This window comes from Chelonoidis abingdonii, chromosome 2 (genome assembly GCF_003597395.2).
Source record: "Chelonoidis abingdonii isolate Lonesome George chromosome 2, CheloAbing_2.0, whole genome shotgun sequence".
In the NCBI taxonomy this organism is placed as follows: domain Eukaryota; kingdom Metazoa; phylum Chordata; order Testudines; family Testudinidae; genus Chelonoidis; species Chelonoidis abingdonii.
In genome coordinates, this window is record NC_133770.1 from 109,531,582 (window position 1) to 109,675,760 (window position 144,179).

Genomic DNA, 144,179 nt, shown 5'->3' on the forward strand with positions numbered 1-144,179 from the left:
GAGAAGATTGTGGGGGAGATCCTGGGTTGCCCTTAGATTCAAAAAGTGATCTTGGGCATGAAAAGGTTCTACCCTGAAGTGCTACAGTGGTGCAGCTGTGCTGCTATAGTGTTTTAAGTGTACTCAAGCCCTAAGAAAAACTTTAATAAAAAAAAAAACTTCAAAATTATTCTGAACTCAATGTTTTCTATAGTCTCATACCCCTGCATAATTAAGTTCTCAGGCTGGCATTATTTACCCAAGCATCACCAGTAATTTATCCATATTTAGAGAATTTCTACTATCACAATGATGTAGAAGAAAAACTCAGTTTGAAGAACTTTACATTTAATTCCTTTGTTAAAACAATTTGTATCTTAAAATTAAACTCACACCAAAACAAATTAAGATAAATCAGAGAGATACTGTAAACATTAAATACATATATTGTAGTTAATCACAGGCTATGCAAGAGAAATGCTCATTTTTAAAAAAAAAAATTCCAGTTGATACCTTTTACTAGGAGACAGCAAGTGTGTAATAAAGCATACCAAAACATGAGAATACCACCCCCTTTGTATTCAATGACCACAAAGTATATTATAATCAGAATTCTTCTGGTTACTATGATGAAATCCTACAATGATGTGCTAATACGGACCCCATACTTCCACAAGTCCTCACTTCAAAGTTATTCTGCATGGGTGCAAGATCCGAACTACTGCAACTGTTCACAGGCTCAGAACCAGAGAAAACTGTTTTGTAATGCATTTGAATAGTTACAGAACAAACTACTTTATGAACATCATAAATTACCATTCGTACAGTTAAAGCATGTAAGTCCAGTATCTCAGATTTGCATACTGTACTGCATAAGATTATTAACGAGAACAATCATTAGCATTGTACAGAAATAATATTGTTTTTTTTTATTTTGTGGATGCTCTCCATTGGTTGATGTGGGTGGGTTGCTCTTCCCAGCTATTGTAGAGGTTAAATGCAATAAGAATGGATCAGACGAAAGGTCCATCTAGCCCAGTATCCTGTCTTCCAACAGTGGCCAATGGCAGGTGCCCCAGAGGGAATGAACAGAACAGGTAATCATCAAGTGATCCATTCCCAGCTTCTGGCAAACAGAGGCTAAGCACACCATCCCTGCCCATCCTGGCTAATAGCCACTGATGGACCTATCCTCCATGAATTTATCTAGTTCTGTTTTGAACCCTGTTACTGTCTTGGCCTTCTCAACATCCTCTGGTTGAGAGCCTACTGCAAACTCTCTGAAATGCATTTCATTCTCAGAACTCAGGGCAAGGAAGCAACATTCAATCCAATAATGAATTTAATCACATTTATTAAAATAGTTTTATTACAAAGAATGGTTATAAACAAAAAAAGCTTGAACATTGTAAATGACCGTTGATCTTAGTGTGGGTATGTGTGAGAGAGAGAGAGAAAGAAACTTCTGCATGACAATTCAGATGCAGTTATCTTCCACAGCCAAATGTTTGGTTCCAGTTTTCATATAGTTCCAGATCCTTTGAAGACACACTGGGTCGCACAGTTTTGAATGCATTGTCGAAGTCAAGAAAAGAAATAGGCCGAACTTGTTCAGGTGTGATGGTTGCAATGTCCATGGACTGAAGGCTACGGATAGGACCTAAAGAAGCTTCTCGACAGAGCTGTGTCATGTCTGCCCCAGAAAATCCATCAGATTTTTTAACTATGAGCTCAACTTCCTCTTCTCTTAGACAGCAGTGCTCCTTTGACATTAGACGAGTTACAATCTGCTTCCTAGCTGAAGCGTCAGGAAGAGGGATGTACAGCCTTTTTACCAGCCTTCTTCGGGCAGCCTCATCAATTTCTTGTGGCCGATTCGTTGCTCCCACCACTAGAATACGGTCTTCAGATGAGGTTGTTGCTCCATCCAACTGGACTAAAAATTCAGTTTTTATTCTTCTAGAAGATTCATGTTCCCCATCTCCACGTTGAGACAAGAGAGAATCGATTTCATCAATGAAAATCACAGCTGGCTGTTGACATCGTGCCACAGTGAACAGTGCACGGACCATCTTTTCTCCCTCACCTACCCACTTGGAGGTCAGCGAAGAGGCACTGATGCTAAAAAAAGTAGCTCCTGATTGACATGCAATGCACTTGCCTATAAGAGTCTTACCTGTCCCAGGAGGGCCAAAGAGAAGAATTCCTTTGGGAGGACCACGTAACCCTGTAAAGATATCTGGTCTCAGCATAGGCCAGACTACTATCTCCTTAATAGTTGCTTTAGCAAAGTCTACTCCAGCAATGTCATCCCAGTTCACTGGAGGTCCATGGTCCATGATCTCATGCATAATAAGTTCAATCATTTTTGGTTCTATGTTCTTCAAACGTTCATCCACTGGAAATGAAGACTCTGTTGGTCCAGCGCCATAAGGTTTATACTGCAGTCGTCCATTTTCATTCCCATCTTGTCTTGGCACTGGAGGGACAAATTTTCCAAATGGACCCCGAGACCTTCCAGCTCCCAAAGATTTTTTAATACCACCATAGGATGAGACTGGTGTGCGTTGAGGCTGATTGTGATATTTCTTTTGCTGGTCTACCCAGAGCTGTTCTTTTGCGGTTTTAAAATCATTGCTCTCTTCACTTCCATTTCCACTTCCTACAAAGTTCTTGGCTTCTGTACTAATGGAGGGCTTGAAAGAAGCAAGGCTGGAAGTTGTACTGTTGCTTTCATCACTGGAGCTATAAAATGTTTTCCTTTTTCCTGGATTTCCAGACCCTGCCGGAAGAGAGGAGTGATTAGAAAAAGACAAATTCTGTCCAATCTCAAAATGACTTGCAGGTTTCACAGAACTGCTACTTGCTCCTTTGTTGTTTCCAAATAATGGACTTGCATAGAAACCTGTATTAGGCAGTTCATTTAAAGAGGCAGAGGAGGCAGGAAGTACATCTGTAGTTTTGGTCACAGAAGGCACACTACTCTGAAGACATTTCAAAGATGAGAGACTCTCAAGAATATCTGGTCCCTGACTTATACATTTTGATGAGCTAGCCCAGAGGTCAGTATCTACATCACTGCTGCACACACTGAGTTTAGGCAGACCTGGAGTAACAGAGGCACTGACCTCCTTATCAACTACCACAAAGGCATCTGCTGGTGCCATCAGAGAGCTTTGGAACTTTTTGCCAGCTTGCATCAACTCCTGAACACTCTTTAATTCAAACACATTACTTGTTGTCAAGGAGGACTGCCACTTGTCACTGTCATTGTGCTGACACCTTGCCAAAGTCAAAATGTTTTCAGCGTAGTTATTCAAGCCAGTCTCTGTGTTGTCAGAGTCAATAATGGCAGAGTATTTCTCTGCATATTTTTTGAACAGGTTGGTAGCACAGACCTGGGAGATCTCAGAGTTTGCCCATGCATACTGAATGTGCAGAATCTGTGCACGGTTTCCATCTGCCTTCTGTCCTGGTGTACAGGTGTCAGAGGTAATAGCAAAGTAATTCTTCTGCCATTCATTCAGGTGTACAGCACTAGAGACAGGTGTCTGCATGATCTATGATGAAACAAACAGAAGAAGATTTTGCATTAAGTTACAAAGAAAAAAGTTAATTTCAGTAACTAAATTATATTTTTGCTACCTTCTCCCTTCTAAATTCATAAATGTATAGTTAATTAATTGCTAACTATTTTAAGTCAGCGGGATAGCTGGCAGACTTTGTATGACACTTAGCTGGGCTGGATACTTTACCATTCCTACAAAAAACAACAACATTTATGGCATAAAACCGTTAGGATCCAGACTTTTCTCTCTCTCCTTGCAGGCTGCTCCTTATAACAGGTCTCCCTGGGAGCGGGGTTAAGAGGAGAACTGCAGAGTAACAGCTGGCCAGATGAGGTGGATTAGCTAAACACAAGTGAGTAATGGTTAACCCTTATTGGAAAGAAGTCTATAGACTTAAGACAAGTATTTAGTTGTCAGAATAAAGAATCTGTTACTATGACACTAGTGGAAATGATGAAAATACATAAAGTTTGTGGGCTGAGGAAAAGGGAAGAGACTGGAAAGCACAGGGCAGAGTTTTGTATAGGGTTTTTGTGATTTTTTTTAAAATGAAAATTAAGAGCATGTTACTTGATAGCAAATGCTAGAGTACTCTCCAATAATTCATCTTTTCAGATTAAAACTTGTCATTGCTTTGTTTCTGACCACCAGTGAGCTTTTTAGTTTTACAAATCCCTCCAGCTATTTTTTAATTAAAACTGAGGGTGCACTTCTTTTCACAGAGCTACAGCACAAGTGGCTGAAGTATGAGAGATAAAATATGGTCTGGAATGAGCCTTTCACTAAATTTGGAAAAATATATATACACATACATTGTATTTGATTGACTTTCAAAGTTATCATCTCTTTGAAGCGTGCCTATTAGGCACATGCAATGCTAATTTTGGTAAAGCCTAGACTTAATGGTATCAGCACAGGTACATGTGCGTGCTCAGTTTGGGAAATCCACAATTATCTCAAAAGACTTTTTAACGAACTCTTATCCTGCACCAGTCAACCCTCTTCTCCAGTAATTCCAGTCCTTCAGTCTCCCCACGAACTGTGTTTGTTTCAATGTGTTATAGTTTCAAATTGATCAGGTTCTAGAGGTCTTTGGCCTCAGAGTGCATTGTGACTTTCAATGACTGTGGAGTAGAAATTGAGCATGTTTATAACTGAGCATTTAAGCTGGGCTCCAGAACCTGAGTCACTGGTAATGATACACAAGATGGAAATAGTCCAACCTGAGTCTCACATCCTAGCCTGAGTTTGAAAACCTGCCATTTGGGGAGGAGGGAATCAAACATTTTTATTTGCACATCCAGATTAGAAATCAGTGAGACACAATGGAATCCCACAATGCAATTTTTACAATCATCTTTCAGGGTAAAGCCCATAAATGCTCTTAAACTTACAATATAAATGAGATTAGAACACTGATGATACACATCACAAACAACATATTTTAGTAATCTAGTTATATTTGTGAATTAAGGTGTAAGCAATTTGCTTCCTATGCCTAACAGAACATTTAGAGACAGGATGCCACCAGTAGGTCAGATTACACATATCAGACACACTTTACTAAATGAATACACATTTCAAGAACATTTCATAAAGTGCAATATGTTACAAGCAGTGGGTCTATAGTTCAATGGTGGAAATTCATACTGTAAATTAAGTTATTGCCAGGTGTATGCTGTCTGCATCCATGGAAAGGCCCAGAGGAAGAAATTTGGGGGCCTGGTAAATCATGTGGGCTGGGCCTCTCTTTCCATTTCATCCCAGATAGATATGGGGGCACTAAGCTCAGGGCCTTATGCACTCTTCAGTACCAAGTTTACTACAGCTCCGGGCCCAGAGTCAGAAGGGGCCCCAGATAGCCCGATCCCCTGGACAGCTAATCCACCCAGAAAAGCTACCTCCATCTCTTCTCAGCCCTGCCCCCACTCTGCCCCTTCTCCCCCAAGCCCCTTCCCCTGAACTATGAATCTTAGGTCACTGAAGCAGGGGTCAGGCCCACCCTGCACTCACCAGGTGTCGAGAAGTGGAGCAACCTGGGCCCAGCCCGCTCTGCCAGCTCCTAGCTGCGCCACTGGTGAGTACTGGGGGCATTTCCTCCCTCCTCCAAAGTCCAGGATGCAGGGAGCAGAGCAGAGCAGAGCGGGCTGGGGACGGGTCATTCCACTTCCCGCCACCCCCAACCCGCTCCTGCCCCCCAAGCCTGGGGAGGAGATGGAGAGGTGGGAAAGGGGTAGAGGATCAGGATGGGGAAGAGGACGGGGGAAGCTGAAGCCCAGCACGCGGTACCCCCTTTGCAGAAGCTGGGGCTCCCTTGTTAACCCTCACCCTGACAAGTCTCACCTCCCCTGCATCTGTACCACCCTGATGTGCACCCCCCAGACACCTTCCCCAAAGCCCCAACCACCTGGACCCCCACCCAAATGAACCGCACCTTCCCTGCGCCTAGACACACACACCCTGATGAGCCCCAAACACCTTCTCCTGGATCTCCTGCAGAATCCCATTGCCCCTGCACCTGGAACCCCCCAATGAGCTTCTGTGCATCCAGATCTCCAAGAGACACCCACACCTAGACTGCCCCACAGAGAACTCTTTTACCCCAACCTGGATCCCCCCACACTAAGTCCCTCTGCACTTGGATCCTGCTGCTGGGCTGAGCTGCTCACCCACACCTGGTGCACCTGGCACAGGGAGGGCAGGGCCGGCCTTTGCACTGTGTCAGGGTCAGGTGCAACCTCACTGCGAAGTCCCTGTCCCAGGGTGGAGGCTGCAGGGTAATCTCCCACCTCCATGCAACCAGTGGCCTGCGCTCCCCACTGCCATGTACTCCCATTTTAAAATATTGTGCACAGAATTTTTAATTTTCTGGTGCAGAAGCCCCTCAGGAACATGGGGTGCTGCAGAGCTGTGACAGTGGGACTGTGAGGAAGGTGCTGGGCAGGTAGAAGGTCTAGGGGCACTGGGTGAGCGCTGTGATGTGGAGGATGCTATGCAGTTGTGGGGGGATGCCAACAGGGGAGATCTCTGGTGGGGAAGAGGGGGCACATAGAAATCTATGGTGGCAATCTCTAGGCCAAGGGGCACTGGGCATAAGGGTGGAGTGCTCTGGTGCAGGCCCACCCTCAAGGGGAAGGGGCATACTGGCAGCACAGGGCTGGGCAGGCCAGTGTGCAACTGGCAGCTGCAGGTTTGTAAACAGTGCCCTCCTGCTGGGCTGTACAGAGCGGGGCTGATTCTCCGTGCTGCGCCTCATTGCCCCCCGCCCCATGGTGGCCCACAAACATGTGTAGCACCGGGCCCACAAAAAGTTAATCCGGCCCTGGCACCCTTACCTATTGCATATGTATGTCCCGTGGGGAGCTGCTGTCTGGTCTCACCTGTGCAATCCAAACAGCTTCCCACCGCTCTCAGCTGTACTCACGGGGGAGAGATGGAACCGATTTAACTCAGGGGCTGGGCACTACCCCTGCAACAGGCGCAGCACAGGGGCCCTCCCGCGGCAGCGCGCTCTAGTGCGGACTTGGAGCACGCGCAGCAGACTCCGCCCGCGCGGGCGGGGCTCGGTGTCAGCAACCTCCTGGGGCCGCGTGTCACCCCGAAACGTTCGCCCCCACGCGCGTTCCACTCTCGTCTCGCGGGCTCCAGTCCCGCCCTACCTTAGCGAATCAACCAACCAACTCAGCGTCAGAGAGCGCCGGGGGGGGGAATGGGGGGGAGGCGCAGCCAATGAGAATCCGGGGGTGGGGAGGAGAGAGAGGAAGAAAAGTCGCGGGCAAGTGAGCGCGCGCCGCCATCCCTGGCTCTGGGATACCCCGTGGAAAGCCCGGCCGAGGCGGCGCTCCTATTGGTCGTAGCGACAGGGCGGCCTTCCAATAGGAGCAGGATCCGTATCGGGGGGCGGATACCGAACAGGCGCCACGCGTGGCGGGCTCAGCGTGTGCGTTGAGGGCGGGGCCGGGCGAGCAGCTCTTTTTTTCGGTTTTTAATCACGATAATTCGTCTCCCTGCGCGAGGGGTTGTTGCCCATAGAGCTAGCCCCTCCCCCCATATCTGCACCCCCTCTCCTAGGGGGACCAGTTGTCCCCATTTTAATAGGGACAGTCCTGATATTTGGGTTTTTTTTCCTTATATAGGTGCCTATTATCCCCCACCCCCCTCCCGATTTTTTACACTTGCTGTGTGGTCACCCTGCCCTCTCCCCTTATCACCAGCTGCTGCTTGCCCATTGGCCGCTCTTCTTCCTGCCCCACTTGGCCCCTGTGTGCTGTCCCCAGCCTCCTACTGCTAACAGCCAAAGGTTTAAAAATCAAGAAGTGTCCTGCCCCTTCAGCCTCCCAACCCCCCCGCCCCCCCCCCCATGGTGCAATGAGGTTAGAAAATAAAAATGGATTCTTTGATGCCTGAGTTTTTGAATCTTTACTGTTTAACTCAGGTCACCTTTTCACACTTTACAACCGTGATGTGCTGGGGCATCAAGAAAACCCACAAACCCAGATCCACAAAGGAATTTCAGTTCCTGACCTTCCATGGAAGTTAGGAACTGAAATCCCTTTATGAAGCTGGGCCTAAATATTTTTTGACTCACAATGAAATGGCAAGAATGGGCAATGCTGCCTTTGTGTGTGTTATTAAGATGTGTCACATAAGCTTTCTCTACATTAAGAAGGGCTCCTCTCAGCCTTTGCCCACTTTGGCCTACTTGTGCCAATAACGTGGCCAGGACACACATTTCTTAAGAGAGGCTTTGAAATCTGTTGTTAAAACTAGACCACCACTGTCTTAAAGTTATGCTCCATCTGTACACTTTGTATTCTGTGTTTCAATTGAAATCAATATGTTTGAAAATGTAGAAAACAGCCAAAAATATTTAAATAAATGGTATTCTGTTATTAACAGTGCAATTAATCACACGATTAATCACAACTGACTTTTTAAATTGCTTGGCAGCCCTACTTGCAACTAATCCTGCCACTTTATTTGAGAAGGTAGTCTATGTCAGGTAACAAAGAGATCATCAGGATCATCATGCCCTGATCCTGCAAGTTTTTCCACCTGGCTCAGCTTCTGTGATCAGGGCTAATGTAAAGGGCTGAGAGTGTGCATATATTTTAATAATTCTGCTTTGAATCTCAGCTTATATTAAGACAAAAACCAAATACATAAGGGAACAGTTATGGGAATGTAAATAAATATCCAAATGGCCTCACAGTTCATATAAATAAATGTACAGAAATAAAATATTTCATTACACATTCTACTTAAGAGCACCTATGAACTGTGAGAATATTTAAATTAGAAATGGACAACGCTGAATTTCAATTTTTTTTCCAAACGAAGGGACTTTTCTTCAAAAACAAATATTTCCCATTTCCAATTTCCTGTACTTAAAATATCTATGCTGCCTTAATTGTTCACTTCCCTCATTTAAACTGTAATATTCCTAATATTCCTGTACACATTCATTTTGGCCAAAGTTTTCAGATAGCATTTTCATGGGTGCAATGTTCTGTCCACAATTACTTTTGCCTTTAATTTAATAAATGCAGTCATTTAAGTCTGGTGGGGTGGGGTGGACCAGAGTATTTAATTTTCCATGGGCAACATTTCTTACAATGATTGGTGGGTTTTTGTTATTCATTGAGTTAATATGCCACCATTACCATCTAGAGGAGCCAGGGCTTAAATTCTCAATTATTATTTCCCAGAGGCCTGGCTCCTGCCTTTGGGGCTCTGGCCTTTAGTCCTGCAGGGGGAAAGGAGCACCAGCCTCGACACCTCCTATGGGCTGAAGCCCCGAGCCCCAGCATGTGCTGTGGAGCTGAGGCACTGGGACTCCAGCTGGTTTGAAAATATTTACTGGAACTAGGGTTACCAATTTTCTAATCATATAAAACTGAATATCCTTGCCCTGTCCCCTGCTCCACCTCCGCCACCCACTACCCCTTCCCTGCCCTGAGGCCTCACCTCCTGCCCATTCCATCCCCCCTCCCTCCATTGCTCACTGTCCCCCCATCCTCACTTTCACTGGGATGGGGCAAAGGTTAGAGATGCAGGAGGGGGTGAGGGCTCCAGCTGGGAGTGTGGGCTCCAGAAGGGAGTTTGGTTGCAGGAGGGGGCTCAGAGCTGGGGCAGGGGCACAGGAGGGGGTTTGGGGTGCAGGCTCTGGTTGGGCAGCACCTACCTCAGGCGGGTCCCGGAAGCAGCCAGAATTCCCTGCAGCCCCTAGGCAGAAGGGCCAGGGAGCTCTGTGTGCTGCCTGTGCCCGGAGGCGCCGCCCGCACAGTTCCCGTTGGCCACGGTTCCCAGCCAATGGGAGCTGCAGAGCCAGCACTCGGGGTGGGGGCAGCACATGGAGCCCCTGCGGCCGCCCCTGCACCTAGAAGCTGGACATGCTGGCTGCTTCCGGTGGCCGTGTGGAGTCAGGGCAGGCAGGGAGCCTGCCTTAGCCCTGCTGCGCCACCGACAGGACTTTTAGCGGCCTAGTTAGCAGTTCTGACTGGAGTCGCCAGGGTACTTTTTCAACAGGCGTTCCCGTTTTGAATTTGGCTGCTGGACAGGTGCCTGGAAAAAATTAGAAGCGAAGGCAGTTTGGCTGGAGGATTCTGGGTGGGTGGGTTAGAGGATGTGAGATTAAGAGTTGGTTGGGAATTCTTAGACAAAATATTTTTTTCCTCAGAAAATGCTGACATGTCAAAGCCAAAACATTTAATTGGAATATACTAGTTTTGGCAAAACTTTCACTGGGAAAAGTTTCTCAGATCCAGGTTGGAATTTCTGGCATAACCAGGGAGAGAGAGAAAGTCCCACTCCAAAAAAGCTGAGTGGTCCAAATCTCTAGTCTGCCTGAATCAGACCAGGGACTTGAACCCAGGTCTCGCACATCCCCATAACTAGTTATTGGCAGTGGCAGTTTTGAGTTTTTGTGAAAAGCTTCAAAAGATCCCACTTTCATCCTAATGCAGAATGGGCTAATTCTCAGAATCTCAGTTTTGCAAGATAGGAAAACTTGTTTCCTGCTATGACAGCTCTCCGGGTACACTCTAGGCTGGACACAACTGCTCAACAGACCCCTCTCCTCTTCATCTTGCATATCTCTGCTCATAACATCAATGAATACTTGAAGAACATGGTAAACTAAGGGTAGTGGTCCCAGGTGGAAAGGAAATCCAGCCTGTAAATTAAGAACTGTGAACTGCCTGCAGCACGTGGTAGCGTGAGAAAGCTGTTTGCTTCAAATCTTACTTAGCTTGGTAAAGTTTAGGAATTAGATTGTGGTTTTAGCTGTTTATTTCATTAGTAACCAGTTCTGACTTTTATGCTTTATCAGTAAGGCTCCGTGTCTGTCATGGAGGTTGCGGAAGTTACGGATTCCATGACCTTCTATGATCTCTAAGACTTCTGCAGTGGCCAATGTGGCTTATCCTGGGCCCAGTTGCTCAGGTGCTGGAGCAGACCTGGAGACAGCCACACCAGCTGTTATTCGGGCAGCCCCCAGCAGTGGTCCTGGGGTGGCCAGAGCAGCTGCAGTCCGTGGCCCCAGACAGCGATCCCTGGGCAGCAGGCAGGAGTAGCCACGGTCTGCTGGCCCTGGCAGTGGTCCCCAGGTGGCCAGCTGGAGCAGCCATGGTCTGCGGCCCCTGGCAGCTGGCGGCGCTGGCTCTGGGCATCTCCCCCTCCACCCCAGCAGTGGCCCCTCCAGATGTTCCCCCTCCCAGCAGTGCCCCCCTTGCCCGCCTAAGATTTAGTCACGGGTATTTTTAGTAAAAGTCATCGACAGGTCAATTTTTGTTTATTGCATATTACCTGTCGATGACTTTTACTAAAAATACCCGTGACTAAATCCTAGCCTTACTGATCACTTATCATCATTTAACATCTATCTTTCTCTAGTTAATAAACTTGTTTTATTGTTTTATCTAAACCAATGCATTTTGCTTCAAGTGTTTGGGAACTTGCTACTCATGTTAACAAAGGGTGGTGCATAATCATTTCCTTTGATGAAATAACAGACTATTAATGAACTTGCATTGTTGAGTAGTGTGCTGGACAGTACAAGACACATATTTCTCAGGGTGCAAGGCTAGGACTAAGAATTTGCTTGTGTCATCCTGTATCTAGTTCATGAGTGGCTGGGAAAGCGTTCTTGTAACTTTGCTGGGAGTGATTTTACATGCTAATGGCTGCGTGTGAGCAGAGCCTGGAGAGGTTGCTTTTTCACATGTACCACTGTTTGGGAACCTCTGATCTACAGCATATTCAACTGTCCTATGCTATTTTATGCAGTGTAGTTGTAGCTGTATCGGTCCCAGTATATTAGAGAGACAAGGTGGGTGAGGTAATATTTCTACTCTGTTTTAGTGATAGTGGGCCAGATTTTGCTGCTGTTTACATCTTGTAATTCCACTACCTTTAGATTTCCCCCTCAGTTACACTCAGCTGATTTCACTGCAGTTGCTGCTTAGACCAGAATTTGGCCTACTGGATAAAATGCCATCTCTAGCTTGCAGGATTATAGGAATCACTAAGAGAAGATCAACATGTGGCTGTACATTTTTCAAAATGGTAACTACAACTATGCCCGGAGATGGAAAGTCTGTTTATTGTCAGGATTTTTCAGAATGGTCTGAGAAAAGAGAGAGGTTCCTATGGGAACTACGATTTGCAAGTTTACACCTCTAAAGAAAATATGGAGTCAAATTCATTGATGCTGAAAATAGGTGCAGTGACTTCAGCAGAGCTGCTGCTGCTTAAGGAAGTTGGAAACCCTTAAACTTTTGATGATATACATAAAATGGAGAAGGCTGGGTTAATAACAAAAGTAGACAATACAATGACTTCATTTTTATTTATTAATGTTGTCAATAAGCTCTGCATGTTTGGTTAACAGGCTTTGGATACAGATTTCAAGTAAAAGAGGCTTTCTAACCACAAACATACAACAAAAAGACACAGAGAATCTAAACATTTTCCAACCAAAGTCAAGCGACTCCAGGTATTCAAGTTAGGCACTAACCATCATTTATGTTATTCTAGTGGATTCTTACCCCCTTACCTTCAATTTTTCAACTTTTTTGTTCTCATTTGTATGTTTTAGCTCCTGTCCTTGAGCATTTCAAGTGTAAGGGTGTCTAGCTAGTTTAGAACACAGTTATAGAAGACAAACTGGAGGGATGGGGGGAAGAGTACTATTGACAACACTCACAAAATATGGTACCTTTGCAGTTTACAACAAAGAAAAACAACTGATGAACAGAATCCAGTACTAGAAGGCAAGAGGGAAACAGCAGAACTGTAATAATTTTAATGCAGTCAAGTGTATTACATATTAGCAATCCGTGATTTAGAATCAGTAATTAAATATATTTTAATCTACTATCACAGTAAGAATGTACATATTGTACTAGCTAAGAAAAATCTTCTAAGTTATTCAAAATTGCCTGATTAATTTTATTTTTCCCCTCATCTAGCAGCTACATTATATCCTGTGGAATTTGGATATTCTGCTAAAGTGCTCTTACTAGGCTTCATAGTCATCATTAATGTTAAACAAATGAATCAACACAGGTTGTGTCAGGTTTTGAACAAAAGGCACAATGGATCTGGGTTCACGCATTGACCTAACATTGGTTTCCAGAAGCCATTTCACCCACAAATAGATTTTATAGCTGCATAAGAGGAACACCATGGTTATGGTGTGTCTTCTAATCACCTAGTTTTCACAAATGATGCTTTTGTTCTTGACTTGATTACATGGCCGAGTATTTTTTTTTCAATAAAGTCAAGTCAACACTTCAAGGCAACAATTATACTTCCCTTAACTACCCACCGTTTACCTTCCAAGGGAAAATAGGGCACAGGAAGGTGTAAAAAAAAAAAAAGCCTTCATCATTTCCTTATGAACTATAACAAGTCACCTCACCCCTGGAATTTAGAATCAAGTAAATATGAAACCCAGATTTCTGCTTGCTGCTAAGTTAGGGGCTCTGTAAATCTACAGACCTTTCACTTCCTGTTTTAAAATAAGCAATTGGAGCAAAATCTTTTATTAATTTTTTAAATTTTTTTTTACTACATTTAGAATATTTCAGTTATAAAAATGGCTATGCTTTTTTCAAAATGATTACTTCGTGTTTGGATTAGAGCTGCATGGAAACAACTTTTGGTGAAAATGTATTTGTTTCTCAGTGAAATTTCATTTTGTCAGAAATTTTCCGATCCAGTCTAGTAAAAACTCACCATCAGTGCAGTGTTCCTTTCCATTATGCATTTCCCATTCAGTTACTATGAGACAGACAGGTTTTAATTTCAGTTAAAGTAGTAAACCCAGGCAACTCCCTACCATACCCAACATCAGACTCTGACTTGTCTTGTCCTGCACAGAGCTGTTTATCTACTTACTGCACAAAAATATTGTTCCATATGGTGGAGGAGCTGTAATTCTTCTCTGGTTACCAGACACAAGTGTTTTCTAATGTGAAGTCTGTAAAAATTATTTCAGTATAAGAGACTTATTGGCTAGGAAGCCATAAAACAAAGCAGCTTCCTTTGTTTTGAGACCAGAATAATGTATTTTTTTTAAGCAAACACTTAAGAGGAACAATATGACAGCTAAAATCTTCAGCTTCACTCAGTCTGTTGATCATCTGTATACAGTGCACCACATTCTGTGCTTACATATACCCTTATAATTTCACTTGAACTCCACTTAAGTCAGTGAAGTTACTCTGCATTTATAATAGAGTAGCCAACAGCAGTGCTTTGCACAGTGGCTCAGTCACTTGCCTGAAGGTTGCCTGGGTTTTCAGACTGATTTACCACATCTTCCTTCTCTTTGTTGCATTTGAAATCAGTTTTTTTAAACATCCAGATCCAGGGAATTCTAGCTCCTTTGATATCCATTTATTCTTTTAGTTTACCCCAGAAATGGCAGTCTGGAATTCATATTTTAAATAAGAGTCTTAATAAGATCAGTGGTCCTGGGGCTCATTCCCTGCAATATCTAAGTTTTATAGGGTAACATAATGAAGGAGTGCTTGAACTGCACATTTCCTTTATTCTATGAGTTTACTGGAATTGTAGGCACATATTTTTAACATGGACCTTGAATTATATTTATGGTTTACATTTCTGAAAGTAATATTTCATACTCCACAGTTACTGTGGATGGAACAAAACCGGACAGTGATGCAACAATAAATCATCTTAGACTAATGTGGGAACAGGAGCAACATTTTACAGTCACAATTACAGTGGTATTATGTCAAAGAGGTTTGTTACACATTACACCACATAAATTAGCAGCTTTAAAGACCACATAGTATCACGTCATACAACATAGTTTACAGATTATTCTTCAAATAAATCATTTCCTCAGAAATAAATTTAGAAATACCGAGGGAGTGTACTGATTTCATGAAAAGTGTCAAGTAGTGCACAGATTACAATCACAGATGAAATCCTTACACAATATTTCAAGATGTATCACTATGGAGTAGACTGATTTTTTTTAATTCAACATAAAATATAATTCAAAGACAGCCCAATCCCCTTTTAATCATTAATAATAATTTATATGATGAACAATGCCCCAAAGAGACATAGTAATTAATGGTCTTTTATGTGACTTCAGAGCAAATGAATTTTTGAGACTTACATTGCTGTAAGCATGATATAGATTTATGTTAGGCTCAAGTATAATCTTTACTTTTTCTGTTTTTAAATATGTGTGAACCTAACATCTGTTTTCAAGATTTAATTTTTTCCTTTTAATGAAAGAAAGTAGCATTGGTTGTAAAACATGTTCTTGATATGTTAGAAATCCCAGAACAGTAGCATTGTGCTGGTACATGAGAATATGAGAACAAAACCGACGAGACTATTTTCACAGTCCAGTGTGGGAAATTATATAATTTCTACCATTTGAGTACATGTTTGTAAAGTAAATTCACACTTTAATAAGTTTGCTGTTCAATATTCTGAGATGTTAATGATTTTTTAAAAATCATTTCCATATAAATTAATTATAATACATCACTCACACTTAAAACATTTCTACAAATTTGTAGGACATCTCTCAACATAAAAGTCTATCAAATCAACAGAACATTTAAAGCACGACCACTGTAGGATCACTGGCAGCAGATCCAGGTACAGGGAGGAAGTGAGAAGGGTGTGGAGGGGATATGTACCCCAAGGAGAAAAAGAGAGCAGGGAATGGGGTGCCTGGGGAAAGGGTCAAATGATCTCAGGCTGTGCAGATTCTCCTGTTCTCCTTTCCCAGACAGGGTACAGGCAATGTAAGGATACCTAGAGCATACTTCAGCTCAGGGGAGCAGCGTGGGTCCTCCACTCCTGCTTCTTCCCAGCACCCCATCCAGCTAGCTGGACTGAGCAGCGCTTTCTGGATTTAGGTCAATTTTTCTCTAAGTGGAGTGGATTCTTAAATGTTCAAAGAATTACATTGTGGGAAGTGGTGCTCTGTGGGGAGGGTGGGTGGGAGTGAGGAAACAGTCTATTCTTCCCTTGCCTTGTTCAGGTAGTCAGGAGAACAAACCCCTTTAAAATTAAATACCTATTGTTTTCACTATTTAAAGCTTTGAGTTGGTTCTTCTACCTGCCAAAAGGCCAGCACTACATTCCAGAGACATCAGGTCTATAAACATTTTATTATTGAAGTCAAATCCAAATAAAATGTGCCTATTCCTCAGTTAAAAAGTGTTTCTAGTTCCCTACTTACTTGCAGCACCAGTTAAGCAGTCAGATACTACACTGATGCAGGACACAGAAGTACCTGTGTAGGCAAACAGAATTAGCAATATGCAAAACATTGCATTTTAAGAGGATGGCTGCCTCCAAAGTTAACCCTTTTTAAGGGAAGATAGAGGAATCTATATGGAAAATTGTTACATTAGGAGCTATTAGAGTTTCTCTAATTTCTTTCTTACCATTGCCTCTGCCACCACCAAGGAAAGCAGATGTCTTAAAGGGCCACTTGCAAAACTACCATGGTAACAAATAGACCTGTAACAGGATAGTGCTCCAACTGTGTTATAAGAAGTTAATTTGGTCCTGTCTGCATAGGCAAGAACAAACTGTTAAAATCATTTATAGAACTCCTTACAGCATTGATTTTTACAGGACCATAATCATGGTATATTGCAGTCAGGAGACCATGTTACAAGACAATTTGCTGACAGTAACTTGGCTAGTGTAGCTAGGCCATATAATATCAATAGTTACATCTCCCCCCTCATAATTCCCCCTCCCACTAAAGAAAACTTGGCAGCATGGAGAAAATCAATTAACATCCCTTACCCCACCCCCATTCATCACTCCTGCTGCTTGTCCTATGCCTTCAGAAGTTCAGTTGCTAGCTCTGAGATGTGCTTCCAGGCAAATTGGATATGGACAGATTCCACTGTGCGGGAACAAATGGCAAAACGTAGCACAAACTTCTCTCTCAGGTGACATGGAACCAGATGGATCTTCCTGGCTTCATTTATGCTTTTAAGAAGTGCCTCATTCAGTTCATTGGAGCCCTGAAATAATTGTAAACCAATAAACATGAACTTTAAATGCCGGTTCGTTACCTCTTGGTCCCACTAACCAGCAGTCTACCTAACTATAATATCAGCACTAGTCTGCACCCATTATTTCTTCCCATGACCCAAATTCCTCAATCCTTTGCCACCAAAAGTTTGTGGGAACACAGTGGGTCATGGGATAATTTTTCAGTTATTTTGTGAATCACGGACCACAAATGGTTGAGAAGCAGTGGTCTAGGGCATTTCTGATGCCAGACAACTTTTGGAGGACAGAAGTCATCAATATCTGCAACTTTATAGAAAAATGTTCATTGTTTTAACTGCCTAATATTTTAAGAGCTAATCAAAGACCATTAGTAAAAAGTTTTGCAATGAAATATTAATATTTGTGACCTAAATCCGTCAGTTTTTACTCAAGTACAACTCCCACTGAAGACATGTTTGAATAGAAAGATAGAAAGATCTGGGGTGGGTGGGGAGGTTAAGCCAAATTCATGCAAGGCTTAAAGTCAAGGAATGACTTTGACTTATAGTAGCAGAAATGCTAAAAAAAAGTCTGCATTGTTAGAGAACTCGTTCCTCCATATAATACCTACTAGCCATGACTTGCAGCTTTGCCACCCAAGTTTATGGTTTTATAGGAAATATGAGTGGAGGCAGGAGTGTGTACACATGGTGCTGATGATTTCATGATGATTTGCGAGAGTGGTGGATAAGGGGTATATTGCACGAGGGCCTAGGTGTGTTTAGGGTATTTTGTGTCAATGGATGTGGCAGCTGGGCCAAGTAATCCACCATCTGTGTAGTCTTCACACAATGAAATGCAAATTAGCTATAGAGTAAAGGTGGTGACTGAGTTTTCTTTGACATCACAATGGTCTGGGACTTTTGGCATGACATAGATACATTACATTGCATACTTTACAGTAGCTGTACACTGCACATCTGTATTTTGTGAAGTCAAAATGGCTGAGAATTTAAAAGTTGGACAGTAAAAAACAATGTACTCCTGTCATGATTCATCCTGGTGATATTCTAAACATAAAGCCCTTAACCATGCTTGTAGCTGTTTCCATCATGTCAAGTGACTCCGTAGATATTCTAGGCTTCAGAGAGACAAAAAGACAGGTGACAATGCTGGAATCTTTTTATACAGATTAAGTAATCAGGCATTAGAGTTTTTTAGAATCATGAATAAATTAATTCTCCCCACTGTCAGATAGGTTGTATTCCCTTTCCATAGGTGGGGAAACTGAGGCAGAGAGGTTAAAATGACTTGCTGAAGGTCACAGAAGGAGTCTCTCATGCATGAATCATTAGATTATGCTTCCTTCCATTACAGTGGCACATTGAAATGCCTTCTTTACTCTCCATTGTTGAGTGGTAGGATTTTATTTTTGAGAGTGACCAGTGTGGAGCCAGTTCCAACTCCTAATGTTCCAAGCAGTGTTTTTGAGAGGCCTGAACTCCCACTTGGACTCAGCTACAGTCGTATTAGTCATTCTCCCAGGCAAACATTTGAAAGGGCTGTGTTTATCAGGTAAGGTTTGGGACCAACAGATTTTTCCAAAAAGAAATAAATTGTTTTAAAATAAACTTTAAAAAAAAACATGCACAAACTATCCAAAGGGTAGTTCTTGTTGTTACTGTATTAGCACTGCAGGATAAGACCCCAAATGCATACTTTTCTAAGTCTTTTTTATTACGCCCTTTTAGGGGAATGTACTTAACTCTTATACCAGCAGGTTGGGAGTTACACCCTGGCCTTGCGGACCATTTTGCAGTACTTTTTCAGGGTAGCCTTTGTTGACCTTAAGTGTTGACGCTTGTTTTACACATATGTGTCTGAGGTTATGCAGTAATTCCTCAGTTGCTTCTGTCATACTGCCTGGTAAGTACTGTAGGTGAAACAGGTTTACATGGGAGGCAAGGATTGCGAGTGTCAGAACGCTGCGCCAAGCAATTCAGAAATGAACTGAATCAACCTGCAAAGCTTTCGGGGACAGATTTGCAATAGCACCTAAAAAATTTAGGAACACAAGCCCAATGTGACCTGTGATCCTAACTACTTTAGGTGCTTTTGAAAACCTCCCCTTTAGAACACATACTATTGCTCTTTCAGTACTAACACAGTAGCAAGCCTAACTAATCTTGCCCTTATGGGAAAAAAAACATACTGAAGGTAATTGACAGTTTCCCTACTGTTACAAGTAGGAAACGTCTTCTTTCACACACCCTTTTTGATCATGTTACAATACAGATGGTCCCAAATCAAAACGACGTATGCAATTTACCCTGTACTTTGATGCCTGGAAGGCAGGCCCTTATCTCTGTAGAAAATCGTGATGAAACTTGAACTACGCTCTCACTACTGTTCACAATGACAACAAACCACACACTGAATTTTGTGTTGGTGAGCCTTCTGTCCTGGGCACATCAATTGCGACAGTGAAATATACATCTCTTTGTTCTGGATGATAATCCATCTAAAATCGATGATCCTTTCCCTCTATATTAAACATGTAGCGCAACAGCACAGCATTAGCATTTAAGTCTCAGTTATCTCACGTTAAGTTTACTGCTCTCTGGAAAAATAGCTGTGCACATCTTTTTTCTCTTATATTCCCACAGAAGCACTTAGGGGTTGCTTTGACACTCTGGTGTCACATCCAATTGAAGTTAGTGAGGACTAGTCCCCTCCCAGAGCTTTGAGAGGCAAGTAGCCAGCACTGATCGAGCATGTCAGTTTTAGTAAGACATTGTTCTTCCTGCCCCTCAGAGAAATGACCAACTTTTCTCATATTCATCTGCAGTCATGACAAGGGAACCAAAAATTAACCCATTGACACATTAGCCCCCAGATATTTTCTTTGGCCTTTGGAGAGCGATCTACCATATGATGCATTATTAGTGCATCTGTTCAACAGTGTGAAACGAAAAAACGCACAGATTAAAGAGTTTTAATTAAGCAAGACAATGAAAAAAGTTTAATAAAAAATAAAAGGGGAAAAATTAACCTTTTCACTATCTCTCGATATTGCATCAAGTTTTCTTTCTAGGTATGCTGCACTATCACCCCAATCCCCCATTACAAGCACTATGGTAGAGCTGCAGGTACATTAGATCTAAAGGGGATTTAACTGGGAATTTGATCAACATAAAACTTGATTTTGAAAGAGTGATTCAGAAAGTGAGTAAAGCCACAGAGACAAGGGTGGGCAGCACTTCATACAAAAGTTTGTGCAAAAGTGATAAAATCCAAAAAGGAGGAGGGCTTGAAGGCCTTGCTGCCTCCAGGTTGCTAAAGAATCTAGCATTGCTAGAGTCAAGCCTTTTTTCTGAAAAGTGCCCAAGACATCCAGCATCTGCCCACTATTTCATAATCATCCATTATGAGGGTCTTACAACTTCCTTTGAGGCATCAGAGACAGAAGACTGGACTTAAATGGACCATTGGTCTGATCAAATGTGACAATTCATGTGTTGCCATGCTCCATTTCACCAGGAATGCTCCTTGAAAGTAGAGATAGAGCACTAACAGCTGTCACCGGACCTAAAAAAAATCTGTGTCTACTTATTCCATGTGAGAAAATAGGTCTAAAAAATATTTTTCATTTCAGCAATAACTTCCACAAGCCCTATGCCTCAAAACCTTCCATTGAGCTATTGAAAAACTTATTAGGAAGAAAAAAATATTCAGAACTGTTAACAAGCCCGTGCTAATCAGAAAAACTCCACAATACATGTTGCATCTGTTCTACCAGCAGGGGATCCTTTTTTATTGACAGCACAGGCACAAAAGAAACTACTTTACTGCCCTAGCCTTTACTGAAACCCTCATTGTTAAGCATTCATCTTGATTCCTCAACCAGTTGCATCAAACCCCAGGTAACTGGGACAATTGAACAACCAAGAAAGGAATGTCTGAAAAATAACATTATGTCATCAAAAGAAGCTGGATTTGCTTGTTAGTCTTAAGAAAAGTTTAAAGCACACTTAGGTGCTTTTAACAAAGAATCTCTGTGTTGTTCAAATTCAGTGTTCCAGTTCAGCTCATTAAGGTGCCAGCTCCAACTCCATAATTAGTTAACACTGAATTGAGTTTTGTACTTGAAGCAGGGATTCAGCCTTTTTTATGACGTATGAAGAATACTGCGTACCCTCCCCAGTGTACAGCATTACTTTATACAGTAGATGTACAGCATTTACACTGAGCACAGAATGGATTTTGAGTGTTTATAACTAAATCTGTTAATTGGTTTATAAATAATAATTTAAATTAGGCCCTTTAAGAAACTTAGCACTCAGACTTTTTTTGTTCTGAATGATATTAACAGACCAATGCAGACTCCTTAAATTTTACATATAGTTAAAATTCACTGTACATAGGCTACATTTGGATAAATTAGGTTGTAATTAAGCTAAGTTATTAATGATTGTTGTAGCTAATTATATAGGGTACAAACAGATTCTGGTCAACAGCAAGTCATTCGCCTTCCTCCACATCTAATTTCCATGCTACAATTCCATTGGTATTAATGAGTCAGTCGTATGAGAGAGATGGGACTCATGCATCAAGAGTTCTCATTGGTAGATAAATTGTCCCTAGTTGTCCTTGCCCTTAAAAGATCCAGGGCTCCATGCTGGCTTAGAATATCTGTGCTTGAAAGGCTGCCCATGGCACTGCTGTCTCCACTCCACTGTGCACTAGCACTGAGGTAACACTGTCTCCCTAACACAGCCCGCTTCCCTACCCCAGAACCCCTGCTTCCTTCTGCTCTACCTCCTCATATTCTCCTCCTGTTCGCCTAACAACCCCCTTACTTCCATGTCATAGCCATTTCCTTCCTCTTCTTGGCTCTCCACGGTACTGCTTTATGATGTCTGGAGAGTGAACTATGCGTGAAGGGGAGAGGGAAACAAGACATGCACAGGGCCCTGGGGAAATTATGGCTGTATGTGGGGATGAGGGTTGCATTAGAGAGACTGGTGCTATGCAAATAGGTGGGCCCATGGCGGAACATAAGGTGTGAGGAAGGAGACCAGTCCCTGAGAGATGTCTCTGATTTAATGGACTGCTCCTGAGGTACTACTATGGTACTCAGAGGAGCCAAAAGAGAAGAGCCACTGGGAGTCTTTCAAATGTGAATGTCTTGACACTAGCTCTCCACCCTAGGCCTCTGCCTGTGCACAGCTCTATTCTCCTCAACACAGGACTCCCTTGCCTATTCCCACCTATCTCTCATGTCTCATGCATGTCTCCCTGGTTTTTTTTCTCTCTACCCTTGACATTGCCTTTGGATCGCCTTGTATCCCCTATGTTCTCACATTCACATCTGACACTTTCCCTTACTCCAAACACAGAACCCTCTTCTCTCAGTAATATTCCTCTCTGCTGTCACCCACATCTTGTCCCAGTGTGGTCCAGTCCGCTTCCAGGATTTTATAGATAGTATTCACTTTTTTTTGCAAACGTGGCTATCTTTTTCTTTCAATTATAATAGTAGAATTCTGCTTTCATATTCCAGAATGTTATTTGCCAAGTTATAGATTGTAAATTTTTTTTAAAATATATCCTGTATCCTGAATAACTACAACAATTGCAAATTAAGGGCCAAATTCACCAACCTATCTCAACTCATTGTGCCGATCTGGTGATGCAAGGCAACTATAAGCTTAATTTACAGGTCAATGCACACTAGTTGCTTTGTACTGCTCCAGAGTTACCCAGTGTACTAGTAAATCTGGCTTTAAAAGTAAAAACAAACAAACAAACAAAAAAATTATTGTTGATGGTTCTCATCTTCAAATTATAAGAAATAACATATGGTAACTTTTTTGGGTTTCTGGTTTAGTGTTCATGACTGACATTTTAATAATTAAGAACACCCCACACTAAAAGAAGTTCCCAGAATACTCTTGCCCTCCACATATTAAGATGGCACTAAGGTTAACAGTAATTCAATAATTCAATAATTTGAGATTAAAACAAAACACATTCCAGGGATGTTGTAATTCTCCCCAAAACAAGTATTATAAATTCAGAGTTAAGCTGAAACTGAAAAGAAATCCTATCGTATTCAGGTATGGGAAGCCACAGTTTTGGCACCCAAACAACTGTAACCAGGCTCTATAACGACACTCTGAATAAACATGGGTTTTAAAACCAGTTTAATCTAAATCATAAAATGCTTTAATCGTATGGCTATCGCATAGTGTCAATACAGGGCAGTGTTATGGCTGTTCGGGTGCCTTTTAACTGTGTATTTTCATACCGTAGTATGCTAGGATTTCTTTAAATTTAATCTTATGCTAAAAAAGAGAATCTGGCTCAAGATTGCTTCTTTGATCCTCTTTGGTTTATGACATGTATCAAGAGTTTTCTATAATTTAAAATAAATAAATAAATCGGTTAGCTATAATAATATCTAATCCAGTGCAATATATTCTATCAATAACTTCAAAAAACAAGAGAGAACATTAGAAGCCATTGCTATTTTACCTTTAGTCGGAAGCACACCAGTCCCAGTGTGACCTCAGCACAGATCTCAAATCGTTTATCCTGAAGTACCAACTTTTCAAATTCACGTGACAATTTTACATGCTAGAGAGAGAAAGAGAGCAAAGTCTTTATTGTATCAATCAGATTAATCAAAAGATAACATTTGCCGATCTGTTTACACATTCTGCCCCTCAACCCTTTACAAAAACTTTTGGAAGTCACATACTAACACGCCATCTATTCATATTAATTTACATCTTGTTTTAGAGACTTTATAGGTCAGAGATTTTCCTACATGTCTGGCACTTCTGGCCCACTGTATCTATTAAGGCATTTCTAATGTGCTTGTCGCAAAGGTATCTAGACATCATTGTAAAATATCATCCCAATTTATGGTGTCATATTAATGATAAATAATAGTGATTCCAAGTAACAACTTTCTCCTGAACTAAAATGGGATTGAAATGCTCCCCCGCCCCCAGTGCTGCCAAGTACAGTATGTGTGTGTATGTGTGTGTGTGTGTGCGTGTGCGTGTAAAGAAGTTGCTGTTTATTTTAGAAATCACACATATCAAGAAAAATACCAGTATGTAGATCAGTAATGATCTGGGAAGTCTTAACATCTAAGCAATGTCTTAACATAAATTTCCCCCCAAATTTTACACACACACACACACACACACACACACTTCAAAAAAATGTATTAAGGTTGCAAACTGAAAACACACAGAATTCAGGAAATGACAAAATTAAGGTTCTTAGGGCAACACCATCACTGATATTATGCATGCTCTAAGTATATACTTAGCAGCCTAAGGAGCAGAGGTTAAATAAGGGGTAGTATGTGGGAGCAAAGCTCCCTGTTGGCCTTCCCAGTTCATCTTTCAAGTGAGGAATCATTAGTATGGGATCTGAAAGAAGAGGAGAAGTGGTCAGAACCTCATTAGGGAGTTATATGAACTGCTAGTTTTTCCGCCAGTAGATGGAGCAGCAGCAGCATTTGACAGTAAAAGACTAGGTGCCCTGGTTCTGCCTGTTCTACTCAAAGAGTGCCAATTCCCCCTTCCATCCCACTGTAATCAACAGGCCTACAGGTGCTCAGCACCTTTGAAAATCAAACCATTGGAGTTACAATTTTTTTGCACACCATGGCTACTCCTCATTGAGGATGGTTAGGCACATCTGGAGGAACGGGTTTCGAACTGCCATAATTTATTTTTAAGTATCCATTCCACAAAATAATCACCTGTATTTTTGTCTTCCACACATTGTTTTTCAAAGTTCAAGAAAAATATCACACAAAAATATTGCTTTGGGCTGAAGTAAAATGTGGAATGTTTCAGCTTATAAGGAGATTTTCCAAAAGTCATGAACCAGTAAAAACAGAAATTATAGTGAAAGACATCTTGCAATCTTAATTATAGCTTTCTGATGTTTGTTTCTTAAAATAGAAAAACCTTGTCTAATTTAGAACTTTCAGATGATGCACACTGATAGCCTATGGAATCAGCTGTTCTTATTGTTGTTACCACTTCCTCCCCACTGTTATTACATTCATTTATTCCATCTTGGCTTAAATTAGACTGGATGCTGTTCTGGCCAAGAATTAAGTCATGTAAAACAGTAAGACCCCAATCTTTCTGAGGCATATGGGTACAACCAAATATAAACAACAATACGTTCATGAACTGTGAAAGATACAAGTAATATATACATATATGTACATTATATCTTGTACTGTAACATACATTCTGTACCCTGATATAACCGTATATTCTATGTCTGTAACTCAAATTACACTCCATAAAACCCATGGAATAGGGTGCACATCAGGGCACATGTGCCCTGTACATGTATACTATACAAAACTCCTCTTGACTTGAATGGGGACAGAATTTCACCTGTTCTGTGTTGTATGTGCTTTAGTTAGTTGTGATATAATTAAATGTAGTAGGCAAAATCTTGAAACCTTTACTTTTTTACTCAGTCCTTGGACAAAGTATCCACTGAACATAATAGGCATTTTGTCTAAGTAAGAACTGAATAAAAACTTAGTAAAGTGTTCCGGATTTAGCTCATTGTAAGTAGTTTGTACAGAAAACCCCAAATAGTTATTATTACATTTTTCTGGATGACATCTCTGTCCAGCTTTCCATTAAAATGTTTGCTAGACAATAAAAATAAAATCTCTTAAAGGAAATAAGAACAAAGCAAAAAAAAAATGTTGAAGTTGGATGCTATGGAAGTAGAGGTAATAAGAAAAGTTACAGTACAATTGTGTTTAGCCGAGAACTTTAATAACAGCAGTAATCAGTAAAGACGTTGGGGGGCGCCAAGTGCTTTGGGTTTCACACAATGGAAAAGGAGAGACTACAGTTTGTTTATTTCCCAAAAGTTTCAGCATGCTATATAATTAAGTTAATCACAGCTGCCAAAGGCCGGCACTGCTGAACCAGGAAGAATTGTTCATGATTACTTTCACAAAGACCACTGCAGTGCTAATAATCCATACTGCAGTAAATACAAAAGAGTTGAACATTATTGAGATTTGAAGCTTAAAATCCACAAGACCAAAGGGATTTTGGAGTGTAGGCCTCTCTCTCCATTTGCAATTCAAGCTGTTGTATCTAGGTACTGCAGCTGAATTAAGATAATTCACAACAGGATACCAGGATTTAGAGATCTCAATCCTATGAGCAATATATGAAAATTGTGAGAATGAAGCCCTGCCTGTTGAACTGAGGGCACACTTACCAGGGAGGGAAGATCACACACTGTTCTTAGATTCCTGCTATGCTGAGATACAAATGGAGTAGTTATTGAAAGAGAGAAATGCCTTACCTCCACATTTCTTCCATTTTGAAACCACAGTCCTACCATGCTCCTAATATTATTTTAATGTAGGTCTTAAAATTTGATTTCACTTTTTAAATACAAAAACCCCTGTAGTAGTTACTGTTTATGGTACTGTCCTTCCACTGAGATTGTACAGTTCCTTTAGAGCATAGGTTCTCAGACTTTGGTGCATGGGCCACATAATGGTGGTCTGAAGAGCCCTTGCTGCTAGCTGGCTGGCCTGCCTCTTGATACAGGGTTGTCTTTTTATTTCACGCTGCTAAATTTCATTAAAAGCAGCTAAAAATATTTTCGTGACATTTTCCAGCTAAGCAACTGCTGTCCTTACCAGGGATATGGAAGTGGCATATTCTGGGACTGCAAAAATAAATAAATAAATAAATAAAAAAAAATGAGGGCTGGTCCATGTGATTGTGAATGGGAGAAGATGTAGTCTGTGTCACTGTGAATGGTGAAGGGAGACAGTTTATGAGATCATGAATGGGAGAGAGGTAGGCTTGCGAGGCATTCTCTTTATTAAGATTTTGTCCACAAAGTTTAAAATTTTCAAACACCTGCTGTAAAGGCATTTGAACGCTGCATGTTAGTTTCATCTGCAAATCCTTCAAAAGCTGATATGCTTTACTAATGCTCGTGTACACACAAATTTACATAGCGTCTCCTGTATGCATACTCATCTCTTCCTAGCGTCCTGCAACTTTCTCCTCTCAGTCTTCTCTGAATCTCATCTTGCAGCCTTCCTAGCCCATCCAAAATATTACTACCAAAATCACCCTTCTCTCCTGTCATTTGGACCATGTCACTTCCCACTTCAGATACCATCACTAGTATTGGCTTCATATTCAAATTCTATACAGTTCTGCCCCCTCTTTTGTCTGTGCTTTTCACAGGGTGCCATTTGTCTATTGCTGCTTCCCCCATTCTCAACTTGAGGCCACCTTCTTCAGTCTCCCCTCTATGCTTGCAACAGTCTCCCTTTTGTCCCCCAGACAACAACCCTTTTATTCATTAAAATCCCTCCTTTAACACACACACTCTCCTGTGAAGCCTTTCAATGAAAATTCATTTAAATTTTTTAAAAATGGCACAACAAGATTACATCTTCATCAGTCATCTGGGGTGCAATTTTGGCTATGGGTCCATACATGAACCAGAACCCATGAACCATGCAGGGAATAATTTCCCAGGCTGGTTTATGAAGCACCATCTTTCAAGCTCTGGTGTAATGGGTGTGCTGGGGCTGGGCTGAAGACAACAAGAGGTGGGCTGCGTAGCACTACAGAGTGTTTCATGGTAGTGCAGCTGCTCACAGGTAGTTCAGGTTGAGCTGCCTGACTTTGGCAGCCCTCCAAAGGCAGAGTGGACCCTGCAGCAGTCTGGAATCAAGAGGACCCAAAAGGTGTCTTACCCACTATCCCCTCCTGCCCTCATATAGGCCCCTTTTTTCTGGGCTGTGAGGTTTGCAGGCACCTCTCTGAAGGGCAGCACTCAATCACACCCCAATGCAGTATCTGTCTTAGTTGTCCAATTTCAGTTGTACATTTTTGGAGCATGGACTGTTTTTTCCTCTGAACTGGAATTTGGGCAGGATACCAAGGTTAAACCCTTAATTTTGTGGGAAAAAATTGCCATGAGATCGTTAACAAATGGTTTTATCACTCATGCAAAAGATGGCAATTCCAAAAAGCATGGTGACCCATAAGAGCATGCTTGGGCAAGGGTTCAGTACTGGGAAGAGTGCCATCTACTGAATCACCAACAGCACTTTACATAGCACATGAGGTTTCCCTCCGAGTTCTCACATCTAGTCACTGATCCAGCCCAAGCCTGCTTAGCTTATGAAAGTCGGACTGGAAAGATCACCATCTGAGGTGGTATAGCAGCAGACAAAGAAGAGCAATCTACTCTCTATGCCCTTCCAGCTGGTCCTTAAGCTCTGCTGCTAGTTTTAAGCAGAATTCAGTCCTCTATCATTGGTGAAGAACAGAAGAACTGTTTATTGCAAAAAGTATGTTCAGTCCAATTTCTTTTGAAGCTATTGGGGATCTATTTGAACAAAGGAATCAGAACATCCAGGGGATCATAGGTAAAAAATGACTTTTAAAAATATACCTATGGAACGGATATTACAGACAAGACAGAAAGCTAAGTTCCTCTACTGGCTCATGACCCCTTTACATGACTCACAGCAACACAGCAGTAGCTTACTCTCAAGTGGTTTAAAAATGGACACATTTCTGCTTTGAGTCTCACATTTCAACTGATTACAGGGCAATCCTGAGTGCTCTTATTCATTCTCCTATGCTATTTGCTGTTGCCCTCCTGGTGTCCTCTCCACATCTTGGAATTTACTTCCAAAACACACAATTTTCTCCCCAAAAAATTCTTGGTGGTGATTTCCCCCTCACCCAAATACGCCCTCTTTAAACTCTTTACTTTGCAGTGTGTTGATATTCCATTTTGTAAATGATGAGGAGTATAAACTGAAAGATTTCAGAAGCAAAATATGATGCTAATTAAACCAAAGTCACTCATGCTCCTGTCCCAGGAATATTTTGTTCCTTAGCTGCCTATCTCAACACAAGCACATGCCAGATTGCAGTGGTTATCCATTCAATTAGATACAGACTTTGAAAGCTGCAAACACAGCAACCATCTTTAACTTCTAAAAAAACTACTTTTTTTTTTCCTTAAAAAATAAAACTGTTTGGAACTCTGAGGATGATGGAAGGCAGAAAAAAGATCTGGATGTGAATAGCCAATTTCAGGTATATTTTAAGACCAATATTTTTTTTCAAAAGAGACTCATCTCGTCTCTTCTAATCACAGCTCTAAAAATGGAAGATTATGGCATTTTCCCCTGCTACAACTTGTCAGAAGTTGTCATCTCTCAAAATTCCAAACTTTTGGGCTAAATCTCAGCTGCACAAGTGGAATCGGAGTAAAAGAGCTTTTCTTGTGGGCACTGGATGAAATTTTTTAAGTGCCTAAGTATCTTAGGACCTTATGATTAGGAATGAGCAAGGTGGTTTTTGTAGTAGCAGGGAGGAAATGGGATCCTACTCCCCAAACCTACAAGTAAGGCCGAACCTGGCTGCAAATGCAACTACAGAGAATGAGTAGGTGTAGCAGACATGCTTGCTGCAACTCATCTTTGTGTGTCCACTGAAGCTGTGTAGATCTACATGGTGCACTGATCCCAAATAAGTTCATTCCCCTCTCTACATTCCAACTCAAAGAGCTGCCACAAAGTTCCACTCCATGGTTTGGATTCCCTTTGGCCTCTTCGCTGATTGCTCACCAATGCAGCGGAAACACAGCATTCCCACTGTATTTGAGGCCTGGAGTGTCCACACAGAGTATGTCTACCCTGCAAAGAAAATCCCATGGCACTAAGTCTCAGAGCCCAGGTCAACTGACTCTGGCTCATGGGGCTCAGGCAGCAGGGCTAAAAACAGCAACATAGACATTCCCACTCAGGCTGGAGCCTGGAATCTGAAACCCTTCCCCCTTGCTGGGTTTCATAGCCCAGGCTCCACCCCAAGCAGGAAGGTCTACACTGCTATTTTTAGCCCTGCAGCCCAAGCTCCCGGCCTGAATTGACCCAGGCTCTGAGACTCGGCACTATAGGATTTTCTTTGCAGCGTAGATCTACGCACAGAGGACTGCAGGATTTATTCATGTCTTGTTTCACTGCACAATGTGACCAAGTGTAGCAAACACAAAAACTAATACTTGTCTCTTTAAATGCAGATTGAGAAATAGTTCTGGCAACTTCAGGGACAATCTTGTGGCACAAATCAAATGAAACACCAAGTGTAACCTACAAGCTAGTACTGGCTGTTCTTTTTAGAAGGATTGCCTTGACCAGCACTGGAAGTATGAAAACTATCATTTTTGAGATGTTACCATAGGTTTAAATGGAAAGAACGTCCCAAGGCCTGGAATTATACAAATCCTTAAAGACTGATGAGGGCTGGGAAACTGAGATTAAATTTCAAGAGCTTTTTCATTTGGAAAACTGTTTACAGCTTCAAATATAATGCATTACCAGAGTTTATAACATTCCTTATTACTACAACCACCAAAAGGAAATTCACCACAGTATCTTTGGGAATAAAGAATGGTTTCTGGAAAAAGGATGGTAGGGAAATGTGGAAGGGAGGTATTGAACACATTACAACTGCTGTTAGTGGACACTGGTACAGTTTGTAAAAATACTGCAATGTTTACAATCTCACAGAAGGCAACTGATCTAAAAGACCAATCCTGTTATCTAGATTACTAAACAACCAAAGCTCAATGCGTCCTTGCCCTTGCAGTTCCACTGAGAGAAACAAAGGAGATATTTTTAGAGAAGCAAATGAAACTCAGAGAATGTGATGAGCCGTCGTTCATTCCAAATGGAAGAAATCAAGTCTAAATTAATTAGTCAATTTACATGTTCAGTAAGCAAAATTCTGCTTTCAATTATACCCATGTAACGCTACTGAAGTCACAAGTGTGAGGTCATAATTTGGCCATGTGGGGATTTTTTGGTTTGTTTTTTGGTTTCTTTTGGAGAACTACATCCCACAGCTCTTTCTAGTGCTCAAGGAAATAACATTACACCCCCCTGTCCCCCAGCACATCTGTAATGACCTAATCTAAAACATTATAATTATGTTAAATTAGAAAAAAAGTCTATTCAGAAACATGAAGAGACACATTCATCCCTGGTTCATCTCCACTGAAGTCAATAGCTTTACAAAAGTGATGTATTTCCAGACATTATGGCAAACTCTGCCTTCAAAAGGTGTCTATGGGACTCTAAAAAGGCAAGTATTTGCTCTCTGAGCACACAGGGAAATGTTTGGGAGAAGAGAGAAAGGCCAGGCAAGTTTCTTGAATGTTACTAATAAGGTATTAACACTAATCCAATAAAGTACATGTAAGCAACATGAGGACTTCAACTCTGCCACCAGAAGAATATGAGATTTAGTGCTATTTAAAACCTTGCCAGTAAATTGAATTAATTGCCATCTGCAAAACCTGACTGGAGAGACCAATGCAGTGAAAGCTTCAGTAATGGCTGAGGTATAACAAACCATGAACCCATTTTCACTTCAGTAAGAGAGACAGAGGAGATCCAAAATTTCACTTTTGGATTGTGTCAGGGGTGATAAAAAGCCAATGTCATTGTTGCCCCCCAAATACGTTTCTCCAGAACATAATAAGTATCAAAATCCCATTTAGATTGTTGTCCATGGAGCCAAACAGAAAGGTTTCTATGCAGAAGAAAATAAAAACCAAAGCAAAACAAAAAGAATAAAACTTCCATTTATCCTTCATCTACTATAGTAGTGGCATCCGATGCTGGGAGTAGCTCTCTAGGCATTTCAGGCAGATGATGGGGCAACATCTTCCTCTCCCACTTTCACTTCAGGACGAAATGCAGAGATAAAATTTCTCGATACTTTAAATGACTGCTTCATGGAGCAGCTGCTATGGGAACCCACAAGGGGAGAGGCAACTCTAGATTTCATCCTGAGTGGAGCGTAGGAGCTGGTCCAGAGGTAACTATATCAGGACCGCTTGGAAATAGTGATCATAATACAATAACATTCAACATCCCTGTGGGGGGAAGAACACCTCAACAGCCCAACACTGTGGCATTTAATTTCAAAAGAGGGAAATATACAAAAATGAGGGGTATAAAGCAAAAGGAAAAGAACAATGAAAAAGTGAAATCCCTGCATTGCATGCCCTTTAAGGCACCATAATAGAGGCCCACTCAATGTATACCCCAAATAGAAACACAGTAAAAGAACTAAAAAGAGCCACGTGCTTAACAACCAGTAAAAGAAGCAGTAGAGATAAAAAGACCCTTTAAAATGGAAGTCAATCCTAGTGAGGCAAATAGAAAGGAGCAAAGCACTGTCAGCTTAGTGCAAGAGTGTAATAAGAAACAAAGAGGATTTGAAGAACGGCTAGCCAAAACTCAAAGTAACAAATGTTTTTTAGTACATCAGAAGCAGAAGCCTGCTAAACAACCATGGGGCGCGCCGCGAGCGAAGCCGAGAACCAAGCGAAAAATCCAGGAACGAGCGAAGAGAAATACAGACTCCACTCGAGCCACAGCAAACCATATCCCACTCAAACTACGAAACCTTCAGCTGCTTAGCTGCTACAGCATCAGCACGGAAGGGTGCGGGCGCCTAGCCACATGCGCCAAATCTCGCTCGAACGCCAGCTCCAGTGGGCAATAACCAGAAGCGCATGAGAGCAACCAGGCACATCTGTGACGAAGCGGGTCCACTAAGGTTCTCCTCCCTCTGGTCGCATCTTAGCGATCTTCCCGAACTTAAGTTGCATAACCACACAGTCACCCAATAGCTTCACAGGGACCACGACTCTGGCAATTCCACCACAAGAGTGCCAGCGCAAAAGAACCAACGGGATACGTGCTAGAAGCGATCTAACCAGGTGGTAACGTCCTTACATCAGCGCTCGGTACCCACAGACTGAAGTGCAATGTAACGCAAATAAAAGGGCTCTCATAAAGGAGAACCCGAGCAAGACAGACCGAGTAAAGGCTAACGTCAGTACCAGCAAATAGGTGAAACAAGAGTTAACACCTAGAATAATGTCAACACATAAAAAAACAAACTGTCCGAAAGCGCCTTAGACCAACAAATGTATGATGAAAAAGGAACACGATTGTGCATTAGCGAAGCCATATAGAAGCCTTGAACGTCAACAAAGGAGAACAACCCACGCGGATCCTACGTGGAAGATAGCTATAGTAGCCGATAATGTCCGCACAGAAGAGCAGCGGTGAGTATGACGTCCAACTCTACCAGCAAGGCCGGTATCTAAGATAAAGCCTAATTCAGAGGAGAGATATATAGTATAACAGCAAGGTCCGGCGAGAATCGAGAGAAAGCAGCACACGAGAGCGAGCAGGAACGAACGACCAAGAGGGAGAAGAAAAACTGGCTTATAATGATTTCGCAAAGCCGAGGACACAGCATGCACACTCCCACAATCCAACCATCACTATGCAACTGAGTTTCAGTATTCACAACTCAAGGACTATAGCGCAGCGATAACACAGAGTGAGGGCAGAAGAGAGTCAGGATACAGACTAACTCACTTTATCTCACACTCACGGATTAACGTTAGCAAGACCCAACCATTGAGACCTCAAAGACAGCTGTCCCATCTCGAGGTTACAAATATCTGATCTCGAAGATCTCTCCCTAAGAACAAATCGCGAGCAGAGCACACCTGATAGTCGCTTATGCCTCGCACATATCTGAGCAGGCAATAGATGCATATTACCCCACAGTGGCATAGAGAGAAAAGGAGTCGCAACCCCACCAGCTATAAGACGCATCAACTAACTCAATGAAGAACGGAAGCTCAAAGAAGGAGACCACAAGTACAACACTGAGTCTAACAAACCAGCACTACAGTGCGAGCGACGCATCAAGTGATTTGCTGAAAGATGTCCACGACAGTGATGACAAGGCAGTCAGAAAAGCAAACGATGTGAGGAACATAAAAAAGGATAGAAAAAAGACTGAAATTAATATGAGCGCGAGCCCATCCCGACACACACTAATACCAAAGCGTAACCCGAACACCACCATACCAGAAGATATACTGAAATCACGCGACAGAAAGGAGATGCTGCACATCCTCCAACGCACTGAAAAAGCGAATCAGCACAAAAGGCAAAGGGCAACTAAGATAGGGTTTGGAGAGGCCACATGAGGAAGATAAAGAGGCTAGGCCTCTTAGCTGGAAAAGAGGAGATAAGGGGGATAGATGAGGTATATAAAATCATAGTTATGTGGAAAGTGGATAAGAAAAAGTTATTTACTTATTCCCATAATACAAGAACGGGTCACCAAATGAAATTAATTAGGTAGGTTTAAAACAATAAAAGGAAGTTCTTCTCACACAGTGCAGCGGCAACTGGGAACCCACAAAGATGTCAAGCTAGACAACAATGTTTAAAAGGGAACTGGATAAATTCATGGTGGCTAAGTCCATAAATGGCTATTAGCCAGGAAGGGTAAAGAATGGTGTCTCTAATCTCTGTTCATCAGAGGATGGAGATGGATGGCAGGAGAGAGATCACTTGATCACTGCCTGTTAGCTTCACTCTCTCTGGGGCACCTGGCATTGGCCACTGTCGGTAGACAGGTAGTAGGCTAGATGGACCTTTGGTCTGACCCGGTACGGCCGTTCTTATGTTCTTATTAGCTAGTCTGCATAAGGAAGTTCTTAAGGAAGAAAACTGTGGTACTAGTCCTACTTTTGTTAAGAAGTATGTGTCCTCGGGAGAGTTTGGCACATCTGTGTCTACACACACTCCCACCAAGAACAGGCAGAATCAGAGGTTAGATAGCTAATTAAATATAAATCTCTACTGCTGTAAACTTTGGACCAGAACCTCATTTAGTGTAACTGCAGGATCTGGCCCTGTATTTTTATCTTTGCCAGCAGTTTCTCTTGAGTTTGAAACATAAAAGCTATTTTGCAGTTTTACTTTATATTTACAACAGAAATATGTACGTCATACAGCACAATAGCACATGCATTTACGGTGATGACAAACTACCCTGTAGCTAAAGCAGGAATGTCCCCAGTAGTTAATCATAATAAGGATAAATTGTAATCTGCAGGCAACCATATCCTGAAGGCACTTCCATGCAGGAAACACCTGAAACTAGTTTCAGTCAAACTAGGTAACATGCCCAGTAAATCATGGGCACATACACAAATCCTAAACCCTAATCCTGACCCTAATGTATAATAAATACATACAACATAATAAAATAATAAATACATACAACAACTAAGGCATCAGTGAAAAGTCTTGGCTTTGTTTTGAATGATGCCACTAATGTGGCATCTAAAACTCACAGCTTCTCAAAACTGGGCTGCGCAACAAGCTTTGTTTATGCATGCAGGGGTACATATGCAGAAGGCACATAGATGTGGATTCTTAAGCCCTTTTCTCCCCATCCCCAACACAAATTTTCCCCAAAAGTAAAAGAAGGTCACCTTACGGATGTACTCCTGTAGTCCCTTGACTCCATACATTCTAAACACAAACCACATTTTCAGGGAACGAAACCTTCGGCCGAGAGGGATCTGCCAATGCTGCAAGCAGGAGGAGTAATGGATTTGAGAAGGAATGGTTTCCATGTCAGAAGACATTGTTCCAGGTACCGCACAATTTATACGCCCAGTTTTGGCACAGACCATAGTTCAAGCTTCCAGAGGCTCCCTGTATAATAACTTAAGAGATAGGTCAAATCATGCAAAATTATTCTGGTACTGGCAAATACATTGGCACAGTCAACACCCAACTGTTTAAATACAAAAGCGGAAAGGAGAGGAGGTGTCAGAAGATAGTGATCCTGAGACAAAGCACATATTGCTCTTGCACCCAAAACTCCCACTAAAGTCTACACAAGGAGCTCTGCACCTTGTGAGATAGGGCACAAAGACAAACTTACCATGAAGGGTCCATATAAAGATTTTTTTTAAATAAAGTTTTAAGAAATAGAAAGATTTTCATTTTAGGAGAAAATACATTCATAATAAGTTTTTAAAATAACCTATTACGCACTATGGTCTAAAGAAAATATCTTCAGGAAGATTCCTTCTGTTAGCCAAGCCAAGCCTAGAGCTATCAGTCAGACACAGAATCATAGCAATGTAGGGCTGGAAGGTACTTGAGAAGTCATCAAGTCCAGCTGCCTGTGCTGCGGCAGGACCGAGTAAACCTAGACCATCCTCGACAGTTGTCCGTCTAACCTGTTTTTAAAAACCTCCAGTGATGGGGATTCCACAGCCTCTCTTGGAAGCCTGTTCCAGTGCTTAACTACCCCTATAGTTAGAAAGTTTGATTTTTTACTAATATCTAACCTAAATCTCCCTTGCTGCAGGTTAAATGCATTACTTGTTGTCCTACCTTCAGTGGACATGGAGAACAATCATCACCATGCTCTCTATAACAGCCCTTAACATATTTGAAGACTGCTATCAGATCCCCCCTAGGTCTTCTTTCCTCAAGAATAAACATGCCTAGTCTTTTTAACCTTTCCTCATAGGTCAGGTTTTCTAACTCTTATAATTTTTGTTACTCTTCCCTGCACTTTCCATTTTGTCCACATCTTTCCTAAAGTGTGGTGCCTAGAACTGGACACAGCACTCCAGCTGAGGCCTCACCAGTGCCGAGTAAAGTGCTGTCTTACATATGAGAATCCTCTTAATACATCCCAGAATGACATTAGCCCTTTTCACAGCTGCATCGCATTGCTGACTTGTATTCAATTTCTGATCCACTATAACCTCCAGATCTTTTTCAGCAGCACTAACATCTACCTACTTATTCCCCATTTTTGTAGCTGTGCATTTGATTTTTCCTTCCTACGTGAAGTACTTTGCACTTGTCTTTATTGAATTTAATCTTGTTGAATTTAGACAAATTCTCCAATTTGTCAACATTGTTTTGAGTTCTAATCCTGTCCTGCAAAGTGTTTTCAGCTTGGTGTCATTGGGAGATTTTATAAGCCTTCTCTACACTCCATTATCCAACTCGTTAATGACAATATTGAATAGTGCTGAACCTATGGCTGACCTCTGTGGGATGCCCCTAGATCGGGGTCAGCAACCCTGAAGTGGTGAAGAAGAAGGGGTGTCGAGTCTTCATTTATTCACTCTAATTTAAGGTTTCGCGTGCCAGTAATACATTTTAATCTTTTTAGAAGGTCTCTTTCTATGTCTATAATATATAACTAAACGATTGTTGTATGTAAAGTAAATAAGGTTTTTAAAATGTTTAAGAAGCTTCATTAAATTAAAATGCAAAGCCCCCAGACTGGAGGACAGGACCCAGGCAGTGTGAGTGCCACTGAAAATCAGCTCGCATGCTGCCTTTGGCACGCATGCCATAGGTTGCCTACCCCTGCCCTAGATACACCCTCCCAGTTTGACAGCAACGATTGATAACTATTCTTTGAGTATGGTCTTTCAACCAGTTGTGCACCCGCCTTATAATAATTTCATCTAGACGACAATTCCCTATTTTGATTGTGAAAATGTCATATGGGACTGTGTCAAAAGATGGAAATTAGATTGGTTTGGGATGATTTGTTTTTGACACATCCAAGCTCGCTATTCTTTACAATCCTAATGTCCTCTAGGTGCTTACAAATTGTTTAATAATTTGTTCCAGTAACTTTTCAGGTATTGAAGTTAGGTTGACTGGTCTATAATTCCCTGCATCTTCTTTGTTCTCCTTTTTAAAGATAGGTACTATGTTTACCCTTCTCCACTCTTCTGGGACCTCACCTGTCTTTCGGTAGTTCTCAAAGATAATTGCTAACTGTTCTGAAATTGCTTCAGCTAGTTCATTAGGTACCTGAGAATGAATTTCACCTGACCCTGCTGACTTGAATACATCCAATTTATCTAAATATTCTTTAATTAGTTATTTCCCTGTTTTGGCTTGTATTGCTTACCCTTTGTTGTTAATTGGCATAAATCTGTACCATCACATACTTTTAAACAAAAGGTTTAAAAATAAATAGGGACTGGAGTTTTTTAAATTTTCCTGGTTTGGGGAGTTATCAAGGGAACAGCAAGTTGAGCCTCTTTCACAGAAAAAAAAGAAAAGAAACTAACTCTGAGTTACTATAGCGACAATTAAAAGAAAAACATATTTTTAGAAAAGTTACCGTGTATAAATCAATGTTGTTATTACTACTGAGGGCTCTGTACTTACCCTGTAATCTGTAACAAGCCCTGTAAGTTAAAGAAAAAAAATACTTAAATCTATTTACTGTGATAGCAAAAAACAGTCTGCTAAATGATATGAAATATCTTTATATTTCATTGCCCCCATACACTTGGCCATGATGCCGCGAGGTTCTCGGTAGCGTTGAGTACAATGGCAATTGAGGACAGAGTACTCCTCAATTGGCAGAATTAACGAAACAGATGTCAAAAGGAGAAATGAGGCTCTCCTTTCTGTTATATTTGGGATCATGTGAATGATGACATGCCAAACACCCTATTTATCTTCCTGTTACAAGGAGACACTTGTCTGGGAAGTATCCAGTAAAACACCTTTCAGTAATTTGACTTGAAACAGGAATTCACTGCCTCAGAGAGAAAGAGTAATAACAGGGCACCAATTCATCACAGGATCTTTGTCATAAAACTGCCAGAGTCTTCACTTTGGGAAACTGGAAATATTTTCAAGAAGGATTTTATGCTGTTGGTCACCCCAAGTTGCTCATTCACACTTATTGTTAGTACTCAAGTCTGTAAGACAAGTCACTGAGAATTCTAAACAACAGTTATACTTGGACAACAATGCTTTGCTCTTCACTTCTGCTTTTCATTCAAGGTATTAAAAGCCCTTTATAAACACTGACAAAGCCACACACACACAAAATACCCGTGAGGTAGGCACAGTATTAATAGCCCTATTTTATTCAAGCACCTAGGGTGCAAGCTGTGCTTATTTTTTTAGGAATCTGTTGATTAAATTGATGTTTAGTTTAGGGGAAAGTGAGGCATAAAGTTTTAAAATGACTAGCTCCCAGTCATACAGTGAGTCAGGGACAGAGACAAGAACAAAACCCATATCTTCTGCCTCTCAGTCCCAGGCTCTGCTTCAGGAACGTACTAAAGCATGTGTCTAAGTCTATCCCTATTGAGCAATACACTTAGGTAAGTGTTTAGCTTTAAGCATATGTCAGTTCCACTGACTTCAGAGACACTTAAGCATGTAACTAAATGCTTACCTAAACTAAGACCTCCCCAATGAAAAGGTACAATATGCTATTGTATTACATGCACTTTTTTAACTAGTCACATGACATGTCTATGTTTCCTAACATTTTTATTTATGGGAAAAGGAAACATTTTCAGTGAAGTCCTGGTTGCCTGGTGGACCAGAGGCATGTTCCAATGCAGTGGCAATCTACACTGTGTACAGGGCTAGACTATGTGAAAAAATACTCCTGTTATTACTAACGCTTCCTTCCTCCCCATATTTGTTTGCTTCATTAACTTGTTGTTGCTTGTGATGATCAAGACTGTAAGCTTTTTAGGGCAATGACTGTCTCTTTACTAGATGCTTGTATTGCACCTAGGACAATGGGGCTCTCATCCCTGTTTTGGCCCCTTCGGCACAAGTACACTCCGCCTATTGACCTAGTGGAAGACCAGTTGGGTCTCAGATGAGTAACAAGGCAATCTGATAACACTCTTTTCCTTTTACATCTCAATGGCTATTTTAATGTAACAGTTGCAAGGCGGGTAGCGAAGGGTAAGGCAACTGGTGATGGGAAACTAATTGTATGTTGATGTAAGGGGCTGTGTCTAACGATCTACCAGTAACCCTTTTCATAAGCTGTGAAGTAGAAAGCAATCAATGATTAAGTGCTTGTTCTAGTGATTATATGCCTTATTATTTCATCTGTATTTAATCAGGAGGATTTGAATTGTGGTAGCACATGTGGCATTCACAAGAGAGTATAAAGCTATTTCCTTCTAACACTGCCATTAGGATCTGACCTATACCGTTGGTTGCCAGGCAGGCTAGTACAATTCCCCTGGTGTGAGGAAGCAAATCACACACAATTATAATTACTGACAAAATAAAGACTTTCCTCTTTGAGGTGCATATAATTGCCACAGAGTTATTAAGAGTAATTGCACACAGATTGATATTTTTTGCCAATCATTTAAATTCCTGAGTGATAGATGAATGATGTTTAAAGCATCACCTTGTTTTCCTTGTGAGCCATGGCTGAAATTTTCCAACTGAAGTGAACACAGTTAGGCACCTAAACCCATAATTAGGCATCTAAATAAAAGTAGCTTGACTTTCAGAAGTGCCAAGCTCCTATAAATCCCATTGAAGTCACTGGGAGCATCAGCCTCTGGCTGCTCAGCAGCTTTGAAAAGCATGCCACTTCTACTTACGTGCCTAAATATGATTTTAACAGCTCCACGTTAGGCACCTGAATTTGAAAAATGTGGCTCTTATTTCTGGGAAAGGGCTGGCAAATAAGGATGGGGTACAGAGCAATTAGTCTCCTAAACTGCAGGTTCAAATCTGGATCAGGCTGGTAATGACCAAGAGACTATGTCTGCCATCTGAGGACCTACGTGGAATATTCTGTTGAGTTACTATGTCCAGATTAAAAAAAAACAACACCGCAGTTGGTAGTTCTGATGGCAGAGGAAAAGGCATAAAGACTGAACTGCCCCCACCCTTAGATGGAACATTCAAGTCAAGTAGGAAACACTTTGGTGGGCAGTGTTAAACAGGGCTTGCATTTCTCCTGCTGTCACTGTCACCTCAGATTCCAGTGCTGTCAATTTCACAATCTTCATGACAGCTAATATTCAGTTTAACTTTAAAAACAAAAAAAAAGAAAGCAGATTTTCACATAAGGTAGGTAACTCTCAGTGCTTATGTGTAGTTATAGTCATTTATACTTTTGTAATAAAAACACTGTTCTAATAAAGCATGTTTCTTGGAAATTTTAGCCAGAGAGGACAAACCTCCTTGCCACAGCTTGTGCAATTTCCTGATTATTGCTTTGCTTCACATTTGCATTGTATTAAAATCAGAGTCAGCCCACATAGCCAGGAATTAGGAAATTCCCCTACATTTAGTACCCAAGTCTTTAAAAAAGTTACTGGGGTAGAAAAGGTTACTTTGTTCTCTATCTCCTGGAATGACCTCATCTAAATTAGAATGAGATGTTTGTTGGGTTTCGGGTTGGAAAATCCCAGGACCTGGTGCCAAAGCCTAGTGTTGATACAACAAGAAAACTTCCTAACATTGCATTATTTCATATAAACAAGTAATACACTGTCCCCCGAGTAGTTTGAAGATACAAATCACACAGCATTATAAGGGACGAGTAAAAGGCTCTGTTTTTGATAGATGTAATTGTTAGACTTGCAACTGAAAAATATAATTTAATTAAATTACTTATTTTAAACTGTATCTAACAAGGGCAAACTCCTCATAAAGTAGCAATTTCACCCTGAAAAATGTGCTCCACTTTCCTTACGCAATGCAGGCCTATTTACATGGGGAAGGAGGGATACACAGAAGGGAAAGGCAGCGCTATGGTAGCACCAGTCAGTTTGTGCAGTTGTCCCTAGCACCTTCGTGGTTGCTACCTAAAGACTCTTGTCCTTGTGACCGAAGGGGTCACATTCAACAGAAAAGGAAGAAGTCAGGAGAACAGCCATACTACATAGTAAGTTCCTATTCTAGGGCAGGGAAAGTTACTATGCAACTTGTACCATTAGTCAGTGGTACCCTGCACAACTGTAATTGCCCTGCACAGTTCTAACCAATTGTGGGGGTGGGAGGTGGGCAGTTGGTGATGGGACAGGAGCCATTCTGCAATTACTGGATATGTGCCAAGAGCAACATTGACACATGAAGATACCCTATGCATGGCCTAAGAGCTGCAAGGTCTTCACTGGCATTTTACAAAGACACCAGGTCTGCACAAGATTTGTAGGCCTCACTTTATCCTCTGTCACAGGATGACTGGATCTTTAAGGTGTAATGGGGCCAGGCCACCTGCCTCATTCAGCACTCCTCCCCAAGTGGGGAGAAAATTAGTGTAACCACATGACAGGTAGATCATGTGGTTAAATCAGCCCAGGCCTGGAGTTAAAAGAGAAGCTTCCAGAGATGCAAATAGCCCTACCTGGGAGTAAAGGATGAAGCAGAAAGGGGCCAGCCTGAAGAAGCTAATCAAGGACTGCAGCCAGCCTGAGTTATCTGGGCAGACACTGAAGGAGTACTCTGTGATTCCTGAGTCAAAGGGAGCAAGGGCTGGACTTGAGGGACAAAAGAACAGTTTGACTGATATGCTGTAAGAGACTTAATAAATGAGACTCCATATAAAGGGGTGTGTGTGTCTTGCTGCAAGTATTTTGATATTATCACGATGCAGCTTCAAAAATTGTTTTCCATCAACCACCTTCATATCAGATAAAATTTACTTTATTTACTTCTGCATCCTTGGAGAATGCAGCTACTATCTTGTCACTCTATGAAGGCCTGCATTTCTGTCCTGTGGGAAACATATATTTTGAATTTTTTTGCAGAACAGAAAGTTGAAAACATTTTTTATTTAAAAATGTTGAATGATTTAAATAGGGATTAGGTGCTTAACTCTGTTTAGGCATTTTTGAAAATCTGACTAGGCACTTATCTGCCTCTATAGGCACCTAAATATATTTGAAAATCTGATCCTAGTCACTTTTGAAAATGAGATTTAGATTATTTTAAAAAAGTTTTATCTCTAACCTTTCACTGAGTTTTGCAATAAAAAAAAAAGTGTGGATAAAACAAAGATCTTATTTAAATGCAAAATTACCAGATTCCTGATGGCAATGCTGCAGGTAAACAGGATCTAATTTAAAGGCATTTGTTAAGTCTGATCTCTTCTTCACCCTGCACAAAAAGACCAACATGGATTAGATTATCACAGCATTGTCTCACCTAAGACAAAAGACAATTAATAGGTGATTAGGTAAGGAAATCAGATAAGGAAAATCGGTTTCAGTCACATATTTCCAATGTACTACCTAGTCCTTATATAGGGCCCAATCCTTCAAACCTTTATTTTCTGCATTGTCACTGCTCATTGGAAGCCCTGAAGTTAGGGTTTGCAGCATTGAACTCTTACTGCATATTTAAAAACAGACAGGAAACAAACACACCCGAAGTCCTTCCACAGGGAAAACAGGCACTCACACCAGAACATGTGAGCTAGTTAAGACAACAGTAAAATTAGTGGTGAATGCAGTATTTCCAGCTCTATGTTGAAGCAATTGCATTGTCAGAGGTACCATGGCTTTGAAGGCTTGATATAATGTAATCATCTCTGAAAGACAAGCTCCTTGAGTGTAAAACTAGTGGGCAGTGTAGTTGGAATAACTTTCAAAGGCAAATATTTTTTTCTTGTAAAGGGAAGAAGCTACATCATATTGATTAGTAATAATAAGTATTTTGATGGGATAATCTTTATTTGTAGAGGAAGTCACTCATACACAACAAATAATGGGCAATCTACATAAGATGAGATTAGATACCCCAAAGATAGAGACTATTTTATCACCATATTAGGCTTGTAAATATTTGATAAAATAACTAAGAACATTAGTATGGAATAGCAAAGAGAAAATGGTCAACAAAATCTATTTCTTGTACAAGATTCTGCATGTTTGTTTCTAATTGGAATTATTTGTAAATTTCTACCTAAACATCTAATTTCCAATATCTTACTCTTTGTATGCATGTAAGTGTATGTCAAATGCGCACACACTCTACATCAGGGGTCCCCAACATGATGCCCGTGAACGCCATGGCGCCCGGCGGGGTACCTAAGTGTGCCTGCACACTGGCCAGCAGACGAGCATTCGCCGAAATGCCACTGACAAGCTGCATCATTCAGAGGCATAGCCACCAAAATGCCGCCAATTTTTGGCGGTGACACCTCTGGATGACGCTACTTGTTCGTGTCATTTTGGTGGCGACGCCTACTGACATTGCTGTTTGTCGGCAGAATTTTGGCAGATGCTTGTCTGCCGCCACGGTCTTTTGTGGCTTGTCATCTGGCGCCCGCCAGATAAAAAAGGTTGGGGACCACTGCCTATATGCACTCAATATCATGTTCCAAAAGATAACATTCATTCCTTATATTTAAGGAGCTAAGCAGGTGCATAATTTTAAGTGCATAAGCAGCACTTGAAGTCAATGGGACTTGTGCACAAAGATACATGCCTGCTTAATTATTTGCCTGGGCCACGTTGGGTCAGGAGGAAACTAACCATACTATGGAGGTATGATGCAATGAACTATTAGAATTAGAGATCCACCCCTTCTTTTGCAACATCCAGTATTGATCAATATCAGAGAAAGGACATCTGATTAAACAACACTTGCTATGGTGTGGCAATTTTTTCAAAAGGTGCTTAAGTGTTTTCAACTCCCACTCCTACTAACTCATAGATGGATACTTAGAAACAATTATGTCGGTGAGCCCTGCAGGTACTAAACGGACATTATTGTTTTTAAAGGGGATATGGTCTTTCCCAAGTAAAAGTCTCAAAGATTCTATCTGACAATAAGAAAATGTCTATTTGAGAGGGCTTTATTTAAAAAAAGTCTAAAATCCTAAGAAATAAAGCCAATAGAGCTGCATCTGCACACACCAGGTCTAAATTTGATCCTGAGTAGATAAGATTCCCCACAATGAATTTTAGCTTCTAACACTGAATACATCTGAGGGTTTAAGTCATGCCCTTACCTTCATTTGTGCATACCACTGTCTGATTTAAGGTATCTGTACATATTTTAGAAAGTTCCTTTGATACTTTATGGAGGTTGAAACTTTCTTAAAGATCTAAAGTCATGCTAATAGACCCATTAAGATCTAGCTGGCTAAGATTTGCACATTAAAGGTTCATACCACCAAGTGCACAGTAAAAATCCCTCTGAATAGAATAATGAAATCATTATGAAAAGTAGTTACCTATTTTGATTGCACAACTGCAGCTTTTAAAGAGCTCAATTATTATGTCCATTTTAATTTATAAAGAAAATAACCAAAATGATTACTTCTCATTATAGTTTAACTCCTTGTAAAATTTTATTTTAAACTATAAAAAACATTTTCCTTTTAAAAAATAATATGTTCAGAATCCTTTAGTGTGCTGTAAGCCAGGTTGTCAGTCTAGAACACACTGGCTTCCTGCACACTGACTGGTTGTGTGGACGCTACTATCACACATTGGAAGTTCCTTAGTGCACTTTGGATGCTTTGGAACAGCAGTAGATCAAAGTGCATTATGGACCTTTTAGTGTATGATTGCAGGGTCTAACTGGCCAGTTAGTGTGTGGCAGGCTTGTGAGCTGTAGATCACACCCTGGCTTGCTACACACTAAATTGCCATGTAGACAAGCCCTCAGCCTCTTTGAAAATCTCAACCTTTATGAATATATTTCCATCTAATGTTTCACCTTTGTTTTGGGTGGCACTCCCATTATTAAGAGAGATGAAGTTTAAACCTGGACCGTGTTTATGCTTCAGTTCAAGGTTTGGGTTCAGGCTTGGCTTCAGGCCCCTCTTCAGCAAAGCACTTACACCTAAACCTAACTTTAAGTACATGTTTAATTCCCTTTTAAATCAGTGGGACTTAAGCACATGCTTAAGTGCGTTGCTGAAGTGAGGCCCTAATGGCACCAACATCTTGCAATGTATTCTGATGAAGTTTCAGCCCAAAGTGGCAGAAATCTTCCCAGATCTCACGAGATTTTCCTCCATATAGAGTCAAAATCTTATGAGAGCAGCTGCTTTTGTGAGATCTTTTATCTGGTGGAATCAGAAATATGTCCTTCTGGTTTTAGATCAGACCCACAACCAAAATTATAGGGATGCCTATGCATTTCAGGCTGCAGTTTTGAAGTGCTCTACAGTATAAAAGCTTTGGCAGATTAGACAGGCAAGAATAAGAAACTGACCCTGTGCATGCATGTGAATAGATGTAAACACCATTATATTTGAACCCGAGGGAGAAATCTAAATGAGCAAATTGCTACAGAAGGTCATTTACAGTAAGGGCTGGTCTACACTAGAGGGGGAAATTGATCTAAGATACGCAACTTCAGCTACGTGAATAATGTAGCTGAAGTCGAAGTATTTTAGATCGAATTACCAACCATCCTCATGGCGCGGGATCGACATCTGCGGCTCCCCCTGTCGACTCCGCTACCGCCACTTGCTCCGGTGCAGTTCTGGAGTCGACAGGACCGCGTTCGGGGATCGATATATCGAGTCTAGATGAGATGCGATATATCGATCCTCGAGAAATCGATTGCTACCCGCCGATACGACGGGTGGTGAAGACATAGCCTAAGTATCACAGCTTTGCTTAGAAGACACTTCCACAGTTGCTTTGCAGAAGAATTTGGGAGCGCTGACTGATTCGCTGGATCTATGGGAAAGGTAATTCACTGGAAAGATGAGGCAGAGAAAGTGACTGATGTAAAGGATTAGCTAGAGAAAAAACAAACAAAAAAGCCCTCCCCAATAGTGCTATGAAGGGTAACTCATCCTGGCAGCACATAGATAATGAATGTGTGTGAACAATAACAGAAAGTGGTAATCCAGTAGGGCAATAAGGGAACCTTTCAAGTAATTGGGGGGAAAATATAGGAGGATTAATAATGGAATATAGTGCTGCCCACATATAGAAGATCATATGTCTGGAGACAGTTGCTTTCATATATGGAAGTTTGTTTCCCCCAAAGCTTTCCTGTGGGTCAGAAACCAATATTGTTATATTTTTATGATCAGAATAAAAATGTAGGTCTCCTTGGAATCACTCAGTGTTACTGAGGAGTAAGATGAAGGTATTCTGCTACTAGTGTTATTGGCCTGCCAGGAGCGGTTTTGCTCTTTCCTGATACAAACAGGATCATTTTAATAATAATAAAAAATCAGACTAATAAAATAATAATACTAATAGTGCATTTAAAGAGAAAGGAATAGAGACCCTGATGGCTGTATGTACTTCTGAGCACCCATTAACTTCAGCAGAAACTGCAGGTTCTCACTCCTGTGAAAGTCAGGCTACTTTTATTTAGGTGCCTAAACTAAGATTAATGTGCCTAACTTCAAGCACACAGGTTTGGACAAGATGTATATGGACCTTGCTCTGTGTACTGAAAACTAAATAGGTATAGTTTATCCATCCGCAGTGGATTGCAAACTACCTCTAAGGCCTGAGACTATATGCCCCTGGAGTCTGGGAGGAACCCTATCTCATTCCATAGGATTATGCACAAACCAATGCACAAAGTGTGAGTTCACTGTTCTAGTGCTGTCTAGAAAGTTGTTCTACATCACAAAATTTATCTATCATGATAAACTCCCACCACAACCCCTGGGAAATTCAGTTTAAAGAACTACATTCAAAATGTAAAAGTTGCCAAGCAAAGAATTCAAAATGAAGAGAGTTTGGACTTTACAAAGTTAAGGTTGCCCGGAATTTTGAGTGAATTCTCTTAAGGTTATTTTTTACAATTGTGCATACACATATATATACAGATTTTTAAATGTCTGGGCTTTGGCAGAGTAGGAGCAATACAAATAAAAAATTACTTTGTAATTTTTTAATATACTTTTAACTTGGCTTAACAGAATTATGAGGGGAAGGGATTAAGGGGGAGATTTTCCAAGGGATGCACAGATGTAAGTGAGGCATCTCACTGCCATTTGTGCCTTTGAAAATCTCCTCTTAAATGCCCAAGTCTCCTCTGATTTACACCAGTTTTACATTGGTGTAACTCCATAGATTTATGTCCATGCAAGCAAGAGCAAATCCATACTCTAACGATGTCTAGATATTGCACCATTCAGTAGTTATTTTGTGAATTACACTACTTTCTTTCAAAGAAATGAAAAGTGTTTGCTCTAACTGCTCATGAATGCAGCTACTGAGTTTCTTCTTATTACTTTTTGTTGCCATATGAGAACTGAATTGAGAGAGAAAGCCAAGAGTATGATGGTTCATTTCCTCACTTCCATCAGTGGCTTCTCAGACACTCGGTTCTGTGAATCATGAAAGGGAGTTGAGGGGGAAGCAAGAAAATGAATTCCGCCCTTCTCCTTTCTAATGTTTACACAGAGACACACATCTCATCATGAGATAATTACACTCTAGGGCTTGGTTCTAAACCACAAAATATTCTTTATTGAGATGTGACTACCAGTAAGAATGAGGCAGAATCAAAACACCAGAAACAGGGACTGTTTCTGTTCTGCATTTGCACAGCATCTAGCACAATGAGGGTCCTAGTTCATGATAAAGGGCTCCCAGGTGCTACAGTGGTGAATAATCATAATAACCTACTGATACTTACCAAAAAGAAGAACATTTGCAGCAGGACACTGATCTGGACAGTTTAGAGTTAGCAACCCTAACCTACGAGCTGAAAAGCTCCTATTACATGGTGATGTGCTCATTTGTAACTGAGGATGAAGCCATAAGCACAAAAGTCTCATGTTTTTACACATTAGTAATGCTGAAGATAAGAGAGAAGGAAAGGAGAGAGGGAACGTACTGATAATTAGTACTGTTCCAGATTTGTCAGGTGATTTTTTTAAAATTAAAAATAGCCATTTTTTCCAAAATGAAAATGTTAGTTTTTCAACAAAAAATGAAAAGCCATTTTTTTTTCAGTTTTTGAAAATGGAACTTTTTAAAAAAAATGATTTTTTCAAAAAAAGTTTCTTTTGAATTTTTTCATGGAAAATATTTAGCATTTCCTGAGCAGCTCTGTTGGTAATCAATATACTCAGATGGTGGGTGACTGTGAGATGCTGGCAATACACTTAGTTTTGTTGGGAAGCTCTAAGTCCTAGCTATGGGATTGTCTGTTATGAGAATTTTATATTATTCTGTTTATTATTATTATTCTCCCTGTGATGATGATTATTTCCTTTAGGCTATTTTGCTTTGTGTCCCTGACATACCTGCAGGTTTCTCTGTGGCACCTCTTTGGAACACAAAATACAGTCTTGCTCCTCACACATGAATAATGAAAATAATTGAAAAATGTTTGCAAAGGCTTTTTTGAATTGCACTGCTCTGAGTCTACTGAAGTCCAGACTCCATAAACAAAGGCTTTTAAAGTGTGCAGTCAGAGAGACCATATCAAAATGGAGAAAGAAGTTTGGTGTAATGTGCAATTCATTTCTTTAAACGATGAGCACAAAATGGAATAGATCTGAATCTCCTGAATGTCTAGCTCCAAACTTCAGGGCTCAGACCCATTTCTAGTTTTCTACCACCTCAGTCAAACAATTTATCATACTACTGTGCATCATTCACTTAGACAAAACTCCATATTTCTATGTGACAAAGGGAATAAGGGTTTAGAAAGAGTGTTCTTCACCATAAAGTTCACCATTTCTGACAACTTTATAAATCCTGTATTACTTACCACATAGCAGAGCAGTCAAAATTCACTAGAAGCCATTTGTGCGGGTTAAAGTTAAATGAATCTGCAAACTGACAGGGTTTTAAAAAGAGAAGAATTAGAAAAAATATGGGTCAGAGTCCTCAAGTTATAAAAGCACTGTCCATTTTCCCACTTGCACCCAGATTCAGGACAGCACTAAAACATAAACAAAATGCTTTCCTGAAATTCCAAAGTAAATGAGAGTTATATGAGCAAGCTGAGTGAAATTCATCCCGCATAGAGGACCAACATGTAAGCCTCATATAAGCCTTCCAGGGTCAACAGGACTACATGCTTGCTCTGTTATACATATGCTTAAGTATGCTTTGCTGAATCAGAGCCATTATGCATACACACAAGGGAGCAGAAATCAGGGTGCTTGGACAACCTAACTTCTGGCATCTCCTAAATCTTGAATGTTTGACTTGTGCCATTGGTAATGTGCTTTTAATACAGATTTTATATCATACATAATCATCTCAATGTAAACAAAAAAAATTCATTACAAACAAAACATCCCAAATTTTGGTTTTTAGCCCATTTCTACTCGAGTTCCTAGATTTCACTATTTCACAGAGTGAGAAATTAATATTATAAACATAGACATATATTTTATATGTGCACGCACACACAGGTAATAGATTTTGATCTAGAATTGTGTTTCAGTCAGTCTAACCACAGAATTAAAGGTGGTCAAAAATCATTTTTTCCTTACATTTTTTTTGTTTAGTCAGAGTCATTTCTCAGCTAAAATAAATTTATACAAAAAAATACCCAAAAAACAAAACAAAACGAACAGTTTCAACCAGTTCTACACAGAACGCATGGGTATACATTAAATTTTTGACAATATCAACTTTGCATTACACGTATTCAGGATGGACGCTTCCCATGTTGTGAAAGGCATGAAGGACGTTTGTGTTGAAAGTCTTCTCCTTTAGGTCCTATGGCAGCAGTTGATGTTGAACAGCAGGGACACAAAGGAGAAGTGGGGATCTTGAAGCACCAGTTGCCACCTAATAGGTATCTTTTCACATTTGTTTCTCATTAACTTCCTCATCTTTGGTGAAAGGGCAGTGGTTGCCCATGCTGGAGGAGTTTTTTATCCTTCTAATATCTGAGGTAGGGAATCTATTCAGAGCTGTTGAATAGTTGCTACACTAACAGATGCTGGCTGTGCAATGGATGCTGATTCATTTCCTGCAGGAACCTATAAAAATAATTAATAAAATCCACACAGGAAATTACAGCAAGCTTCATTTGCTGATAAAAAAAAAAGAATGGGAGAGAAATGCTTCATTTGTTAGGTTTTTCCTCCTCTTTTATTAGTCTACCTATCAGAGCTGCTCTGTTTAAATTTCTGTCTTTACCAAACAGTGATATTTTCTCCATTGACGTGGAAGACAAGGACTTATCTGACTGTGTGAGGGGAGCATCAGGAAATTACAGCACCCTTATCTAAGCAACTAAGTGCCAGCTGACTCAGTAAGAGGAAAAGAAAAAGGAACCTGAGAGTTATTGGAAGAAAATTTCAGCTGAGTCATTTTCAAATATTAAACACCATCTGTTATAGACACAGATGCAGTCTGGCCTTATATGTAGAGTTGCCAATTTTGGTTGGACATATTCCTGGAGGTTTCATCAAATGAAAAAATCTTTAATTAACGATGAATCTTTAATTTCTGGAGACTCCAGGACAATCCTAGAAGGTTGGGAACCCTATGGTATAGTAGGTATATAGTAATACTTCTATGTCTTGCTTTCAAAACAGGGGAGATAGGGTTGTTATATTTTTTAAACTTTATAAAATTAGGATGTTAAAATGTTCTCTACCAGGATATTTAAGCAAAAGTCACCCTCTCTCATGCTGGGTTGATTTCAGTGCTACTTGGTATTTTGAACAGCACATTTTTGTGCGTGTGTAAAAATTGCAGAAATGGTTTTACCTGACATGGTAACCATTATAAACTAAATCTATTTTTGATATGATAAAACTGTGAGAGTTGGCAAAGCTAAGTTTTGCTTCTCTGTGGAGCAAGTTTGTCTATGTTCAACTCCGCATTTTTGCGCAAATTATATGATCTAAAAGCAGCTGTAAGGATTCACTCCCAAGAGGAGCATATCAAAAATGGATCTATGATTCTCAAATCTTTTAATGTTACCTTATTTATACAAATTGCTCCCAAATGTGCCTGAGACCAGTTATGAGTTTCGGTTGCTGCCTTTTGTAGCTTAGCCTGTAGGACCAACTTACTGAACGATGACTAAGATGGGCCCAAAAACCAAAACACTGGACATACAGCCCTTTCTCTAAACTTAGGGAGGATCTGGATTGAATTTAACAGCTGACCCCTGACTTGATAGTGGTCTGAATCAACAATCCAACATTTTGATATAATCCTTCCTTACTTGGAACTTAAAAGAAGTTTATGTCCTGATCAAGATCCAAACCATGGGAAGACGCAACTCCTAGGTACTCTTGGAGTCGTTTCTGCTGATTTGGGGATCATTGGTGGGACGGGGACAGGGACTACAGTGGCACACAAACCTACCCCTCCTCCTCCAATATCACAGTGCCAGAAGAGGTGCTGGGGGGCCAGAGGAAGGAAATGCTCTTTGCCAGCATAGCCAGACTTACACAAAGTTTGCTTTCTATCTATCTATCATTTTCAATATTTTGTACAGAAGTGCAGCATCTTGATCAAGCATGGACTCTGAGTTACAGTCACAGGAAAGCAGAGGTTTAAGAATCTATGGGGCCTTTCTTTTTTGTCAGCTGACAAGAGAGTGTGTAGGAGAACTGCAGGAATCTCCTGATTCTACGAAGTACATTCTGGTTTACTAAATAATGTTATGTGAGGTCTGAAATGAAAGCCAGAGTCACATTGGTCATTAATATCATTGTGAAATGTATGTACAGATACTATGTAAGGAATTATGGATACACACTGAAAATATGTTCTTAAACTCTGTATCAAGGTATTAGACACAAGGAAGAGTGAAAAACAGGTTTGCTGTCAGACTGGGATGTCTCTCCATCTATTTGTTTACATCTAAATTGAGTCTTGTCTTGTTTACAGTGGGTCTCCTATCTCCAGTCTGAACTGAATGCAAATGAAGGATTGTAAGACAGAACTAACAGGACAGTGAACACAGCAGGGGCAGAGAACCTTACCTTGAGGTACATATCAAATATTTACTTGAGTATATTTGGGTAGGGAGGAAAGGGATGCCCTGGCACCCTTCTCTGAAGAAGTAAGAGGATAGCACTTTTGCTTAATGAAAAAAAGGGATGTATGTTGGCGAGAACTTTGGGTGAGACAAACATTGTTAGATTAAAGTCACTTGTTAGTCAAGTTTAGTGTCCAGAAAGCATGTTATAATTTTTGTTTTCCATGTAACTATTTTTTCCAATATTCATAGAGTCTAAGGCCAGAAGGGACCATTTTGATCACCTGATCTTAGCACCTGTATAACACAGGGCCATAGAACTTCCCCAAAATAATTCCCATGATTCTTTTCTGAACCCTCTCCAATTTATCAATCTCCTTCTTGACTTGTGGGCACCAGAAAAGAACACAGTATACAGTATTCAAGCAGCGGTCGCACCAGTGCCAAATTCAGCGGCAAAATAACCCTTCTGCTCTTATGAAAGATTCCCCTGTTTAATTGTCCCAGGATCTCATTAGCTCTTTTGGCCACAGAGTCACACTAGGAGCTCATATTAGGCTAATTATCCTCCACGACTCCCAAATATATTTCAGAGTCACTAATTCCCAGGATAGAGTCCCCCATCCTGTAAGGCTGTCCTACATTCTTTGTTCCTAGATATAAACATTTACATTTAGCCATATTCAAATATGTATTGTTCACTTGCACCCAGTTTACCTAGTGATTTAGATATTCTTACTCACTATTACTTGAATCGCTATTCTTTGATAATAAACTTATTCTTGTTTTCACTATATATATGTACACACACCCCTATGTTAAGCAAAGTGATGGTCCTCAGTTGAATCTTACAAGCTGGTATGTACTGTCCTTTGAGAACAGCAGCTCTGGCAATACTGTGAGTGTCCAGTGGATAAGGGGCTGGAAACTGAGTATTTGGGGGTTGGTGTGTGCCTATCGCTCCTTGTACACAGAGAGCGAGGCCTGCAGGGGGCCAGGAAGGCTTGTACTCCCAGAAGTTGTTGGTTTCAGGGAGCTAATCCACAGCAGGCACAGACAAGACAGCTTCACACTAAGGGTAGGTGGTGTTGAGGTCCCACGCAACCCTGGGTACCCCTGGGGAGCATCACAAACCTCCACGCCATTTAGGAGATGTCGGAATTCAGGGCAGATGAAAGCACTCCCTGCATATGCTGCATCAATATGCATCCAGATATTCTCCTTATTGCCTGGAAAAAAATGAAGGAAATTAAATAAGCAAAGACAGCTTTTTTCTTTAAAACATTTTCTTAATTTGCATTAGACCAAGTGACTAGAGGGGATTTGCAGTCCCTGCATTTTTGGGGTTTTTTTGCCATTCATATTTTATCAATTCAGTTAGGACAGAGATCTAAGAGGTCACGTCACATAGGTCTCTGTTCTACTAAAGAATCCATGCACACAGACTCTCCACAGTTCTATTAGCAGGATCGAGCCCTTGGACACTCCATTTACTATTAACTTGCAATACAAAATCTTAATTTATGATCAATTCAGGATGCTTAAAAATATGTATTTCTTTAAAAAAAACCTAGTGATGTTAACTAATTTCTATAAAGAACGCTCTCAATTTTTGTAACTGGAATAGCAACACAAGTTTTAACTTTGCTGGCCCTTTTTAGCAATGGCCAGAGCTCCAAGATGATACATTCTTATATAACATGAGTATCCAGGGTCCTAATAGAGTGAACAAACTATTTACAGCAACCAATTTATTTTGGGATATTAAACTATGAACAAACTTTGTTCTTACCCATGAGCAAACTTTGATGTATTACAAATCTGTTACCTTAAATTATTCAATAAGTTGTTTTTGCAAAAATATTTCAGAATATGGATCTCACAGTTTACTCTATGCGACTGTTCATTGACAGTAAGTCATATGGCAATATTTCTAGTCCCTGAGTGGACGACATTGAAACAAGTCAACAAAATCAGTCACAACAGCCACCACACACTTCTGGTGCATTTTTTTTTTTTTGCATTATACGCACACACACACACACACTTTAATCGATATTCACGTGAAAAGATTAGTTACACACGTACTTGGATTCTTGTGAACTAAAATTCATTTGCATAAATGTTTGCAAAAAAAACATTAAAATATGTGTATCCCCTCCAAGTTAATTCTCAGCTTTTATTTGAACAAATGTTTGAGATTATTATTGTTGTTTTTGCACTGAGTTCACGTAGCTGTGGGCATATTCCTCATTTTATGACTTATACATATGTACATTGAGGGTGAAGTTCACCCCTCTGCAGAGGGGGCGGGACCTTTGTGTCTTGACTGATACAAAGTGACAGAGGGGCACAGGGAAGGACACACAATTCAGCTTTTTTTCATTCTGCTTCAGGTGAAGCTTTTCTGACTCATGCAGAACAGACCAAAGAAAGGAGCCACAAACTCAGGGCCGGCTCCAGGCACCAGCTCAGCAAGCAGATGCTTGGGGTGGCCAAGGGGAAGGGGCGGCACGTCAGGCTCTTCAGCGGCAATTTAGCGGCGGATCCCTCGGTCCCTCTCAGAGGGATGGACCTGCTACCGAATTGACGTCGAAGAAGAAAGCGGCAGTGGAGCTGCTGCTGATCACGATCGCAGCTTTTTTTTCCCCCCGCCGCTTGGGGCGGCAAAAACCCTGGAGCTGGCCCTGGACAAAGTCAGGCATGTAAGCATTTTGTGGTCCCAAAATATGTTGCCACAAAGGAGGGTTTTTTAAAAACAAAACTTTGAAACTATGGCCCTCTTTCTTACCAGTTAGTGATCTGGCCTAAAAGTACAAGTTTGCTTCTTGAAGTGATATTAGAAAATAACTGCAAGTGAAAGATTTATAGACAGAATTATTGCCAATGGACACCGACACTGCATAACACCCAGGAAATGAATCAGCAAGAGACTGTACCTTATATTTAAATTTTAGAGAGAAACAACAGGGAATGACTTACAAATAGGACCCAGTTCTAACAGTCTGTCAAAGGAGCAACAAGGTGTGGTTCCAAGTGTTGCACAAAACTGAAGAGAAAAACAAAAGGCAAAACTTTAAAATCAAATTTTCCAGCCAAGACAATTACCAACCGAGAAACAGCAAGCCACAAAGACCTCAAGGAATAGAAAGAACTCTGGTGATTTAGGACTTCTGAATACCCACACATAATTGCAGCCTTCTAATCAATACCTACCCAACAACTGAATTGCAGTGTGTCGTTCTGGATACAAGATGGTTCCAGAGTTTATGGGAGTTTGCACCAAGGATTTTGATTCTACATATATCTCCAAACACTAATTTCAGCTACGTAGGTGTCAATCTATAATAGCTGTACTGAAGTCAATGAAATTCATTCTAATTTATGCTGGTATAACTGAGCTCAGAATGTGGTTTAAGGATAAGTTACTGGCGCTATCACAAGGTAGTGATTTTCTCACAGGCCCTTCTCTTCCAGGGTCATGCTAAACACTCAAAGTCAGCTTCCCTGACTCTTCCCTGTGTGTGTGTCTCTCTCTCTCTTCTAAACTGTCTGCAGCACTATGAACACAATGGGCCAAATGCAGATGTGATGTAAATAATGGAGGAAGTTTCACATTAGCAGGAAGATATAAGTGGGTGAATGTAAGCTGTTGTAACTTCCCCTGAGAGGAGTGAAAATGTGGAGTGAAAGCAAGCAACAAGAGAGTGTAAGCTAAAGTGTGGGGGCTGCTTTATCTTTTATATTACTGTTATTCTGATAGATATAAACATATACAGGCCCCAATGAAAATGGGGGCCCCTTTGTGCTAGGTGCTGTATATACACACATGGTGAGAGACAGTCCATGCACTGGAGAGTTTACAGTCTAAATATATATGGTAGACAAAGGAAGTAACATTATTCCTACTTTGTAGCTGGAGAATTGAGGCCCAAAGTGATTAATTATTCCCAGGTCTCAGGGGAAGTCTGTGGCAGGGCCAACCCAAATATCTCGAATCCCAGTTCAGTGCCTTAAGCCAAAGAACATCCTTCTTACTATTGGTTGCTTCCCTTCTACAACCTTGTCCTTCTGGTTTGCCTTAGTCAATAAATTACACCAATTTATGCTCTCACAAATTTACCAACATGTAATCACAGTGTGCAATGTGCCTGTACTCTCATAAAAATATCTATCAATAAAACATGCACATTTAATCATCACCTAGTAATCCACCTTGGGAGTAATAGACATAGATGCAAAGTAGGGAAAGATAAAAAAAAAAAAAACAACCTAATGAACTTTTGCCCATAACACATTCAAACATTTGTTGAAGTCTGAAAGAGTCTGGTTATTTCCCCCTCACCCAAAATTACCCATGCCTCCAACCTTCCTGTTTCTGCCTGAGATAGGAAACTAAGTGGTAAAATACAATGAGAAAGACCGGAATACTGAAAGAATAGCCTAACTTGAAATAGGAAGTACAGGAAATCTGGCAGGATTTCTATTTCCAATTTGCAGACTTTAAAAAGTTTCATGTAAGGAGAAGCAGCCTACATTTTGGGTGTTAATCTGATGAGACCTTCCAAAACTTCCCATTACTAATATAAACATACAGTGGCATATCCGTCCATATTGAGTAGTTTTAAGTTTGCTGTTAAGTTGATTTGCGATCAGATTTATACCTAGAGCCTCTCACTTAGGCTTTGGATAGACTAAGATTTAAAGGTTTGTTATCAGGCATAAAGAAACATGTTCTAATACCTTTAAAGGGTGTAGTGTAGAACAAGCAGTGTATACTTTAACATATGCTAAGTGAGACAAGTTAAAGCCTAGGTGCTTTTTCTCCTAAAAAAGGAAAAACTTCATTCAGTTAAATTTATTTTTTTTAAATGGAAAACTTCAAACGACTTGCAGAAAAAATGCTATTCACTGTTCATCAAATTTTGATGGGAAATATTTGCCTAGCTCTCAGACTAACTTAGAGGCCAGCAACAGAACTTCAAATGTCAATTTTGGTAACTATTGCACTGCTCATCAAAGCTTGCAAGAAAGGAGAGCAAATACTATATTATGAGTAGGCTTTTAAAAACACAGGGCAATAGCTGTCTCAAAACACATCTGCATCCATATTGTATGTATCTCCAACAATAACGTTAATGTTCATTCCTGCTGGTACAGCTAGAAAAGAGATTTTTTTTTGCATTTATGTTTTATAAGAAGCACTCGGATATCATAGAGATGGCTAACCTAATTATACCTGGTAAAACAGTCCTCTAAGGTGGCCATATCCTGCCCTTGCATGACTTCATGCAGCCTTATAAAACCATGAAAAATCACCAGACCAGGCACAGAACTTATTCCCTCAGCCTGATTATGACAACAATGATAATTATAAGGATATTCATATTTTAGTCAACCATAAAAGGATTGCTATAGGCAAATGGATGATTAAAATTTGGCAGGGCTGATCTAATAGGTCTTTTCAATCTAACTATTGTGAACCTTGTCTGGAAACAAATGAGATTCTGAAAACAAAGGATATGGCAAATACATAGACATGGGGATTTATTCACACACCGAGATAAAACTATGTACCAAAAGTAAGAGTTCTTAGCCTTATCCATATCACCATCCCCTTTCCATATTGGGAGCACCCTGGGTCCCACATCCCATTCAGAAATATGTGCAAGACAGGATGTTTGTAGCCCTCTGGTCCCTGTTTGCAACCCCTCTTTAGGCTGAAGCATCCCAGGTATGAACCCCTGCCTTTAGGAATTATGGGGTACATTTTAAAAAGGGTTGAGGCTTGGTCTGTATTCTACTGGTGTAGTATGCACTCAGATCTTGTACCACAGATGAACTGAAAATGAACTAGAGTACTTGCATTGCTGGCTATTTGATTTGCTCCTATAGTCAGGAAGAGGCACGGGTATCAGATCGGCACCTTCAGTCGAACTGTAGGTACAAAAATAGGGATATAAATTGTGCAGGTGCAAATTGGGCGCTGAAAAAGAGAGAGCACCCTTATGAAAATGGGGCTGCGTCGGTGCATGTGCACAAGTTGGCTATAAAGAACAATTACTACAATGTTCAGGTTACACGGTTAAGGACCCATGTCAGGAAATCCCAAAATTACTGTGGCACACGCAGTCATAACTCTGCTTCTTTGTACATATGTATTATAATTAGATTACTGGCCTTCACCAAGCGGATGCAGGAGAGGTGTCAGTGGTTAGTGAGGGACAATAAAGGGAAGCAAGATTATTGCTGAGCTCAATTCAGCCAGCTGAAAGATATGGTATACTGCTGTCAGCACCATTATATGATTACACTAAGCTACAAACACGCTCTCTATAATCACTTTAAGGAATGTGCCATTATAGTCAGAGATTGTATACATTCAATACATAGGCTCAGTTGTTTGAATAATGGCTTGTTCCATAAAGAATGACTCAGCTGTTTAAATAATTTTAATGTTTTTTTCTGTAGGTGCATGAACCCCAAAGCCACCTGCATTAATTGCCAGAAACCACTTAAAGTAACAGCATCTGCTCTCTTCAGGGCTCTCATTACCTTGTATCAGTACTAAACAATGAATCTAACCCAATTTGTAACCCATATTAGAACAGCATAATCACATTTGTGCAGGGGACAGGCTGCATCTCAGAAATGGAACTGAGCGCTCCAAAAAGCCCAAGGCATTATCCTTTTCAGATTATGTTGTATAAATATAACACAGCCTTTGCTCTGATGTAAAGCAGCCAAATGCTTGCATCAGTCACCTCGTATAGTATTTTCCTGAGTACATGACCTAAACCTGCACAAATATTTATAATGCCCTGCAGGTTTGTATTACAAACCTCAGGGAGCACTGCTTCCACAACTTCCAGGAGACTGGTGTCCCAGTGATACACAAGGGGGATTGCTCTGCCCACAGCTAGTGTCTGCCTACTTGCATTTCTAGAAGTTAGCTATGTACATTGTATGAGACTCAATAAAGGAATAGGGTCTATCATACAAAACCTACAGAGGTATCGAAGTAGTGAGATTATTGCTTAATGCAATGGGCATATAAGAAAACCAAGAAAGCTCATTTAATTTAAATATACTAAAGCAGGGATCGGCAACCTTTCAGAAGTGGCGTGCTGAGTCTTCATTTATTCACTCTGATTTAAGGTTTGGTGTGCCAGTAATACATTTTAATGTTTCTAGACGGTCTCTTTCTATAAGTCTATAATATATAACTAAATTATTATTGTATGTAAAGTAAATAAGGTTTTTAAAATGTTTAAGAAGCTTCATTTAAAATTAAATTAAAATGCAGCATCCCCCATATCAGTGGCCAGGACCTGGGCAGTGTGAGTGCCACTGAAAATCAACTTGCGTGCTGCCTTTGGCATGCGTGCCATAGGTTGCCTACCCCTGAACTAAAGCATGTGACATACTTTAGGAATTGATTAACAGTGATCTGTATGTGGGTGTCATATTTATTCATACTAACACTGAACAATGCACACTAAGCTAAATTCAGCCTGGTTTATCCCAGCTTCTATAATTCTGGTAGGGTGAAAGGAGCCTGCAAGGTTATTTCAGACCTGACAGAGTTTTGAATGCTAAACTTCTTGTCATTTTACTACAAATACAAGACCTATTTAAAAAAAAAAAACACAGCAGGATATTGTACACTCAATTCAAAATCACTACCATGTAGTTGCTAAACTAGAGAGCTATTAATTTAGCTATCCACCTCTTCCCCGCAACCCCAATACTATGCTCATCATATTGGGACCCATATTAATGAAATAGTTAACAATGATGAGAACTGTGCCTGTGTATGTAATGCAGTTACTTCTGGAGTGGAATGTAGCACATTGCAATGCCACCTCCTAGACAGAAAGCAAAGATGCCTTATCCAACTGAAACTGCAAGCGAAATTCAGCTAGGCAAACTAGAATTTGGCCAGGGCATGAAACTAGCACCATTACTCTTGTGACATCTACAATTTTTGATAATCATTTGTGGTCAGGACCTCAGTTTTGCAACTCATCTGAGGGCTGGCACCTCCAGCAGCCTAGTGCTGATACAATCACTATCCACAGTGGCCTGGATGCCAAGTATCTGCTTGTGCATATCCTGTAAATCATCACCCAACAAAGCTGTTTCTGCTAGAGTCACAAACAAGAAGGTGATCATATTGCAGCAGCAGGACACTGCAATAGCTCTTTGAAGTATATTGTAACATATACAGCAGCTGCTGTCATGTATCTGTACTGGCTTATGAAAGTCAATATAGGCACAGATTACTTATACACGCCTAAGTGAATGTAGTTTATATGCAGTGGACCCTATTTTCCAACTTTTTAGAGCCTACGTTAATGTACCGTGTTGCACATTTGGACACTCAAACCAGCACTCAGACACCTAGTTTAGGTACCTTCATCTCAATTTGAGAGCCTGAGGCAAAGCATTTAGAACACCTAAGGGCTGGTCTACACTACGGGGTAAAATCGATTTTAGATACTCAATTTCAGCTACGTGAATAATGTAGCTGAAGTCGAATATCTAAAATCGATTTACTCACCTGTCCTCACCATGCGGGATCGATGTCCGCGGCTCGCCATGACGATTCTGGAACTCCGTTGGGGTTGGTGGAGTTCCGGAATCGATATAAGCGTGCTCAGGGATCGATATATCCCGTCTAGATTAGATGCGATATATCGATCCCCGAGCAATCGATTTTAACCCACCGATACGGCGCGTAGTCTAGACGTGGCCTAAGTTTCAGCATCCGCTTAATTCCCAATTAAGTCAGTGGGATCTCAGCATGTGCTTAAGTGCTTTGCTGAATTGGGGCCCAACTAGCATGCTGGCCAAGTTTGGGGCTTGCTCCAAGGTGCTGAGTGCCTTCAACTCCTGCCAACTTCAGTTCCTCTCAGGGGTCACTCAGCACCTCATGAGATCGGGCCTGTTTGTCAATAGCCTGTGTAACACAACTGTTTTCATTTGCTGAGTTATAGCTGTGCTTTGATTTTTTCATACATCTTTTGGAATGGAAATATACATGGCTTTGAACTTGGGGAAGCAAATGAAAACTACTGCTCTGGCCTTGCTCCCAGCTTTTACTATACTTTGTGCTAAGTGCACCAATGAATAAATGGCTAGAGCTAAAAGACATCAGTGGTGGATATACAAGTTCAAAGATTCTTTTTTTTTTTTTTTTAAATGCCAAACAAGTCTGATAACCAAACCTTACTTATCTGAAAAAACTATAACACAGTGACCAATCTATTTTAATTAGAGCTCCTGTTGCTTATCAGGCCCAGTAAACACATGAGCCTGAATCTCTCCTCACTTATATTTCTATTAACTGTAATGGAATTACTCCTGATTTATACATGTACCTTTGAGAGGAGAATCTGACCCATAAAACACACGGTTTTATTTTCCTTCTCCACCCTCTCTATTAAATCATTTTTGCTCAAGAGACTGCATGAACTTAGAGGCAACTCAGATCACTTATGTCAGCAGAACTTTAGCACTTGTGTGCACAGCACTATGTCGGTGGGAGAGACTCTGACTCAGGCATAGTTACTGCCACTCGTTGAGTTGATTTTATTATGTTCAAGGGAGAGCTCTCTCCCGTTGGCATAACACGGCTAACGAGAGATCTTACTGTAAGCTTGTAAGTGTAGATATGGAAGGATCTATATGCTGTCACAAACTCTTTTCCATCAGGGTTCCTTTTGCAGAACTTTCTGCTTTGACACTGCATCTCCCTCTTGAGAGAAAGATCAGTGAAGAAGAGGTGAGTAATAAGGTGGTGGAAAGTGTTTCCTTAGTAACGTGCGTATCTTTGTCACAGGAACAAAATAAAATAGCCCCAAATTACTCAAGAATGAAAGAACTTGAAGAGCAGAAAAGGGAGCACGAATGGGGTGCATGGGCTACTGCCCAGTATGAGAGAGAATGAGCATACCTTTTCAGTTAGGAGGCCAGCAGTAAAGGATAATAAGATCTCATCTAATCCTCGCTGAGATGTTTTATTTATACAAATAAATGGAAGGGCTGACACTGTCCGTATTAACTCAGGCTTAGCCTATGCTTTCTTTCAAGGCTTGTATTGCACAGCAAAGCAACCAGTGGAGACAACATACAGTTGTAACAGTGTCACTGAATCTGTAAACAGATTATTTGATTTCCCTTTCCCACAGCTGCAAAAATTAATAGATGGTGAATATTTATGAGGAGAGTTCCATTGTGGGTGTATAGATGAGGTTCGAGCAACAAAGCAACTCAATTAATTTTTTGACAGCACATGGAGAAATGATGCAGAATTGCAGTGTGTAAACCACATGCAGAAACAAAACACTGAAGCATGCTGTTAAAAAAAAAAATCAGAACAGCCTAATATACTTGTTAAACCAAACCAAACCAGCTGCATATAAAAATTGCTTATATGATGTGCTGTGCTGAATTTGCCCCAGTGGAAGGAACTGAGATCTCCATTACAAATGCATTTCTTCTGCAGCAGGTTCTATGGCACAAGTAAATTCATGTGAGCAGCCTTAGTGATGGTGCTTTCATTTTGGACAAGAGTCTTATTTCCACTAGAAGGCAATCGGTGGGATTCACTTGGTCATCAAGATTATTCAATTCCTTTTCTCCAAGGCAAGAAAACAGCATCCCCTTACACTTGTGAAACATCTGTTGTGCTCATGCCAGGGTCTTTTAACATACCACAAAGTCAGAGCCCAAGGCAATCAAAATAAATCAAACAAACAAGCAAGCAAGCAAGCAAAGGATAAGATTTCCAAAAGTGTCCAGTGATTTAAGTTTTAAGTCCAATTTTCTAAAGTGACTTCAGACTGACTTTCACTGACACCTAGGTTCCTAAATCATTTTTGATAATGGGACTTAGAAGCCTAAATCACATAGGTCCTTTTGAAAATTTTACCTTAAGTAAACAGAGAAGACAAAGTACAGGCTACTCTGAATCAAACAAGACTGCTCTGAACAGAAGCTGTGTAAAAATGGTATTGTGGGCTTGCACACAATACCATATCAAATTTCTTCAGATGACAAGACACGACTTTTTCTAACTGCCAGCTTTTCTAACTGCCAGCCCTGTAGACTCAACTTGGACTGTGAGAGCCAAGATGGGCTTTACCCTTCACTGCCACCACTACTGATAAAAGTTCTACTGGCCATATTACGCTCTCTGTACATAAACCTGTACAGCTCCATTGTCTTCAGCAGATTTGCCAGGTATAAATTATTGGAAATTAGCAAACAATTATGTTGATGCATGATAACAGACTCCAGTTCACTCTCTCAGCGGTAGTAACTCTTCAGGGCTAACAGGAGAAAAAATGTACTAAAAACTTATTGTAGGTGAAAGTGATTGCATGATATTCTGAATTTACACAAGGAACAGATCCTCTGAATGAGAAAGTGCTATTTTTCATTAGTCACTCAAAGTTACTACACTTTAAAAAGACACTGTATTCAATCTGAAAGATCACATAGTATGAACACAGTTCACTATACATGAATTCTGATGGGAAAGGAAAATAATGTTAATGTCAATAGCGGTGACTTACAGTTCATTACTGACATTTGTCATCTTATTGAAAGGTGATACAGTCTTCTATCTCTCTCTCTCACACACACACATACACACACCGTCTGATATAGCCTCACCTTGCTGATGTTCAGGGCACACTGCGAGGCTTATTTATTTGCTAAAGTAGCACTGAGTCTGGTGGTTTGGGAGGGGTTCTGACTGTTTGCTGATATTTCAGTTTGACATTGTGTCATTTTGGGTGTTGATTTTATATATTTTTTTTGACATGCACCTACATGCAATCCATAAACTCAAAAATAAATACACACATTTGTGACAATTGCAGTTTGGAAGTCCAATGTAAAAGATTATAACATAATATTTCAGGACAGAAGAAAGCCAAGATATTCACCCACATCAATCCACCTGTCTAGTCTAACATCCTCCCTCCCTTTAAATGCATCTTCTCTCTTTGCTTTAGTTCTATTCAAAGACACAGCCTCTATTTGGCAATCCATTATACACACGAGTTGCCATATGTGCAAAGAAATGTTTCCTAAACCTCCGTAGTGCCTAAGGAATTCAGTTATTTTCTTTTCTTCTCTGGTCCTTTGCACCCATTTAAAAAGAGGGAAAAAAGACTGTATGCAAAGTTCATGTACCGTGTAGAACATTCATGGAATGTTCATATTCCAACTACTGTGCTGATCTGTATGTTCCTACATTACATACAGTATCATCTGGTCATCTTAAAAGTGGCCTATCAGATGCAGTAAATCCACAGGTAAGATTGTGAAAGCCAGTACTTACAAAGAATGGGATAAGACCAGCAGCTCTGTCTTCATGCAAAACCTTCTTTAAGGCTGATCCGCGAACAGTGAATTTATCATCCGAAGGGATATTTTTAATCTTCACTCCACCAATTAATCCTGCCCTTTCCACTGATGAATGGGCCTGCAATTAAATGGGTGGATTTTAAAACATGAACCTTCCACAGAAACCTGTTTTTAATTCTAACAAACCATATGTAATATTTTATGAGATCCACAATGCAACAGAATTGGGGTTGTCCATACTAAAATCTCTAGTCAATGCGAGTTGTGCCCTCTTATGCCAAGACTTAATTTAGCCCCGGCTAAATTAGTTACAGATCCTGCTACACATGACAATATTCATTTCCCGGTATTTACTCTATGGTCTACATATTGCACTTACTGATGTCAATGCCAAACTCCCATTTACTGCAGTGGCCCTATTTCTGCAATGGAATTTTCCTGAGGGACAATGGGTTTGATAAGATGCAAAGTATCTTGTGCAGGAACGCACTTGACATGCTTTTAGCCTCCCCCCAACCCCGTCTTGCACTGTGTTTGTCTATACATGCATTGTCTCCCTCACAGGAGGCTGTTTCAGTTTTTCATTCCTTTTGGATTACTGAGCAGTGGGTCACACAGGTCTGTTCTTAATGCAGAAGGAGCAGCAAGCTCAGCTTTGAAAGGTCAGCCATGTCTTAAGGCGAATCCTTCTGCAGACGGAAAATCCCCTGACCTTCAGCAGGCACAGAGGGCTGTCAGTCTCCATTTCAGATCAGCCATTTACAACAAAAAGAAAGACAAACAACGGGGCTCTGCTTAGTAGTACATTAGATTTAAGGCTCTGTGTGTGGAAATCTGCACAGCACACGCTCTAGAGCTCCAAAGAGAAAAAGGACCAATTGTATCATGGCTTTTAAAAATCATCAGGATCCTTCCCCACTTCTCACATCCTGACTGTTCCCACACATGGCCTTATAATACACCCCTTGCCCACTCTCAGCAAAGAGCCGGTGCCCTTTTAAAATTACATTGTTTCTTAATATACAGGGATGGTAAAGTCCAGAGAAACCTGAAGTCTGGCCATTTTAATGCGGTGTAACAAGTGGATTAGTTCAAACTAAATATCAAGTAGTGGGAACATTCCTGCTATCTCACTGACATTTAGATAATAAAATGTCATATTTATTGGAAGAAGTGACATTGCCTGGCCCCCTTTGTTAGGATTAGCCATTTTAAAATGCAAGCACAGCTGAACCGGAAGGCCAAAGTTTGCTTTCATGCATGGTAGAAGCTTTTCATGATCCTGGCCATGCTGAGAATTCATAGTTTAACTAAATCTGCAAAATACTGGTTGCAGATAGAAAACAGGGATTATGTTGGGCAAACTTGGATTGATACACTCAGATTTTAGTAGGCTTAATTTTAAACCAATTGCAGTTTTTTCAGGTACCAAGTTTGGTATATTTATAACTCATACAGTGCAGCTTTTTGTGTGTCAACATTCAAATCAGTTAGTTTATTGGCCACACTTTCTCATGTTGATTAGCACGTTATTCCACAAACAGTATCTTCATCCACTACAATGGGATTCCTTGCAGAGTAAAAGAAGTACTCAATGTGAGGAAGGGAGGCAACATTGGGCTGTTAATCTGTAACACATAGTACAATGCTTTCACCTGTTGTTATTATTTATTGTTTATATTGTGGTAGCATCTAGGAGTTCCAGTCATGAACCAGGACCTCAATGTGCAAGGGGCTGCACAAACACAGAATGAAAAGATGATCCCTACTCCGTAGAGTTTACAATCTAAGTAACCTGTATAGCAGGGTGACTGCATTTTTCAAGAAGAGTAATTCTCAGTGTCATTTTTAGATGTACTCACCTGATCAGATGCATAGGCCACCAACTTGCTCATGATGTCTGCCTCTGTTAATTCTGGGTTTTCTGATTGGACACATCTGATTGTTTTTGTTCTGGCAGCAAGCAATGTAACCAAAGTAGCCTCGCTGGCACTGCCCTATGATGGAGAAGAGAGACTCCATGGGACACAGTGAAGGAAGCTTCAAAACCAAAGCTACGTATTACGTGAGGGAGAATTACTGAAAACAAAATGTTACATGTTAAAGATCTGCCTCAGAGTGAAAGCTGTACAAAAGTAAATGGTACAATATGGAATCATTTGAGAACTCTTATACCACATGCATAGTAAGAAGCATTGCTACAAGATAGACACAAATGTGCACCTAAGATTGTGTCAGAAAAACTGTATGTTTAAGAAACTGTGCAATAAATTTAACCTTTGCCTCTCCTTTCCTCACTTTTTTCTTCATTTTCTATGTTTGGGTGATTTAGGCTCCAGTCTTGGAATCAGCTCTTTACAAGCAAACCCCTGCACCTTTGTAGATCCCCACTGACATCAATGAACACACAGGCACAAGGATCTGATTGCAGGAAGAGTGTCCCCATTCAAGACAGGGACCAGGTACTGATCATCTCCATTACATCAGCATAACCACAGAGTAACTTTCTATTAAGTTGCTTTGGATTTAAATGAGTGTAACTGAGATCGGAATCTGACCACATCTCTTATTTCTGTGAAGAACTATGAAAATTGTGGCACCGTATAGTAATTATAATTTCCTGGGACAAGAAGTTTATTGTTATAAGCCATATATTGACTGGAAGAGAACTCATTAAGCATAAAGACTCTGATTCAGTATCGCTGGCTACCTTACTAAAGATTTGATAAACACTCTCTATCTAAAGTGCACACATGAAATAAAGAATTGTCAATGAAATAAAGAATGGCCAATTGGCATCAAGAGATTCTTGGATCCTATTACCCTTAACTCTCACCCTTGGATCAGGCCTAAGGGCCCAAGGGCCAGCCATGATCTGTATCTTACGAACCTTTAAAAAAAACTGCAAACTTGCTCCAATTGAAGTCAATGACAGTTTTACCATCAGCTTCAATGGGGGCAGGATCAGGCTCCAAGGATTTTCCAAATGCAATTCCACTTGGAAAATGTCTTATCTACATCCCCCTGCAGTAGGGTTTCCAACCATCCCGGTTTAGCCGGGAGTCTCCCGGAATTGAGCTTGATCACCCAGAGGCTTCCGAAGCCAATCCAGGAGATTTTAAGTCACTAAAAGTGTGGTGGCACAGCGGGGTTACAGCAGACTCCCTGCCTGCCCTGGCTCTGCACCACTCCTAGAAGTCGCCAGCATGTCTCTGCAGCCCCTAGGTGCAGGGGGAACCAGGAGGGGTCTCTGCACGCTGCCCCCGCCCCGAGTGCTGACTCCGCAGCTCCCACTGGCTGAGAACAGGGAACAGCGGCCAGTGGGAGCTGTGGGGGTGGTGCCTGTGGGCAGGGACAGCATGCAGAGTCGGGTGGCCACCCCTGATCCTAGGAGCTCCTGTTAGACATGCCACCCAAGGTAAGCACCGCCAGGCCAGAGCCTGCAGCCTCACCCCCTGCCCCAGCCTTGAGCCCCCCCCCCAACCAAACTCCCTCCCAGAGCCCACACCCCTGCTGCACCCCAACCACCTCCTCCAGCCTGGAGCTCTCTCCTGCACCCAAACTCACTCTCACCGCTTGCACCTCAAAACCCCTCCTGCACCCCAAATCCCTGCCTCAGGCTCAGTCAGGAGCTCCATCCCACACTCCACACCCCCCAGCCCAGGGCTCACACCCCCTCCCGCACCCCAACCCTCTGCCCCAGCCTGGTAAACTTGAGTGAGGATGGGTGAGAGCAAGTGACCAAGGGAGGGGGGCTAGAGTGAGCGAGTGTCAGGGCCTCAGAGAAGGGATGGGGCAAGGGCAGGGCCTAAGGGAATGGGTGGGGTCGGGAGCAGGGTGTTTGGATTTATGCGATTAGACAGCTGGCAGGGGTGGATTAAGGCAAACTCCTTGGAATCCAGGCCCCAGGTTCAGCTGGGTGGAGCACCGAGGAAGGTGCAGACTAGCAAAGGGCAGCTCAGGGCACATCTGACTGCTCTGCTCTGGTGTCAGGGAGACAGATCAAGGACTCGGGTCTGGGAGGAGTAAGGAAGATCTCTCCTTATGTGAGGAGTGGAAGAAAGTCTTTCCAGTGGTTATAACTGTAGTGCCCCCTCTCCACCTTCTTTAATGCTAATCTGCTTACAGGTTTTGATGGACAGATCTGGGTTTTTCTGGATACTGCCACCCACTCACCAGGGTGTATCTTTTTTATTTTTTCCTATGAATTTATTTGGCAGTGCCTCCACCCACTTCGCCCCTTCCTGGCAGGGTCACGAGGGTAGCTTGAGAGGAAAACTCTAACCACAGGGTAACAGCCACTTACTTGCCAGATAGTTGGAGACTTCTAAGAAATAACACAAACACATACACTATATTCAACACAATAATTATATTCAACAGGAGACAAATATACATAACAGGGTAAAACACTATTTTTAGGGTCACCGGTGCCCATGCTGCTAATACCTGTGACTTTCCCCAGTCACGTGACTTGAGGTAGCAAATGTAAGAGTAATGTCCCATTGGCACGTGTACTTTGTTGGGGCCCTTGATGACCAATGACCACAAAATTCTTCTCTGCAGTGGTTTAGCAGTGTGGCTGACTCGGTTCAGTACAGCCCAAAGGACTCCCAAGTGGGAGAAGGTGGTATATCCCTCCACAGGTTTAACATACAGCAGGTTACAAACTCCCCAAACCCTTACTCCCTGGCTTGAGGACACAGTTCAGGGAGTAGAGGGTCCTCAAAACAAATTCCCAGATTGACTAACTAAAAGATGGTGCACTCACAAACTCCATGAATGATCCTCAGGTTCAGAGACGACTCTGGACTCCTCGGTCACTGCAGAGGGGCTGATCTCTGCTGGCAGGGATCCTCTTCAAGCAGGAATCATGCTGCTTCCCCTCACCATAAAAGGGTGTAGGGCTCAAGGTGCAGGTTATACAACTGTACTAAAATGCAAACTGTAGTTTTCTAGCCCAACATCCAGACACACACAGCAGGCAGCAGCCCTTGACCAGCAGCCAGAGCAGAGCTGACCATGTGGTGACTGGTCTCACCTAGGGAGCTGCAGGACTAACTCAGCCTGGGTGGGGAAGTTTCCCTGCAAAACTCTACTAACTGGGAGTCATCAGTGGAGAGGGAAAAGCCCAGCAGAAGGATCTTGATTTCAGGTCCCTAGAGGCTAGTTTTCAGAGGGAAACCTGCATGGAGGCCTGGATTCACCAGCTCCTCACACAGCCAGTCCTGCCCTTCCCCTGTCTATCTCCAGACTGACTCAAAAATGGCTTCTCCCATCTCACTCCCTATTGGCTGTCGGGCAGACTCTGAGTTTGCCTTGGCTCCCCCTGAGCTGCCTGCAGACAGAGCCCCAGGAATCAAGGTAATCTCCTTGGGGGTTACACAACATTTTTGCTGCAGCCAGGGCCCATTTCATCTCAGTCCCATAGCAATGGGATTTACATGGCTTCCCATCACCATAGCATCTGAGCATGTCACATTCTTTAATGTATTAAATGAACAACACCCCTTTGAGGTAATAAAGAACTAGAATCCCATTTTACACATGGGAACTGAAACACAGAGAAACTAAATGGCTTCTGAAATCACACAGGAAGACTTGGGTGGAGCATGGAATTAATGCACGTCTGAGTCATAGACTGGTGCCCCAAACACAGGACCATGCTTCCTCTCTCAGTTCATGCTTGGTCCTCTTCCCAATCTTCCAAAAGCCATACTCTTGTCAAAGCATAGGTGATGGCTGCTCACTGAATAACTCTTTCCCACCAGCCATTCCAATGAAAATAATTAACACCTTCCTCTGCAAGAAGGAGACCAGCTTTTGAATAGAGGAGAAGACCCACCAAATTCACAGTCTTTCCAAAAGGAGGTGGTTTAGGAGGAATTTAGAGACTCAAAAGAAAATAAACCACCCTATCATTTTGGTCAGAAAAAATAGGTGTGGAAATGGCCTGGTTCCTCTAGGGCTGGAGATGAACCAATGCATAGGTGCAGGCAGGAATGGGCCATGTATACAGCAGCAAGTAATTTAAATGTTCTGCAGAGAACATTTGTCTAGTCTTTCATCAGGCCTTTTCTTAAGAAAGGTATTTCTGAAGTGCTTATCACAAGGATATTTCAGCACCCATGGGACTACTTTTGAGCATAAAGAAGTACTCAGATCTGCAAGCATTTGACAATTCAGGCCCTTAGCCTTTGTATTACAAGAGGTCAGGCAGACTTGACTAATGTGATAGCATCTAATTAACAATACTGACTTTCTCAAAAGAAAATAATTTTAAAAAATATATAACCTTTACAAAGAACATGATCAGCTGACCTGTTTATTGGGCAAATGCTATTAGAAGGCAACATTGTCCAATATACATGCATCTCTCTTATTTGAAAAATACTACCCTGTTCTATGTTACTTTTCCAAACCACTGCACCTTACCATAGTGTTTCTACAGCAGTGGTCACCAACCAGTCAATCGTGATGGACTGGTCGATCCTGGAGACTCTCCAGGTCTATCGCAGTCTCCAGCAGTGAAAAATTCCTGGTGGTGCTGCGGGGCTGCTGCGGGGCCGCCACTCCTGAAAGCGGCCAGTATGCCCCTGCAGCCCTGGTGGAAGCAGAGGTCGGGGGGAGCAGGAGTCCTGGTATGCTGCTCTTGCCTGCAAGCCCTGCCCCTGCAGCTCCGATTTGCCAGGAATGCGTGGCACATTGGCCCCTTATGGGGGCAGTGTGGGGCTGGGGCAGGCAGGTAGCTTATCTTAGCCCCTCTGCACGGCCGACTGGGAGCCACCTGAGGTAAGTGCCGCCCGATGGGAGCCCACATCCCAACCCCTAGTCCTGAGCCCCCTCCCAGAGCCAGCACCCCATACCACCTGCTGCACTCCATACCCCCTCCAGCACCCCAAGCCCCTGCCCCAGCCCATACATCCTTCTGCACCCAAACTCCCTCCCAGAGCCCACATCCCCTCCTGCCCTAGCCTGGAGCCCCCTCCTGCATCCAAACTCCCTCCCAGAGCTTGCACCTCCCCCCCCATATCCCAACCCTCTGCCCCAGGCCCAGCCCAGAGCTCCCACACACACTCCAACCCCCTCCTGAACTCCCACCCGCTGCCCCAGGCTGTTGAATGTGAGTGAGGATGGGGGAAAGCAAGCAACAGAGAGAGGGAGATGGAGTGAGCAGAGTGGGGCTTCGGGGAAGGGGTGGAGCCTTGGGGAAGGGGCGGGGTAGATCCTGGATTGCACTTAAATTCAAAATGTGATCGTGTGTGTAAAGTGGTTGGAGACCACTGTTCTACATTGTTTTCAGTACAACATGGTAACAAGAGTACAGAATTGGGCTTCAGAAAACCTGGCTTCAAGCCCTGGCTCTGCCACACATTTGCATCATCTTTGGTCACTTAAACTGTCGTTTTCAAACTTGGGTGCAACACAGTCAGTTGGCCTTAGCCTCTCTGTGCCTCAGTTTCCTTCATCAATAAAATGGGTAAGAACTTGTAGAAACATTTAGTATCTTTTAGGCACTTGCAGTATTTAAGGAGTGGTCTTGTTCCTAACTAGTTAGTTTAGGATGAGCCAATGATTAAAGCACTAGCTGGAGACTTGGCAACTTACCACAGACTGTCTGTGTGAACTTGGATAAGTCATTTAGTTTCCCTTCGCCTTAGTTCTCAAATGTAGAATGGAGGTGTTGTGAGGCCAACTACAGTAAAGACTGCAAGATACTCAGGTAATATGGTAATGGAGCCATATAAGTACCTAAAAAAGATGGATCCTAAAATAAGCTCTGGTTTTACTAAATAAACTTTATTACTAGACATGGAAGGATGAAATGTTTATCAGTAAGTGTTGGTAAACATTAATATGACCGCATCCATGCATGTGCGCGCACACAAATATTTCCATCAATAACAGAAGTTTACAAATAGACAAAGTAAGAAAAAGTCTGTGTGAGAACTTAGAGGTTGATGTAAGATTATTTTTTTTGTACAGTTTGACATGTGATGTTGATAATTTATGTTTTAACATTTATAAAGCATTAACTTTTTGAATTGCAAAGTCCACTGTCATGAAATAATTACGGTCTAACTCCACTATTGTTTGACCTCCCACAAAATTTCCCACAACTATGAGAAATTAAATAGATTAAATTGAAAATGCTTAAAAATAAACAATATTATCCATTGAAATTACAAAAAGACCCAAAATTGAAATCTGCCAAACCTATTTATAGCTAGCTAATAATCACTTTTTCATAATTAAATTGATGCATGGAGATCTTGATGGGTTGTGTAAGTAAAGTCTTTTACCAATAATTCTGAAAAATATTCCCTTTGTTCTCTAGTTCCTTGATTGTTGCTATCAAAATCGTGAATTCAGGGTTTGTTTTTCCATGCCAAGGACTGTAGATTGAGTGTGTTTATCTATCTGGGGGCTCTGTTTACTTTCAGAATTAAAATCCCTCTCTTTGCAGAAGAAACAACCTTTGTAATACACAAGGGAAATGAAGTTTTTATCTGTTTATATAGAAGGCAAAACTGAGTTGCATACGTTGCACGTTCACACAAGTTCTAGTGAAAAGGTTGCTTTTTATTCTTGCTCTTTTTAAAAGCGCTTTTTTTTTCTTTAAAGCTACACTCTATGCTAAGTGAACAGTGATGATACCTTCCTCTTATTGCAAGCAAACAAAGGTTGCCATGGTGAGCAGGCTCAAGAGACGGAAGAAATATTGGCGAGAGCTGATGCTCGTGTCCACCAGAGCCCTGAGCTGAAATTTTTTTTCATCTTTTGGCTTTTTCAAGTGCCACCTGGTGCACAGCAAGAAAGTGTTTTGTACTGATCTGGGCTTTCAAATGTAATTAACAGCCAGTTTTCACAGGCTTAGTTTATATAAAACTGCAATAATCGTTTGGTGTTTGCATCAGGAATGATTGGCAACTTCACATTCACGTTATCTTTGCCGAGCCCTCTCTTACTTGTATCATTATTGTTTCAAGACCAAGAGGATCAGCAGCACAAATTGCCTCATCTCAAGCGGCAGCACGAAGTTCACTTTCAATTCCTAAATTTGAATGATCCTCAGTATCTTGCAAAATTACAGGCCATCAAGTGTTGTCAGTTGGGAAGGGCGACATTTGCTGCTGATAAACAACAGCCATAATTGCCTGCTGTCGTCAGAACAAAATTGATGCTGTTGAGACCCATGAAGAAAGGTTGGTTTCGCGTACATGCAAAACACAGAGTCATCCTAACACTGGGGTTGGACTGGAATAACTCTGAATCTACCCTGGTGTAAGTGAGGACAACACATTTGAGCCGAAAATCTTGACTATCTTTAAGTAGTTGTGTTAGGTATATTTTTGACTGAGGAGATCTTATGAGTAGTGTGAAAGACGCAGAGCAGTGGGGTACAGGAGTCTGATAGAGGGCAAATATACTGGTCACTGGATGAGTAGTTTTCTGTTCCCTGAGTGACCAGAGCAGGGGCTGCACTAGAGTAATCAGGAACCTGCTAGAACCAATTAAGACAGGCAGGATAATTAAGACACCTGGAGCCAATTAAGAAACTGCTAGAATCAATTAGGACAGGCTAGCTAATCAGGGCACCTGAGTTTAAAAAGGACCTCACTTCAGTTTGTGGAGTGCATGCGAGGAGCTGTGAGCAAGAGGTATGAGGAGCTGAGAGTGAGAAGACATATTGCTGGAAGACTGAGGAGTACAGGTATTATCAGGCACCAGGAGAAAGACCCTGTGGTGAGGATAAAGAAGGTGTTGGGAGGAGGCCATGGGGAATTAGCCCAGGGAATTGCAGCTGTCATACATCTGTACCAGCAGGCACTTTAGACAGCTGCAGTTCACAGGGCCCTGGGCTGGAACCCGGAATAGAGGGTGGGCCTGGGTTCCCCCCAAACCTCCCAACTGCTAATCAAACACAGGAGGAGTTGACCTGGACTGTGGCTTCTACCAGAGGGGAAAGTCTCTGGGCTGTTTCCTAACCCACATGGTGAATCTATGGAGGTGAGCAAATCCGCCAATAAGCGCAGGACCCACCAAGGTAGAGGAGGAACTTTGTCACACTAGATACTAGTGAGTTTGAAGGGAGAACAAGCATTAATGGAGAAGCTTCTGAAACACAACATATTGTTACATACACATACTAACCAGCAGGTCTATCCCTTCAGAGGCATTTATTGCTGTCTGGATTTTGTTTTTTGTTATATGGGAATTGTAACCAATATTCATTTAGCATAGAGGTCGCCAACCTTTCAGAAGTGGTGTGCCAAGTCTTAATTTATTCACTCTAATTTAAGGTTTTGCATGCTGATAATACAGTTGAAAGTTTTAGAAGGTCTCTTTCTATATATATAACTAAACTATTGTTGTATGTAAAATAAATAAGGTTTTTAAAGTGTTTAAGAAGCTTAATTTAAAATTAAATTAAAATGCAGAGCCCTCCAGATCGGTGGCCAGGACCTCGGCATTGTGAATGCCATTGAAAATCAGCTCATGTGCCGAACACGGCACGTGTGCCATAGATTGCCTACCTCTGATTTAGCAGGTCAACTTTTTAATAGATTTTTGCCTTTTGGTGCACTGGAGTTTTAGTCTGCTAATTAGATTATTTAATTTCATTATACCTTTTAGTTTCTAATTATAAACAGCTTCATTTTAGTCCTACATATTTCATTTTATTGCATAAAGTGTATTTATTAAAATCATATTTGTTTCTTTAACAAATGATCCTGTCAGTGGACTTTCTACTATACTATACGTTGCTCTGTTAGATATGGTGGACATCTTGTATACTCTCTTCTATTACTATACTTATGGTGCTCTTCTTGCTCTTCTTTGATAAGTGGACATTTTAGAAATAGCCTGTAACAAAATGTTGAATGTTTCTGAGTTAAGTTTAAGGAAAACCTTTTCAACCCTTTTCACAGAGCTTTAGTGCTCATAATTAGGACTCAAAATCCTCATGTAGGTTCAACCTGAAGTTGTTCTTCACTCCCAAATGCTAAAGTACCACGTAGCATTACTGCTTGGCATTAAACAGTTGCTTTGTCTGCCAGCTACACTATGACAAAAATAGCAAGTTCCATTCCAAGAGAAATTCCAATATTTTTCCATTTGTTTTTACCTTGCACTGGAACACACAGTTGAAATAAAAGTTTGCCTGGAATGGAAACTTCTAAAAACTTCCCATTCAAAATATTTTGTTTTGACATTTTCTGTCAAAATAAAATATTTTAACATCCCTGGATCAAAATGGCTCATTTCACTGTGTTGGACTGAATAAAAACATTTAATTTCATACTGGTTTTACAATAGTCTGTGTCCCCCTAAGTAGATATAGTGCTTCCTAGAAGTTGTAGTTCAAGTGCCTCATGCTTCCTTTCTCCTCTGTGGGCTAGGTTCCCTGGCCAGATTACATCCCATGAGGTACTATGGAATCACATGATTCCCATGATGGACCATGTCTGTTCAACAAGAAGAGAAGACTTCACTGCCTCATGGGATATGTAGTCCAACCAGAGAGCTCAGCTCAAAGAATAGGAGCATGAGCCACCCATGAAAAAATTCAGTTATGCTGAAATCACATCATTCAAAAAACATTTCAAACAGAAAAATCCCAACCAGCTCTACACCCTGTGTTGTAACCATTGTACCTTCAGGGCTGTCAATCTATCACCTTTCACCTGCACTAAATTCACCTTCATTTAAAACCAACAACAACAAAAAAGCCACAATTTGCCTCAGAGGCACCTGGATTTTGAAATGGTGGGGAAAGTGATTAAAATCTGGATTATTCTGGAGAACCACTAGTCTTTTCACAGGCTAGGCTGAAGCTAGCTTTCCAGCTGTGTTTACTCTAAGCTGCGCAGCTGGGTGGCTGCCCAGGAGACACTCAGGTGCCACACAGTTGATGAGCAGAGCTGCGCACATCTGTCAGTGTGTGTTCAGGTGCCCCTCCTTCCGCTGCTTTGCAGCCATGTTGCTCCTCAGCTGTTCCCATGACCCTCCTGCTGGCTGTGCAGAGATGGAAGGGTGAGGGAAGTGCTGATGTCAGGGTGTCCCCCGCCCCTGTACCCCATCTCCAGAGATCAGGGGAGAGGAGACAGCCTGGCTCAGGACTCGGAGCTGCTGTGGTCTGATGTCTGAATGACTCAAGCCTCTGGCCTTTCTTCAAGAAACTGTGCATGAGACTTCCCCAGCAGCCAGCTGGCAGTCTCAGTCTCAGTCTCTCTCTCTCTCTCTCTCACACACACACACACACACTCTCTCTCTCTCTCTCCCCCCTGCCCATGTACCCCATCTCCACAGAACAGGGGCGGGAAGACAAGGTTCAGGGCAGAGCAAGAGCAAGACAGCTTTCAGTGAGTGCCTTAAAGAGACAGCACACGGCATCTCTCAGAAACTTTCCCAGCAGCCAGTCAGCCAGCCAGCCACACACACACACAGTCTCTTTCATACTCACCTCCCAATACATACTTGTCTTGTTGTTGTTGTTATTTCTTAGTATTTCCTGCAATGCGCATATATTCTCTGTAATTTTATTCTTTCAAAGTGTGTTGTTTTAGTGTTTTGACTGGTCTATGCATTTCATAATTTTTATTTTTCTTACTACTCAAAGAATTAAATTTAAGTGTGAGTTCTAAAATGCCTAACCTGTACCTTTTTTAAAACTATATATTATATCTAGTTTTTTTGTTTCTACTGGTGGTGCAAATCCCTTGGTGTACATAATGTTTATTCTGCACATAGATGGAAAAAAAAATAGAGGGAACATTGCTTTCCAGTGCAAATTTTTTTTAACCATACCCTAATGTCATGAAGTAAACATTAATTTTCAGGGATACATGTGGGATCTTATGCCAGAGTATAATTTTCCTGGAGAGCTTGTGGCAGGTTGAATGAAGCATTTGTGAGATAGGAGGGTTAAAAATCATGCAATCATAGCTGAAAAAAATAAATTGAGCAAGAAACTCCTTTTTTGGTTTTATTCTGTTAGCTACATTGAGAACTGCTTCCTTTGACATGCAAGGCTTTGATTTACTTATTAAAAGTAGTTTGTGTACACATTAGGAGTCTCATACCACTTGAATGTCAGTTTGCTAATGCCCATATGTCATTCTGACATCAGAGTTCCTATATCCTGTGAGTTATGGAATGGCAATAATCCTCCTTTTTTACAGATGAGGACATGGAGGCACAGAGAGACTAAGGCTGTGTCTACACTGGAGCTGAAGATGTAATTTCCAGCTCAGGTAGAGATACCCATGCTAACTCTGATCAAGTTAGCGTGCTAAAAATAGCAACATAGCTGCTGTGGTAGGACAGGCTGAGTATAGTTCCATCTGAAACCCAAGAAGGGTATTTGGGCATCTAGCTGTGCTGCCACAGCTATACTGCTATTTTTAGCATGCTAGCACACAAGTAAGTCTAGCTCTACTATAAAGATAGTCTAAGAGATTTGCCAGGGACTCTGTGGCAGAGCCAGGAAGTGAACCCAAATTTCTTGACTCCCAAGCCACTTCCCTACTGACAAAGCCATCCTTCCTCAAATGTCAGATCTTGTAGGAGAGTCTAGATATCATGGGAGAAGTGTGTGCCTTATTGGATGGAGAAGGAGGGGAGACAAGTATTTCTGAGTTTTGTTACCACTTTGCCACACTATGTAACTTTAACATTACTTGGATTTACACAGCATCTTTTACTAATGGATCTCAAAGTGCTTGAGATGTATTCATTGTGTCTCAAAACCCTCCCACGGCAGGTAAATTTACAGATATAATTTACAGATGGGAAAACTGAGACTCAGGTAGGTTAAGTGACTTGCCCTGGGAGGGGGGGAGGGAGAGAGAGAGATTAAAGCTCCCAGACCAATACATGGTCTGCTAAATCAGTGCTCCCCCCCACCTCACCAAGTTAATCATTTAATCCCTCATTGTCGGTTTCCCCCTATACCATAGGTGCCGACTCCATGGGTGCTCCAGCCCTGGAGCACCCATGGAAAAAAATTAGTGGATGCTCAGCACCCACCGGCATCTCCTCTCCCCACCTTCCCTGCTCCAGCTTACCTCTGCCTCCTCCACAAGTGTGCCACCGTGTCCTGCTTCTCCCCCCTCCCTCCCAGCGCTTGAGCCATGAAACAGGTGATTCGCAGGGCAGAGCAGGGAGGGAGGGAAAGGAGGGGGAACACGGCATGCTGGGGGAAGAGGCAGGGCCGGGGCGGGGATTGAGGAAGAGATTCAATAGGGCAGAGAGGGGGCAGAGTTAGGGCGGGGACTTTGGGGATGGGGTTGGAATGTGGGTGGGGCTAGGGTCAGGGAAAACGTGGAGTTGAGGTGGGGACAGGGGCAGGGAAAGGGGTGGGGGCACCCACCAGTGCCGGAGAAAGTTGGTGCCTATACTGTATACGTAAAGTCACCAAACAAGGAGGCACAGCTAGGAGGAAAAGAACAACAGTGCATTGGGGAGAGCCAGCCTCATATCCTCATGCTATCACCTTTCACACGGTGAGGACTTAGTGCAGACTGGGAGAGAATTGCTAGACAAAGAGGGCTAAGAGTAGTGTTTAGTTTGGTATTTGCTTGAGCTAAAGGTAGCAACTCTAGTACTGACCAGAGCCAAGTCTCCACGCTAAGAAATATATATCAGGGTATCACTGAGCTATACTTTAATATAAACTGCCCAATAAAGAAAACTCTCAGTTTAAAAAAAAAAAATCTCTGCAAGATGGAGTTAAGAGTGTAAATACAGTATCCATAACAAAGAAAAGTCTTTAAGGCTTAATAGTTCAAAGGTAAGGTTACACTTGATAATGAGAACACCAGCTTGTATAAGAGTGCAAAGTTTAGGTACCCTGAACAATTACAACTCACCCCTCATGTACCTGTCCACGCTCCATCCTGAAATCATGAGATTTCTTAGGGTACATCCACGCTGCAGCTGGGAGGTGTAATTCTCATCTGAGCAAGCTAGTGCATTAAAAATAGCAGTGTGACTGCAGCAACCCTTTCTAACTCCCACTGAAGTGAAGGGGAAAACTTCCATTGCCTTCATTGGAAGCAGAAGGATGTTGATCTCCTAGCTGTAAATAATAATCATGTGCAAAGTTTCTCTGTATAAAGGCTTATGCTCGTTCTTACAGCCTGTTTCTATTTCTATTAAATCTGAAAGGGTTCAACAAAGCAGAAACACTTTGATCTTCCCTTTGTTAATGCTTTGGTTTGAAGGCTTTATTAAACAACGAGGACATGCATGTTCACTGCATGGTCTGTTTTCTCATTCTGTCTTACCTGAATGACTCCTCCACCTTCTCCATCCTTCCCAGCTAAAAACTCTTCAGGCAAATTAATCATCTTTCCCAGCCAATCCAGCATGACTGTCTCCAGCTCTGTGCAAGCAGGACTTGCAGCCTATATTGGGGAATGAAACAATGGGAATAAACCAACTGCAGTGGCTTGCCTTTTAAAATTTAACATTTACCAACAGTTGCCAAACATTGGTCTCTGAGGGTATGTCTCTGGAACCTGGGCTTGTGGACTTAGTGTTTCCAAGTCCATGCTTGAGCATCCACACTGCATTGTAAACTTGAGTTTACAGTTGCCAGACCCAGGTCTCACAGCTGTGCTATTGTGTTCATACTGCACTACACAGACCTTCTGACATGGGCCTGTGGCTTGACCTGAGTCCACACTGCAAAATGACAGGGCTTGGACCTAAGTCTTAGTGGGACTCATGCTCTGATCCATCCCTGTAGTAGGGTCCTAGGACCTGGTTCCTGAGTGCTTGCTGACCTGAGTCAGACAGATTTGTGTGTGGGTGAGGGGGTGGGCTCAAACCTGCATCAGAAACTGGGCTGAGTGTGCAGTGCAAACATTTCCTGGAGACCCCACAAGTATTTCCCTACACTTAGATTAGGGGAGCTCATTTGTGTCCCCGTGTTCTGCCCAACCTGGCACATTGTATAGATCATGGAAGCAAGCTGCAGAGGAGGTAGGAGAGTGTCAGTGAAGAGTCATCCCAGCCAGCAGTTCAGAGTAGGGAAGCTCCTTTATCTCCTTCCTTTTCTAGTAGTGGGGAGTGGAGAAAGCTTGGTGGGACCACAGCGTGGCAGTAATCACAGGAGAAATTGCATGAGGTAGCAGCCATGTAGTGCTCACATGAGGTGGTGACCCTACTGTACTCCTACTATACTGAAAGATCAATGTACCACATTCTTGCTTACACATGACTGTCAAATGTCAAACTAATAGCCTGCATCTGACACACTTACTCACTTAGTGCCTTACCCTGAATAGTCCCTCTGACATCAATTTTTAAAATAATCCCTCAAACCAAAAACAAAACAGTCCACTACACACACAATTCTCCTCATGGGGAGAGGATGAGAGACAGTGAACCATATGTGACAGATATTAGTTACATCACTTATTGCACTACTGGAAGGTGCTCAGATACTATGGTCATGAGGAAGGTACAAGAACTAATATAGACTAGGATACCGTTGTCTGTGAATAAGAGTGGCAGAATGGGTCCTAATATAGTACCCTATCTTCTCACTGCTGGATAGTAACTGATCAATGAAGAGTTTATTAGATCACTTCATTGTTTATTTTAATTTGTAAGTGAATTGTGGTGCAGTGAAAGCTCCCAGGCTGATAGTGCAAGAGGGTGAGAACAAAGGCAGCAATGCAGGTTTTGCCAGGTGGCCTGGACATATTGTTTCACTTCTGTCTGAGAAGACCATTCCTAGGGCTGAGAGAGTAATGCAATTTCTATGGCCTTACACATTGCCAATCATGATGACGATTTTTTTAGTGTGGCCATTATCCCAGTGAGAACTGAATGAATTCATCAACTCTTAGTCACATAGGCCAGCAAACAACCATTTTGTCATTAACAACTTCCAGTCCCTGCTGATTTGGGCTGAATTCAAGTGAATGATCTAGAGTTGAAAGGCTCAATAAACCATTGGTAATCCAGTTCCATCAGTGATTTTATTTTAACACAGGAGCCTCTATTTCCTTCTATCACCACTCATCTTAGAAAACCTTGTCTTCAGGATAACATCTTGTTTTGAAGAACACTTAGTTTAAAAGTAACTTCGCTTTAAAATTTTTTTAAATGAGCTGTTATTTGTGACACCTAAAATGAATATACATGAAAGAGATTAGACGAAAACCAATATTTTTCTGTTTACATTGTGTATCTGACAAAATTTTCGGTAAAGTCATTTCACTATTACCTCCTATACTGTCAATTAATTACTCTCTGTCCTCTATTGCTTTCACATAGAAACAACATTTTTTTTTTAATAATAGGATATCGTGATGGTAAAGCTACTGCGAGCTCATTTTTGTGACTGGTACTGTCCTTTTGGGAAACGAGAATAGACAGTGTGTTTCCTCCCATTTTATCACTACCGCCCCCGCCCTCCATCTTTTGGATAGAAAGTTTTCATAGGTTCCAGGTCATTATCAGAGTCATTCCTTAGTTGTTATGAAACACTTATGCTCATGAGTAACTTTTCCTCCATGAGTAGCCCCACTGACTTCAGTATGGACTGCTTACCCCAAGTAAAATTATTCACATGCTTAGGTCTTTGCAGGATAGGTCTTTGAGTTGTACAGCAATATCTGCCACGGTCAACTTACCCAGGAGAAGCCAATGCATCCTATGCCACCAGACAATACATCAGCAAGAAGAGCTGGGAAGGAACTGGCTGTAGGAAAGTAGGCAAAAAAGTATGGACTGTGCCAGTGGGTCACCTGTGTTGGACAAGAAATGTCACCATTAATTATCATAATGGTACATTCAGACATCAAGGAAATGGTCCTGTTTTCAGTATATGTTCAAGATTATCAAGGACAGTAAGGATTAGGATTCAGAGACCTGGACTCCACAGGATCATAGAAATGTAGGGCTGGAAGGTACCTTGAGAAGTCAGCAAGCCCCCTGTACTGAGGCAGGACCAAGTAAACCTAGACCATCCCTGGCAGGTGTTCATCTGACCTTTTTTAAAACTCTCAGTGAGGGGGATTCCACAATCTCCCTTGGAAGCCTATTCCAGAGCTTAGCTATGATCATAGTTATAAAGTTTAGTTTTTCCTAATATCTAACCTAAATCTCCCTTGTTGCAGGTTAAGTGCATTACTTCATCACCAACAATTCATCACCATGTTCTGTATAACAGTCCTTAACCTATTTGAGGACTGTTATCAGGTTCCCCTCACCTCTTAGTCTTTTTTTTTCTTCTGAAGCTTAAATGTGTCAAGATCAGGTCAAGAAAATGTTGTCTGAAAAGCCTTTTCTGGCCAGTGTAGATTTTGACAAAATGTTTCAACTCTATAGAGATCTATCAGACAGTGGGCTAGGTGATGTTTTAATGAAGTCGGGGAAGTAACAAAACACCCCATTCCTTTCTTAAGCAAGAAACTGATACCCACTAAGCAGAGCTATTCTCATAGAAAAGGAATGTTATGCCATAATGTGGGCAGTCAAGCAGTTACAGACCTATCATTTTAACAGGAAATTCAGGGCACTAACTGACCATTCTCCATTAGTCTGAGGACACAGAACCAAAGGCATTAATTGTAAGCTACTACACTAAAGCATCAAAAATATGACATGGAGATTGTACATATTAAGGAGAAAGAAAATATTGCGACTGATGCCTTGTCCGGGCAGGAGGGTTCTGACCCATGGTTCAGCCAGGGCTGATCCTACTGCAGTTTTGTAAGGGGAGAGGTGTGATCCTAAGCACTTCTGTATTCAAACCTTACACACGACTTCAATGATATTTGTACAAAATGTGCCTTGTAGGGTGCCATTTGAAAACAAATAACCCATTGGTAATTAATAATATTGTAAAATGCACATGTTAACCTTCTATATGATGTTATGAATTCTCTCTGTATAATGTCACTGGAAAATATTTAAGACTAAGATATCCTAGTCTAGGTAAAGGTGATAGGATAGGACAAGTCTGACCTAGACAAGGGAAGGGGCATTTACTTCAATTTACATATTAGCCATAAACAGAGCTATCAAGCTAAACCAGCCGGGGTTGTCTCAAGCCCGAACACAAGAGACAGAGCATTAACATGGCTCCTGCACCCCATGGATATACTGGAGACTGAATCCCAGGAGACCTTCCTAACTTTGAGAAAAAAAGACAATTCTTTGGAAATATAAGGGACATAGAGAGTGTCCATCTTCATTTTTCACCTAAAACAACAAGGGAAACCAGCACCTCATACTTCTGTGAAAGGCCCTAGTAGACTGTCAGCCATGCTGGACAGAGAATAATTGGTGAGAGAAACTGTCTTAAACAAACAAAGACTGTACTTTGCTAGATTAAATTTTAGACTCTGAGATGCATGTTTTCACTTTTACTTGCTTGTAACCATCTCTACACCTTTATCTCTTATTTGCCATCACTTAATTTATGTCCTGTTGTTAAACTTGTTTTATTTTAATCTAAAGCAATTCAGTGCTGTGTTTGAATGGAAGGAATTGTGAACTTCAGTTAATGTGGAATACAATGGGTATTGACTCATGAAAGGAGTAAATGCATTTATTATTTCTCTGAGTGGACCAGGAAAAGTCTAAACACCACAGAGCAGACCCTTCGGGGAAAATCTGAGACTGGACATGTGCTTGGGCTCACTCCTGTCAGGATTAACCAAGGCTGGTGGAAACCAGGGTGGGACTGGTGTGTTGTGGCAGGCTGCTGGGGTCAGAGCACTGACCCAGGGCTGCACAGCACACAGATACTCAGGATACTGCACATTTATCTGGTGGCTGTTGGTGTCCAGGCTGTGAGCCACAGTAGCAGAGTACTTAAGGCACCCAGAGTTACAGGGCAGGCAGTGACAACCCCTGGATTGCCCCCAAAAATGTGACCCCAACCTTATAGCAATTTCATCTAGACCACATTTTCCTAGTTTGCTTATGAGAATGTCATGTGATACTATATCAAGAGCTTACTAAAAACCAAGATATATCACATCTACTGCTTCCCCCTAGCCACTAGGCCAGTAACTAGGCCAAAGAAGGAAATTAAGTTGGTTTGGTATGATTTGTTCTTGCCAAATCTGTGCTGGCTATTCCTTATTACCCTATTATCCTCCAGGTGCTTACAAACTGATGGTTTAATAATTTGGTCCAGTATCTTTCCAGGTATTGAAGTTAGGCTGTCAGGTCTAGAATTCCCAGGTCCTCTGAGTCTGTTTTTTTTATTTTATTTTTTTTCTCCCTTTTTTTTTTTAATAATTTCCCTCCTTTCTTAATTTAGAAAGAAAAATCTCAGGTGAATTTAGTGCCTCTGAAAGCTTCTGGAGACCAAAGTCCTCTCTTTATCCACAGGACAGGAACAGCACGGGCAGTGGCAATGCAAGCTTTCCCATACTGCCCCAGCAAGGTGACTCAATACTCTCACTTCTAGGGGTGACAAAGAAATTAATTCCTTATGTTAATTAATTCCCTGACCTCACTGCTGAGACTGTCAGCAATGTTTCCAGTTAGTGCCTGTTAAGGCCGTATAAATCTAAGCAACAAAAATTCTCTCTTTTGTTTCTATCTATAAAACTCTTTCCACAAACCCTAAAGTTACTAACAAAAATCCAAACATTTCAAACATCAAATCTGGCACTACAATTTCTCACTACAAAATTAAACAACCTTTGAGGTATCCAATATGCTATACCTCTATACAAAAAACTGCAGTCCTGATTCGAGTTAATTGTACAACTGGTAGAACATATAAATTTTCAGAGACCAACGTTGTAAGGAAACAGTAACACATTAATTTGCAACAACAGTATTAACAATTAACTTATGTCACCACTGTAAACACTCCGCTAGCAATTCCTAAAAGAGTCTATGTGATATAGGGCACTAGTGTTGTAAATCTTATTAGGCTCAAATTACAAATGAGTAAGGTACAATACCAAAGTCTAATGTGTCTTGAAAGTACTGTGATAACACACATAGAAAGAATAACACTCAAATCCAAGATAAGAAAAAATATAAAGAAACATTTTTAGAGCATTATAGAGGATAAGAGCTAAAACTCACCAGAATGTCTACAAAATCTTCCAGCGGTTGGCAGCCCAGAGGTCTCAGGTTTATTTGGAGAATATTCTCCTGATACACTGTTTTAAAATGTTGGTAACTATATTTGATCTCCTAGCACAGAGTTGGGTTCTACTTCTAAAATAGGAGAATGGTGATAGTAGAGACTCACCATTCCTGTAACCTCTTTCCTTGACCCCTTTTGGGTTTTCCAATATTTAACTGATTCACTGCATATAAAGAATGATCTCACTTTCCTTCACCCAAATCCTCAGGCCGGCACTGTCATTAATTATATGATCATGGTGGACAGGAGCTATCTGAATTTGTGAGGAGCTAGGGGCATTGGAAACATATTAAACAGGAACACCCAAATCTGACAAAGTGAGCTGTGGCCTGACTTTTCAGTTAATAATAATGTAGGGCTGTGTTTAAGAATTCCTTCACTTGGAGTTGGGGGTGCTCAGAACTTGGGAAAACCAGGCCCAAGCTGTCTCAAAATGGGGAATCCAAAGTCACTAGCCTTTTCTCATGTTTTTAGTCTTAGGCCTGGTCTACACTAAAAAGTTAGGTTGAAGGAAGCTTTCCAATAGGAGATAAATCTTTAAATTCACACTACACGTTGAAATAGTCTAGAATCTAACCATTAAAATAAACAACCAGAAATCTCAAATCCCAGGTTCTAGCTAATCAAGAATAAGATTAGGGTCTTCAGAGGAACATGGGAGGGCTTGAGCTATAAGCCGTCCCAAATATATTTGAGATATGCAAAACTATATTGCTCATTTGCAGCCTTCTCCATGAAAACATCCATAAGCTGTGTGTGGCATTAATACAAATTGTTTCCCAGTGGTTTGTACACAATATTACAAGCTGAAAGATTCATATGAAGAATGAATGCCGTAGAAACTCCAGTAAAAGGCTCACTCCTTCTTAGCAAAAAACTTCCATGGTCACCAATCTCAGACCCACAAGCACAGATTCATGGTGACATTCATAATCAGCCAGCAATGCAAGTGCTTATCACCAGACCTATAATCCTGCATGATCCTTAAAACGATGTGACATTCATCTTGGGTTAATCAAGTTAAACTGCCTGCTAGCTGTGAGCCATTTACTTGATGAGACACAGTAGATTCTAACTTCACCACACAGTGAAAAGGAAAAAGGACAATAATTCTGACCCCAGTGGGGCTGCTACCCCTGCAAAAAGCCACATGGATATTGACACATTTAGGCAAATATCACAATGAATGTGGTAGAGCAGGTGCTCGTTTTACTATCAGCCTCATAGTGATAAACAACAGTGATAGAGAGGTTGAGCAAAGAGAATTTGCTACAAATGCCTTGGGTTCAACAACACTGAGCCTGACACTGCTCAAAGACAAGTTTTTTTGTGATGTTCTTTCTTCAGCAAAAGACCTTTCATACAAGGATTAAATCCTTGCATGTTGTGGGGGTGTACTACTGTTGAACTGAATCATTTTGGTCACCACAAAGGGGGAGGGATTTGTTTTAAGTGGAAAAAATTGCCATGATCTCACAGGTGCCGGCTTTCTCATTTCCCCAGGGATGCTCAACCCTGGCTCTGCCCTAGACCCCACCCCAACTCCACCCCTTCCCACAAACCTCCACCCCAACTCATCCTGTCACTGCCCCGCCCCCTCCCCCCCAAAACCCCACCCTTGCTCCTTCCCCTTCTCCCCCAGTGCTTCCTGCACACCGCTGAACAGCTGATCTGCGGCAGGTGGGATTTGCTGGGAGGGTGGGGGAGGAGCTGATCAGCAGGGCTGCCAGTGGGTGCTGAGCACCCACTAATGGAGTTGGTGCCTATGCATGATCTTATAGTTAAAACCCTCCTTTGAAGATGCTTCTCCGATTTAACTAATATCAGGGTGTTCCCAGAAGAAAGTTTACCCCTATTGACTCACAGAAGCCTACTATTCTGTTGTGTGAATGTTGAGGGGAGTAGACACTCTACATTTATCTCATGTTGCCATTGATTCTCGCCATTCTTCAGTGGAGCCATCATTTTTGTGTTTTTACCAGGGATATCCACACAGACCCACCAAAATACATTGGTCTAATCCTTACAATGGATATGGCATAGAGTGGGAGATAGGACAGTTGGGTTCCAGTCTCATCTCTGCCACTGACCTGCTGTGAGACTTCAGTCAAATCATTTTACCTTTCAGGGTTTCAGTTCCCCCATGGGTAAAATTAATGTAGCGAATATAGCGATTTCTAAAATGTTTTGAGTGCTATCACTGAAAAATACTGTCTACAAAGCCAAGTATTACAAGGAGTTTCAGCAATTTCGGGTGAAGAAGGGTTGAGAAGGAGAGGGAAATAAGATGCAAATTATATCCCTCCACACTAAAAAAATCTTAAAAAAAAAAAATAGAACTGATAAACCTTCCCAGAGTAACACAGAATGGTACATATGTCTCTGTTTAAAGAAAGTGCAGGCAATTTCTACTATTCTATATTTGGTTAATAATGAACTACCTTGACCAATATTTCATGAGACTTTTGTCATTAATATATACAACTAATGCAGAGTCAAGCTTACTATGGCAAACCTTGATTCAGAAATTTCTGGCATTTATGTGATTAAAATAACATTACATTTCATGTAATTGGTTTTTCAATCAGAAAATGTCTTTTCATCAGGACTATATTGGTTTTGATGACATTTCCTAAGTGTTTTGATGATGCTATTGAAATGTACTTAAAAAAAATCAAAGTCAGAATGAAACATTTATCAAAACTTTGCATTCCAAAAAGTTTTTCATGTTAACAGGATAAATAGGTGAAAAAATCTTTACTGGTCAACCTAGTAATAAAAAGAAAAGCCATGTGAGAGTCTTGATATTTAAACAAGAGTTTTGTTTAAGAGTCATGTGAGAGTCTTGAATTTAAAAACAAGTGTTTTATGTACTGCATGTTGTGGATAAAAAAAATCTACTGTTTATTAGGAGTAGAAAGTATATTAGCTATAGATCAGATAACAATGAAAGTGATGAGACATGCCTTTACCAGTCCTATCTAGCGTTGAGGAATTAATTCCAAGAACAGGCCCATCTGAAGCACAAATATAGGAGTGATAGTTTCTAATAAGACTAGAAACATTTACTGTGTCAAGTGCTTTGTCCTGACATTCTGTGATTCCATGACAGGGCTCAAGTTCTAAAATAGGAGAATAGTGATAGTAGAGACTCACCATTCCTGTAACCTCTTTCCTTGACCCCTTTTGGGTTTTCCAATATTTAACTGATTCACTGCATATAAAGAATGATCTCACTTTCCTTCACCCAAATCCTCAGGCCGGCACTGTCATTAATTATATGATCATGGTGGACAGGAGCTACCTGAATTTGTGAGGAGTTAGGGGCATTGGAAACATATTAAACAGGAACACCCAAATCTGACAAAGTGAGCTGTGGCCTGACTTTTCAGTTAATAATAATGTAGGACTGTGTTTAAGAATTCCTTCAGTTGGAGTTGGGGGTGCTCAGAACTTGGGAAAATCAGGCCCAAGCTGTCTCAAAATGGGGCATCCAAAGTCACTAGCCTTTTCTCATGTTTTTAGTCTTAGGCCTGGTCTACACTAAAAAGTTAGGTCGAAGAAAGCTGCCTTAACTCAACCTGTTAATATAGGTGTCTACACCACCGGGCCCTTTACGCCAACTTAAATTGCCTCTAATGTCGACTTTGCAAGAGGTGTAGCACTTAATTCGATTTTCATGGGTTGACTGCGAGGTAGTGCAGATGCAGCATTGGTCTCTTTTCACTTGGGTGACAAACAATGAAAGCCCAATCCTGTTCAGTTGCTGTTGGGAGATGTTCAAGTATTCCCAACTTCTTTCAGTTCCATCATAAGGCTCATCTAGTCCAATCCCCTGCTCAAAGCAGGACCAATCCCCAGACAGATTTTTTGCCCCAGATCTCTAAATGGCCCCCTCAAGGATTGAACCATATATCTAAGTATAAAAAATTAGGGAGCAATCCTGGCCTTATTGAAGTCAATGGGAGTTTTGCCATCAACTTCTCTCGGCCCAGGATTTCACCCACAGGCTTTATAATATACTATAACTTTGTTTTCCAGATGTTCTTACCCCTGGCATAATTATCCTTTCAACATCTTTAAGGACATCCTCAAAGCTCTCAGGTTCCTGAGGTGCAGAGTCTGGAATGAGGGGTCTCAGGTATCCTGGTTCCACATCAGGAAAGACCTGTCTCTCTTCTAACTGCTCGAAGTAATCTGCAATGTAGTCCACCATCTCTTTCCCTCTTTTTCGGAACTCTGTCGTATCCATGCTAACTGGTGTTGGAAGTATCAATATCAGGAAACCTAAGGAAAAAGAGAAGTCACTTTTGAACGAATCTCTTAAAATTGGCCACTTATTTAGGTGTCTAAAAATGGAAGCTGGCCTCATTGGGAGACATGCAGCTGATTCTTAGTTTATTGGTATACATATATAACCAACACCCATTTACTGCAGTGTTCTGTTCCCCTCGATGGGCGGCTGGAACAGAGAATTTGCTAATCCTGCTACAGCCTTGATTAACAAAGCTGATTCGTTTAGCTCAGGCAGTGAAGGCTAATGCATGATGCACGAGAGGTCACAAAAGTTCAATCCCCACTACCAATGGCACACACACATTACCCTTTCAGTTGCAGCATTATACAATGTATAAGGATACAGTGCCATATTAAAAGACGATGGTTAGACATAGAGGGTGTCGTGCTTACCACAATAATCACAATGATTTTAGTGTTGTTCACTCCCCCTGTCTGTGTTATATCCACCTGTTGCCTCATGTCATACAGCTCATTTTAAATGCCTTAGGGCCAGGACCCTTATCTTCATTGTGTGTGTACAGCATATAGTACAATGGGACCATGATCCTTAATGGGAATTCTAGGGACTACTACAATATTATAATTAATAATAATAATTAATAAATGTTAATCAGCTATACACAGGAGAGATCCTGATTCTGTAATCCTGGGCCACACACAACTTCCGCTGGTGCGGTGCCAATGTAGGTTTTGTGCTCAGATAATGCAGGTTCAAGGCCATTGTACGGTGCTTAAATGGTCTCAGAGTTCTTTACAATCACTCATTCATATTCATGGAGTTGTTTCTCAGTATCCAGAGTGGAACTGGTTGGTGAAACACAGGTATGCATTTTGAAAACAAGTGACTGTGCTTAGATCACACACACAATCAGGTATTAGCTTTGTAAGAGATTAATGATATTAGGAAAAACTTGAGCATCTCCTCGTTAATAGAACACAAGTAACTTACTTAGATGTAAATTATCTGTGTTGGTAGTTCGTAACTGGCTGAGGTCTTGAAAAGAGGTAGAATCTTTTGGGTCGGTAATTGTGGCTTTATAGTATCACAGCAAGCATTGTCTCATAAGCTGAAAAGGAAAGAGATCACTAATAAACACCGTTGGATAAATGCGTTGATGCGATCAAAGAGGAATCAGTCGATGTGGAACAGCCACTAGTGTCATGTATGAGTGCTGTATTAAGGAAAGCAAGGCTCTGGACTACAGAAAACTGTGGCCTGCAGCCAACACCAGAGACCGGTTGCTGTCATGTTAAAGTTATATAATTGTTAAACACAAATAACTTGAGTACTTAATACCAGCTCTCTGTGCCTTACTGAGATGGACAATACTGGGGCTAGCTTAGGACTGCTTTCCCTGACCTGATGTCTAGATGTTCTTAAAAAAAAATCAGTATGGTCTCTCTATAGTCAGTATGGCCTCTCATTTTGTATGGAGGTTCTGATGGCCGATCTTGAGTTTGATCTCTAATCTGAAACACAGTAATTGAGCAAACAGTGTATCTTCTCCTCTGCAATCCAAGGGGCTTTATGTCTCAGAACTACCATACAAACACTAAACGTGCCATTGCCAGCATACCCTTGGTTACTGTTTGAAATTCTATCAAACTGTTGCTAAATAAATTAACAAACCGTTAGCCAGTATATACACATTTGCTGAAACAATACAAACACAGCTCAATGGTCAGTCTGATGCTTCCTTAGTTTAGAGCTTTTCTCTAAAAGAAAACTACACATTTTATTGCTTGCAAAATATCCCCAATATAGCCCTCAGTTTGTACTGCCCTTATCCATTTTCTGATTGTTTTATAACCTTATTTTATAAGTTCGTTGTTATAGCATACTTTAAAAGTACATGTTCTTCTCTTCCCAGTCTAAAACTTCATAGATATGGAAGTTGTAGACAAAATTTTAACTCTTGTGTGCCAAGTTAATTGGAGTTTTGCCTGAGTGAGGACCATATAAAAAAACTGAGTAAGGACTTCAGAATTTGGTCCTGTATGTATTCACTACTGATATTTCTTGTGTACTTTTAAACATGGATAAGTTCAGTTTAACATTTCAGTCGACATCTCTATGTCCAGTGGCCTATCCATGTGTACCAGAACAGACAGCAGTATGGCTCATCTGCCACAAGCTCATCGTTCTTCTGCTTTTTCTTAGTATTATACAATAGGAAAGTGTAGTTTAACACAAATTTCTTCACGTGACATTGTCTTTTCCCAAAAACAAGTTAAAGGGCATGAATTCAGCAACATTCTATGTATAAATTGATATTTCTCTCATCACCAATTATTTTAATACTATAGTTATTAATGGGTGACATGTTGTAAGGTTTCCTTATAACAGAATTTTCTTTGGGAGCTGTGGTTTCTTTCAATTCCAAGGTATCTTTACACCTTTCTGATTCTCTGTAGGATTATTCTGATAATGATACAATTAATTTTCATTTCCTTTAATAGTCTTAGTTGTGTTCTGGACACTTATACCAACTTAAGCAGTGGGACATTAGATCCAAAGTCTGGGACTGTTTGGATCCAACTGCAACTCCAAACGCTGTGGTTTGAGCCCTTCTACTAAAATGAAGATAAAATGCAGATTTGGGGTGAAATCCTGACCTCACTGAAGTCAATGGGAGTTTTGCTGTCAACTTCAGTGGGGCCAGGATTTCACCTCTAGAGTATATTAACTTTGCTCTTAGATATAGAGTTTGCTCAGGACCTGCAGGGATTTTACCCTTTCCCTAGAGCGATGAGAAGGGAATCATCATTAGGTGGCCATAGCCAGCATGATCAATATCTTGTCATTACAGGTGATCTGGGGGTGGATGATCCTTCCCAACTTCTGTGTTTCTATTCAGCCTATTTAATCTTTTCTACCCACCTATTACAAAATTCACTTTTCAGATATACAAATTTTAGTTGTAATTTGAGAAAGCAATGGGCTAGATCATCCCCGGGCTTTGCACAGTTGTGATTAGTAATTAGTCTGATCTCCACCCCACAAAAAACTGGGACAATCTTGTACTGGGGAACTGCAAGAACTGCTCTATCTGTGTGCCTTTGTGAATGCAAATAGCCCCAGAGCGCCATTGCTGTGCTACCCCTCTATACCTGACTGTGAAGCTGTCCAGCAGGACAAGCTGCACCATCCAAATGGATGGTATCGCCTGCAAACTGTGTGTGCCAGTAAGCTGGAAAAACTGTTGTGCTTCCTGGTATAGGCCAGCAGCAGATTACTCCAAGCAAGGGGAAAGCAAGGAGAAAATTGTGCCTAGGATGGGTGACTGAGGCAAAATAGGGCTAATCCTGGGTTGTGCCTTCAGGTACAATCTTGGCCAGGAAAAAAGCATTGCATTGGTTTGCTTGCTTGTTCTAATATTTCAACATTTATTTTCATTCCAAATCATAACAAATAGTTGATTTTTTTGAAATCTGGAAAGTTCTGAATCAAAATTTTTCAGAAATGTTAAAACATTTAGTTTCATTATTGCATTGTATCTACTGTGGTGCCTCATGGTAGCTGTAGTTCTGGTGCTTCCTGCCCACTTTCCTTCGATGAGCCAGGCTTCCTGGCTGCATTATTTTCCTCCTGATGCACCATGAAAGTTAAAGAAGATGGGAGACCACCGTGCATCATGGGAAATATACTCTATGAACTAGGCTTCCTGCCTGGACTATATCTACACCACAACTAGACACCCACGGCTGGCCCATACCAACCAACTTGGGTTCATGAGGCTCAGGCTGTGGGTCTGTTTCATTGCTGTGCAAATATCTGGGCTCAGGCTGGAGCACTCTGTGGGGTGGGAGGGTCCCAGAGCCCAGGCTCCAGCCCTATCCTGGAAGTCTTCACAGCAATGAAACAGCCCCACGGCTTGTGCCCAGTGAACCCAAGTCACCTGGCATGGTCCAGCCGTGGGTTTTTCTTTGCTGTGTAGACATACACAGAGAGGAGAATGGAGGCATGAGACACCTAAATTACAACTCCCAGGAGGCCTCATGGCAGTGCAAGTTGACACAGATGAATATCTAACTGACCAAAAATGAATTGTTTTGATTCAGTTCAACAAACTGAAATATTTAAATTCGGCTTGACCCTACCCAAAACAAAAGATTTAATTTCAATTTTCCCAGCTGAAATGAATCAGAAAATTTCAGCAAAATCAAAAATTTCCTGGGGAAAAATTTGAAAGAAGTTACATTTTCTATCAAAAACATTTTTAATGGAAAACTCCTGAACAGTCCTATTAACTACCACTCTGAGATCAATAGAAATGCACAAGATTTAAACATGAACACATTGGTCATTTAGAGTTGCACTTCTTTCCCGTCTTTATCTTAGTTCTTCTGGGATCTACAGCACCATCTTGAACTCGCATATTCTTTTTGGCTTTCCTTCTGAACTGTTGCTAGTATAGTATATATGCCTATGTCTGATTAAATAAATAAGTCTCTTAGGTGTGGTTAACATGGCAAAGTGAATTCTCCATTACAGTGGATGAGCTCTGCTACAAGGATCACAGCAATACAAATTATTGAAAGCTATCCTAGTGGCTCTACATATTTCACACAAAATGGAGGCAATAATACAATGGAAAGAAAGCTGACCTTTATCACAAAACTGCTTCAATATACAGGATATGAATTGGTGAGAAGCAACAGGATACCTCAAAAAAGCTTCAGAGTCCAGGTTCAGAGCAATAAGCACTCTAAAATGTAAAGACTTATTCATCGTTTCCACATTTTTCAAGTCAATAGGACTTCTGAACGCATAACAATTGCAGGTCTGGGACTTGAGTTAGCACAGTTTGGCTAGAAATTTCACAAGAACAAGTTCTCTCTCACATCTGAGAGTGGTCTCTTTTCACTTGGGTGACAAACAATGAAAGCCCAATCCTGTTCAGTTGCTGTTGGGAGATGTTCAAATACTCCCAACTTCTGGCAGTTCCATGCCTGTTAGGGCCAGGCCGTGCTTTTCAGGAGGCACTCAGCATCTTTAATGTTTGTTCCTGAGAGAACAGCTATAATTTCTGCATCAACATTTATTTATTTTTGAGGTTAAACTGCAGAGTTCTCTTCAACCGCCCTTTCAAAATTTCCCTAGAAAATAGCTACATCCCCCTGAACTACTACAGAGGTCAAAGTTCTATCTGATACAGCTCACTAACCTTTCTGTCTGTGTGCCTCTCTCTCTCCCCATACCATTTCCTAAACACTACCTGCATACTGCAGTGCTCTAATTCACTAACAAACCCAACCTGGTAGATAGAATGCCAGGAATATAAGTGCATGTTCTTGTGCTTCTCGCCACCAGAGTACCTCCCAGTGTCCAGGAGCAGTATTCCAGGAATTTTCTTAGCCTAATACCCCTTTCAGTCATCTGACAACAGTCTGACAATGTATGTGACCTAGCCATCCAGCCAGTCACTGCTCAGTCCATTCCCCTTCCAGAGGGTAACATTAAAGTCCAGAAAAAAGAAAATTCAAAATCTAATGTCTTTCAAGATCATCTCTGACCTCTGCCTGGCACTTGCTTGGTTTCTTTTAGTTTTGACACCCATGTTTCTCCTCTTGGCCTGGGGGAGAAGTAGGAGAACCAAGGGTCCACACCTCCCTTTGGTTCCAGCCCCAGGGCCCAGTTTAGGTGGCTAAGGACCACTCCTTCAATTCCTCCGCCATTTTCTCTGGGCTGCTCCTATTTTTACCTTGCTCATCAGCATCTTCAAAAGACCTGCAGACACTGCTTCCCTCACCCCAACTTTGCAGTTGCCCACTGCACCTCCTGGGACCGGCTAAAGAGGCATTTCCTAAAAGCCAGTCTCAGTTCTTCCCTGTAGCAGCTGGATTCTACTGCTAGCTCTCTGCCCCTTGCCTTAAAACAATCAGTATCTCTCTCCTGTAAACATGAATTTCTCCTCCCACCTCCAACAGTTCTCTTTCTGGGGTTGTATCTCAGGCCTCATTGGCTTAGAGGAATCAGTTGAAAGGCTTTTGCCAACTCCCTTCAGCTGAACATGCTTCCCAGTTAGCCTCCCACTCTGGAGGGTTCAGCAGGCCAGCCTTCCCCTGTCAGTATCTGTCTGTGATGATGGAGGAGGCAGTCTTTATGCTGCTCCCCTTCGCCCAACCTTTTCCCAATTGGTTGCCCTGCCTTCTCAGCAAGGTTTCAGGCTCTTGGAGGTACAGCCTCCAAATTCCTTCCTCAATCATTCATTCATTCTCAGGATCTTAGGTCTCTATATGTATCTACTGAACAGTCCCAAATCTTTAAATGGCCAAGCCGGGTGGTGGGGGAGGCTGACAACTAGGCACCACTGCCCTCCATGGCAGACTATCCCATCACAGTGAAGTATTACCAAAAATGTGTTTTACTTGAGCTTCATTAGTCTCCAGAGATATATGATGTTGATACATGCCCCAAGATCATCTGCTGTTGGGGCCAACCATGCTCCACTAGAGACAATGAAGGAATTGTTATTGGTTTCAATGAGAGCAAGGAAGAACAGTATTTCTATGCTGCTTGGACTTGTGGGGGGGGGGGCAAGGTTTACTAGACATAAACAAGAGGTCCCCAGTGCTTAACTTGGGCTGGCCCTATAGGTCATTCAGAGCTTGCTTATTATAGAAGCTTCTATTGCCGTTTGAAATTTAAGATTGTAACTCATTTGTGTGTGTGTATGTTTACCTGCTTTAACCTTGTTAATAACACATTTCCATTTCCTGTTTAATAAATCTTCAACTAATTTATTTCAGGATGGCTACAAGTGTTGTCTTTGCTTAAGATCTAAGGGGCAATTGACCTGGGGTAAGTGACTTGCCCTTTGGAACTGGGAGTAACTTGAATATTGTTGCAATTCTTGATGAAAGGGACCATCTATCACAAAGATACACTCAGCTGGTAATGAGAGAGATCAGAGTCCCCAAGGAGACTGTCTGTGATTCCATCTTTAGACTGTTATATTGCTTGGGGAGTTTACACTTGGTGTTAAGTGGTTGTAGAAATCCAAGTACAGAACTCAAACAATTTGGGGATCATTCCCTGCTACCTAACAGTCTGCCCTGAGGTTGGCACTCTCATTCTTGAGTCACTTCAGGCAGCGGGACATCTGAAGAAGAGTCCTATGTAAACTCAAATGCTTGTTTCTCTCACAAACAGAAGTTAGTCCAATAAAAGATTACCTCACCCACCTTGCGTCTCTAGTACCTGAGACCAACACAGTTGTAATGACGCTGCATCCTACATAGGAGCGAGGTCAGTCATTGTATGGTATTTACATTATATATACATATAAAAATTAAAGTCCTTTAGATTTTTCCTGAGTATATCATTAGATATTGTAATATACTATACAACCTATGCTTGACATTATAGCCTTTTGCCACCTTGACCAAGCAGTATCTGGCTGCCTTAAAATTAGAACATTACAACAAATCTGCGTTTTATCTTAATGGTATGTATTTGAAACTGTAGAATTGTCTCTAGTCTCTAGATTGTATGCACTAAGTATGTGAACTTATTCACAACGTATTGCCACCGGACTCCTCATTGAATTTATTTGCTATTTATTTTAAAAATCAGAAAGAAAAGTACCACACAGTTTTATATATTTATAAAACATACGTATATGGAGAAAAACTTACGCAACACATTTATAGGTATAGTACTTATGTAAATAACTATTCTATAATACTTATGTAAATAACTAGAACTATTTCTGATTATTATTGTCTAAGTTTCCTTCCAATTACAATATGCATGTTATTTTTATGTACACATTGACAAAATATCTACAACAGAATTGTGTTTTATTTAAATTCTGTTTCTGGTTGATAAGGTTATTTTTTTTAAACTCACTTATAGTTTATGAAAGTGTGCCAGAAAATTTCTGAAGAGAGAGAAAGAATAGATACCACAAAGAGAATACGGAAGTTTTTAGTCACCAATTATTTAATGCTTTCTAACTGTATGAACACCTACCTGGTCTCTAATTCAACAGACCCAATCTGAAGCACAAAGCAAAACAACAACAAAAACGCTAACATCAATGACTGAGATTATTAAATGCAGACAGGAGACATACATATACATGTATATTATTTGGGTGGGAGAGGGTCCCCCCCCTAAACAGAAAGCCCTATAGATTAGACATATTAACATCTAAAACAACATACATATTTCAACAACTGAGGACAGCATAGGCTCAAAGTATTGTGATAACTTTATATATTTATTTTCAGTTGAGTAGAACGACGTGTTATCTATCCCTCTGCCCATTTGTTACAGAATCCAATGTAAATTAAAGGCTTGAGCTCTGCATATGGCCCAACTGGAGTCTTTGGGATTTTAACCATTGAATTCAATGGCAAGAGAATGCAAATCAAAGGTGTCAATCTTTTCTTGGGCAAAATTCCCATTGAAGTAAATGTTGTCTTTTATTAGATGCTCTGCATGAAATAGAGGCAAACGCAAACAGATTTAAATTTACAGTCAACACAACTGATTTGATCTTGAATTGCTTCTGCATCAATTGTCTTTAACAGGAGTTATGCATGCAGAAGGTGGCTCCTACTTTTCACTGTTTAGTACTTTCTATTTTCCTTGTCCGTATACAAAGTTACCTCATTTCGCTTTCACTCTGAGTTGCTCAGCTTTTACAGTTTGCTAATTTTCAGGAACAAAATTCTCCTGGTTTCCTTGGAGGATATGTTCACTTTTAAGATCACATATAGAAACAAAATAGATTTGTTTTTATTCAGAAGATACAGAAGAGAAACATCTGTTTTTATTTTTAAAGGTCTACATGGTTGTCCAGAACTGTGGCAGTTGGATTGGCAGCCTAATTTTTCCATAAGGCTGTCACACATACATATGCATAAACCAAAACACTGGGATTGTTCTACCTCTGCGCGAATAAATACAAAATAAGAGGCACACACTAACCTGTGCAAACTTACATTTGCATTTTTGTAAAGCTCTTTTGTGCTTCCAATTTACTCCTCTAAAATAAAATAGGCTGAATATTTAAAATTAATTAGCCAGACTCCAAGGCGAAGTAACAACTGTTGAATTAATCCAAGCATTTATCATCTTGGATTTATTAAGCATGAAGCTACAAGGACAAAGAATGTTACTTACAGCCAATTGGTGAGATTCCTTCTTCTCCACTCCTTCTTTCTCTTTCTTCGCTCCCCTGTGACAGTTATAAAGCACAGAGGATGCTGTTGTCAGTTTATATAGGCAGAGTAACCACTTCTCCTTATCCTATCAGACCCAAGTGCTTTGCATTTAACATTCAACAGCAGCAGCATCTCCCCCCTCCCTCTCCCATACTTCATCCTAAATATATTTAGAAAAAAATAATCTATCTAAAAAGCAGACCCATGCAGCTGAGCAACTACTGCCGACTGGATTTGGTATTAGGGGAGGTGCTATTATTGTTTTTCATGACACTGGCAGTCTCTAAACAAATATTTTCTCTCTCTCTCAGACAAACACACTTTTCTATAATAATTACTCCAGTCATGGAAGCAATGCTAGTGTAAGCAACAGTGCTTTTGATCACTTATGTAGAACATTGCAATACTCTTTTTTTTAAGGCCAGGTACCCAAATATAGCATATTATGCAGTAACTGTAGACTATAAAGCTATACACACATGGGATTACCATGGTGATATTAACCTTAAGATATGTGTTTCTAGCTTTTCCACAGTTTCCCCATGTTTATTTTTATCACGTATGTTTTGAAAGCTCTAACACATTTTCAACAAGAAAAACATTTTTTTCTTAAAATAGAAAAGGACTCCTTTATTCTCCTACAGCCTTTTTTTCCCCCTGTAATGTTCTGTTCCTTAGAAGAACACAGGAATTGATGGTCAATGTTTCTTTAGTTTGCTTTCAAGGAGGCTATGGCCCCCTCACTGTCATGATCTGCTCATTGATAGATACAAGACCAGTAGCTTGGATCTAACATAACCAATTCTCATGCTGTTGACCGAGGTATTTGCATATTACACTCATTACATTTACAATGAGTAAAAAAGTTGTTTTGAGAGTTGATCACACTTTTTTAAAAGAGTGATTTCATGGCTACGTCTGTAGCTGTGACATTTAGCTTAACAAGGACGTCTTCAATGGTGAAAGATGTTTTTATTTTAAAAGACAAACACACACATAAAAACAAGGCCCAGGATTTTGCTATCACCTGTGTTTGACTTTATTTTGGAATTTGATTTAGATTTTCAGTTCTTGGGATGTGATTTGTGCAATGGTCAGATTATGATTGCATGCATTCGAGGAGCAAAGCACTCACATGCCTACTGCCCAAGGAGTTGTTCATAGCAAATGAGCTCCACAGTCAATAGAGTTACAGCTGTGATGAACTTGGTCCAATATAAATAGTCAGTGTTTTCAAAATGTATTATTTAAATTCAATATAAACAGGTTTTTGTTCTGGATTTAACTGTTCCTTTACTGGGTTAGAAAAATCAAATGCAACAGCATTGTGCTAAGTTCATGAGAAGCAAAAAATAAAGCTGTCTAAAGCAAAAACAGAAAGGCAGCCCAGTCTAATTTGACTGTTCTAGCTGTGTGACTTGTAAAAGGTAAGCAAACTTCATAAAAGGTGAAACTGAAATTCTTTCTGTTTTAAACATTGGAGCTGTTCTATCTTGACTGCATCCCTTCAACTTGCCTTGTACAGCCCTGTGACCTGAAGAAAGTGTTCTTAACCTCCAGGTCAGGAACTGAAATATTAGATTATATTCCACAGAGGAGACAGGATGTGGACAACTTGAGGCGCAATAAGTTAGATAGAGAAAGGAGAATTAAATATCACTCTGAAAGAAGAATAAATCACAAGATCTAAGCATGGCCACACTGGTCATTTATACTCACGTTCCACTATAGTTCTCTCGTAATTCTAATCGCTCTTATGGGATTTACAGCTCCTTTTTTTGCTCACCTCACCTTTTTTAATTCTCCTCACCAACTGTTGACAGACTATATAACTAAGGCTGCTTAATAGATTTTTGCTGTGGTAGCCACAATCAAAGGGTACTGAATTCTATATTACAATGAATCAGGTCTGCTGCGAGTACTTCAGCCGTGTAAATTCATTCAAGTCATCCTAGCAATATTGACTATTTCACCAGAAAAACTTCTTATGATGTCACAACACACTGACTAGACAGCTCACCTTTATCAAAAAACTGTTTCTAAATACAAAATATGAGTGTGTGAGAAGTGACAGGTAATCTTAAAAGGTTCAAAGTTCAGAATCAGTTTGAGTAAACACCCATAGCATCTAATAGAAGCAGTTTGAGCACATTATTGCACCCTCAAAGTTACAACCCTTTTCTGACAAGAAGTGGCGCTATACCAGTGAAATAATAACCCCAGAGCCCTTTATTGACTTTGCACTGTCCTGAGTGAGCTCTTAGACTTGCTAATGAATTAGGAGAGATGATGTGTTTGAGCAGGAGGCTGAAGCACTACCGGAAGACAATCCAGCCAGGATCTGATTGTACCCTAGATGTGTTTGTATAAGGTTGTCTGAGCAAGTCCTGTGATATCACATGAAAGACCTTCATCACGTGACAGGAGTAAAATTGGCCCAGAATGTGTTAGTTCAATGAAGTGTGAGTAAGGATATTCTGTGCAAAAGGAAGATGTGTTTGCAGTGTAGAAAACCTTGAATAGAATGAAAGGTAAACAAGACCTTCTAACATCCCAAACACGGATTTCGTTGCATTGTATCAGGATTAAAATGCATCCTTGGCAGAGCACACATAGACACTTCAAAATGGATTAACTAGGAGATACATCTGAGGATACAGAAACAGATAAAGAATCTGCAATAGAAATTAATTTCCACATGTGACTTGCAGTATCAACAAGCATGATAGCAGCGCAATAGTAAATGATCATGAAGTTGTACTGATTGTATTTACTTAAATGTATCCTGGTCTCACCTCCCACTCCAAGGGCATTACATGTTCTTTAAAAATAAATATTAAAGTACACTAAATAAGCTTTTTTAAAAAACCTACCTTGCTCCCCTTACTCCCATTCAGGAAAAAAAAATGTTTAGACACATAGTGTGGCCTCAATATTGTCAAACCCTGGATCTGGTGAAGAGGAACGTTTCACATTCTTAGATCCTTCAGAACACCCTGCCATCATCTCTCCTCTTTACCCCACAGAGCTATTAACAAAAGCACTTCAGATGACTAATGTCACACCAGAAGAGGCAGTCACCCAACTAGCCAGGACTTAAATATGACTGGAGGAAACGTGCATCTAGAGGACTCTGGAGACCCTGCTGCAGATTCCCTGCTGCAGATTCTGAGCAAGTCACAATGAGCAAGTTTACACTGCTATGAAGTCTAGATGCAGGGTTTGTGAATAGCAGTGTTCACCAAAGGGCTGTGCTGTAACTCCCCTATGCAGGCATAAACTTAAAGGTAGCCCTACTTTAGTGCCAACTCAGAACTTTTAAGTTCATGCCCACAGCAGGGAGTTACAGTGCAGCATGTTGGTGTGCACAGCTAGTCACATTGCCCCACTAATGTGAACTGCAGGGCAGAACAGACATGCCCTTTAGTCACTCTGAGCCTCAGATCCCCATCTGTAAAATGAGGGCAATAGCATGATGGATATTGCCACAGCCTGCAATCTCTTTGGGAACCATCTTGTATAAAGTTTATGTATCACTGTGGGCTAGGGGTTACCAAGCAACTCCAGGCACTAAAAACAGTGGAGTGTAAATCATTTAGGTTGTAAACACGTCCAAAGAGATACCACCACCTGGGGTGGTTTGCATTTATTGGTTCAAAGTGCATTTACCAGAGCCCAACAAACAAAGGCTTTTATGCCAGGCTTTTGGCATAAAACGGATGAGTTTACAAGGCCGCCTTTAGATTCAACAAATTGATAGGACCCTCTGTCCAAGGGTGGAAGAGGGAACCCCTGCAGAAAGGTTGGAAGGACTATGGCTGACTAGGGTTCAATCAGACTGTTCTTTAGAAATAAAAAGAAACAAACATAGCAACCTGTTTTTTATTTAATTTAAATTTAGTTTAATTTAAAATGAATCAACTAGTGACCACTCAATCCAAGGTTATTTCTTATGACCTGCTCTTCTGTGATGTCCTCGCTACCTTGGGCAGCGCATCGCATAGGCTGGGGCCCTGACAAATATCCTGGCGTGGCCCTGCCCACATTCCTCCCTGAAGCCCACTCCTGCTTGGCCCAGGCAGGCTGCTCTTCTTCAGGGAAAAGTGTTGGACTGGGGCTAGGGCCACCAGGACTTGGGGGGTGGGCCTGGAGGTGCTCGGGCTGCCCACCTTGTGCTTGGGGGATCTGAGGGCACTGAGGCTGAGGGAGAGCACCCACCCATGCTCCAGGGGGCCGCGTGCCCACCTGCCTGCCTTGTGCGCAGGCGGGGTTGGGCGAATGCACATCACCTGCTTGCCCTCAAGGCTCCGGCAGGGGAAGGGGGCCAGGTTCTTGGGCCTCTCCCAACTGGTGGTTCACCCACCACCCATGCTCGGTACTTACCAAAACCAAGTCTAAAATTGTATCACTTCTTGTTGGTTCAGTGACAATTTGGAGAAAATTATTGTTTATTAGATCCAGGAATAACTGGGCCTTACAAGGATTAATAGCATATATTCTCTAATTCTTCTCAGGGACATTGAAGTCTCCCACTATGACAATACCCCAAAGTATTTCTTTCTCTAATAATATTAGCAAGATCTCTATCCATATTGAGTCTGACTCTGTAAGCCTATATCAGCCCCCCACCACTAGCCTGATAAAACCTCTTACAATCCTTCCCCAAAGAGATTTTGACCCAAACAGATTCTGTTTTGTTCATAGTACCACTTATTTCTTTACATTTTACTGCTTTGTAAAATGCTACCCCATCACCTTTACCCCTCTCTTTCCTAAACAGCTCACACCCCTCAATATCTGTATTCCAGTCATAAATAGTATTCCACCATGTTTCTGTAATCCCGGTAATATCTGGTCTGACTTCCTGCATTAGTAGTTCCAGTCCCTGAATTTTATTTGCTGACTCCTTGCATTCAAGTACAAGCATTTCAGTTGTTTCCCTCAAACCTCACTCACTTTTCTAGCCAGATTAGATATAATCCTTTCACTAACATCTACCCGACTACTATTCCAATCAATATTGCATATGAATATTCTCAGAATCACCACATGAAGAAACTTCACTAGTTCTACTAATGTTTATGAAATCAAGCTGCCCTCCCCATCAGTCCTCCGATTTCAAGCTGTGAGGTGAGGTGCAATACCTCAAGACAATGAATTTACCATAGTCTTGCAGGATTTTGAAATGCATTTCCATAGACTTTGTAGATTATTGAAATTCTAAATGTCAAAAACAGGTTTGTTGCCCTTAACACCTCCAAAATCTTACAGGAGATTATTAGCTGTCCAGGTAGCTGACATTCATCAAATTTAGCTATCTGCTCACCCTTGTTGTATAACTGCGTCACATTTGCTTTGACAAGCAATATTGCCACACATCAAAATATGTAGTTTCGCAGCCCATGCCTTACAGAACCCTCCTAAAATACTGGAGCAAAACTACCTCCAACCTCCAACAACAGGGAATGGAATCCTCACTTCTAAAAGGAGACACCCAGACACTCCTCATCCAGGATCTTCTCCTGCTGCTTCTACACCAGCCTGGTGAATCCTCACTTCATCAGCAAAGGAGAAGAGGCAGTGTTGGTACAATGCTTTCGTATATCAGGGAGGGAGAGCTGTTCTCTCTTGCCCTACATACACCCACACTTTGTCTTTCTTAATTCTCAAGCACTTTATATATGGAAATAGGTTAGGGAAGACAGAGAGATAGGATTGTTCACATTTTCAGGCTAATGAGGTGGTTTATACATCCAATATGTGAGGCCAAGTGTCTTATATCAAGCACCCAAAATCAATGGGAACTTTTTAGAAAAAGTCCTGTTTCCAGAGCTGAATTGGATCTAGTTAGCCTTTTTCTCTAGCGGATGCAGATGGCTCTTGTGAGAGGAACGATTACTCTTCCGTATTGTTGATGATAGAACAAGATTTGACTGCTTCATTCTAATGGCCTGAAAATTCTCCACCACACTTCAAAGAGACTATTATTTTTTAAATAGATTGTGCACAATACTGAAGCAATTATATACCATACTTAAAAATCTTGCATTTTAACTTGCAGATTTGGGTTGACTGAACCATTTCATGAATTTGTGTTGAATTCATCAAATTGTTTTGGTTGAAACAAAAAAATTCTGAAAATATTTCATATCAGCATTTTCTAAATGACTTTTTGTTTTGCAGTTTTCTTCAACTTTATTTAAAAAAGACCTTGAAAACCAAAAAAAAACATTTTGTTTCAGGTAGAATGAAACATTTAGTTTGATCCAAAATTAGGGTTTTTTGTTTTGTTTTTTTTGCCTTTTTGATTTGCCAAAAACTTCAAAATAATTTGTTTTGAGTCAACCCAATTTTTGTCTGTGCTGGAAGTGTATCAGCCAGAGAATAAAAAAAAAAAATCAGTTATTTGTACAGCTCTGCTGAGCATTAGTCCTGCTTATAATTGGGAGTTTCACAAAGACAGAATCAAGAGAAGATGATGACCTGGAACTTGACAACAAAATTAATTGTATCGGATAGTCTTGTTAACTTCCAAGCATAAGGAGTAAATATTGTACATTACACCTATATGGTCGTACTTTATATTCCAATGGATATAGCAATAAAAATAAAATATTTAAAAAAATATTGCGCAGTAACCAGTCTGCATTAGCTCTTTGAAAAGGGAAGACAAAGATCACATTTTCTGCTAGAAGTAAAGCAAGATAAAATGGAAAGACCTGAACAACAGGCTAAATTATCCATTAGTAATAAGTACAGAGAAAGCAAACAGATACTGAGTTTGCTCATATCACCAAAACATTAAAATTATTGGAACTGTTGGTTTAAGTGATAATGTAACTGTTCATTAAAAAGTTCAAAGTTTAATGACAAAGGAAAGCTTTTCAAAGGCCCAAACAGCAAATAAGGTATTGACTTTTAATGGGAGTTCAGTGCCTTATGTTACAAGTGGTATATGTGTATCTGTAAACAGTTAATCAACAAGGTGCCAGGAGGTGGTGCTCAAGAATATGTAATATAGTTCCTGGTTTTGGTAGGATCATTAAAACTTCCTGTTGTGCGCTGCAAATGGCTTCTTTCATGCAATGCACTGCAAATAGCTTAGGTGTAAAGAGCTGCACAAAGTAGCTCCTATCTGTGCCTTTGAAAATTTCCTCCCAAAATTCTGAGATTCTTTGTGTGAGTTATATTACAAACAGATAATAACCAGAAAACATGAGATTCATACAGAAAGAGTTTAGTACTAAACGAGGATAATCTCTTTTTTTAATGATGCACAATACAATGGACAGTGACTGAGCATGGTGGTCTTTAAATGTCATTAATGTTGCTCAAATGGAACCTCTTGTCAAAGAACATGTTTTAACAGGAACTAATACGTTTTTTCCACTGTGTAAGGAGCCATAGGAAGGGTAGACACATTATTAGCAAATGATTGCTTGAATGTTTAATCCAAAAGTTGTTTAACCTCAAACTGCTGTGGGATAATTATTGGTCCGAATAGTACGTTCTTCCTCACAACACTGAATGATAGTGATGGAACCAAAAAAAGAAATACAAGAAAGGAAGAACTGGTTAACAGAATACATTTTTTTAAAATGACTGATCAGAGGGTAGAAAATCTGAGAAAACAGATACAATCATAATCAACCACAATCATTTTTTACATTTATCAAAATTATATGTAGCTTTTGGGTTAGAAATTATATTTCCTGTCATTGCTGATTTAAGGCCCACTGAGGTCTGAATAATAAATCTCTACATGTAACACTGAACATCCACGGTGTATAGAGTTCTGGATCAGTTCTTAAATGAGTCAGTGAGCCAGATCACTTGAGATACTATAGTGGATGGATCTCTAACTCAATGTGTGTTCTTTTATTGCTCCCTTGTTAGTTTTAGAAATTTGTTTTCAAGAAGAGAGAAAGTTAGGGTGTAGCCTTTCATCTTTCATAAAGTGCCCCCAAACCAACAGGAATTGATGATCCGTTAATCATTTTAGTGGTTTTTGACTGAGATCTCTTGAGATGCCTAAGAGAGAACTACCCAGGCACTCTTGGGCAAGGAAGTGAAACTGACAGCGTGGTTGAGGACTTCACAATGGATGAGGAAGGGTGGCATCACTTTCTAGTGACATTACTGCTGTCATGCTCCCTAACAGCAATTGGAACGGTTGCAGGGCACTTGTGAAGGGCACCTGCAACAGGCAGAGATTGGACTTGAGAAAATCTGGAATGGTGGTTTGTGGCACAAGTTCAACAAGTAAACATACATGTTTACATACCCATCTGAATACAAGCTTTACAGCCCTATTTCATATCTCCAGCAAACTTGACAAGAGAGATATTGCTAAATAATTAAATGAAGTCTCTGTCTTGGTGATTGCAAAAGAAGACAGCTGTGAGACCAGATGCCAACATTAAATATAAATTTCCTAGGAGGAAAAAGAATACAGAAGGAAAAAAAGATCATGCCAGAAGAAGTGATCAAGACACTAAGCAATAGGAAAAGTGACAAAAATCATGTGCTGTATCCAGTAGAAAACCATTCTGGGAAAAAAGGCTCTATGGTCTGATGGATTAGAGGCTATGACCAAGATGTTAAAAAGTGATTAGTCACTTTTGAAAATGTTCTCTAGATTCAATATTAATAGTGGCAAAGTGTTAGAAAATGGGAGACTGGTAAACTTAATTTCATTTGTGTGCACGTGTGGGTGCGTGTAGGGGGCTAGGAAGAGGTGTATATATTAATTCAGAATAAAAAGAACTCCCAAAATGTATAGACTCTTATGAATAGTCACTATTAATTCACAAGAAAGACTACCAACTAGTGATATGCTGGAGCAGGCCCCTTGTTAAAATTCAATCACCAGATTGAAGGAAGGGTTATGGCAATTTCCCTGCTTCTGATGGAGTTCATGTTCTGCTTTAGGATATTGCTAGATCATTAGACAGCCATGTCTTATCTCTGGGACTCAGCTGAAACACTGTTGAAAACTTTATTTATTTATTTATTTTTTTTACAGATACTTTAGAAAGCATAAGATTGGGTAAAGTGTCAGATAGTTGCAAACCATTCTCCCAGGGAGAATATTGCCTGACACCTCCCCTCCTCTAGGTGCTGTATGCAAGCTCTACAGTGTTTTCCCATCAATAATTCCATGTATATTTTCAGGAAGACAATATAAATATTCCCAGCAAATGCATTTTGCCAATTTGTTTTTGCAGTCGTGCTACATGCGTTGGCTATGGTTCTTGGGAAACATTTTTGTTTGAATAGGAAAAAGAAATGGATAGAGTCTCTAGTGCCTCACACTTCCCTGCAAGCACATGCTTTGCTAGCAGCAAATCACCAGATTTGGCCTGCGTATAAAGATATCTTATCATTTTTCAGCAGTGACAAAACCAATAGGCACATTTAAGTGCTAGTGTAAACATGGCCTATGTTGGCAAAACTTTTGTCATTCAGGGGTGAGAAAAACACACACCCCCCACCCGCTTCCGAACAACATAAGTTTTGCCAGCATAAGTTCTGACTGACATAGCTACCACTGCTCATTGAGCTGGTTTCATTATGTCAACAGGAGAGCTCTCGCCCATCGGAATAACGTGGCTACGCGAGCGCTCTTATCGATCCAGCTGTACTGCTTTAAGACATTAGTGTAGACAGGGCACAAGTCAAACAGCTTTTCCTGGGAATAGGTGAGAAGCCCCAAGGTGTGTCTTATCCACCAACCAGCATCTTGGAAGAAAGACATTTAATATCTTATAAAGAAGGACAAGCTGATCAAAGATGGACATGTCACTAAAATAGTAAGGTGAGCATTTTTGATACTTGCTGATGGTGCAAAACTCATTACTAGTACTAGTCCATATTTTTAATATAGTCCAACTACACAGAATCAGCATTATCTCTCTTGTTCTTTCTCCAGAGACTTGTAATCACAAAAGATGATTTTTTTAAAATCAGTGAATGGATGTAAGCAGGGATTTGATATTTCTAGGTCGTTTTAAAATAACCTCTGCCCCCATTTTTAAATCAAAGATTGTAATCTTGTTATGTTGGTAAAGTGGTAAATTCTGTCACCTTAGAAGTGTGGCTTTGGAGACAGTCTATAAGGGTTTGTGACTCAGAGGAAAGCTGGCAGCTGAGAAAGGTTGAAAGTCACTCAAAACATTTCTCTTTTGCAACTTCAAATTAGAATGAGCTTGTATTTTATACATCAAGAAACGGTCTGTGTGACATTTTGAAATTTTGTTGGGTATCCTACTGTATTTTGATCTTTTGTTGACAGCTGGACAGTTTATTGTCTGCTCCATAAAAGGCTGCATGAGAAGCTGTCTGAGTAGGTGTCACATTATTGAAATGCATAAGTGGAGTTCCCACGCTATCTTGAATAGAATTGACACCCACTTGGCCCGATCATACCTCCTGTTTAAAGCAAAATGCAAAGAGTTGCACAAAGGAAGCCATTTGCTGAGCACAACAAGTTTTATTGGTCCTAGAAAACTCAGGAGCTCACCTACATACTTTTAAGTAACATCTACTGCCACTTTATCTATTAACTATTTACATATATACATAGAGCACTCTCATAATAGCTCCACAGTCTGTGAAAGGAAGGGAAACACAAATACCTGAACTGTTGAAAAAGAAGGTATGGTGAAAATCCTACAGATTTCTTTTCTTCAGTCTCGGGAATTGACCATTAGGACCTTGGCCAGGCCCTGGCCATCCCTCACTCCTCCAACCTCTGGGGCTTCTCACCACACTCCTTTCTCATTCTATCCAAAAAAACAGTTATCAAGATGGGGGGGGGGGGGTGATCAGGGCTTGGAACTAGTCGTAGTGGTGGATTTTGGAAATTCTAGGAAGGAAAATCCAGTAGGATCCAGATCACATCTGTTCAGTAATGTCATCTACTTTGCCTTCCATTCCTAACATCTCCATTGCCCCTGGAAATTTCTCCCTAAGGTTCTCATTCCCTTCAACATCAAATTCGAACTCCTTGCCCCCAGGGCCCTCAGAGACTGGGCTCCAGCCTGACCCCAAACATCTACAGTGAAATTTTATAGTCCTGTTGCCCAATATCTATGAGCTGGAGTCAGCTGTTCTTGGCTAGCCTTAGGTGGTTTGTTGGGGGTGTAGACACACCCCAAGGGGCCATTATGTGGAATGATGTTTTCATGGGGAATAAATAATACTGTATATTTACAGGCTCAACTACACAGAGAAATTGATCATGTGCTGATCCCACCAATACAGCTGGATAGGGCCCAGCTCTATACTAAATGGTGTAAGAAATTCTCTTTTCAAAAACCCATTTGAATAAAACAACTCTCTCCCCCATGGTTGGATCAGTTGAGTGAGTCCAATCCTTAATGGGTCTCTGAAAATGGTTTCAAAGCCTGCCGAGTTTCCCAATGTACATTGGCCTGGAGCTCTTTTTCCTCCCAGTGTATTTCTAAGCAGCCCACATGCAGTTGGTTACTTAACCCTCATGATTCCTGGTGAGATGGATGTGGGATAGAAAAGGATCTCTTCATCCAGTACTGGCCTGGCAGCAGTTTGATAGGAAGGGAATGAAGAATGATCATGGATTCAAGGCAGAATGAACAGAAGATGAACAGAACTGGACTCAGCCAGGAACCAAGGCTGAACACCTGATCCCTGGGAGATGGGATCTTTAAAAACTGCACGTGGCTGGGACAGTCAGTCCAGAGGGTCATTTTTGTTCACAAAAATATGTAAATGTTTGTTAATGGGGTTGAGAATGGAGGGGATATTCCTAAGTGAGTCTACTGTCCCCATGAAACATAGGTGAGGGGTTCATCCCCTCACATGTCTGCAGGAAAGAGCAAAGACTGGGGAACATCAGCATGTGCAGCCAGGAGAGCTGGCTCAGATAATGGGGCACTCGGATGTATTCCAGCTCTGCCCCCCATCACAGGGCATCAGAGCTCTTTGCTAAGGGTAGACGAAGATCAGTATCGCTAAAACCATCTAGCAGGTGCTGAAGACGAAGCCACAGCATAGCCAGAACATAACCCAGGAGTCCTGACACATTGGGACACTGCTCTAAATACTAGAACATATGGACAACAGAGAGATAGATGACAGCATTGAGGAGATCAAAGGAGGAACAAAAAGGTGAGAAGAGAGAAGGCTGGACAGACAAGAAGAGAAAAATTCCTGAGAGCTGCAGCATGACTGCAAAGTGCCTGTAGCCTCTTGGGTTCAAGGTCTTAGGGAAAGGCTAAGCCATGTGATTATTCTCTGTCATGGCTATAAGTGGGGAGAAATAAAGTTTCTTGTGAGAGTCTAAGGGCCGTCTCTTGTCCCTTGTTCCACAGCCCTTGGAGTTACCTAGGCTTCCCTGCCATTTCACTACTAACACAGGCAGCACTAAAGACTCCCACCTCCGTCACAGTGCCACGTGCAATTATTCAGATCTTGGAGAGGGAATGGTGGCAGGATAAGTTACATGGAAGATCAGATTGCAAAAACATGCATTCACAAATCACATTTCTCTGAGATATAAAATATGCATTAAATATAGGCAAAACTCTTTCATAATTATCTTTGTGTTTTTCTTCTAAAGTCAAAGGATTTAAAGATATGATCTGCCCTGCTTCCTCATAGCATAAATTACAGAAAATACCTAAATATCTCGAGTTTCCTGGTGGAGCTTTGTAGCAGTTTGAAATCTTGCAAAATACTGCTTCCAGATTGTCCATTGTGAAAGGCTGTCAAAGCTGAAGATCTCTGGGACGCTGAAAAGTGGCATGTTGATGAGATCCTGCAAGCTTTCTGTTTGTTCTCCTCTGGCACTACTTTACCTGTGACACCATGTCATGTACTTCTTGTACACGGTAGGTTGCAACTAGCAGGTCAGGCTTCTGAATCAGATATAGACTGAATATAGAGCTTACTTCTCAGAGAGGTATACACCAGATGTGTTCACTATAAGATCCTTTAATACTTTGCCACACATGGCTAAAGTTAGCTTAAATAAGGTGTTTTACACACAGAACTACCTGCTGAACTGTATAATACAGTTTAACATTCTATTACAATAAGTATCTCCTCAATCTCCTCTTTGTTGAAAAGTGATGCAAATTATTAATTTAGTTCCACAACCAGGGTCTCATATTCCTTAATTGCTCCCTTCCTCCTTGCAGACTTCCTGCTTCAGATATGTGTTAAGTACTTCTTGTTATTATGTTATACTGTTAGCTTTTTGCCTTTCAATTCCTCTTAGCTTTAGTCATAATTTCTTTCATACGTATCACCTGCTGTAGTTTATGCTACATTTTACTGGCTTTACTAGGGTTGGACTTCCATTTCTCAAGAATATCTGTTTGGATCAAAATACCTCTCCATTCACCATTCTGGTTTATTCTTGCCTCTCTGCTTCCCTTTTGCTTAGAGCTATGCCTGCATGGAATGTACACAAACCTGGTACTCTACCACATGGATATTAATTTTGAACACCTGTTTTATAACCTGTGCACACATATGAGGCGGATGGGAAAACTCAGCGAACTTGCCTATGAGGATCTGTTCTGAGCACTTTTGGAAGTTAATTAGGTGCTCACATGTGGATTTAGGGTAAAATTTTCAAAGAAGTCTTTAAGTCACTTGGAAGCCAAAGTTTCACTGACTTTCAATGGGACTTAGCCCCCTCAGTAGCCTGTGCACTTGGAAAATATCGCCCTGGGTAAAATGTTCCTTACTGAGAATACTGGTAAGTAGACAGGAAATTGTCAAACCTAACCCTCCCCTGTAGCTTCACAATGAGATTCAGCCATGGGAAAACTAGTTTTGTTGAAGATCCAGCAAACCATGCAAACAAGAGCAAAGAAAAAAAAATTGAGCACTCTTTCTTACCAAAACTGAAAGGGTTTACAAAGCTCCTCTCTTCACCAACCAGCAAACTCAGGTATTGTTCTCCCTCATTTTACCCACCTAAAGGAGTCTGATCTGAGTGCTACCTGAAGCCTGCCAGCCATCCCACCCCCCGCCAAGTGGGACAGAGTGGAAGATTAGCACTGCTTTTTCACTCAACACTATCTACAGGGGGCCCTAACCAAAATGAAATCAGTAGTCATCTCTACTGCCTGAATCACAGGATTTCAGTCCTTTGCTTCCTGACTGGACAGACTGGCTGCAATTATAAACCAGATTTTCCATGATTTTAACATAACTCCTGCATCTGAGCCACTCACTTATTCTCAGTCAGAGGCAGATACTGTAGCTCTGAAGGGAGTATTCCCCTATCAGATCCCAGACTGTCAAGTAAGGACACTCAGCAAGGTTCCCTATACGTTTTACAAGGCTGCCACAAATGCTTCCTGCTGTATCAAACTTTACAAATAGTACTTTCAGGTTAGTTACTTAAAATATTATTCTACACTCATGAGAACTTCGAAGTCTGATTAATGAAATATTATTTAAAGCCACAGTTATATTAATTTTAAACCATTATTTTCCAATATACTCACTGAGTTAATGTTTAATATGCAACTTTATATGGCTGGGCTACCAGGCTAAGGTACAGAGGTAGCTCTCCACATTCTAAGATAAGTGCATTAATGCATTCATTTGTCCTTACTTGTTTGCAGATTTCAGTTCTTTTTCAGGTGTTTTGAGGAATGGCTAATTTCCTTAGTTGGTTCACTCTGTTTCCAGGAGCATCTGACAGAAACAAGGAACTGAGGAACTCTAGTTTCAAGGAATTCCCAGGCCTTTTCAGCAACCTTGAAGACGTCCGCCGCCCTCTTTTTCTTGTCAGCATGTTCAGTGTGTGCACTTTTTTCAGTTAATCATTAAACTCCTGTATTCTCAAATTCACTAGTTTTATTGGCTCTTCTCCTTTTGTGGGGGGGGGGGGAGGGGAGTCCCTTGAACTAAATGGGGGTTATGCACTGATTTAGGGATGTGAGGGATTACCCAGATGTTTGTTTTATTTATTCATCAGACACCAAGTATCAATGACAAATGGAATAAGATGAACCCATAGATCCTTTCCCTGCCCAGTGCTTCAGCCCTAGAGATACAGGGCAACATTTTCAAGCACCTGTGTGATTTAGGAGCCAAAGTCCTATTTCCAAAGCTGATTTGGCATAACACAATGGTTTGTCCATTTAAGGGCAAGAGTTCTGGGTGCAGCCAGCCCGTTTATTAATCAGGTGCAGCTAAGGAGGTACCAGGGAGGAGCTGGGCTGTCAGTAAAGAAGGAAGAGCAGGAGCAGTAGGGAGGGGAATAGGGTGACCAAATATCCTGATTTTATAGGGACAGTCCCAATATTTGGGGCTTTGTCTTATGTAGGCACCTATTACACCCCACCCCCTGTCCCAATTTTTCACAGTTGCTGTCTGGTCACCCTAGAGGGGAAGCAGTGGGAAGCTGCTGGGGAAAAGGAGATCCTGGAAGAAAGCACTTTGCTAAAAGAGCAAGGAAAATTCTTGCAGTAGGTCCTGAAGCAGGAAGGACAGAGGGAAAGGTAAAATCTCCAGGATGCTGTAGCTCCAGGACTGGTGAACTGAGTTTGTGGGGTGCTTTGCCTATGCCTAGAAACTAAAACTGTGCCTCAAAAGAGACCCTGGATGTGGTGGGAGCGGGGAGGTCTTGCAAATGCTGGGGACAGGCTAGCACCTTACACTTGGGCACATTGGATAGGTCAACACTGCAATTAAAAACCCATGGCTAGCCCATCCCCCAGCTGAGTCAGGCTTACAGAGCTCGGGTTAAGGGGTAGTTTAATGGGGGTGTAGACATTTGGGCTTGGGCTGGAGGCCAGGGTCTAGGACACTGCAACTCAGAAGGATGCCAGAGCTCAGGCTGCAGCCAGAGCCCAAATCATAGAATCATAGGACTGGAAAGGACCTTGAGAGGTCAGTATCTACAGCACAATTAAACATCCCCTTAGCCCAAGCCATAGGTGCTGACTTCTACTGGTACCAGTGGGTGCTTGACCCCACTCTGCATCCGGCCCTGCCTTGACTCCACCCCCTCTGCCTCCATTCCAAACCTTTCCCCAAAGTCTCTGCCCAAACTCTGCACCCTCCCTGTCCCTATTCCTACTCCTTCCCCAAATCCCCACCCCGACCCTGCCTCCTTCTCCTGAGCATACCACATTTCTGCTCCTCCTCCCTCCCTCCCAGAGCTTGCTACAGCTGTTTGATGGTGGCAAATGCTGGGAGGCAGGTGGAGGAGCGGGGACTCAGCGTGCTCAGGGGAGGAAGTGGAGGAGGAGGTGAGGTGGGGCTGGGCGGGTAGCTTGGCTGCCCCTGGGTGCAGAGCACCTACTAATTTTTCCCCATGGGTGCTCCAGCCCTGGAGCATCCGTGGAGTCAGTGCTTATGGCCTGAGACCCATTAGCCTGAGTCAGATGGCATGAGCCAACCGTGGATGTCTTGCAGAGTAGACATACTCCTAGACACCTATGAGCCATTGGCTTTCAGTGCAACCTTTGTGACTTCTGCACTTTTGAAAATTTTACCCATAATCCATTCCACCTTTTGTTTCATTTCTCTCTGGCCCCCATATTAAATAGCATAAATTGGTCTAGACTCTTAATCTCACTAACTCATTCTGAAATTACCACTCTTTAGATATTTGTGCTACATTCACTCATATTTTAAAACCAGCGATAAGAGGGATGTATTTGTAAAAATGTGTCCCAGTTAAGTTCTTACACGGTAAGCAATCTTTAGTATTGCCTTCACAGTATAAAGCTAAATGGGCATTACGTGAAAATATGAAAGCAGGCAGAAGTTTAGTATTTCTTTGGGTAAAGTATATTTCTTTTCTCCTAACCTACTAACACTTCCAGGACAGTAGGAAAAACAAATACCTACAACAAGATTGTGAATCTGGACTTCCAGAGCGATGCCAAAATCTCCTCATAAGTAGAGCTGACTAATTTCTTGGTATTCTGAAACTTATAGATAGGTCTGGGAAGAAACTGCCTGGTTAAAAGCAAACAATTCTGTTGTCTTCTCCATAATTTGGGCTGCGTTAATGAAGAGACAAAAATATTCAATAGGCAAATGCTTTGGGGATATGAATCGACACCCTATGAATTGATAATTTGTCACAGCGGGGTTCAAATTTACCTCCTGTCCTCACAAGTTAGGAGGCTGAAATTTCTATTGGTTTCTTCCTAATTCTGCCTGCCGTGCTGTTGGGCTTTGATAGCACAGACCTGCTGGTGTATCTTAAGTAGGACTACCAAAGTTCTAAGTGCTTGCTCATCTAGGGTTATTTTGCAGCTAGGATTCTGCAGCTTGTAGATGCTCATGCTTTGCTAGAATGCTCCTCAAACACCATGATTCAAAGACACCCTCAAGCAGCACTAAATAAATATAAACTCCCCCAAATCCCTAACAGAGATAGGCCAGTGCCAGAAAATTCAGTTCTCAATCACTTCTAGGCTGTCAGAATCTAGAAGTTTCGAGTCCATCGCTAATGTCTAATACAATACTTTGTAGTAAAAAGATCTACATTATTAGGAACACTGAATACTGCATAACGAGGGAAAATTTGCCTGTGCAGTCGATAGAGGCACTTCAGAAAATCATTGCTGTTACTTTCCTCCTCCCCCACTCCACACCTGTTATTTAAAACCACAAACATTTAAGAGGGAAGCAGGGCATGGCTTAGCGGATAGGACACTGGATTGGAACTCAAGAGAACTAGGATGTATTACTCGCTCTGCTATTGCCTTTGGGCAAATCACTGTGCCTCGGTTTTCCCATCTGCAAAGCAGGAATAATGATACTTACCTCCTTTGTGGAGAACTTGGAGCTCCGGGGATAAAAAGTTCTCCATGCGAGCTAATAAAGAACCATTAGGAAATACTGTAGAGTCTATCAATCTACGAACCACCATGATAGTTGTGATTTTATGGTAAATGCAGATGACAAAACCCCCAGAATGAGGCATATGCAAGCAAGATATAAAGCATTGTCAGGAGAATCTGGCTACAGAACAAGCTTCCAGAGGGGATCAGGCAAATCCAGTCTTCGAGTCTTTAGGAATGTTGCAAAGTCTGTTTGAAAAACCCTTTCTGCCATAGGAATGGCATTACATTGACGCCTCCTCTTTACCCCTAAACTCCTACCAAGTTAAAAAAAAAAAAATTAAAATCAAAAAACCCCCCCCACCCATTCCAAGGAGTTTTAAGCCATGAAAAGGGAGCGTACGGGGAGATTTTGGCAAATCAGTAAAGTGCCTGAAACCACAAGTGATTATTGCTAACAGTAGCCAAATTAGCAGGCCATATGAATCACTGTTGCTTATTGCCAGAAGTAGACAAGTCAGCAGGCCATAAATTGGTCATGCAGCGGCCTTAGCTTAACTAAGGCAGGAGGGGAGGGTGTTTTGGGTGCCAGAAAAAGGGCAACTTGACCCTGCGTCCTTCCTGCTAAGAATATTGAAATTGCCGATATATGTATTTTAGAAAAACAGGAAGCTTGTCTATACGTGCCCTCGGGAATGTGCCTGTCACGGTCTCAAGGCATGAACACTCTGGAAAAAAAAAAAATCTGGTTCATTGATGACCATAAGAAAACCTCTTGCTTGACTTTTAAAAATTGCTTGCTTAGCAAGTGATATGTCATTGTATTACTAGTGTATAAATAAGGGGGAAAAAGGTTGAAGTAGTTTGACTCTTCGTGAAGGTTTATTCAGGGATGCTCTTGGACGCATCTTGGGGTTCCCACCGGCAGACAGAAGTTAGGCCAATGGAAGCCTGTCGCCGTGCCACTTGAGAGCCACACTTGGCTTCAGTAATTACTGAGGGCGTGGGGGTGTTTTACTAACCTGTTCCAGACGTGTGTAAGTGCCTGAGACTAAGTAAAGTTTAGCTATAAGTGAAAGCACTCTTGTGTTGACCTGTTTGTGCCAGCCATCTACCGGTTGGACAGCCTTGTCTCCCTTGATTTATTTCCTGACATCACACAGAATAAAAGTTACCAAGAGCTTTGGGTTGAAAGAACCCCAGTAACAGAAGTGCAGAGACCCTCTGGAAGTCTACTGGGAACTTCACTATAGAATTTATGTGAAAGGTGCTTAGATATTGTGGTGATGGGAAACAGAAAGGAAAAAGATGGACAGAATCTTAGTAACCCGTGGACAAGATTTGTACTTTCATTCTCCCTGTCTACCTTCCTCTCTACTCCTCATCTCCCCTTCCCCCCAAAGTAACGCCAGTGGAGGAGCAGGCAATTGGGGTTATGACTTCTCCCATTTCTTGTGAGTTCTTGCCTCTGCCTTTGATTAGTTTCTGGTACTGAAACCAAAGTGGTGCAAATACACATTTCCATGACCTGTGCACTAAAGGACGGCAGGCAGCACTTGTTTGCAGAAAAGTTAAGTTCACTGGCATTTGTTTAAACTAACATTTCACTGGAGACAGTGGATTTTTTTTTTTTTTTTGTACAGCACAGCCACCCTCCAAATCAGAGATTTGGTCTTGTTCAAATTCCTCTGAAAAATAAACACGCAGAGGCACATTCTGGTCCCACTGAAGTCCTTGTCAATGCTCCAGTTGGATTTGGCCAATACACAGAGACTAACAGCTATTGCTTCTCATTGCTGGAGAAAAGTGTAGATCTCTAGATCTGTATCATTGTAGTACAGTATTCAACTCTAAACACTTCACCTTGCTTAGTGTGCAGCACTATGAGCGCCCTCTGTTGGTCAAACTGTAGAACAGTTTTTGCAGAAGAAAAGTGGTAACATAGCATCTGAAATCCAACATCTTGCTTTCTATACTGTTAAGAGGAGTTATAGCCCCTACCTGGGCTCCTTAAATATAGGTCTTTCAATATTCAGTTTCACCTCATTCAAATAAGTTTTATGAACAAATCCCAGGCTCATTTTGAACTAAATCCTACTAATATTTCAATATGTATACTGCTTCTTTGAATAGATTACTTTTTCTAACTTGTCGAATAAGTTAAGGGTGGGGGATGGGGAGGCCTCTTTTAGGAGTAGCAAACTTGGATTTAACATGACAAAGCATTATAATTGTTTTGCATTTTTGCAGAGTTTTCATTACTTACCCCAGAGAGCTTATGTTCTACCAGGACAGGCACCATGGAAAATGATACACATTGGGCTATCCAGATGTGGAGACGTCTTTGCTGTTTCTTTGCACTGAATGATTCCAACAAACTCTCTTCTTGTGGGCATCCCAAGATAGATGTGTTTTTATGGGGAATTTGATGTATTTTGAAGGAAACTACTTGATGGTCCCTGTCATTTGTTAGTTATTTCCCCAGGACAATTCTTTCATTAAACTGAAGGTCTGGGAACTGCCAGCTCCCTAGGATTGCGTGTGAACTCTGGAGAACGTTAGTTTAATAAGCCCAGCATCCCCACCAGCTGTCCTCCACTCATGGCCCAGTATAGAAGTACCCCTCCCCCCCGTCTTTCCTTTTCATTCAGGTGGGAAAAGGTACCACAGTTTTTACTGGGAGAAGCTTTTTCCCCAGCTTCCAGACACTGGCGAGCAAGCTACAGTTCACAGCGTTCCCCAACGAATGAATCCTACGCTGTTCTCCAGGGACACCGCAAGCATGTTGGTCCTGCTGCCAGCATGCTTCCCTCCAGCACTGCAACTACCATACTCGCCCCAAGGGCTGCTGCTGCTGTTGCCAGAACAATTTATTGTGCAGCTTCACTCTAGGATGGGACTCAAGAAAGGGCCTGGGGCTTGCTGTCGCTCAATAGCTTCCACAGCAAACAGGCAGAGAGTGTTTAAGTGAATGACACATCCCTGCCCTCAAAACTTCCAACCCAACAAACTCAACTCAGGAATCCAAGAGTCCAGCTAAACTGTCCTGTGGGCCAAATGAGGCCCTCCGTTACACCCGTGCAACCCCATGGTCTCTGCTAGGCTTTGCACAAGTGCGACTGATTGAAACAGACAAAATAATTCTGTGGCTGCCGGGCTAACAGGAGGAAAAGGGGGTAACGATTGTGTTGAGCACTGTGGTCAGCAGACAGGACTCGAAGTACAGGGGGCGGGTCTGATTTTTAATAACCATTTCTCACCCTTTAAACCAGCTGGCCAGGAGAGTGAGCTTTGGCTTGTTGGAGGCAGATTTTCTTTCCCCTGGCAGGATACCTACCAGGCTGTTGGTGCTGGAAGGAGCCAGCTTCAGCTATTTCATAATACACACTGGACCCCCTCCACAGGCAGCCAGCCTCAGTCATTCACAGGAGAATATTATTCCATTCTATGGATTTCAACCCAGATCCACAGAGACTTAAAGCCCTAAATCTCAGCTTTAAGTCATCATTATGATCCACAAAACCCCCACTCAGGCCAGGTCTACACTGCAACTTTAAATCGGTTTAATGGCCGATATACCGATTTAACGCTGTACCCGTTCACACGACGTCGTCATTAATATCGAGTTAAATGGCTCCTTAAATCGATTTCGGAACTCCTCCCAGACGAGAGGAGTAGCGCTAAATTCGATAGTGATAACTCGGATTAGGGCTCATGTGGACGGAAATCGACATTATTGGCCTCCTAGAGGTATCCCACAGTGCACCACTGACCGCTCTGGTCCGCAATCCGAACTCGGATGCGGAGTGCCGGTAAACAGGAAAAGCCCCGAGACCTTTAGAATGACATTTCCTGCTTTCACGTGTCCAGCTCTGATCAGCACGGGTGGCGATGCAGTTCAAATGCAAAAGTAGCTCCTGCATTGAACCTTACGGGAGATACTAGATCTGATCGCTGTATGGTGAGACAAATCTGTTTTATCAGAGCTCCGTTAAAGAACAGGAAATGCCAAAGCGTTTGAAAAATAAACTCCAGGATACACAGCGGTGCGTGACAACCGTAACGGGAAGCCAGAGACTCAAACGGATGCTCATGGAGGGAGGGAGGGGGTAATGAGGACTACAGCTACCAGTCTCCACAGCAGTCTCTGAAAACTATTTGCATTCTTGGCTGAGCGCCCAATGTCTGTAGCTTAATACACGGTGTCTTGCGTGGTTCACGGAACAGCTCGTCAGTCTCTTTCCCCCCCCCGGCATGTGAAAGAGAAGTAAAATAAATAATTCCTTGAGTACTGTAAATGTCACCCTCTGTGTACTGAATGCTGCTGGCAGAGAGTACGCGAGGTGTTGACAACGGTCAGGATACCGTTTGTGATCTCAGGGTCCATGATTGCTGTGCTATGGCGTTTGCTCAATGCACTCCGGGAAAAAGGCGCCAAAGGGTTGTCTGCTGCCTTCACAAAGGGAGGGGTGAGGCTGTACCCAGCACCACCCGGGGCAATGTTTTCTGCCCCATCAGGCACTGTGCTCTCAACCCGGAAGTGGGAACTATGGGATAGCTGAGGAACAGCTACCCACAGTGCACCGCTCCTGAAATCGATGGTAGCTTTGGACCATGGACGCAAACAATCGATTTCGTGATCCCATTGTGGACGCGCTAAACCGATTTTATTAGATCTGTTTTGTAATATCGGTTTAAGCTAATTCGAAATAATCGTGCAGTGTAGACGTACCCTCAGCTGCTGCCTAATTTTTTAGTCTCCTGACGCTACCCCAGGACGCCTACGTATCTGCTTCTGAGCATGAGCACTGCAGCATCAAGCAGGCACTTGGATGTCTCTCTCATGCTTAAACCCCAGCGCAATCCTCCAACCAGGTGAAGAGAAGCATTGTCCTGCTCCCACTCAGCATTGCCATGCTGAAGTCCTTGCCTTCCTCCCAGATGATTCTCCCCCCCTGCCCAACTCTTCCCCTGCCTAGTTGAGATTCTACCCTCCCACCTCCTTCCCCCCCATCCCCTTCTCTCTTCCCTGTCCTGGTGAGAGATCAATTGAATGCATTCTTCCTTTCCATAGACACTGGCTAGCAATGTTCCATTAACACTAAGCACGCGTGGAAGAGAAAGTGCAGTGGCATTTCTTTTGAGCCACACTCCTCTAGAGCTGCTCTTTTCTCCAGGGCAGGACAGATGCAGTTGTTGAGTTGGTCAAACTGTTCATTGTAAAATTTCCAGAGTTTTCTTCCTTCTTTGACCAGCGCTTTTGATAAGACATGGGCTATCTGGTGAAGCATTTTATGATTTTTCCCAACAGTCTTTCAGTACATTTACTCATTGTATTTAGTACTCGACTAGCTGTTCTCGTGAGGTAGTTTGGTTGGGGAAGGTTGCACCACTACTGCCTGCATCATACCTGTTACTGGTCGCTAAAGAGAGGATTTCACTTTCCATGCGTGGCTAGGCCTGCACTCAGGAGCATTACATTCACTTAAATAGTCACTTTGGTTCTTTGACTCTTTAAGCATAGGACTCACTTCCCAATTTGTTTTCAAAATTCACAAAAGTTTGCCCCGTCATCAAATATGTTCATGATACACACACACTTTTCCTTTAATCACAGCAGCACTGTGATGGGAAACCGGCCTCTGGATGGTCTGTTTTAGGAGCTGGTGCAGCTGATTGCTTAGGCCATTTTGCCTCTTTTTTTGATTTCTTCATCCTCTCCAACACTCATTTCTTCCACATTCCATTTCTTTCTCCCTTTCTAATTCTCCTCCATCCCTAATATCCCTTCTCTTTTCTTCCCTCCCCCAAACAGCTCAGCTCATTTCAGGCCAGGAGCCTATAAAACCTGCCCAGTGTTCAGCACAGGAAGCTAGCAGCCATGTTGGTTGCTAGCACAGGAAGCTAGCAACCAGCCTGCACTGAACTCAGTGGGCAGCCATGGCACTACAGAGCCACAAGGGGGCGCTTGAAAACTCCTGCTTTAAGCAAAACATAGGACCGAATAAAGGACAAGCATTGCAAGAGGCCCAGTTAGTCACACTGATGTCTAATGATGAACTAACCTTTTCCTGTAAAAAGGTCTGTTAGTATGTATGCAAAGTGATGAGTAATAAGGCAGTTTTCTTCTGGCTTAAAGTTTGCACTATATACGGTAAACAATTTATTTTTAAGACTCAGAGGTGACAAATCAAAGCACCTAATGAAAGTCACACTATTCCTCTGGCTACAGTTATGTGATTGTTTTAGTTTCCAAACCCTAATTAAATTATGGTCAAAGTTAAAAAGAGGAGGCATGATATTTGGATTGCAGGAACAACCTTAATTAATACAATGTGGGAAGAAAGCTGTCTTTGTCTGTTGATCCTGTTGCAAAAGTCTATGACATACTACACACATAATGATTGAGACAAAGCAGGATATAAGATGGCCATTAGTACGTCAAATTACAGAATCAGCACAAACTAAATTAGCAGTCAGATGTTCCTAAAACAAGTTCCCAACACTGAATAAATAATGAAAATCACATGAAAACACACATGAGAATGACTCTGCAGATTGGTGGTTAGAGCACTCACCTCAAAAGCAAGAGACCCCAAATCCATTCCCCCTGCTCCAGTGTTGGTTTTGAAATTATTTTTTACAATTACTTTTCCACAGTGGAACAGTTTCAACAGGAGAGATGGAGGGAGTCCTACAGCAGAATATCCCCAAATCCCTTCTCTCTCTCTCTGGTGGAGGGGGGGCCTTGTACTGGGGGCGGGGGTCTCCCACATCCCAGGTAAGTACCAGACTTAAAGTTATGAGGGAGCACCTCCTCCTCCTCCCCCCACAAGCTTCTTATAAAACCAGCATAGACACTTAACACCAAGAAAGGGCTCGCAGATGAGAATCCCACGCAGGAGGCACCTCCCTGTAGCCCAGACCTAGGCAGCTATCTCTGAGAGTGGGGCTGGGCATACCACACATCTCTCACCTTGGCATCTCCCATTGGCTAGTTCAGGCAGGGAGTCACCCAGCATGCTGGCTTTTGTGAACCCCATTCTGAGGCGCCCACCTCTCCCTCTTCATTGTGTAGGGAGCCTGTGCTCCAGGGGCAGACTTTGTGAATCCCAGTGATTTTTTTAGGTACCCAAAAGCTAGGTGTGGTGAAGCTTAGCATCACCACACCTACGTTTCTTTGCGACTCTAACCCAGTAGGCCAATTTTTGGTAAGTTGTGAACAAGTTTTGTGCTCAAAAGGGCCACCCGGGGGAGGGGGAGGGAAGTGGGGCAATTGCCCCAGGCCCCACAGGGGCCCCCATTAGAATATAATATTCTATAATATTGCAACTTGTTTTTATGGAAGGGGCCCCCGAAATTGCTTTGCCCCAGGCCCCCTGAATCCTCTGGGTGGCTCTAGTGCTCAAAGCTAAAAGGTGTTAGTACTGAGTGTCTGTATTGGTTTCTAAGCGAATAGCTGGTACAGCCCATACCTCCTCTAGTAGTAGGGCAGCTCTATCTCTAATTCATAATCTATGTCACAGCATCCACTGACAGTGCTGAACCATTACAAGTGTGACACTTGCCAGATAGAGGATCCATTTTCACTTTGTGCTGAGCTGTTGTGTAATATTAAATGGCTGCTGCATTTCAGTGGTGGATGAAATAATCTGCACAGAGTTTATGAATCCATCTGATACATGATAAGCTGTTTGAAATCTTTTGGACTGAAGGAAAAAAAGGAATGCCGCCCTAAATAGAAATGCTCCAGATACTTATCAGAGAAGTTTTCAATTCAATGTTTGGCAGTAGCTAGGGAAGGAAACAGAACATTAACATGGATAAATAGAATAGGCAAGAACATATTTGGAAGAGGCTAACGTACTGCATGAAGGGCTATCAAGACCACTCCTGGAGTTCTGTGCACAATTATTACTCCTGGGGGAATTCTGCAGCCTGGGGGGAGCACAGAATTCATACCTTCTGCAGATTTCTTGGCTCCTTGCAGAAAAATGGGGAAGCAAATAAATTTGTGGGGAACACCCCCACCTTCCACTGCAGCCTAGGCATGTCTGCTGGGAACAGCCTGCAGCAGAGAGCAGATCATGGTGGAGGGGGAGGTGGTGGCATGCCAGCAGGCTATTTCCAGAGACATTAGGGGTGGGACTGACCGGTGCCCTGCCTGAGTGCAAACCAGTCGAGGAGAGACTCCTCTGTCCGCTTTCTTTGCTGTCTGCTGGCTCCATAGGCGGCAGGTTATATATGGTTCGAGGTGCCGGGGCTCCGGAATATTCAGGGCTGGGGGCCCTGCTCCAGCGAATATTTGGAAACTGGGTCTCCTCCCTGGCCCTTGCTAGATCGGTCCGGCCCTGCCGCGGTGGTCTCCCCCCACCGCCCCGCCCCGCCGCTCGTCCCTGCCTGAAGCAGGTTCCCGGCCTCCGCGCTTTCAACTCCTCCCCCCTGCGTCCCCCTCCGCTGCGGTCCCTGCCCTGCTCGTGGCTGCCAGAGAACAGCTTCCTTGGCAGGAACTGCTGTTTGCTGCCCCAGGGTCCTAGCGCTCCTGCCATCTGCTAATGGCGAGGGCAGGCTGCCCCTTACCTGTTTTCTGGCGCCTACGCACTGAGCCTCCAAAAGGTCCCCAAACCCCTCTCCTCCAGTCAGATGCCTTCATCCCCCTGCACCCTACCTAATCCTCATTCCCCAGCAGACCCCTTTATACCCTTGCACCCTAATCCTCATCCCCAGCCACAAGCGCCTCATCCCCCTGCACTCCGTAATCCTCAGCCCGCAGCCCTGAGCCTCCCTGCAGCACGGAACCCCTCCATCCTTCAGCCCTCAACCTCATCCCCCTGTACCTTGAGCCTCTTGGCCCCAAGCTCTGTGAGCCCCTCCCGGCATCATTGAAACTCCCCTCATCCTCAGCCCCAACCTCCATTTCCCCTGCAGCCTGATCCTATTGCCCTAGCGTGCACCACCTGTCCCTTTCCCTCCACCCCACCTCCCCACCCCCAGCCGAGCCTGCACCCAAACTCCATCCCAAAGCCTGCAGCCCTCACCCCCTCCTGCACACCCGCCTCCTGCCCCAGCCCGGAACCTGCACCCAGCACCCAAACTCCTTCCCAAAGCCTGCACCCCTCCTGGACCCTAATCCCCAGCCCAGGACCTGTACCCCAGACCTCCTCCCTGAAACCCTGCCCAGAGTCTTAGGCAGGTGGAGGCGGAGCTTGAGGGGGTGGAGTTGGGGGGCCCGTTTCTGGGCACCACCAAAATTTCTAAAAACTTGCCTCCCATGGCTGCATCCTGGGCTTGGAGGCCTAGGGCTGTGTGAAGCAGGCTTTGTCCCTGAGGGCTTGGCTACACTCAAAAACTTCAAAGCGTTCCCACGGGAGTGCTCCCGTGGCAGTGCTTTGAAGTGCGAGTGTGGTGCTCCACCTCCTCATGGGGATTAGCTTGCAGTGCTGGGAGCGCTGCTCCCACCGCTGGGGCACTGTTTACACTGGCGCTTTGCAGCACTGTAACTTGCTGAGCTCAAGGGGGTGTTTTTTTCACACCCCTGAGCGAGAAAGTTGCAGCGCTGTAAAGCGCCAGTGTAGCCAAGGCCTCAGGCAGAGCAGAAAGGTAACAACTAAACAGACAGGCTGCTAATATTCCCATTGTTGGTTAATTGTTCCCATTCTTAGTCAATTAAGGCTCCTTTACCTTGCCAGAGTGGTGTAAAGGAGGCTTATTGTAAATGACAGTAACGGAATCCTCAGCTAGGATGGTCTAATGTGCTTTCTTGCTTTTCCTTCCTGTGCCAGAGAGGCACAAGGGGGTTAGATTACAGCTCAGGATCTAATTTTACTTATCCATTTCTAAAAAATGCAGGACAATGATTAGCAAAACTGTATGACTTTTTTGTGTGAAAGTCTGAGCAATTTAAAGTTACTTTCTACTTTACAGAACACCAAAATAAAAGTAAATTGTAATTTAAATGAAAATCCAGGATTATAACTGGAATGTTGGGTCTTGGTTACCAAGTATTCATAATTTAACTTTCACGTGTTTTGGAAATGCTGAACAACGATTGTGATTTTTTCCCCCTATATGGTAGTTTTAAATAAATTACCAAAGTAAATGAAACTAGTGTGATTATATTGAAAAAAACATATGCAGAATTTTGCCTTTTTTCCCCCAGGAGTAAATTATGGGCATATTATCGTCAGTGGCATTGGAACAATTCGTGCAGTGGGGGTCCAGAGAGCCACTGAAGCAAACTGTAACCCTGTATGTGATGGAAACCACTCAAGCCAGGAGGTGCTGCTTCACTCCCATCACCCCTAGTTCAGAATCCCTGATTATGGTGATAGTAGATAGTCAAATATTCTACAATTAATAACAAAGAGTTCTAGCTCAGGGGCTATCTATGTGGAGAGGACCAGAAAATTGAGTTTATGATTAAACGGAAAAAAGATTAAACTGTAATATAACTGAGATGTATAAAACAAACATGTAGAAGTGGGCACCATAAAACTGTCTGAGGAGAAGAATATGTTTATAAACAAAATAATGCAAGTACTGAAGAAAGAACCAGCAATTGAGGGAATTGTCAAAAATCCTTTAAGCAATTAGCAGGGGACAAGCCAGAGAAGATGAATGGACCTGAACAAGACAGGTTACCTCGCGATCAAAACTGTAATAAGGAGTTGGATTTAAATTACCCCGAGATGCCCACTGTATTTGTGAAAGGAAGACACAGTGAGGTTAGTTTAAATGGATTCCTATCCAGTGTGGAAACTCTATGGCAAACTGTCCTATCAATAATCATTAGGCCCAACAGTCAGTAGCAAAATGTCTCGTAGGATTCCATTTTCCTTTGAGTTTCTTAAAGAGATCTTTAACATACAGCAATCCACCCAGAATAGTTTAGTATGAAGTCAACAGTGATTAACATACTGTAGCCGCAAAAAAGGACATTAATTCCAAATATAAAATGAATAGCACTGTATTAATGTTTATTTCTAATTACAAGAAACAGAATATCAGTCCCTTATTTGTACAAAAATACCTGAAAGATTACAATTATGTTCACAAGCCAAAAAGCTATTTACAGTATGAAGCAAAGCATATTGAATAAAGGTTTTGTCTCTTAAGTTAATACCTTTTGCATTCCCTGAAAACTTTTAACTTTATTCCATTTTACAGTTACTAAAAATCTTGCATTGTGACAATATAATTTACAATAAGCAAGTCTCGCCACTGGAAAGGTGCATTGATTGGTCAGACTGTCAGGTATTTAGTGCAGAAAAGATAAGACAAAACATCTAAACTGAGGCACGTGTTTCTTCAAGAGTAATTAACACATAAAATGTTTCTGTACTTTAACACCTATTGTAACATAACTTAACTAGTAACTTTATTACCAAAATGGTTTGGCATTTTCCTTCTCGATATATTCAAGATTGCTACATGAAGTATTTAAAAAATAAAAATCACAGGCAAAAAAGATAAAAATTCAACAGGCTCCAAAACAACCCTGAGCATCCCCTTTACATTCATGTCATTTAAATACAAAAATAAGAGTCAAATGTCCTTCAGTCCTTGGTATTCTAAGCTGGCAGCCAGCTGAATCGGCTGGAAAAGTTTAAGGTGGTATTGACTATTTTCCAGCAGAAAGAAACAAAACAAAACAAAAAACAACAGTGATCTGCTCAAGTAAGATTTCTGCCACTTGGAAAGTGGTCACTTTCTCAAAACAGTTCACGTTAGCTGGGAAAGGTACAAAATACTAAGTCAACCATCTACATACAAAATTATGATTCATAGTCAAACTTTCATTCTCAAATTAAATAAAATGCAAGTTTTATAAATATGAAACACTGCAAATGCTAATTGCCTATTGGAAAAATGGATGAGACTAAACTATGTAAACAGAAAAAAAAAACCTTAAAACTACAGCATAAATGGTCTTACTGAAACTGGTGAATATAAGAATGTAATCAATACAATTTTTTTTTCCACTTCAGAGGGGCCAAATAGAAGCATGCAGAGTGAAGTCTGAGACTTAAGTCAGCTTAATTTCAAGGTTTTAAAATACATTTTAACTGACTGAAAAGCAAGAACACTCAATTCAGTATGTACAGTTAAAAAAACCAGAAGTTTTCACTACAAACTAAATCAAGTTTCTTCATTTTTTATATGTAGACATTACATGGAAAAAAAATACTAGAATGTGTTCTGTAAACTAAAATACAGTGTTTCTATACCATTGACATAGTTACAGCTGATACAGATGACTCGGGCAGGTTATAGTTTTTGTCTTAAACTATTCTCAACACTACACGAAGACCTAAAGGTACAGAATTGTTCTTCCTTCTTTAATCCTTTCGGGTGGCTAGGATTTCAGAAAACCCTGTGACAAATATTAATTAGGGTGAGATCATCATAGACTAGCTGGTATAAATCATCTACTGTCTTAAGAGAAAACAGTTCTGCTCACCATAGTATTCTGAAAGTTCCCAGGGTGAAACACTTCTTGCTATGTATAAACTGTGTGGAGTATTTGAAAATTAACTTAATTCAATAGTACCTCCTGTACCTATTGACTATCTTGCTAAAAGAGTGACAGTAATATATGCAGTATGGCAGTCCAATGAGAGCATTCGACTTGTACTCACCTAGCTTTGATACTGGTTTATCAACAGAAGGGAAAGTGTTATTGTGTAAACATTAAATAATTGATTTAAATATTAACAATAAAGTAGCTCTGATGATGAACCAGCACTAAGGCAGGATATATATTAGTTTACAATAGATACTGGTACGTATTATTGTGTCTGTCACAAATACCAGTTGTCGAATGGACGTTGCCAGCAGTAAGTTAAAAAATGCCAGTCATAGTTAAATGGATTTCCAAACCCAGTCTGCACATTCCTCATCATGTAAACTTTCATGACCCTACCAAAAGCAAAAGGTATAAGTTCTTTTAAAGTCCTATACCGTAAAAGAGCTTTGCTACATATCATTGTTACTGTAGATATACTATCTGCAAAAACAGCTCTTTGAAACAGTCTGAAAATTCAAGGAGATATCGAGCTAAAAACACTGATCTTTTGTCATAATAAGTAGACTATCAGTGTAAGTCCTTTTCCCACAAAAAAAAGCTGGTTCCAAATCCAAGTGTGGTCATGCAATTCCATTTAGGAATAGTAAATTTCCTCAACAAAATCAACAGGCTGAAAAACCCAAACCACCACCACCATTAGTAAGTAAAAAAGGTTCAAACATTTGTGCATATAGTCTGACTAATACAGTCTTTGCATGATTGGGTACCACTAATATGCCACAAACATACTACAGCCATTATGCTAAAAGTTAACAGTTTTAAGAGTACATATGGTGGTATGTTCTTTTAGAATTGTATTCACACTGCTTCTTCAAAGAGGAGAGAACCTCAGGTATCCAGAGATGTTTTGTGAGACACACACACACACACTTCTGGGTTTTCTTCTAGATCCTTTTAGGCTGAAGCATTTCATACATTTTAGGGTTTAGATTAATACCCAACTCTTGCATGAATTTAAAAGCCATATCAGCTCCTAATATAGGCTGCATACAATATCCAAAACAAATAGGAGTGCAAAAAAAAAAGTGATCATACAAAAAGTCAACACACTAGTCTTAATTGTCAAGATTATCCCAGGGCAAGAGTTCTTTTCAAAGATTTCTCTTCATCACTTGTTTCTGTTAAGTGGCCCAGCCAAGACAGATTCCAGTTTCGTTTCAAGATTTGATTATGATTTTACATACCCTCCCGCCAAATTTTTGGGATGCTGGGACACTCAGCAGCACTCACTCTTAGGTGTTGGACAAACCAGTAAATCTTGGTCTGTTGGCACCAGTTGAATCCATCCCTTTCAGAGTCCCAAGGTGCATAATATTTTTAAACCAACAACTTACACATCTGGCAATTCCCCAGTGTCAACATTCTCTTACAATTGTTCTTCTAGCAAATCCAGTCTTCCAGCAAATCCAGTCTTCAGTGAGTGTCAGATGGAAGGTCATAAGGCCACTCGGATGCAGTGGTGTTTGAGTTTGCAGGGCAAGACTCCTTTGTTTAGTTGGTAGAATTCAACAAGCTGAATTAGGTCAGAGAATTTGGTATTCCCATCATCAAGGCTGAAAAACATCTGTCCATCATCCTCACACTAGGGAAATAAGAAGTCCTTTCCAAATTAGGCAGCACATTAGAATACCCAAGAATGGCAATAAGTTAAGATTCTAGGTATGATCTCATGTAAGAAAAAATAAGCACAATTACAGCACGTCATTTAGAAGCCTGTGATGCACAAAACCCCTTCTCCACTTTGGTTAAGTTAAAAACTTAATAGGTCTCAAAATAGAAATATTGTTCTTAAAGTCACTGTCACTATACCATTTCATCTAAGGTCATTTGGTCCCATAGCCTGAAGTGTCCTTAGAGATTTATAAGTACCAAGTTCCTGCTTCGCCTCCACAAACAGCTCCAGTAAGAGTCCTAACCAGCTTACAACAAGTATCGAGTTGGGCTTTTGTTTTTTTCACTCACTGGAGAGGCGTGGAATTGTAACCGAATGACTGCAGAGATCAAACATTCACAGAGTTTCCTGGCACTTTCCACCACCTTAGAGTATGTCTACACGTCTCAAGTTGGAAATTACACCTCCAGTTCAGAGACATACCTGCACTAGCTCTGAGCTAGAGAGCTAAAAACAGCCGCATAGCCATGGCAGTGTGAGAAACTAGCAGCCCAAATACGCACCTATGGTCTTTCATTGGCACATACTCAGGGTGGCTTGCCCCACCGACTGCTCATGTCACCATGAGTACATATTCAGGTACACATTCAGGGCAGCTAGTTCCTCTCTTCCCCCCAGCAGCTACACCTCTATTGTTAACACACTAGTTTGATCAGAAATAGTGCGAGTATGTCTCCTCAAGCTGGAACTACACCTTCAGTTCACAGTGTAGATTCCAGCTGGGAAACGTCTCTTAAAAGCACATATTTTGCTGTACTAAACCAGTACTTCCAGAAGAACTCCAGACCCCAGGAAACAAGTACTGCATTTCCATCAGTGACTCAAACACTGACGAAGTGTTGATGGGCTTTTGGTACCTCAGTTTTTGAGTGCTCAAACAACTAATGGTCCAACTGCCACAGGTGTTAAGCACCCACAACTCCACTGAAAGAAACATTACTTAATCCCAGCTAGAAAAGTTCTTATAAGAGTGGACAGCCAGGGAACTTGCAAGGTGTGATAAATTCTCTACAGGTTTTCAGTCAACTCTCCGCCTCTTCATTAAGTACAACACATAAGCCCTACTCAAATAATTGTTAGCTGATTACTGTATTTGGGAGACACAGGGCTTGGCTACACTTGCAGCTGTAGAGAGCTTTAAGTTAAACCAGCTTTCAGAGAGCGCACTAGGGGAAGTGGTCCAGTCTGTCCACAATGAGGGCTGAAAGTACACTGGCGTGGTCACATTTGTAGCACTATCAGCTGCCCTGGGAGTGGTGCATTATGGGCAGCTATCCCAGCATTCAAGTGGCTGCCACGTGCTTTTCAAATGGCGTGGGATGGAGTGTGACAGGGAGTGTGGGGGGAGAGAGATGGGTTTTTGGGGTGCTGAGAGTGTGTCAGCACGCTGTCTTTTAAGTTCAGATCTCCCCCTCCCTCCTCCGCCTCTCTCTCTCACTCACTCAAAGCAAACATTAGCTGTTTGTTTTTTTTTCAGACCAGATAAGCAGCTGGCACGCACTTCCAGTTCACAACAAAGACAAGAGAGGCCACTTCAGTTAAGGGGATTATGGGACGTTTCCAGAGGTCAATTAGAGCGTTGTAACTTTATTTTTCATTTACACTGGGCACTGAAACATCTCACCCAATATGCAACAGCTGTTAATCCTCTCAGGGAGGTGGAGTACCAGGAGCGCTCCAGCCAGGGAGTCAGAGCGCTCTACGTGTCTTGCCAGTGTGGACAGGGAGTAAGGCAGAGTGCTCTGAGAGGCTTTACTGCGGTATTACATGCAAGTGTAGCCAAGGCCAGAGAAGAATACTAGGGTCACAGAATCAGACTCATAGAATATCAGGGTTGGAAGGGACCTCAGCAGCTCATCTAGTCCAACCCCCTGCTCAGAGCACGACCAATCCCCAACTAAATCATCCCAGCCAGGGCTTTGTCAAGCTTGACCTTAAAACCTCTAAGGAAGGAGAGTCCACCATCTCCCTAGGTAACTCATTCCACTGCTTCACCATTCTCCTGCTGAAAAAGTTTTTCCTAATATCCAACCTAAAAAAAGATTAAAAGGTCATTGAGTCCAGCCCCCTGCCTTCACTAGCAGGACCAAATACTGATTTTGCCCCAGATCTCTGAATGGCCCCATCAAGGATTGAACTCATAACCCTAGGTTTAGCAGGCCAATGCTCAAACCACTGAGCTATCCCTCCCCTCTGTGGGTTAAGAGCGACTTGATAATCATTAGGTCTAAACATTTTAGGCTGATTATGTAGACACACTAGTCCCATTCAAGGGTTTAGAATGTTTTTTGGCTAGATGGCATTTATGTTTTGAGAAACTTCTGTTTTAACTTACAAATTCAGGCCTCTAATTTCACAGGTAACCATTAAAGCAAAAAAAAAAAAAAAAAAAAAAAAAAAAAAAAAAAAAAAAAAAAAGACACAAAGATCCCCTTCCACAAATATTCTAGTATTAGCCTTCTTCCCACCAAAAGAGTGCAATGGAGATAAAGGTAGCCAATTCTTGTGGTTTTAATCAGCTGCAGAGATCGTAGTTCTTTGCATCAGTTCTATGCCTTGATTTTGATGTTTATGCTAGCAGCCAAGACGATGACCAAAAGGACATTTTTAGACAGACTGAAAAATGCCAAAAAAGAGTTCTGTTTCTGAACACTGTCATTATATTTTATTGCACTAGTAATTTATGTACATAAATAGTCCTCTATACACACTGACAAAGGTTTATGAAGAACAAATAGAATTAGAAAACTTTTTGGTCAACACTTACCGGCAAGATTTGGAAATGCTTGATTTTTTGATGATGACACAGTGTAAGCACAAATGCCTTTGGATTACTCTGGCTGTCCCGGAGGAGAAACAACCTAGGAAAGATCATTTTCTTTTAGTACAAACTTGAATAGTGTGACTCATTTGGTCTAAAATCAGATCTTTTGTCATTTTGTACTCTCTTTCTCCTCCTCCTTCAGTGGTGTTAAAGGGCAATTTCTTACATAGTAATTTGCTCTCTTCGAGTTCTCACCAACCCAAGTTCATGCAATGCTAACAACAAGCAGAGACAGGGCGAAAGAAATGTGATTATGTTACTTCACCTACATACTCTATGGGGTTTGCTGGCTCTGTAATTGGGTTTTCCATTGCCAATAACTAAGCTCATGAAGAAAATTTTCTTGTCTGGGCTCCTATAGGATGATTTGGAGACAAAAAGAGATGAAGAAACTACCTCTCTTCTCCAGTATCCTATGCTAGCAAGACAGACAGCACTGTGATAGCAGTAGCTTTTAGATGAACAGGTGTAACTACTCAGAAACAATGCAAGAACTCTCCTAACAGGGACTACACGTTTTCAGCTTCCACGGTACAAAGAGGTGGAGAACATATGCAAACACCCGTAAGCAGGGGCGGCTCCAGGCCCCAGCACGCCAAGTGCGTGCTAGGGGCGGCAAGCTGTGGGGGGCGCTCTGCCGGTGCCACGAGGATGGCAGGAAGTCTGCCTGTCGTGCTTGGGGTGGCAAAATGCCTAGAGCCACCCCTGCCCGTAAGAGCATTTTTCCTCAGCAAAATTAGCTGAAAATGTACTCAGGGAGGCAGGGGTGGTTGCAAAGGTTACGCTCACATTGCATTAGTGTACTTCATTGACATCATTTCTAATGTGACCCCCATTTCTTTCATGTGACCCTCAAATTAGGTAGGTAGTCAACCCAGCCAAATGGTGAATTGTGTACTTGGAGAAGAAAAAAGCTCCAAAACTTTAGGCATCTACTCCAAGAATTCTCCTTCACTTAGCATTCCCCACAAAGTAGACAAAAGGAAAACTTCTTCATACAAAAGGAAATGAGGGAACACCTTAGGTAATACACTCAAACCGTGATAGTTGCCACTCAGCTTGTGAGAAAGTCAAGTGTATTTGTGGGCAGGCCTTCTAAGTAACCAGTATGCCAGGAGCAAAGTTTTCCAGGGTTGAGCTGCAAGAACAGTCTAGAGTTCCAGGGACAAAAAGAACACACTCTAGCTTCTTGTGACCGCTGAAATAAACTTCAGCACCACACACCTGCACTGCAGTGATCACTGTCTCATCTGTTCACTGCATTTCTGCAGGCAAGGGAGTTACGCCACTGCTGAAAAAAACACTCATGTCAGAGTACTCCCCTCTCCTCGTATTATGACTGTATCTATGGAGCTGAGAGTTGGTAATACATCTACAATAGGACCCCGGTACAGCCCGGATGCTTCAAGAAGAGACGAGCAAGTGCTAGAAACATCAGCTGATCATACTCTTGACTTTCTGGGGCATATTTGAGCTATAAGAAAGATCTTCACCTCTTTCCTTATGGTAACACTGTATAATGCTTTGGTCAAGGACGTGACTAGCAGGAAGCATTACATTCCTAAATCTCTGTAACGTAGAGCCCGAGGTATCTGGGCAATATGGGACCCTGGGGAACTGAGCCACCATTAGCTGCCCCACCACAAATGAATCCTAACCTAGCTTCCATGGTGAACAGACTCACTAGAATAGAAGATAGGCTCCGGGTAGTGCCAGAAATGAGGGGCTCAGAGTGCAGGAGCTCGCTCAGGGCTGGGGCAGGGGGTGGGGTGCAGGAGGGGGCTCATGGCTGGGGCAGGGGGTTCAGAGTGGGAGTGCCGACTCTGGGAGGGAGTCAAGGTGCAGGAGGGGGTTCCGACCTTGGGCAGTGGATTCGGGGTGGGTGTGCATTCTCTGGGAGTGGGTTGGGGTACAGGAGAGGACTCAGGTTGGGGTTAGGGGTGTAGGAGGGGGTGAGGGTTCTGGGCTCCGACTGGGTGCCGCTTACCTCAGCCAGCTCCCAGTTGGCAGTGCAGCGGGGTTAAGGCAGGCTCCCTCCTGCCCTGGCCCTGCGCCGCTCCCAGAAGTGGCCACGATGTGGCCAGGTGGCTCTGTGTGGTGTGTGCTGCCAGCGGTGTGTGTGCAGGCGCCACTCCTGGCCAATGGGAGCTGCGGGGGTGGTGCCTAAGGGTGAGGGTAGGCACACGTGGACTCAGAGCTTTCCTGATTGCCGCTGCACCTAGCCAGGGCTGCAGGGACAGCCGACCGACCGGCCTGGCACCCTAGCTTCCCCTGCAGTGGGGCGAGCCGGCGGCCACAGCTCCAGCCCCGTGGAGGGCACTGAGGCTCAGGGCTTCCAGCTCATGAGGTGGAGACTTGCCGTGGTCTGGATGAAATTAAAGCAGGGGGCTGGATCCAGCCTGCAGGCCGGAGGTTCCCGATCCCTGCTCTAGAGAATGAAAGAGGCTAAGATTTTATGGGACCTGACAATTGTCACAGACCGAACAGTGCAGGCAAACACAGCAGACATACTTGTTGTAGAAAAGACAACCAACAAGGCTTTGTTAACTGATGTTGTCATACCAGGAGACTGAAAATAGAACAGGAACATGAACAGAAGATGGCGAAGCATTAAGAACTTTGCCGGGAAGTGGAATGATTATGAAAAACTTCCACACTGTCAATTTCAGTGATCATTGGAGCACTTGGAGTGACCCCCTGAAGCTATGAATGAGCAGCTCAAGGACACGTTACGGAACAAGACATCATAATGAGTGACCTCCAGAAGACAGCACTCTCAGGCACAGAGAATTTTAAGGAAAGTCAAGAGAGAATGAGTACTTTTGAGCACTTACAATGCTGGAGTACTACAGAGGGTTTAACCAACTCCTGACTATCCAAACCTACTGTCTCTGTTCATGGTCAGGATTCACTGGTGGCTCGGGGTTAAATTTTAGACAGTTGCTTTCTCCTTTTTCTGCATAAAATCCTCTACATTGTAATGGTTATTTGTTTTTTTTTTTTTTTAAAAATCTCTATGATACTGAGGGATAATAATAAATACTTACCCATCCACAAGCCCTTGCTGTTTAATAATCCTGTGGGATTCTTCTCTAGAGATCCTGCCATGAAACCAGTGCTGTGTCCTATGGATAACTGAGCAGAGGTCGGGGAGAGAAGGAGGAAACGGTTAATAGCATCAAAACGTATAAGTATTATTGTCTAGAAAATTATGTATCAAAACTTTAAAAAGAAATGTGTATATTGTTGAAGGTATTGAAGATTTGTTAAAGACTGAAATCTCTTCAAAGATTCCAGTGAAGCCTGAGGTGTCCAATAACAGATCTGAGATATTATTTGCATGCGCTTTAAATCAAAGCATTTTATTGTTTCCAGATACAACATAGGCAATTTTGTTATAGCACTGAGCTCCACAAGTTCCTGAAAAAAAATTCTCCCTGGAGTATGAACTTTTAGGAGTATGACCTTCCCCTTTAAAAACCCCAGGAAATTAAATGCAAGATACTAGTGCCCCATTAAGATTACAATCTTAACAAGACATTCAACTTGAAAAAAATAGTTATGTTTATGAGCAACCAATTTTTTGTTTGTATAGTAATAATTAACGATGATGTAATTTTAAAATCCTAATTGTTACTATTTACAAAGCATAGTAGTATAATACACGACATTGATCATGCCGAAAGAAGTATCTGACTATTGGATTTGATCCAAACTATGAAAATATTTACGGGTCTAGATTTGGATAAAATTTAGATTGCAAAATTTAGAATTGTAATCAAATTCAAGTGCCCCTTTAAAAGGAGAAGTCCCTCCTCCTATGGAAGACTTCAATTCTTAGTTTCCTGACTTTAAAACGTTTACACTTGCTGGCTTTTACATTGCATTAAATTTTTAGTTATCCTGTCATTAGTGATAGAATAGAATTTCACCTTAAAATGTCAAGTTTTTAGAGTGTCTGAAATCAGGATCTGATTTTCACAGCTTTCGGCTCCATTTCTACAGTAAACATTCATTTGCTTTGTCCCAAAGAGCTCTCTACTACTACGTAATACAAATTTACCTGTGCTCAGTGTTGAAGGATGGAGTGGACTTTGGCTACCTAAGATGTTCATTCTTGTGCTGCGTTTCTGCAGAAGAAATTAGTTAGCATTAAATCCGGTCTGAAACCTTGACTTGAGAGAATTAGAACACATGCAGTACAGATTTAATATACAAGAAACTGGGGGGGAAGTTTAATGCAATGAAGAGAAAGAGAAATGCAGCTTTGAGGGGACGGGGGCTAGTCTACAAGCAGAGGCCCACTTCTGTTGACTTAAAATAGAAGCTAGATCTTAATTAATGAAAACTCAACATGTAAAAAGGAAAAAAAAAATACCTATCACATATGCTTCTGCCCAGTCAACACACTATATACTCAATGAAGCAAGATGAGTCAGTCTCCCATACAGCTAGTGCTTCAGGTAATAACGTCTATTCCCTAGCGGATGAGTGTGTGGGAAAACTTGTACTGCAGCTGTCTGTCCACATGACACTATAAACAAATTACATCAGTTTTCATTCCAAGAGGTCCTGCCTCTTGTATATTCTGCAGTTAAACTTACTGGGAGCAAGCCATTAGTCACAGCCCCAGCCTCTTCCATGTGGGGAAGCATTTAATTTGACATATTCCTCCTCAGAGACTGGCTTTGCAAACTGGCAGTAAAGTTCTGGTGGGTCTGCTTTCCCCCTCAACCTTCCTCTGGACACTAGGGGGACAGAGAAGCAGTGGTAGAAGGTTGTTGTGAATGTGACAGTTACACTCAAGATGGAAATTGACTCTTTCATATCTGCATGCTTGCAGTGTGAATGTTTCAAGTCCATGCTAAGCTATACTGTGACCATCACTGCATTAGCTTCATAGCGCTCTGCGTGTTCCAGCTCTCAATGGGCACTTGTTAAATACGAAAAGAAGATCATTACCCTCCAAGCATGACCTTCTTCCAAAGCGGCACTCTGTGCTTCAGCAGGATTTTCAATAACTCTTCCTATTTGTCCCGAAAAATCCATTGCTACTAGTGAGTTTTCAGATACACTTCTCTGAAAAGGAATTTTCACTTGTTTCAAAACCCAGGAAAGTTACAATTTAAGAAAACAGTTTCGCTTCCAGATCTTTCATTGATAAGAGTATTCTTTTGAAGTTAATGGTACAGAAAATACAAACCAGTTTAAATCCTTGATTCTAAGAAATTCACAGTACTATCATTATATGGAATATGGTTTAATGTTGTCCCAAAAAAGGCTGGGTGCCAAAACTTCCCATCTTTTTCCTTACCCTCCAAAACCCCTATGTTCTAGCTCCTTTCAGAGTGAGCTAACTCCACTATTCTCACCAGACAGAGGAGGTGCTGCTCTGCTTACAGCTAGGCGAATGAGGGAGCTGACTTTGGACTGTAACTCTAATACTTTCTGGAGCACAGCACTGTCACCAAGCTGCCCCAGGAAGGATACATGATCAAAGAATCAGATATATATGTTTCTAACTAAAACAAACAATAAACAACAACAACACAGGCATAGTACACAAAGCAGTGAAAGTACAAAAACTCTTTCCTCTTTCACAGTTACTTTGACTTATGGGGAATTCACTTGCACAGAGAAAAGAGGCATGTACAAAATATGAATCCTAAAATACAGCTATCAAAAAGAAGGAAAATGGAGCAAGTAGTTTCTCACATTCCCTATTTACTTGTGGAATTAATAAAAACTGCACCTGGACAAGGCTCCTAACAACCAGTCACATTCATGAAACTGCAGTTAGGAATAAGAAGTAACCCAATTTGTTTTGGGGGAAAAAAAACTCAGATGGATTTCAAAGTGTTTGGAGATTGAGCATCATTATTTAGGGTGATGTTTATCTTGCATACAGGTAAACATAATTGAAGTTTGTACTTCTGGATTTTGAGCGTTGAAGCTTATTTCCATTTAAGTCCATTTCTATGCACGCAGGAGCAGACCATAAAAATTACAGGACCCTCTTTTGGTGATTGTTGTGGATAGCTCATTGGTGGCTTTTGCTCAGTGCACAGCAGCAGTTAAAACAAATAGGATGCTTGGGTGTATTAATAAAAGAATAGAGTCATCTGGGAAGACAACATTTCATGAACACCACTGAACAGTGCAAAGCTTTCTAATTCAGGGAAGTATGAATTATCACATAAGCCACTGCAAAACTGTTACACAAGGATGGAGGACAGGCAATACATTTAAAAGTAACTTCAGTACTTACGACTGGAGTGGAGAAGTGGGGAAGCACGGTTTTTCTCTGCTGGGGAATTCTGTAGTTCTGGTACAGTAGCATTCCATACTGTAGATGGAAGGAAAAGAAACATTCAACTGCATCTCTTTATAGCAACCATTGTAATGCTACTCGCATTGGAGTGGATACTGTATCCTTACTTCAGTATTAGAAATAGTCCTCCAGCAAATTAGATTACATAACAATGAGCACAGCCAAATGTGCATGGTAATTTTATCACAAGGATATCACCTCCACATATATAAACTAAATACCCATGAATAGCTTTATCCACACACCCAAATATGAACCATACATATGCACATGCAGATCAGCTCTGCTTAGCAACTCCTTTTCATCAGCCACCACTTCAGAATAGCTCCAAGGCTCCCACTACAGTGTTATTCATCTTTTAGAGAGAAGCCCACTTGGACAGTCAGTTTTTGCTGATCCCTTGGATTCCCCAGTTTAAGCAGATTTTGCTATAATTTTAGGCAGAGAACACAGTGATCTCTATAAAATTTGTACAGCTGATTCAATTCTAAAAAGATCATTTTCAGCTACTCAAAACTTTTGAGGATAAAGTTGGCAGATTCAACACTCAGAGCAAATTATTTTTAACAGTTGAGTGAAATTGATGAATTGATTCAGTTATCTGAGAAGAGAGAACACACACTTTCATCTCCCCTGCCACTTCTTTTTAAATAATGTGACTTAAAAATAATAGCTCTAACCCTTCAGTGGTTGGTGTTAAGAGATTAAAAATTTGGCAGGAAGATATACTAAAGGGCCATATGTGGCTTTCAATGGTCATGCTATGATTTGTCTAACTTACAGGGATTTTTAGAGCATACTTAGTGCATGAACCTATGTAACGAGTTCTCTTAAGAGGTTGCAAATGTTCTACTGGCTTTGTGCCTACATAGCTCTAAACTGCACGGGGGGGGGGGGAGGGGATGATGCAATTTTGTGTGTGGAATGAGCGAGGCTGAGCTGGAATGGAAGTATGCCTCCGATAAGTGAAGTTCTCACAGAATTGAGGGGAGAGGAGCTGGCAGTAGTATTCGTCTACCTCTTCCCACTAAAATACCCTTTAGAGATCACAGAAAACAACAACATAGACAGTATACATTTGGACTCTTTTGGCTATAAACATACTGATTTTAAGCCTTCCAGTTCAGTTTTGACTTTAACATTAGTATTACTGTATCTAAATGTACATAATTTATTATAATTAAGTTATTTCAACAGGAAGTAACAGTGGTACTGTACTTCAATCTCACATAGAAAAATGAGACATTGAACTATAACTATGTTACACATCTTGCATGACAAAGGTTACATGCACGTGCAGCTACGACTGTAGAAAAAATAAGATAGACTATAATACATGTTCTTATTTGAGAATCAGTATTTGACCATGCCTTCCATATGGCCTTTAATCTTAAATAATAGCTTCAATTTATGCTATGCCTGGACAGTTAGCTGATCAAAATTCAGTAAAAAGTAACTGGAGAGAGAACTGTGCTAGTGGTCATTAAAGAGACACTTGCAGCTCACAAGCCTCTATCTGAGAATCACTGGTATAGATGTAGCATTTAATGTGCCTCCTATGGCTCTTTTGCAGCACATAATATTAAAACAGTGTGATTTAGCCACTGAGGTCTGAGTATCCCTGATCTGCACAAATCAGACACACATTCTGTATTCAGGTACAGTACAGGATACAAGAAACAACATGCACATCCTGGAGTACATTTATCTGGTACAGCCTGTTTTGCATTCACTTACAAACGGGAAAAGGATTTTCTGTACTGTAATTTACAGAGAATTGTTCTTAAAGATTAACAGGTTAGATAATTTGGAGAGCATTCAGATCAATGAGTTCTGATTTGGAAAATGAGAACTTAATGCAATCAGGGTACATGGACTGAGAAAATGGACTGAAAAGCTGCAGTTCCATATGTGCATGTGTGATAGAGGAACTTCACTACTGATGCAAAAGTGACTTTGATAAAATTATAAATTTACTCTTCTAATGTTAGGTCATTACAAACTTGTCTGTACCTTCACTGAATCTTAGGAGATAGTTATCACCACTTTCATGCATATGGTGCTTGTAGAAAAAGTTCCTCACAAGCATATATTTTTATTTATTTAATTATATGAAATGTCCAAGCTACGGAAACTCCTAGGAATTCTGTTGACTGTCAACGTGACAAACTCCTCAAGTGTCCAGGGAGATAAAACCACTTATTACCTCTAGGGATATTTATACTAACTCTGAAATGCATTTTTAATTCCTATTTTGCTTTATTTTTTTATACTAATATCTTATGAGCTATCTTTTAAAAAATGGATCTAAGCTCGGTTGTTGTGATTGGTGCTTGGTATAGAACAGGGATAGGCAACCTATGGCACGTGTGCTGAAGGCGGCATGCGAGCTGATTTTCAGTGGCACGCACACTGCCTGGGTCCAAGCCACTGGTCTGGGGGGCTCTGCATTTTAATTTAATTTCAAATGAAGCTTCTTAAAACATTAAAAAAAAAAAAAAAAGACAGTTACTCACCTTTAGTACTGTTGTTCTTTGAGATGTATTGCTCATATCCATTCCAATTAAGTGTGCGCCGCGGTGCACGTTCGTCGGAGATTTTTTACCCTAGCAAACCACTCAGTGCGTTGGTCGGGCGCCCTGGAGTGGCGCCGGATTATATACCCCTGCGACCAAACCGTCCCTCAGTTCCTTCTTCCGCTACTCCAACAGTGGGGAAGGAGGGCGGGTTTGGAATAGATAGGCAACAATCTCGAAGAAACAACAGTAACAAGTGAGTAACTGTCTTTTCTTCTTCGAGTGCTTGTCATATCCATTCCGGTTAGATGTTCCCCAGCCTTACCTACGCGGTAGGTTGGAGTGGAATGTGGCAGAATGTAAACTGCTGAGCCAAAGGCTGCATCATCTCTGGACTGTTGAACCAGAGCCTAATGCGAAGCAAAGGTGTGGACTGAGGACCAGGTAGCTGCCGCGCCCATATCTCCTAGATAGGTCACAGCCAGGAAGCGGCGGATGAAGCCTGAGCTCTGGTAGAATGAACGCGTAAATGTGGCTTAATATGCAGCCAATATAACGTGCGGATAGATGCCGACGCTCACCCAGATGAAATCTCTGAGAGGAACAGGTAGCCTTTCATTCGGTCTGCTACCGCGAAAGAGTTGGGGCCATTTATGAAACGGTTTTGTCTGCTCAGTATAAATGCGAGTGCTCTACGGCGTCCAGGGAGTGCAACTGTTACTCCCATTTGGTTG

General features: G+C 41.5%; 3 protein-coding genes across 4 annotated transcripts in view; all 3 read right to left on the reverse strand.

The window, feature by feature from the left end:
- Positions 1–308: 308 nt before the first annotated feature.
- FIGNL1 (fidgetin like 1) lies at positions 309–7,210 on the reverse strand. Of its 2 annotated transcripts, none has more exons than XM_032800303.2 (2): positions 6,884–7,210; positions 309–3,539 (listed from the first exon to the last, which is right to left on the reverse strand). In XM_032800303.2, exon 2 carries the CDS (start codon positions 3,534–3,536, stop codon positions 1,467–1,469), a length of 2,070 nt encoding a protein of 689 aa, XP_032656194.1. In that variant the 5' UTR covers positions 3,537–3,539; positions 6,884–7,210; the 3' UTR covers positions 309–1,466. The 2 variants fall into 2 exon arrangements, with proteins under 2 accessions (XP_032656194.1, XP_032656195.1); XM_032800304.2 differs by having other exon boundaries at positions 6,929–7,185.
- Positions 7,211–16,891: 9,681 nt separating this feature from the next.
- DDC (dopa decarboxylase) lies at positions 16,892–99,781 on the reverse strand. The gene is made up of 14 exons (XM_032800296.2): positions 99,669–99,781; positions 90,285–90,520; positions 82,746–82,859; positions 80,385–80,504; positions 66,954–67,088; positions 65,066–65,209; positions 55,693–55,759; positions 53,845–53,939; positions 49,522–49,589; positions 42,887–42,963; positions 38,242–38,261; positions 35,511–35,609; positions 23,598–23,699; positions 16,892–17,089 (listed from the first exon to the last, which is right to left on the reverse strand). The coding sequence occupies exons 2-14, from the start codon at positions 90,483–90,485 to the stop codon at positions 16,898–16,900; spliced, it is 1,434 nt and encodes a 477-aa protein (XP_032656187.1). The 5' UTR covers positions 90,486–90,520; positions 99,669–99,781; the 3' UTR covers positions 16,892–16,897.
- A 31,301-nt stretch (positions 99,782–131,082) lies between these two features.
- Positions 131,083–144,179, reverse strand: part of GRB10 (growth factor receptor bound protein 10) — a 163,387-nt gene continuing 150,290 nt past the window's right edge. Inside the window, exons 11-16 of the mRNA XM_075062612.1 lie at positions 140,867–140,944; positions 139,561–139,677; positions 138,662–138,728; positions 137,646–137,733; positions 134,542–134,635; positions 131,083–131,684 (exon numbers count right to left, since the gene is read on the reverse strand). Coding sequence (XP_074918713.1) covers positions 131,538–131,684; positions 134,542–134,635; positions 137,646–137,733; positions 138,662–138,728; positions 139,561–139,677; positions 140,867–140,944 — 591 coding nt within the window. The 3' untranslated portion in view covers positions 131,083–131,537. The remainder of the gene's footprint in view (positions 131,685–134,541; positions 134,636–137,645; positions 137,734–138,661; positions 138,729–139,560; positions 139,678–140,866; positions 140,945–144,179) is intronic.

What these genes read in the sequence shown, in the direction of transcription:
- DDC (XM_032800296.2), bottom strand. Translation starts at nt 90,485, where the DNA reads ATGGATACGACAGAGTTCCGAAAAAGAGGGAAAGAGATGGTGGACTAC. An exon ending in GATGCATTGGCTTCTCCTGG is followed by an intron (nt 80,505 to 82,745) that starts GTAAGTTGACCG and finishes TCCCCAATATAG; the next exon opens with GCTGCAAGTCCTGCTTGCAC. An exon ending in GTTAGAACTGGGTCCTATTT is followed by an intron (nt 53,940 to 55,692) that starts GTAAGTCATTCC and finishes ATTTTTTTCCAG; the next exon opens with GCAATAAGGAGAATATCTGG.
- FIGNL1 (XM_032800303.2), bottom strand. Translation starts at nt 3,536, where the DNA reads ATGCAGACACCTGTCTCTAGTGCTGTACACCTGAATGAATGGCAGAAG.